This window comes from Mustela lutreola, chromosome 5 (assembly GCF_030435805.1).
Source record: "Mustela lutreola isolate mMusLut2 chromosome 5, mMusLut2.pri, whole genome shotgun sequence".
In the NCBI taxonomy this organism is placed as follows: Eukaryota; Metazoa; Chordata; class Mammalia; order Carnivora; family Mustelidae; genus Mustela; species Mustela lutreola.
Window position 1 is genome coordinate 41,077,078 of NC_081294.1, and position 108,515 is coordinate 41,185,592.

General features: G+C 44.2%; 1 protein-coding gene, 1 non-coding gene and 1 pseudogene across 3 annotated transcripts; 1 reads left to right on the forward strand and 2 right to left on the reverse strand.

Moving 5' to 3' along the window:
* Nucleotides 1-10,611: 10,611 nt before the first annotated feature.
* On the reverse strand, nucleotides 10,612-63,670 carry SH3TC2 (SH3 domain and tetratricopeptide repeats 2). 2 transcript variants are annotated; one of them, XM_059173989.1, is made up of 17 exons: nucleotides 63,191-63,670; nucleotides 53,171-53,269; nucleotides 49,454-49,563; nucleotides 46,227-46,332; nucleotides 43,878-44,021; nucleotides 42,545-42,746; nucleotides 41,685-41,758; nucleotides 39,123-39,318; nucleotides 31,214-31,347; nucleotides 28,699-28,740; nucleotides 26,878-28,575; nucleotides 26,591-26,771; nucleotides 19,514-19,664; nucleotides 16,351-16,473; nucleotides 15,027-15,177; nucleotides 13,147-13,343; nucleotides 10,612-11,500 (listed from the first exon to the last, which is right to left on the reverse strand). In XM_059173989.1, exons 1-17 carry the CDS (start codon nucleotides 63,543-63,545, stop codon nucleotides 11,309-11,311), a joined length of 4,155 nt encoding a protein of 1,384 aa, XP_059029972.1. In that variant the 5' UTR covers nucleotides 63,546-63,670; the 3' UTR covers nucleotides 10,612-11,308. The 2 variants fall into 2 exon arrangements, with proteins under 2 accessions (XP_059029972.1, XP_059029971.1); XM_059173988.1 differs by having other exon boundaries at nucleotides 49,436-49,563.
* A 2,248-nt stretch (nucleotides 63,671-65,918) lies between these two features.
* On the forward strand, nucleotides 65,919-66,021 carry LOC131832883 (U6 spliceosomal RNA). The gene has a single exon (XR_009354234.1). It is a non-coding gene; the product is annotated as a U6 spliceosomal RNA (small nuclear RNA).
* Nucleotides 66,022-77,826: 11,805 nt separating this feature from the next.
* Nucleotides 77,827-78,817, reverse strand: LOC131831126 (dnaJ homolog subfamily C member 8-like; annotated as a pseudogene).
* Between the last annotated feature and the right edge of the window lie 29,698 nt (nucleotides 78,818-108,515).

Genomic DNA, 108,515 nt, shown 5'->3' on the forward strand with positions numbered 1-108,515 from the left:
CTTAGACTCCTTTCCTGACTTTGCTACTTTCTACCTATAGGACTTTGAGTAAAATTTCATATCTTACTTAACCTCTCTGAACTTGTTTTCTTTTATGTACTGTATGAACAGCTATCACATGCAATTACTTCTTGGGTGGGGAGAGACCATTAGGAGGAGTCCATGATACAGTGGGAGCACACATTTAGCGCAGTATCTGGAGTGAGTGTTCAAATCTCAGCTGTGAAGACAAGAGTGTTGGAGAAGTTCATAAGAGGACCCTGGTCACCCAGGAGCCCCCAGGTTCCAATGGGTCATGGACTGTGATTACCTTGCTTACTGGAGTATAAAGCCTACTACATGAGAGGTGTTGAACATTGGTTGGTTGGATGAGTGGGTGATTGGTTAGTGGTTAGCTGGTTGGACGGAGGGAGAGAGAGTAAAGCATGGTTTGCTGTCTGTCCCACAGGAGCTATCCTATGACCCTCCCTCCTAAAGCTTTTCACATGTGTATCCAGTCTCCTCCAAGCAGACTAATAATGGATATTCCAAATCTGGGACTGGGCTTTTTGTCATTCATCTCACCATAACCCCAAATTCTGATTTCTCAAGGAAGGAGCCTGGGGGTTCTGAAACATTATTCTACGAACTTAGGCCAGAAAATACCTTAAGGATGTCACCTCTCACCTGGCACTCTTTACTCCATAAGCCTTCAGCACTGAAACACCTGTGGCCACAGGTGATGGCATAATGTTTATATAAACCAATGGTCCTTCCCCCTGGGTTTCCTGGTCACTGCTCCTCCTTAAGACAAAGAAAAACCAGCACATGCTCACAAGAGAAATATTTCTCTGGGAGATCCTAAGTTCTAAACAAGAAAATGTGAAGCCAAAATTACATAGTTATTAAAAGCACTGATGTTCAGGTCAGAATATGTCTGCAAGTATCTTAATGACTTTGAGCCTTGATTCCTTCACCTGAAAAGTGGAGACAACAACACCTTCTCTGTGAAGCCATTTGGGGGAAGAGGTCCTATACTGTAGGTGAAATGCTTAGCACAAGGCCCACCACAGAACAGGTGCTCAGTAACAGATTAAGACTATCCCCGGTCATGACTGCTACCTCCTTCAAAATTGGGAAGACACCAGCTCGTATTTTGCAACTCATCCTAAACAAATGAAAATTATGCTGACTATTCTCAATAAACACCAACTAAGCATCTGCTCTGAATGTAAGCAGCCCTATCACCCAAGTCCTGAGTCACCTGAATCTACCTGCAATAAACAGGTAGATTATTGTTTTAATAATCTCTCCCTCTCGTAAGTGATAAGAAGTGTCCCAATCTGAATCCAAATTCTCATTCATTCATTTTTCTATGAACCCATTCACCAAACCTTTACTGAGATGCTACAATGTGTCAACACTGGGCACAACTCTGAAACCACAGAGCTGAATGACCCAGACCAGGTCCCTACTCTCATGGAGCTTCCAACGAGGTGTGGTTATTTTTTTAAAGCCACATAGACACTATAATGATAAACTGTGGTAAGTTCTCTGAAGGAAAAGCACAGGGATCCTTGAATGCTTGCAAAAGAGAGTACTTAATCTAAGAATACTAGAAGAAAGAAAGAGACACAGACTTTCCCTAACTGGAAAGAAGAGTAAGGAAAGCCATATGACTTGAAAGAGTGTCAGGATTTCGGTCTACATAATCCCTTAGAACTTTAAAACAATCCAAAGTGCAAATCCTCCAGGTCATCTGTCTGTTTGGCTCTCTTTCCCTTCACCACCAGAGTGTCCAAGCTACGTGTTCTAGGACAGACAAAAGTCCATTTTGTTTGTTTCATGAATAAGTGGCTGTTTGGTCCCCAGGATTACCAAGCAGCTGTTACTTAGCCTGTCCCACGGCAGGTCCCCCGGGAGGAAAGCAGATGTAGCAGGTGTCACTGCCGTCTGGTATGATGGGCAGAGAAGTGAGGGGCATTCCTGTGAGCATCTCTATAAAGCAAATGTCTGATCTATCTCCAGACGAACAAACAGCAAAAGTCCTTAATTTACAAGAAAGTTCAGAAACAAAGATTTCACCTTTGCACACAGTAGTTGGCCCAGGCAGGAACGGTAAAGTAGTTGAGAGTCACCCGCATCGTGTTTATTAATATGATACTCAAGATCTGAAAGGTTAGAATCGAAGGCAGAAGAGATCGCCTATTTTAAAAAATTCTTTCCATAGATAAATAATTTATAATCAGTGAAATTTCATAATCCCAAATAAAATAGAAGTTTAAGAGCATAGATAAACATTTCTAAATACTTTCAGTCCGTGAAAAACTGTTTCTAGCACTCTCTATCCATAAGAATTCAAGCATCTCCACTCGAGCGTGGCTTTCCCCAGCGTGTTTGTTTCACGAGATGGGTCTGGAGGTTGATGGTATTCCCAAGAGCTCCTTCATGATATCAAAAGTAGGCGATCCTCGATGGAACTGGAGGGTATTATGTTAAGTGAAATAAGTCAGAGAAAGAGAAATGCCATATGGTTTCACTCAATCTGTGGAATTTAGAAAACAAAACAGATGAACACAGGGGAAAGGAAGGAAAAATAAAATAAGATAAAAACAGAGAGGGAGACAGACCATAAGAGTCTCTTAACTAAAGGAAACAAATTGAGGGTTCCTGGAGGGGAGGTGGGTGGGGAAAAATAGGTAACTGGGTGATGGGGACTAAGGAGGGCACGTGATATCATGAGCACTGGGTGTTGTATGCAACTGACGAATCACTAAATTCTACCCCTAAAACTAGTAATACACTATATGTTAACTAAATTGAATTTAAATAAAATTTTTTTAAAAAACACATGTCTATATCTCATTTCTGCCACTCAAGCTGCTGGTACCATGATGAGTGAAGCCCTCAAGGCTCCACCTGGCAGCCTCCGTTGCTCGGGTGTCCACACGCATTCAATGCTGGCTCTGAGCTATCCTGCAAATTCCTTTCACTTACCCCACGCTTCACCTGCAATCTCCAAAATCTAATTTGTAATTTGTTTTGACCGATCGCCACTATGCCATTGTAAACTTTGTGTTCCTCCTTTCATTTTCCTTTTGGGAAAGGCAGTTTATCCTCTCTTCTAAGCTGCTACTTGACTGGTCAATGACAACCTCCATGTTTTTCTTAAGACCTCCTAGAAAATCAGTTCTCTCCAGTCCTGTTCTGGAGCAATTAATTTTCTGACCCACCAGACTCACTGTGTTGATTTCAGCCCCAGATTCCAGGCCAATGAAACAACTCTTCATCTCACTTCTATGGGTGATCTCATTAGTGATGGTGTCTGTCCCAGACACATGTCACCTGATACGGACCCATAATACAGTGTAATCAGTTAATGCTCTTGTTTCAGTATCAGGGAGACACGAGTTCAAATCCCACCTCCACCACTTACTAGCTATAGACTAAGCCACTTCCATTCTTTCGATCTCAATGGAGATGAAAAGCAATTGTATCCTCCTCCAAATGTTGTCGGATTACATGAGAAAATAGGTCCTCCTGCATAATATTTATTCAAAAATATCAACCCTTCTTTTTATTTTGATATGTGCTCATTCCCTGGTCTCAGTAAAGTTGTCCATCAAATGATACGTAAGGAAGAACAAAAGCCAGCGCTCTCCTGTGCTCTTTGAGACGTCCCCCAGGCCAGCACTTCTCAAACTGCAAATTAGTGAGTCTGTGAGACACCAATTTAGCAGGTCATAAGCTGAATATTTTTCAATTAAAAAAGAAGAGTTTGGGGGGCGCCTGGGTGGCTAAGTGGGTTAAAGCCTCTGCCTTCAGCCGAGGTCATGCTCTCAGGATCCTGGGAGCCTGGTTCCCCTTCTCTCTCTGCCTGCCTCTCTGCCTACTTGTGATCTCTGTCAAATAAATAAATACAATCTTTAAAAAAAAAAAAAAGAGTTTTAAAGTGGTTAGAGTAGGTCAGTGCACCTCACGTTATAAGAACTAAACGATGTTTTGTCAAAACTTGTATTATACGTATGTTTGCGCATATGCATACTGCGGTACAAAGTAAAAATGCATTTCTCACTGTGTGTCACAGTGCAGGGGAGGAAATGTCTGAAAGCCTCTGCTGGAGGCCTATCCAGGACTATTACATGCATTCTTTGGTAATGTTGTACTCTTTAAGAAGACATTGCTGCCCCCTACTGGAACACTTGATTTCTCACAAAAAGAAGCCTTGCTTCTCTTTGCCCTTTGTGACCTGGTCACCCTCCCTGTACCCTCTCCCAAGGCTCACCCAGAGGGAATTCTTCCCGGGAGCTCTCCAGATGCCCTGAGCACTGAGTCAAAGGCCCCCGCAGAAGTGGGAGCTGGAGTTCTCACCTCTAAAATAATTTGGAAAATGCTGTGTCCTTCCCTCCCACCCACTTTCCAGAAGCCAAGCAGCTGGATGACTGAGTCTCCCCCACCCATGTTCTTTCTCCCTGCCTCACCCCTCCCTACCTCAGACCCTCCTGGGCATTACAGAGCCTCCCCAGCCCCCGAGTGGCCAGCTGTCTCTGCTTTCTCTGGGGAGACTTCAAGGCGTACATCAAGAAACACATGATTGGATTACAAAGCGGCAAATAAGAAAGTTTAAATCTTGGCTTTACAATAAAACTGATGGATGAAGTCAGGCATTTTTTATAACATAAGCCATTTGTATTAACCCCTTTAAAAACAGTCTCGTTTGTTTTGCGTTTGAATCAAACTTGTTTCTTCCTTGGGTAAAGGCCTGCCCCCAAAGAGAGATGTGCTTCAGCCATTTCCTTGTCTACGAGTCGGAAGCAGGTCAACAAACCTGTCCTGTCACTCTGTGTTATACCAGGTGCCAGCCACTGTGTGTTCGGGACTTTTCTGTGTCATCTCATCTCATTCTGGCGATGCTGGGCTCAGGGAACTTAATTAACCTGCTGAAGGTCTCACTGCTCGCAAGAACCAGATCCTTCTGACTCAATGCCTCCCTCGCCGCCTTCGCGCCCTGCTGTCTGCTTGATTGAGGGCCGGGCCCGCTCCCTGGGATTTCTCCTTCCTCTCTTCCCCTGGTCCACACATTTCAATGGAGCAGTTATCAAACAGGAAGGAGGTCACAAGGGCCAACCAAGTCATGAAGAACAGGGAAAGACTGAGAAACTAACACAGACCAGAGGTGACTAGGGGTACGTGACAGTGAAATGCAGCGTGGTACCCTGGGATTCTGGATCACAAAAAAAGGACTTTGGTGGGGAAACCGGTGAAATCTATGTAAAGACTGGAGTGTGGTGTTGTCATCGCCAGGTCCTAGTGGGCTTACCAGCTGCTTCCCTCTTAGGGTCTGTTATCAAAGGAATGAGACTGAGACAGAGTGAAAGTTATGTAAAGCTTTATTTGATGCCAAGTATTAGAAGTCAGACTGATCGGCCAGGGGAATGAGACTGAGACAAGGTGCAAGTTATGCAAAGCTCTATTCTATGTCAAGCATTAGAAGTCAGACTGACTGGCCAGGCCTGTCCCCGAAGAGAGTGACCATTCCCAGTTTATAGGCTCAAGAATTGACTGACTGACTGACCAGTCAGGGCCGCCTCCGAAGAGAGCGACCCCTCCCATTCTTACAGGCTACCTTTTATTGGGTAAAACTGCAACCCATATCTTGGTATCTCAACCCACTGGGTTTGTGTGTCTCTTGCTGATTGGCTCGTTTCATCCAGTCTGGTGACGTGTTATTTAAGATTACTCCATATTAGGAACTGTTACAAACAGTATTTTCTGGGAAGGCTTTAGTCAGCTAACATATTCAGTGTGAACAGTAAGGTCGTCGTCCTTCCCAAGATGGAGTCATTTTGGTTTGGATAGACCTTCTCCCTGTTACAGTTAGTACTTCATACTGATTAGATGTCTCTATCTGGCCTGACTCGTCCTTGTATTCTGGGCTCTGTTATCAGGAACTAGCTGACTACATTTTACTGGTTTCTCGGACTTGTTTCTAAGTAAGTTTCTCTGGGGGAGAGGATCAATTTAAGTTTACTGTACAAACAACAAAAAGGCTATTTAACCAAGATGGAGTCGCTCTGATTAAATAGGTCCTTACATTCCTGCGGCCTTGTCAGCCATTCCTTACAGCTTCCAGAAGCATCTTTCTAATGCACAAATCTGACCATGTCTTGCTCTCCTGCTTATAACTTTTCCATGGTTCCCACTCACTCTCGGCTCCCCCTCTAGCAGCTTCTCCCATTTTCGCTTCCCTACCTCCCTAACTCTGCTCCAGCTTTACTAAACTCAGTGCTATTTTCAGAAAACAGCAGGTCCTCTCCACCTTCTGGAATTTTGCTTGACACATGCCTGTCAACTCCATACCCCACAACTTGCAACTGGAATTAAGTCGATCTCGGTCTATCTCTCTCTCTGACTCAGTTCAGTTGTTACTTCCTCCAGGAAGTCCTCCCTGATGCCCTGGGTCCCATGGTGGGTGAGGTGGCCTCACCTGAGTTCCCATAACACCCTATAATTTGCTTCCACCACAGAACTTCCCATCCTGGATCACATTTGTATTTTCCCCTTCCATCTCTCAACACTGAACCCCCACTTCCCTGAAGTGGGAAGTAGGTATCAGGCATGGCACTGAATAACACTGTCATTGTGAGGATTTTAGTCCTTTGCGCTGCTGCCTGCATTTCTTTGATTGCTCCAAGACAAGCGTGTTAGTCGTTTGCAATGTTCCCTGCCTCTTGTTCATCTTTTTATTGTCAAATAATAATGCCAGATCAAGCCGGGGCCAGGCTCTTGCCATGGGCAACAGGAGCTAGCTTGAATGTCGTGCACTGTTTTGTTTTCACTGTATTTGTTTTCATTTATGAAATTCTATTTCTGGAAAGCACAACTTGTGTTTTCCTTCTATACAGATCAGTCATCCTTTATAAAATTAATTTATATGAGTAAAGAAAACAAATCAATTTAGAAGAAGTTTGAGAAATGGTTGCTTGGATGGCACATAATAGTGAGAACTGCTGAAGTGCTTACACAAATGTGCACACACACATGCACGCACACACACATACACATGCGCATCCCTGCAGGAAGGTCGCTCTGAGCAAGAGAAGCACTATTAGTGCCGCAAAGTCCTTGGGTCATGAGATCCAGGGTACTGCTGTCTTTGCCACTAACATCCTCTGTAACAGGGAAAAAAATTACTTTTTTATTTCTCAGTTTACTCACCTACAAAAGAAGAAAATAAAATAGGGTCATAAAAAATACATACGATTTCATCTCCCAGATACAAATCTCATTTCCTGCTTTCATATGATATGGAAACAACGTTGCTGAGAAGGAACCCAGAGGTGATTATCCTTTTTTTTTTTCTAAAATTTTATTTTATTTATTTATTTGACAGAGAGAGATCACAGGTAAGCAGAGAGGCAGGCGGGAGGGTGGGAAGCAAGCTCCCTGCTGAGCAGAGAGCCCGATGCAGGGCTTGATCCTAGGACCCTGAGATCATGACCTGAGCCGAAGGCAGAGGATTAACCCACTGAGCCACCCAGGTGCCCCTGATTATCCTTTTTATATCACATATCAGAGATCTGACAGGTATAGAGTCTCAGGGACTTACCCAAGGTCACAGTGCAATTTAATGTCAAATTTAAGACCAAAATACAGGTCTCAACTAACCTGGTGACCTGTTTCTCCCCCTAATTCTGACACTTTCCACCCCTATACACTCCCTCCCCAGGTAAACTTCTGTCAGAAGAGTTACATAATACTTACAAAGCACAAGCAAACACACACATACACACACACACACACACACACACACGCACATGTACACAGAGAAACAATTTGAAGACATCTTAAAATAACCAAGAAGCAAATAAGAAAAGGGTGAAAGCATATCGGATTTCAGAGTGGTAACACTGTTGGGTAGGGAAAAAATGCACCTGAAAGCTGAGAAAATACATTACGGGTTTTTCCACAATGGTGCAATTCCCTTCTTAATCTTTATTCAGGTTAGGTACAGGCAGCCAGGAGCTGGGTGGCTCTCACAACTTTTAGGGGAGGATTAGGATAAAGAGCATAATGAATTCATTCCCCTTCTCTACTGTAAGAGAACCTGCTTAAATATGGACCAGGTCCAATCACCACTCCATGCTCTGTGGATTGGGGGCAGGGAGAGCATCAACATGATTTCATATTTTTTAAATGGGATTCTTAAACACTTTTAAAGACTGTTAGGCAGAGCAATTTCATACAGGATGTAGTAATGGCAATGATACCATGCAATGTTTTTCTCATTTAAAGATTAATCCTACCCTCATCTTTGGAATTATGTTGAACATTTTTTTTAAAGATTTTATTTATTTATTTGACAGAGAGAGATCACAGTAGGCAGAGAGGCAGGCAGAGGACAGAGAGAGAGGGGGAAGCAGGCTCCCCGCTGAGCTAAGAGCTGGACTCGATCCCAGGATCCCGGGATCATGACCTGAGCCGAAGGCAGAGGCATTAACCCACTGAGCCACCCAGGCACCCCCTATGTAGAAAATTTTTATAACTGATCTGGGTAGAGGCAAATGTACCAGGTTTACAGATGAACCAAAGTGTGTAGAACCAGAAAATTGTAGGCAAAATTCCCAATGAAATATAAAATGGGTGGATTAATGCCCTTCCCATAAAAATACATAAATAAATAAATAGAGGAGATATATATATATATATGTGTATATATATATATATATATATATATATATATATATATATATATCATACACAGATTTGCAGCAATTGAGAAAGATCTAGAGAAACAGAAGCTCACATGGAAGGAGGTTTCGACTGATCGTAAGCTGAATGTGAGCCAGAGGAAAGATGTGACTGCTGGAGAGAAGAAATATCTTATTGCAACCTTAGACTACAACACTAAATTGCATTAAGTACAGTAACCTCCCTCTGTACTCTCCCCACAAGCCCGTTCTGAAGACTGGTGGGTTGTGGGAAGCACACTTGCAGAGGAGCTGAAACTGGCATCCGGCCAGAGGAGAGTAATAGGTCGGGGGAAAAGGGAGAGGGGCTGTAACCTGTGGCAAATGGGGAACGGTTCATGGCATGGGTTGCAGGGCCAAACAAGCTCTCTTCAAAATAAGATGTGTAACTGTTCTGGAACGCATGTGCCCCTGTCTGTCTCCCAGGAATGTTGTGGGAAGGACGCTGCGTGGGAGGTCAGACCCATCCACAACATCCCTCCCCGCTCAGGGATTTTACGGTTTGTGGTGGGAACAAAATCACATCTATTTTACATGGTCGTGGATTAGGTCACTTCATTTCCTTCTTGGAGAAGACTATTCTAGAACAGAGAGCGTTTGACAACCAACTGAGATCCAAAGGAAAATAAGACGTACTGATGCATAGATGACCTTAATGACTAGAAGATGCCATGTGGACTCAACTCCTCGCCCCAATCCCAACCCACCACACTACCAACCGTCTGGTGGGCCCAAGAAGCTAGAAATTAAGGGCAGTGATTCTGACAATAAAATCTAAGCTGCTGGGCATCTGTGGCCAGCTATGGCTAGATCGTCTAGTACGTTCCCATATTTCAGAACAGGGGTGAACCCCCTGCATCAGGATCACCTGAGTTGCTCATTTTAAAATGCATGTACCTGGGGCATCTCCCAGACCTACAGAATCAGAATTCCTGGAGTCAGAACCAAAAAGTTCATTTCCAGCAAGTTCTGTGAACAATTCTTTTGCACATTATCTGAGAGCCGTGGCTCCAAAGCAGTGTTTCTAGTGCTTTCGTGTGCATTAGAATCATGTGTGCTAGAAAGAAAGGCAAAAGCTAGGGCTCCAGAGATTCTGATTCAGAGGTCCTAGGGGGGGGCCCCAGAATCTGCATTTCAAACAATCACGCAGGTGAGGCTGTTGCCGTTGGTCTAGTCATCGGACTGTAGTTGGAGCTCGCTGCCTTAGGGAATTCCTGATTCCGTTCTCTAAACACTCAGATACAGAGGTAGGCAGCTTCTGAAAAGGCCCCCAGTGATTCCCTGCTTCCTGGTGTTTACACCCTTGGTAAATACCTTTCCCTCCTCCTGTGGGCTGGACCTAGCAACTCCCTTATAATGAACAGAATAGGCAAAACTAATGGGATGTCACTTCTGAGATGAGGTTCTGCCAAGACTCTGTTCTCTCACTCGGCTCTGTCTCACTCACTTGCTCTCTGACCAAGCTGGCGGCCATGTTGTGAGCTGCCCTGTGGAGAGGCCCACATGGTGGGGATCAGGGGGCAGGGAACTGACTCCTGCCAACAGCCGTGGGTGTGAGTTTAGAAGCAGAGATTTCCGCTAGCTAAGCTTGAGAAGACTGCAGCTGACAAGCCTTGACTGTAGCCTTGTGAGCCGCCCTGAGCCAGAAGACCAGCAAAGCCACACTTGGGTTCCGGCCTTCCAACAGAAACTGTGAGATAAAGGGTGTTTCAAACCACCACACATGTTATGCAGTGACAGAAAACTAATAGAGATGATTTTTTGAGGAGCAGCCCTGAAATCCATATGGCACCTTGGTACTTAACCCAACTTTCAGGCCTCCCCCTCCTCACCTCTACCCGTTAGAAAGGACACAAATATGCATAAATGTAGATGAGCAATATTTAATAATATACACTATTTACATGTAATGTGCTAATTTTCTTAGTGTTCGCTGTTTCAGCCTTGGCCCTTGGGGAGCCTCCCAGACTTTCCAGAAGGTATGGGGGAACAGAGCCTCAGGCAGGATGGAGAGGTGAATCTGCATGAGACACCCCAGGATCTTTGCACCAACCTGGCCATTCTAAGGCCATCTTTTGAGCTGAGAGCATGGTGAGTTCCAGCCACCGGCCCCAGGAGCAGGAGGAGGAGCACCTCCTGTGGCTGAAGAAAGAGAAGCAAGAAACTACCAGTTTCTCTGGGGCAAGGGGAAGGGGCTTTCCCTGAGAGAAGTCAGTGAGGGGAACAAAGTCTGGCTTCCAGACTCTCCAGGGCAGTGCCTGATGTCCTCACTGTGGTCAGGAGAGAGGCTCCCCACGGGGCAAGCTTTCTCCATTTCTCTAGGAGAACTGTGTGTTGACAAAGTACGTTTCAGCGGATGTACCTGCAGACTAGAGTCCACTGGAAACACTCTAGACACAAAGCTAGGACTTCCAATCCCCGCTTTATCATCCACTCCTTTTGTGACCCTCCTGGAAGGAGCCCCTGTCCTTCTGAGCTGTGCTCATCCCCTGGAAGGACACTCCAGGTCAGGGTGGAGGACCCCGGGAAGGGAGGCAGCTCTGGCCATGGCCCCCCGGTCAGATCTGGGCCAGCGGTCCTCAGAGGGCCAGCCCCCCGCCGCTCAGCCACCGTGCCCTCTCTGAGGAGCGCCCGGAGGGGCTGCTGTGCCACAGAGGGCTCCGGCAGATGTGGTCCAGCCTGCTCCTGATGCTGTCCTGCAGCTCCTCGTCACCCAGCAGCACTGCTGCTGCCAGGGCCAGCTGGAAGTACTCGGTGGCATCGTGGGCATCCTAAACCCCATGGCAAGGGGGCAGAGAAGAGACAGTGGTCAGCAAACATTTCCGGGAGAGGATAAGAGGCAGTGCTGGGGACTCGAACTCAAGTTTTGGTCCGCCCCACACACTTTCCACCCCCCTGCCCCTGGTTCCTGGGAGAGCTCCCACCTCACTCTACTGTGGACTGGACAGGTGACAGTGCTCCCTGCAGTGGCCCTCTGCCATGGTCACAGGGTTGGTACCTTACCCAGGCACCTTACCTCAGGCAATCATGAAGCAGCATGGTCCTGGGCCGGGGACCTCAGGGATCCCTAAATAACCCAGGCCACCTAGCCCAGTCACTTCCTCGGACCTCTCAGTGTAACCCCACAGAGCTAATGGTCCCTCCCCCTTTTAGCCACAGGCTAATAGCTGGACCCAAAGGACCCCCAGGAAACAGATAAGTAGAAACATACAGAGCAAAGAGAAACAGGAAAAGGTGAGGAAATCCAGGATGATGTTTGAGTACCAGCATCCAGAACTCCCTAAAACTCCTGAATTTATACTCAAACTTGCCAGTCACTTGAGCCAATAAATTGCCTTTTTTGTTTAAGCTAATTTGAGTTGCGTTCTTCCGCCTGGCAATCCCTAGATTCCCTGGTTGGGCGAACCTGATTAGATGCACTTTGTCCCTGAACCATTTCTCTGGAGCTATGGGACAGAAGCAAGATGGCTGCGAGTCCTTCACTACCCCGTGGTCCCTCCCCACATGGTAGGAATGAGGAACAGATGCTTCTTTGGGTGAGATTCAAAAAGGGATGTCTGGTTCCCATTAACCCTCACAAGTCAATAATTAATTCAGGCCAGAAACAACGTCTGGCAAATAAGAAAAGGACAGCAGAGTTGCCCTGAGGTTCCCCTGGGGGCCAAACACAGGCGTGACTCAGAAGGATATTAAGAGATTAAGGGCCATACTGGTGCAGACAGGGACCTCTGGTAAGGGGAAGCCAAGGCCAGAGACAAAGTTTGAGGGCCAGAATGGTAACAGAAACTTCCAGACCACCAACACAGTTCTAGAAGTGGCTAGAAAAATAAGAAGCTCTAAATTCAACTCCTGTTGAACAAACAGGAGGGTCAGGGCTGAGGCCTGGTTAGGACAGAGGCACGCCTGCTTTTATAGACCGCACCTCGCGATCTCAAACGTGGTAGCGTGTACCCAGATTTCTCCTAGAGTTTCATTTAACTTTATAAGAAGTACACGATGACTGACTAGTTACCCTGTAATATTTTGAAGACGCACCGTTAAGTATTAATTTTTTATTTTAATGTTGGAGCTTATAGTTCCTTTGTTTCATGTGTTGTGTATTTCCAAAGGCCCCTCAGGAACTCCCAGGCACGCGGCAAGGTCCTCATGGTCCCTGCCAGATAAAGTGGCTCCAGAAGTCATAGCAGGGCAGGGAGAAAGAGGAGCTAGGATCTCTCTCCTCATCGGACGGGAGCATCTTTGAGATCTCCCATAGGGCTAAGTGAAAATAGCCATCATGTCTCCAGAGGAGTCATTCCCCACCCTATGAGCTGTGACTTCCCATCTTGGGCCACTCGACTGTACCCTGAAGGTGTCCAGGGAAGAACAGGGTGGGAATGCCTCTCTCTCAGGACCTCATCTTAAGCCTGGCTCTTACCTTCAGCTGGTAAAAGGTGAGTCGCCCCAGGCGATAATACACCTTCACATAGTACAGGGCCTCCTTGGGGCTCTGCAGCCAGGGGGAACAAAGGGACAGAGTCTTCAGGTAGCAGTCCTCAGCCATCTCGTACATGTGCAGGGAGTAGTAGACTGTAGCCAGACGGTGAAAGGCCACCAGCTCCTGCTTCTGATCTCCTAGGAATGGGAAGACCAAGGGAGAGATCTTGCAGCCGACACTTGCCGACATCCAATCACTCACCCAGGCGCTGCTATTTTTTGAAGGTCTTCTAGGGATCGGGGACTTTGCTTGGGATGCACAGAACAAAGCAGAAGAGATCCCTACCCTCATGGGAGGTTCATAGTCTCCTGGGACATAGAAGTTCCTCAAATAATCTCACACTTCCTCACACACAAAGGCGAAATTTCACCTGTGGTAAGGGATGCATAAGAAAACGCCAGGCTCTGGGAGTGACTGCTCAGAGCACGTGTGCTCTTCAAGACTTAAGGACAATGCCCTGAAAAAAACTTTCTCTTCATTACAGAAATCTCTGTAACTCAAGGTTCTGGGAAATAATTATCCCCAAGTCCCTGTAATGAGACAAGACTAGCTTGATGGGGTAGCTAAGGATTCTTTGTAATGAATGACTCTGTAGTACAAACGCCTTCACCACATGGAAGTTTCCCCCTTCAGAGAGCTTCCTGGGGCTACCCCCAGAAGCAATCACCCTCTGGCTCCTGCACCAGCCCAAGGTCTCAGATAACTACAGAGAACCCACCCCCTCTCCCTGCCACTTTTAACTTGTGTTTAGAACCCTGTTTCTAATGGGTCTACGATTTGTTACTTTGATTTTTGGCGGCTCTGTTGTTTTAATAACCAACTCCTTTAATACACAGTGGCCTTTCAGAGAGAACAAAGGCTTCCCATTGTGTTTCTGGAATATTCGCAAGGTGGCTGTTTGATGCAATTTGAAAAACATCACTTTTAAGCTTCAAAGAGACAAAAGCCAAAAATAAAAGAAAAAATCCAGGGGAGAGAAAATTTTCTGATATGGAAAAATCCAGTCACAGGGAAGTACAGAAAAGGGTGGATATATCCTCCTTTCAGCTTGTGTCCAGGGAGGGACAAAGAGTGTTCAGAGTGGGAGCTGCCTGGGGCTCCCACCGCCTTTCCAGAGATAGCAGACTGGCACTCAGATAAGATTTTCTGCAGTAAAGAAAAAAGTAGGAAAAACAGACAGAGAGCTCTGAAGTGCAATTAGACACAATAAAGTCCAGTGCCATCCACATCTCAAGCCCTTGAGAATGCCCAGAAGTCCCTTCTAGAATCCTCTCAGAAGACTCCATTTGCCCCTACATCGAATCAAACCTTCTCTAATCAAACCTGCTTTTCCTCAAGACCAACATTCAAGAGGACGGGGTTTTTTAATTTTTTTTTTTTTTAATTCTGCCTTTTTCCTATTCTAATGGCACACATTGTTTCCTACCAGCGTCTGTGGTCATTACAAGCTTTTTCAGCTACACAGTGAGTTAGGTTCACGGGAGTTTGATCTTCATTTACTTTTCAATTCCACGTGGAAAATGTGCTTTCGACTAACCGTCAGCCCATTAAAAATTTAGGGCAGAGGCCTCTAGTAACAGGGGCACTGCCTGTGCACAGGATAACATACCATTTACCCTGAACTGGGAATAAACCCAACAGAGGAACCATCCCCATTTGCAAATGACACACTTGCTTACAACAGAGATTGCAGTCGGACCCGGGATGCGAACCCACATGGTCTGACTCCAGAGCCTCTGTTGTTACTGCTTCGTCATTCCCCCGTTGGATAAGCCTTTAGCCCTCTCATTCAATATGGCCGACCATCAGGACCAACCTACCTATGACCGTGCTGAGTCTGGCTGCCAGGGTGGCAAACTCCAAAGCCTTCTCATAGCCTTCTAGGCTGATCTGCAGCTCTGTCAGCTTGTTGAAAACCCGGAGCTCTGTTCTCATGGCCTTCATCCTCCTCGCTAAAGGAATGGCCCCAGCCTGAGAACAGAAGCACATGGAAGCTTAGTCCAGCTAAGAATCCTCAGTATAGACCATACTCTACGAGGCTTATATTCTGCTGGTAAGGGTTGGGGGGATGGCTGTGTTTCCATGCATGGCTCTTCACAGCTCACTCTCCTGGTCCTTGCTCTTGGTTGCTCTGCCCAGATTTTAGAAGTAGGAGAATTGAAGGTCATGAGACCTCCTAAGACATTTCCTAAGATGACATTTCTTGAGGCCACGTGGGAATGTAGTCACCTCCCAACCAGGTGATCCATTAGCACCCACAGTGCCATCTGTGGGGTATGCCCATGGTGTCAGAGAGTGCCCAACAAATGGTCATTTCTATTATTTTTATTATGATAGAATTGTAGGCAGGTCACTTCATCTCTCTAGATTTAATTCTTTCATCTATAAAGTGCATATTAAAATGACTAGCTCAATAGTCAGGGACATGCTTCTTGTTCTCCCCACCCCTAGGTCAGTGCCTGGCATGTACTGGGTGCTTGATTAATGTTTGATGACTGAATAAAGATCTGAACAAGCAAATGAATGCATAAATAAAATTTTAGGGTCAAATAAGATCATGAGGTTTCCAACCTTCAGTCAGTGATGAACAATTACAATTTTGACATATCTGCTTAACATATGCACAATTATTTAATTACTATTATTTTTAAGTCGACTCTCTTTTACTACTTTACCTCATCCTTGTCAATAATATCTGTGAAGTCATGGGTTTGATGTGCTGGTGTTACATACTTTCAATTTTTAAAACATATGTGAATATGTTGATAAAAACATAATAAAACAAAAGTATTCCTCTGGGGAACCATCATCTCCCACCATGCCACCAGTGGTACACAGGAACATTCTGGTAAACACAGAACTATGCCAAAAATGGTGAAGTACAGCATACCCAAGAGGTGTAATTATTTTGGTGTGTTTTCCCAGAAAGGACAATTTATCAAATCTAGGAATGACAGAGTTTATCGATCCCTTCTTTGAGAGCCTATTGATTGGAAAAAGGAAGAGCGCATGGGCACTGGATGAGGAAGGAAAGGAAAGGAAAAGGGATCCCAGCATGAGAAGGGACAGGGACCCCAGGCCACATGACCCTGCCCACATTTGTTCCAGGGTCCAGGTGGGTGCATGGCGCAGCCCAGGACTTACTCGGTAATACTCCACGGCACAGTGTCTGTGGCGTGTCCCATTGAAGAACACATCACCTGCTTCTTCATAGAGTTTGAGAGCCAGAGAGGGCTCCTCAGACTTCAAGGCCTTCTGGATGGCTGCCTGGATGGGACAGAGACAGGTGTCAAAGGCAGAGAGGCCTTCCAAATATGCACAGGAGTGGCCAGAGTGACATCCTCACCACCTGGTTTAATGCTCTGCTCACATCCTCCAAATGCTGAATTGTCCTCCACGCTCACAGGACCAGTAGGAAGTCTTTGCAACCTCCTAGTCCAGCATTTCCCCATCATGGTATGATGGTATTAGGAGACCTAGAGACAGTTTTGAGCAGTACATAGACAAACATCTTATGTTTTAATAGTTCAGTATTTACTTTGATGTGTTTTAGAGGAAAAGCTGAATAATACATCCACACCTGTAACTTCAGATAGTGTTACTTAGTGTAAAAAACTAAGTTGACTTGAAGTTGAGTCAAAGAAAATAGTAACAATACAGAAAATACATGAACGTGGCCAAGCCATGAACTTCGCCTACAAATGACTGCAGTTTGTAAAACAGTGATCTCATCCGACACCTGCACTTCACAGATGGAGAAACTGAGGCTCAGAAAGGCAAAGGAAACTGTGTTTACATAATAGTTAGTGGTAAAGACATCCTGGTGCCCTCCAGCCCCATACCCTTCTCTTGGCACCCAGGAGCTCTTGCTCTCTCAGGCACTTCCATATTGCATCTAAACAGAATTTGGAGATGAAGTTCAAGTGGGGGATGGACCCCAGAACATCTGTAGCACCGCTACGGGACCTCAGAGAACCTGAGGTCAAGAATGGCCCTACAGAACAGCAGGCAGCAATCTGGGGTTGTGAGGGCCTGGGACCGGGCCTGGGCAGGGAGTCAATGGGGCAAGACCCCCCTGTAAATGTTACTGCATGGCTACACAGTGGAACAGGCGAGGAGATGGGATCCTGCCATCTGGAGGTGCTGCCGCTGAGCAACGCACGACCCCATGGCTCCCTCTGGGCCTCTCCTCCTGGAGAGGGAAAGGTGAGACCTAATTATCTGCTCTCTGAAATCCCTTGCAGCTCTAACATCCCATGGCAGAAGAATGTAGAGACTGAGAGCAAAGGCATTATGTCACAATGTCAGTGTGTCAGTTCTCACGACTTACCAGCCGTATCACCTTGAGTACGTTACTCGGGCTCACTGAGCCACATCCATAAAATGGGAGGTTGAGTAGAAACTCCTGCTGCATTTGGAATGAGGGTTCAACTACAGCAGGTATGTGACATGCTTGCAAAGGCCCTGTGCACAGTGAGCTCGCACTCAATGTCACACAGCCATAGTTACTACTCTGTGGACGTGGGTTTGTGTGAGCTTAGTAATAAGGGCAATAATAAGGGAGTAAATAAGAAATGGGAAGGAAGAAAACTGGCGGATTTTCAATGGAACAAATAATATATAACATCATAATGTCAGCATTATGCAGATAACAGAAACGGTTATTAAAAAGAAAAAATCCAAGGGATTTTTAACAATATATTTTTAATAATAATGTTAAAATACCATTTATTAGCAAGACAGGAAACAACGTGTGTTGGAGAGAATGTGGAGAAAGGGGAACCCTCTTACACTGTTGGTGGGAATGCAAGTTGGTGCAGCCACTTTGGAGAACAGTGTGGAGATTCCTTAAGAAACTAAAAATAGAGCTTCCCTATGACCCTGCAATTGCACTGCTGGGTATCTACCCCAAAGATACAGATATAGTGAAAAGAAGGGCCATCTGTACCCCAATATTTACAGCAGCAATGGCCACAGTTGCCAAACTGTGAAAAGAACCAAGGTGCCCTTCAACGGACAAATGGATAAGGAAGGTGTGGTCCATATACACTATGGAGTATTATGCCTCCATCAGAAAGGATGAATACCCAACTTTTGTAACAACATGGATGGGACTGGAAGAGATTATGCTGAGTGAAATAAGTCAAGCAGAGAGAGTCAATTATCATATGCTTTCACTTATTTGTGGAGCATAACAAATATCATGGAGGACAAGGGGAGACGGAGAGGAGAAAGGAGTTGGGGAAAATTGGAAGGGGAGATGAACCATGAGAGACTATGGACTCTGAAAAACAATCTGAGGGTTTTGAAGGGGTGGGGGGTGGGAGATTGGGGGAGCCAAGTGGTGGGTATTATGGAGGGCACGTATTGCATGGAGCACTGGGTGTGGTACATAAACAATGAATTCTGTTATGCTGAAAAGAAATTTAAAAAAAAAAGAAAAAATCAAGTAATTGTGAAACATTCACAATGCATACATCTAATAAAGGGGTTTCATGAATGACATATAAAGAACTTTTAAAAATCAATAATAAAAACGCATCAATAAAAGAATGGGAAAAAATCTTGAGCAGATAAAAGAAAGTATAAAAATGGTCAATAGGACACAAAAAGGCACATAACATGATTTGTCATTGGGGAATTATTAAATAAAGCACAATGAGAAAATGAAAAAAAAAAAAGAATTTACTAAGTCCCAAGCATTTAGTAAATGCTTGCTTCGCATAGGCATTTATGCAAGTGACGCACCTAAACCTTACCTTAAGAGACTGGGTTTGCTTTGCCCATGAAGACACTGAGGTCCCATGACAGCTGATGTAGCAAACCCAAGGTCACACAGTCCAGAATCAATGGCCCTGTTATTGGATTCCAGGCCTGTCCCTCCCCAAAGCCCAGAATTTTAATCACTACACTCTACTGTATCTCAGCTATTAAAGGAACACAAGAAAAAAAGACTGGAAGAGGACGATAATGTTAATGCCTTGCACACATCAACCTTGCCTCATATTGCAGCAAAACCCCAAAGTCAAGTTGTGTATTGAGCTCAGCAAAAATAGATCTACTTGACATGACAGATGACTGAGTCTCCTACCACATTCTTAGAGAGTTCATACAGGTCTCTGGGACTCAGGGACTGCCAGTCACCAGACCACCCTGGTCTCTATCTTCTGCCCATGGAACATCCCAGGGTCGACCCTCCAAGGCCTTAGCATGGATATCACCACTCTCTAGCTATATCTGGTCACTTTGGAGGGTAGATCTATCTACCCTGGCCCAGGTGGGCAGGTAAGCTCTGCAGAAGTCCTACCTGCAGGTACAACTCCACCAGCTCGTCCTCCTGCATGAGGTAGTGGAGTCGCCCAGCTCCAAGCCAGGCCTCAGCAGCTTTGTCTTTCTCCCCAAGGTCAATGAAGATACGCAGGCTCTCCTTGATGCAGGTGAGAGACTTCCTGAGAGACCTGGGGTGACAGACACAGACCCATTAGCTGTGAGTCAAGGAACCTCTCCTAGGGGCCTTGGAGTCATTCAGCACCATAGGAAACTGAAGCTCTGGGAGGGAGCGACATTGACCCTGGTCATCCAGAAAGGTTGGACCCTGATTTGAATCCTGGCTCTGCCTCAAACATCTATGCAACCTTGAGAACATATTTAAAAACAAAACAAAACAAAACAAAAAAACAGAAAAACATCTCTGTGCCTTAGTTTCCCCATATGTAGGATGAGGGTATCATTGTACCTGACTCAGAGGATTGGTGGAAGAATTAAATGGGATGGAGAAACTGGAGTGCCAAGAACAGTGCCTCCCACAGAGTAAGTAACAGTAATGAATGCTCATGTTAGTTGTCACTTTCATTAGTAAGGCCCATGGTCCATCCATCTTTCAACCGCACTATGGGAAAAACGATGATTTTCCCATAAGCACCTATAACATATAGGGGATACCAAATGCATATTTACTGAACAAACGCATGAACAAATGACTATGGTGGTAACTTTAAATGCTCAAAAAAATGCTGATGTTTTGTTAAAGAAGAAAAAATCAAAGAAGGGCAAGAGTTTCAAAAGGTTGATGCTTAATGGAGGACTCTAATCATCTGGAAAATTGTCTTAGAAAACTCTTCTCCCATGACAGGCATTAATGACAATATGAGGCACAGGTAATGTAGTGTGGCACATATTCGGAATTCTAGAACAAGAAGGAACATTGAACATCATCTCATAGTTCTCTGTTCCAGCAGCAATTAGAATCACCCAGATCTTTGAACATACCAACACAGGCAAAGTGACCCCAGTGTATTGACACGCCATGGTAGCTAGGAGACTTTGGGAGCATTTTGTCAAAGCTCAGTAACAACTTAACTGCAAGATCCAACCCAACCCCTTATGTTATAGGGAAACAGGCCCAAGGGTAGGAAGTAATTTGCACAAGGTTGCACAACACTTCAGGGGAAGATTCAGGGGTAGAATTCCCTTCTCTTCAGTCCCAGCCCAGACCTCATCCCACAGTGCCTACCCTTCTCTGAGACTCATGGCACTCCAGCAGCAGCATTATCTGGGAGTTTATTAAAAACACAGACCCCTGGGGTGCCTGGGTGGCTCAGTGGGTTAAAGCCTCTGACTTCAGCTCAGGTTATGATCCCAGGGTCCTGGGATCGAGCCCCGCATATGGCTCTCTGCTTGGCAGGAAGCTTGCTTCCCTCTCTCTCTCTCTTCCTACTTATGATCTCTGTCTGTCAAATAAATAAATAAAATCTTAAAAAAACAAACAAACAAAAAAACACACAGACCCCTAGAGCTATCTCAGACTCACTAAGTCCTAATAATTATAGATGCAAGCCCTGAATCTGATTTGTAATGCACTGAGGTTGTCTGTTATCGTTAAAGTCTGAGAACCACTACTCCAAACCATACAGATCCTTCTAGAAACACTGGTCCTCATCAACTGACTGTATAAACACTCGGAGTTAGGAGGTCCTCACCGAACCTCATGATGGACAGCTCAACCCCAGCCCCTTCATGCACACTGATGGAAACAAGCATCACCTTCAACTGATGCAGTCCTGATTTATCTTGATGAAGAGGCAGCTATTGGCCTTCTAGAGAAAGTGCCAGCTGTTTGGCCCTTGGGAGTCTTGAGAAGAAAGAAATCAGGTTTTCCCCACTGCCCAGCTCCCAGTATGACATCCAGGATGGACACAGGCTACCCTCTCTCAAGTGTTAGAATGTCAGACTTGCTGCTGAGACCACGCCAGGAGCTGAAAGCTGCAGGCAATGCTGGGCTATTCGCCGGCCTCCCTGGTTGAGCTAGGACAAACATGGGCCTCTTTTTATCAGTGAAGCCCTGTTCTTCTCTTGCCTGCTTTGTACCGCCCCCTCCCAGACCTCAAGCACAGTTTCCAAGCACTGCTCTTCCCACTCCCACTGGAACAGTTGATGAAGACAGAACACATAGATCTCATCCTCCTATTTCCTGCTCTGCTTTCCTTTATTACCATTTGCTGTCCTGGGAGACCCTTAGGCTATGGTTGTTTTCTCCAGACCCCCAGAGAGCAAGATTTGGGTTATAGCAAAGAAGCCAATTACAGAGGAAGAGAGGAACTTTGCTTCTTAGACCTTTTCTCTCCGAGCTCACTATGACTGCGGATGAGAGATCAGTATTTCCAAGAAACCCCCAATAAAGGCAGGCAGGACTTACAGAAGCCTAGCTACTCACACAGCACCATCAAGACTCCTTGTGCATGCAAGGTGCCTCCCACCAGCATGTACACCTGACCCATGATGTCCAATAAAAACACACATTAAGTTCTGGACATGGGAGGTGGTTTCCAGTCTCCTTGGTCTTGTTATGCCAGCCATCGCCAGCCTTTGTCACCCCATTCATTTGCATATGCCAGTAGCCCGTGGCATGTCACCCACCAGCTTGGCCTGGAATGGCTCAACGTCCCAGTTCCTTCAGCCCTGCCTGCCGCAGGCTCTAGGTGTGGTTTAGTTCCCAAATCAGAAGAAGTAAGGAGCCTGCTGGGGCGGGGGTGGGGAGGGGGTGACAGCCTTCATCCCAAATGTGCACTCCTGGGCCACCTATGCCTAGGCCCTGTCAGGGTGTCTCTCCTCTTCTCCAATCCTGAGTCCTCTGTTTCCCATTTCTCCTTTCCCTAAGTTTTGGTCTAGTATTACAGCTAGGTCCTATTCCTTCCTTCCCACCTGGCCCTCAGCCATGAACTTGTGGCCAAGTGACTCTGATGTACCTGCATTCCCAGACTTCCTCTTTCCCTCCCCTACCGGGGCTTTCCAGATCCCTGCCCCACCCGAATGAGCGCCTGTCTGACCTCTGGGCCCAGCCCTCACTCACTGGTCCTGCCCCATTGCCATAATAAGAACAGCTCCTCGCCAAGGGCTGACCCTGTGCCAGGGGTTGACATACGAATTTTCAGTATACATTCTGAAAACCTGTACACATCCTCCCATGTAAACCTCAGAAACACTAAACCATGAGGGACTTTAGCCCATTATACAAATAAGGAAACCCAGTGGGGACTTTTTATCTTGTCCAAGTTTGCACTGTTCATTTCTAAAGCTTCACGCTGAGCCCTCTGTGGTTTTGTCTCGTAATACGTGACAGTAATTGTTCCCTGATACTTACTGAGCATTCAGCATGCATTATTGCATGTAATCATCACAGCAACACAAGGCGAGCAGTAACATTATTACATCCATTCTTCTCGTGGGAAAAATAAGGCTCAGAAAGGGTAAGTGACAAGGAGTGGGTAATAAATGTTGTTTAAACCAGAGTGTGACCCTGAGACTCTCACTCCAAAACCCCACACACTCCTTCAAGCAGGGCTCCATCGTGGGCTCCGAAACCAGCCTATGGTAAGGTTTCTGCTTCTTCTTCTTTTTTTTTTTTTTTTTTAACTTTTAAAAAAATTTATTTGACACACAGAGAGAGAGATCACAAGTAAGCAGAGAGACAGGCAGAGGGAGAGGGGGAAGCAGGCTCCCTACTGAGCAGAGAGCCCGATTCGGGACTCAATCCCAGGACCCCGAGATCATGATATGAGCCACCCAGGCACCCCAGGTTTCTTCTTCTTTTACCAGTCCAACAACCTGGAAGTTTTGAAGAACATAAGCTACTTCAAACCCTGAACAAAGTTTCCTCACCTACAGAAGTGGTGGTGAAGTGCGTCCTAGCCTCGTGAGCAAAGGAGGACACATCAGTGAAAGCAGTTCTTTCCTTGCCTGGGATTACAGAAATGTCCGTGATTGGTTGCATTCGTTACACTGAAAACCAAATGGTGAGACATTTCCCTTTTTTGTTCCAAGGGAATAAGGAGCGTAAGAATGAGAATAAAAGCCAGGATTAATGACTTCTGGGCTACGGTTATATTCATGTGCAAAGAACTATTACTTTGTGAGGTGTTACTGCATACCAGGCATGTCTTCTTTCTAAAGATAACATGCACGTCCTCCATGGCACCTACCGCCATTTATAGGATACCTTTGGTGAATATGGACATAAATATTGTCAATTTCTTGAACTAGTCTGTAAGCGTTGTGAGCTTAGGGACCATATCTCTCTGTCAGGTGTCCGGGCTATAGTAAATGCTCAGTAAATTCTTATTGCATTTATTCAATAGCGCTTCAGAATTCCCATGGATCCCACCTGGTTCAGCTCTAGAACAAGGTACAGTCTGCATTATGTCACCTGAACACAAAAAGCAAGATCCCCAAGGTCTGTGTTTTGAGAGATCAAAAACACCAGCTCCTACAGTTGTCACCCTGGAGGCAGAGAGAGCCAGACTCTAAAGGTACTGGACAAAGGGACAGCAAAGTGTTCCAAGGCAAAACCCCAAAGGCTGGGCCACATCATCTTCTTTCATTCTGTTCCTACAGTTCCCTGTGCCCCACACCGTTATCCTGAGAGTACACATTGCTTGGCAAACGCCACGTGCTCATTGAACGCATCAGTCACCATTACGACCGCCATTTTCACGATGGTTGCTCGCTATCCCAGCCCGGAGGCCCACTGCTCCCCACCCCAGCCCACCCCCATAGTCCCTCCTCAGGCATGGGCTGGAGGCCTCTCTCTCCTCCACTACTCACATCCACTTGAACACCCTCCTTCCTCAAACCTACAGAATGCCTTCCAAATGTGTCCCCACCTTTCCACAGCTATTGCTGGTCCCTCCACCCAAAATGCTTCTTCTCTTACCCTCCTCCACTTTCCAAAATATTACTCGTCCCTCATGGCCCTCCTCAAACGTCACCGCCTTCAGGAAGCCTTCTGTGACCGATCCCCAACCCTCAGCTGAAAGTGTCCTCTTCTTTCCCTCCACATCGGCCCCCGCAGATGCCTGCCACCTCGCCCAGGAGTGTTTGCTGCTTTTGAGATTCATGAGGATGGAAACCTCACTGGGAGAATTTAGTTGAAGAAATCTGTCTGTATATCAAGACCCACTTTATGCATATCCCCTAGAAATCAGGGCCAGAAAAACATTTGCTCCAACAAATACATTTGTTTCTGTTGGGGTTTTGTTTGTTTGTTTGTTTGTTTTTGTTTTTTTTAATCAGATGGCGAGAACCTCTTGTGGCTTTCCCCTTTCTGCCTCAGCTACCAGGAAACTTACAGTGAAATTACAGTAACCCCTCCAGGTGTGTGCAAATACTGTTTACCTGTGTCTGCCGGGCACCCTGTAGGAGGAGATGATTTATACATGCTAAGTAAGTGTAGACTCATAGCACGTTCTCCCTGATGGACCGAGCTTCTCGTAAAGGAATAAGGACCTTTTGTTTGCAGGGTTTCCTCTGACACCCGAGGCACTTCTCCATCTACTTCTTTGGGTCACTCACATGGGGGTAAAGCAGGAGCAGGGGAGATTTACGTCCTCCCAACTACACAAGCTAAACCTCAGAGATTAGACTTCTAGAAGATTAGGGTTAAAGATCCCCATTTGAATCAACTTCCAGAACAATGGAATGAAGATAGCCAAAAACCCATTCCCCATAAAAGGACATTCAAAAGGTGTCCTAGAATGAAAGCAGTGTCACACTGGGGCCACACATCCTGTCCCCTCCCATGCTGTAAGGATCTGCAACTCCCTTCCCGGAGCAGAAGGCAGAGACACTTGGAGATCTGGAGGACACCTGATTCTTGCAAGAGAGGGAAAGGGTGAGGGAGACAGAGTGAGGGGAACAGAGAGAGAGAGAGAGAATTTGTTATCTGATTATTAGCGGTCTGGTTGTCCGGGGGCCCAAGGTTGCCACATTGCCTAGAAAAGCAACACTTGTCATTCAATTAGCTTCTTCTCAACCACCTCTCTGGTAGCAATGATCCCGGCTCTGTTTTAGATGTCCTTCATAATTATGAATACAATGCCACGATACTAATCTGTTGCCAAATGAAGTCGGACATCTTATAAACCATGCAGAGTGTAATGGAATCAATTAAAGACCTGTTGGGAAGCAGAACTGAACGAGGGGTAAGCAGATCCCAGCCAGCAGGAGATGAGAGAAGAGAAAGGCAGCAGGACATGGCGGGATACTTCACATGGGAATAATTTAAAGATCAAGAGGTTGAAAGAAGCTGCCCAGTGGAACAGATACGTTTTGGTATATTTTGCACAAAGGAGCCTTTTGAAGAGAGGGCTGAAAAGTCCATCACAAAGGATCGTTCACGGAGCTGTTAGGCAATTCTGCCCAACCCAAGCTAAAAGTCAGTGCTCCTTTGGGAGTTGAATCTGTGACTTAACCACAGGGCTGCCATTCTCACCTAAGTCTCTTCACGAAACGGTAGAAATAAACTCAGTTCTGTCATTTCTGGCTTCACTTTAGAGGGAGGGTTCCAAATCAAACTTCGTTACAATGAAGTTGTCCCCACCTGCCCATGCATCGATTTACTTTGGGCTGTTCCTCTAATACCCACCTGTCCTCAGGTAACCAAGGCCTCCTGAGGGTGCCAGCCTAGGTGTAACTGGCACCTCTCCGAGTTAGGGACCCTCAGCCAGAGTCACATGATACTGGTTACGGACACACCCAAGCAGCTGTAACCCAGCCAATGTCACCAAGCCACCTCTACGGATCGGGCCCTGTCCCAAGTGTTCCATGGGAGTTGACTCATTTATTCCCCATGTGACTACTAGAGTGTAGACGCCACCATTATTGTCTTTGATGAGGAAGCTGAGGTAGGGTGAAACAAAGTAGCTTGCTCAGAGGCACACAGCTAATCAGTGAGAGAGGACACCGTGCAGTGGCCGCAGGGCCCACGCTCTTTTCCCTGATGCCATAAACACACCATGAGCCTGAGAACTTTACTTCCAGAGGAAGAGAATGCTATTTCTCTTGAAGGAAGATGAGCTGTGTCTAGGCCCATCCCCAAGCCCCGACTCACCTGGCTGTGTTCAAGTTCCGATAGAGCTGCCCGAGGGACTCCAGCAGCCTTCCCTCCATCTCTCGGTCCCTGAGTTGCTGAGCCAGGGTCAGCCAGTGCTCGTGGTAGGTGATGCAGGCCTTGGGGTTTGGGCATACAGAGCTGTAGAAATGGCAGAGGGATTTGGTGACCTGAAGCTGACCTGAACATAAAGCGGGGACATGAATGAGATCGCTTGAGATAGGATGAGGGCAAAGCGTGCTCTCACACTTTTCTCTAAAGCTCCCAGTAGCACAGGACATACTCACTCTTTAGGTGTCGATGCCTTAAGCCAAACAGCAATGCCATTTCATAACAAAGGCGGCCACTGGCCAGCTGGCGTCCATGCACCAGAACTTGGGCCAACCAGAGAAGGACCTGTACTAATTCCATGTCTGTCTCCATGCTGGTCTGGAGTTCAGAATAGAGTCGGATGGCCTGCAGGAAATAGTCCTTGGCTGGCTGCTCAGCCCAGGACTTAAGGGTCAGGTGGCCAAGATTGGCCAAAGTCACCGCCTCGTTACGCACATTCCCCATTTCCTGAGCTCTGTTCAAGGCCCGGAGATAGCTCTTGGCTGCCCTGTTCACCCGGCCTTCACCTTGAAGGGCAAGTCCCAGGAGGTTATGGACCACCCCCTTTTGGGTGATACTGTCTGTCTCCTTCTGGGAGTATAGGAGTGGCTCAAGGATGTCCAAAGCCTTTTTTGCCTGGCTGGCTAAGAGATATGCCCATGCCAGGCAGAGGGAAGACTCGAAGGCTTCCTGCTCACTCAGCAGCTGCCCTAGCACCAAGGCCTGCCTCAGGTAGTGGATGGCCCCATCGGGAGACCTATGTTGGAGGTACACTTTGGACAGGATGAGACACAGGGCCCTCTGGGTGCTCCAACTGGCTTGCCCCTCACAGGCAGCCAGTGCCTGCCTGAGTGCTGGGCAGGCCAGGGCAGAAATTTCACCCCAGCTTGAAGAGGGAACTCCAAGGAGCTTGGTGGTGTTCTGGAGAACCAGGTAGACCTGCCAAATTGGAAGGGACATCCCTTGGCCGCTCTGGGTGCCACGTTCCTGGACAGAGGCCACTGTGAGGTGCGGGAGATACTTCTTATCGTACAGAAAACTCAAGACGGTTGCTGTAGCCTCCAAGTCAGGAGGGTGTCCAGAAAGGAGCTGCAGGCGCTCAGCGAAGGGCAGGACCTCCTCATGGCGGCCCAGGCTCAGGAGCAATCGGATGGCCAGGAAGCAGGCCCTGGCCTCCAAGGGACAGCTGCCTGTCACAATACCCTGGCGTAGTACGTAGGCCACCACATCGAGCTCATTTTTGGTACTAGACTCCCGGTCAGGCAGACAGGCCAACAGGGCCCCTGCTTTTTCCAGCAGAGCCGAGCCTCTATGCCTCAGCCTCTGCCTCAGATAGATGGCAGCCAGATTGGTGTACAGAGCAGCCACCAGGGATAGATCTTCAAACGTCCCATCGAGGATGTACATAGCCTCCTCAAAGTACACCCGGGCCTGAGAGAGCTTGACCTTCCTGACACTCAGCCGGCCGAGGAGGAAGCAGAGCCGGGCGTGGGCCCAGGTCCTGCGGCCCCGCTTGGCCCACTTCCTTGAGGCCTCCAGGTAGGCCACAAGTTCGTCCTCCTCAGAGAAGCTGTAGAAGGAAGACGTGAGGAAAGAGAAGGAGAAATCATAGAGGCTCTTGAAGTGGTCAGCATAACCCTCGTGATCCAGAAAAGCCAACATGGGGGCGAAGTTCTCTGCCTCCTCCTCTTCATGACCAGTGTTTAGGTCTACGAGCAGTTCCGGGTCATCGAGGTCATCCGGCTCAGGCAAGTGATAGCTGTCCGAGGCAGCTGAGAGGAGCTCCTCCTCCAGGCTGGAGTCCTCAGAGCTGCTGGACTGTCTGGAGCCCATGGCCTGATGCTCCTCCCAGGCTCTGCCAGGCCTGGCCTCCTTGAAGCCTTCCGGTTGAGACGCTGTAAGGGACAGGCAGAGTTGAGCAACATGAGCACGTGCAACTGTGGCGGCCAGCTCCTGGCAAGAGGACAGGATGCTGTTCTGAAGGACGGGAGGTCAGGTTCAGCATGATCTCTACTCACCACTTAGATCATTTGGAAGATTCTGGATGGATTCAAACCCACCTGGATAGAGATGCAAGACAGAGCTGGTGTTAGGTCAGAATGGGCCACCATGCCCATGCCTGCCGATGCACCCCAGACCCGTGGTTCCTGGGGACACTTTGTGTTTAAATTTCTCTGAGAAACTGAGCAGAATTCTCTCCATCATCAATTTAACAGCTCTAGGGACCTGCGGAGCTTCTTGGTTAAGCCGCTCATTTTACAGTTGGGAACTGAGGGAGAACTAAGACTCAGAGCCAGAAAAGAAAAACAGAGGCTAGAAACACGAACTCTTTTCCAGGAGGTGGGGGTATGAGGAGGATGACGGACTCCGAAGGCCCAAATCTCCCAGCTAGCGGACAGCAGAGCCATGAAAAAAACCTGTGGCATCACCTCCCATCGCCATGTGTACCTGCCTCCTTCCTCCCGCCCCCATGCACGCCTCATCCATCCTCTCAGCTGCCAGGGACTGCAATACGACATGATACGACACAATACGACACAGGACTAGGTGAGCAAAAGTGACTAATGAACAAAAGAGAGTGAAGGGGCATCTAAGGGTCCCAGTTCCATCCCCTGAAGTGACTTCGTGGGATGAGGTGGAAGAAGGGACAGTCTGGAGCAGAGTTTCAGACATTCTGCGTCTGAGGGACTCACAGGAGCTCTAGGCCGAGAAGGAAGTCGATCTGTAGCCAGAGGGAAAAGGCTGAGACTTGCAAACACAGATTTAGGAACCCCAGCGTGTCCTGAGGAATGGGTCCCAGTCGTAGGAGAAGCATTTGGGCAAGAAGGCAAAGCAGCTGGGGGAGGGGAGTTTGTGAAGGAGTCGGAGAATCGCCAGCATTTCCCAGCAGCTGCGAGGCAGCAAAGGCACACTCTGAGAGGAAAGAAAAGACACAGAGATCAAGGTGGCTCTGCGACAGCCACCCAACGTTACAGAAGCAGAAGGCTAGATGAGAATCAAGAAGACATCTTGGGTTTGGCAGCAAAGAACAGAACCCTCTTGAGTGTAACTGTGGAGGTGAAGCCTAACCGTGGAGGGGAAGGCCAGATTCACGCCCCCAATTCTTCCCTCCCCCGCCCCCGCGCCGGCTCCCAGGACAGGGGCTGCTGGAAATGAGATTCTACCTCTCCCTAACCAAGAAGCAACAGCCGCCTATGCCCTCACTCTGGGCTCTCTGGTGGGCTTTGCGGACACCAGGTCAAGCCTCGGCACCAGGTCAAGCCTCAGCCTACTGCTCTAAGAGTCGTTGTAGCTACTTGAGATCTGTAACCTGCAAAGGTAGAAGGGCTCGCCGCCAAACATGGCAGAACTAGGGAGCTGGCTTTGTGCCCTGGCCCTCGTTGACATTGAGAACACGTGCCAATCTCACTCCAAGCCAGGGCCACCAAGGACGCAATGGGCATGAGTTACAAAAGATGCTCCCTCTGGGAGGAAGAATTATAAAGGGCACGCCTTCCCCGGGGCAGAGCGAAGCTGGAGTTTACCAATAGGACGCCCCTCTGCTGGTTGCCATGGTGCCGGGAGACCCCTGCGTCGTCATCGTAAGTCTCGGCCCTGCATCCATCAGAGCGGCGCTCCGGGTCTTTACATAGGAAGCAATGGGCTGCCTGGAACCTGCCCCTACCATTGGATCAGCAGTTGGTGGACCCCTTAGATCCAAGCCTGTGGCCTGCCCATGCCCGAGGCACACCCAAATTCCTCCTGGATTTTCAGACCCAGCTCTCCCTTCCAGGAGGTGCCCGTAGCTTCAGCTTCCTGTTTCAGCCTGTGGCTGGTGTGGTCTATTTGTGGCAAGAAAGTTCGCATCTAGGTGCTCCTCGCAAATGCCCCGTGTGCATGGTGACCCTGACGCCCACCTCTGCCCCAGGGAGCGGACCTGACGCTGCTTCTGCCGATTCTTTCTTCTGTGCCCATGGACTGTGCCCCATCTAATCTGCCCCCACGGCGTGGGGACACAGTACCGCCATTGCTGAAGAGATGGAGAAACACGAGTCCTTCCTCCAGCCACTGTCACAAGATGAATGCACTTCCTGACAGTGCATTCAGTGCAGTGGGCCCTCCCAAAGTAAGGGAAGGGAGTGGCATTCATTCGCTCAATCAATCATTCAGACCCTGATGAGAAGTGGTGGCACTGAGGTCCCAGCCCTCACAAAGTCAACACACCCTGACAGTCCAGCGTCAGTCTATGTTGGGCGCAGTGTGGTAGACTAGGGATTATCTTGACTAGAAAATGAGCAAGGCACTAATTCACCAGGGCCTCAGTTTCCCAATCTGTAAAATGGGAGGAGAAATCACCTCTTAGAAGCTGTAACATTCTATGGTCCTGCTTTTGTCATTGGGGACCGAGGCCTCCCTCAGCCCTAGAAGAGGTGACCTCAGCCTCAACTCAGGAGGTTTTCTTCTCCAAGGTTAAAACAGAAGGCTCAGTAGGGCTGGCCTCTCATGCTAGCACTGGACTGAGCTTTCAGAGGGGTCCAAGGAGCAAACACTCACTAAGCCGATAGACGGACGCTATATCAGTATGAGCAAGCTTGTGGAGGAAGCTGGCACACTCAGCTTTCCTGTCACTTCCCAGGACCCACAGAGAACATCTTTCCTCGTCACTGAAAAAGGCAGAGCTCTTGTTCCTGTGTTGAGACAAAAGACATGGATACAGATCAGTGCAAGGCTCCAGACACACCCATTCTCTCTCCAGCCCAGGACACAGTAAAGGACAGAGAAGCCATGGACCTGCTTGCCAAAGTGACAGCCAAACTCCTCATCTCTCTGTTGTATAATGTATTTATCTCTGCTGCCCGGGAAGAAGAGCTCTGAGCACCCCATCAAGAAGAAACAAGCTATTTGGCTGCTGAACAGATCAAAAAGGGGATGAAAACACCCCTCCTTGTTAAAACTCTATCTTTTGAGAAAAACAAAGTTCCTTCTCTTGATCCATACCCTTTCTTTGAGACCACCTGGTGCCCATTTCTAATAGAGAAATACGAATTCGCTACCCCAAGGTAAGGATTGAAAAGAGGCCATTAAAAGATGTTTCTTTGTCGGGTTATTTCAAGAAAACACTAGGACAGGTGACACAGTCTAGAGAAGCAATGGAGAGAGTTTGACTCTGGTCCGAAGAACCTTTCACAACTGTTGACCTCTGATTCCATGGCACAAAACAAAAGCATTATGTGACATTCAGAGGGGAGATGGGAAGTGGGTAGAAGGAAGGTCAAGGGGTAGGAGAAATGACTACGAATAATAGAGATCTTTATACTCACTGTATTGAATAAACTCGTTGTTAAAACTAATTTGCTTACTTGTCATTTGTCATTGAATCAAAAAATCCGAAAACTAGAAGTGCCTCAGAAAATGTTCAATCCAGAATGTCCACCTGAACAAGTTCTAAGATCTCGTTCAGGCCTAAATAAAGTTGGAGGGGTGGAGGATTAACCTCAGAAACCATTTTTTTAACAAAAATAACTTGGAAGCCCAAGAGGTAACAACAGCTAGTCCTTAGAAGGGTGAGGGGAGCCTATTACGAATCAGACACCCTTATCTCATTTAATCTACACAATTGCCTGATGAGGCTGGTACTATTCTTACTCCTTTTTACAGAGGACAAAACGGAGGCACAGAAAAATAAAGTTGGTAGCTAGGAAGTGGTTAAAAAAAAAAAAAAGCCCAAAACAACAAACAAACAAACTTCTCTAGTTCAAGCAGAATTAAGGGAGTGGCAGGGATGGGAGTGCCATGTTCTGCCACCTACGTTTGTCCTCAGATCTCCAGACTCTCCCAGTACCGTGAGAGCAGCCATCCCCAGAAGAACATCTGGTTGAAATCTACAGCTAAGCTCATCTGAGATCGAAAGAAATCATTAGAGGATTTCAAATCATCATTATATAATTATATAAAATCATTATATGATTTTGAATTTCTGTAGAACATTTAAAATTTGCAAAGCATTCCTGAATTTGCTATTTCATTTAGTAGCGTGCTAAGAATAACACAACAAGCAAGCAGTCAAGCTGAGACAGAAACTGTGATCTTCAGCCTCTGTGGCCCATTGCCTCACAGCTGATCTGCTCATGTCCTGAGTCCCAGGTATTTAGAAAGAGTCCAAGAAGCCTGACAAATTACATTAGGGTGTTCCGAATATAATGAGGTTAGAAGAATAAGACTTCTAGAAATATACAGGTTTTCCACAGGGGGCTATTCTCACCCACAAACACAGACAAATAGTAGATAAAATGTGACAAGGATAAATATTTTCATACGTTCTTTAACTTGAAAGAAAAGAAAAGGAAATGCCTGAAAGCCAGAAACAAAAGATGAAACGAAACCAAAGTCAAGTTTGTAAACACCAGCAGATGGCCCAGAGGCTCCCAGGAGTTCTCAGCTGGGACACTGGCCCTCAGAGCTGGGGCTCACCCTGTAATGCTACCCAGGGACAGGACATGGGACTTTGGGTCCAGGCAAAGCAGGGAAGCTGAACTGAGCTCCTTACATAGCTATGAGCTCGCTATTGCCTGACCGCGGCAAGAACTGCAGCTTCTATGAAGAGGAGATGGGAAAACTCACTGGCCAATGACACACTTACCGTTTGTCTGAGACCCCAGGAAAAAAATCAAACACCTGGACTTACACCATTAGAAAGTATGGGCTCTGGGGCGCCTGGGTGGCTCAGTGGGCTAAAGCCTCTGCCTTCAGCTCAGGTCATGACCCCAGGGTCCTGGGATAAAGCCCCACATCAGACTCTCCACTCAGTGGGGAGCCTGCTTCCCTTCCTCTCTCTCTGCCTGCCTCTCTGCCTACTTGTGATCTCTGTTTGTCAAATAAATAAATAAAATCTTAAAAAAGAAGAAGAAGGAGGAGGAGGAGAAGGAGAAGAAGAAGAAGAAGGTGTGGTCTCTGAATTATATTGGACAGTGTAAGTACAATCAAAGAACTTAACATTAAAAATCCAGCCCTGGATCACTGAGTTCCTAAATTTCCAGGGAAAGCAAATGCCAAAACTGCTCTACCGGGGTATTTTCTTCAGTCCGGTCTTCCTGCAAAGACCATCTTTTAAAAAGTTGAAAATTCAGGGTGCCTGGGTGGCTCAGTCGGTTAAGTGTCCAACTTGTGATTTCGGGTCAGGTCATGATCTCATCACGGATCATGGAATGGAGCCCTGTATCCGGCTCACGCCCAGGGGGAATCTGCTTGAGTTTCTCTCCCCTGTCCCTCCCCCCATGTGGATGCACACTTGAACGTGAGCGCTCTCTCTCTCTCTCTCTCTCTCAATAGATAAATAAATCTTTTTAAAAAATTAAAATAAAAGTAAAATGTTGAAAATTCGTTCACATAACCCAAACTACAAACACACAAAAAGGGAACTACTGACAGTGAAGGCCAGTGGGTGCACAAATAGGTAAATCAACATTATGAAAACTAGAAATAACAATTTAAAGATTAATTTATAATACATGGTTAAAATTATGAAATGAAAGACTGGCTAGAAGCTACAGGGAAAATACAGAACCTGGTGAGCAGAAATAAGTATACATGGAAAATAGCAAAATACAAATTCTAGAAATGAAGATAAAGGCATGGACACTTAGAACTACATGAGTGAGGTCAGCAGTGCGTTTAGTCCAAGTAGAGGAAAGAATTAGTGAAACTAAAGACTGTTTGGAGGAAATCACTCAGAATGCACCTAGAGGGACAAAAAGATGAACAATACAAAAGAACTGATAAAGCAAGACTGAGGCTAGAATGGCAAGTCCAACATACCTCTGTTAGGAATTCCAGAAGAGAGACTAAAAAGAATGAGAGAGAGGCAAATATTCAAAGGGAGAATGACTGAGAATTTTCCAGAATTGAAGAAAGACATGAGTCTTCAGACTGAAGAAGTACACCACATCCTAAGCAAAATAAATGAAAATAATATCATTTCAACATGACTCCATTCCTTTAGATTTAACCTTTCTTTTCATGTTTTCTATTTCTCCTGGTCCTTCTTTCAGGATTCAGTGATCTACCACTTGACAGTTCAATTTACACGGTGAAAGAGTTAAACAGAAAGGATAAAGGCATAAATCAAAGAAATAAAAACAAAGCAGAAGAAAATAATAAAGATAAATAAGAAATTAGCGAGACAGACAACAAAGGAACAATAGACGGTCAATGCAAGAAAAATTGTTTTTCTCTAAGGATTAATGAAAAGGACAAAGCCCTGGCAAAACAGATTTGAAATTTTATACTAATGGTTATTTTCCCCTTCACTTAAAAGGTCATTCAACACTTAGCTGAATGATCATTCACAAGTATATTTTAAGTATATTTAAGACAAACAAGCACGGAAGACCAAGAGTAGTGGCAACTCACAGATCTCCACCGAAATAACTACTAAACGATACACAGGAGACACCTTACAATAAATATGTAACAGAATATATCACATCTAGATGTATCATAGTACAAAACATCAGTAAGAAACCCCCCACCCCCCAAAAAAGAGAGAGACAGAGAGAGAGAGAAAAGCTGCCTACCTGCCAAGAAATGGCTATGAGACTAACAGCAAACTTCTCATCAGCAAAAATAGATGCCACAAGAAATGGAATCATTAAGAAGACAGAGATAAACAACAGGAAGAATTAAAGAGGGGATATAAGAAACATAGAATTTTTCAAACTTTTAATATTATAAATTACAGGCTAATCTCCTGTGTTCTTTTTTCTGGTATTGAGTGCATTAATTTTTCAAATCTTCTTTATTTTTTAATTTACAAGTTTAAGTACATATATTTCCTTTAAATAACACTTTATTTAAAGGGACCATATCTACTACAATGTGAGTAAGTCTTAAATTTACTGTAACTGAAAAAAAGGTGCCAGTTACAGGAAAAAAAAAAAAGACATGTATATATATTTTTAAATACACAATACTCGTGTGTGTGTGTGTTGTTTTGGTTTGTTTTTTGTGTGTTTGTTTTGGTTTTTTTACAAATGTCCATTTCTAAAATGTCTCAGAATGATGACTAGGAAGTTACTTATCAGCTTCAACCAGTCTTCCCTGGAGTAAGAAGCAGGGTCACAGGATGAAAATAGGAAGGAGTAACAGGGGGTCTTCAGTTATATCTAAAGACATTTTCCCCTCAACACACACACACACACACATCAAATACTTTTTAAAAGCCTAAAACCAAAGGAAAGGAAAGGTGTGGCCTACTGTCACCATCAGTAACTCTTAAATCTCTAAAGTCACTCTGGCCAAAACAAATACCCTGTCTAGTCAGACAGAATGCCTGCCCCCTTTTAGCAACTGGTTTTCCAGCTGCTGCTCCTGTGAAACCAGGTAGCTGGTGTTGAAATACGGGCTGTAAGTAAAAGGAAACCCACAACTTCGCTGCCACGGAAAAACAGGATCCCGTTCCCATGTGTCAGAGGCACAGACTAAATCTGACTCACAAAACAGCTTCTGAGAAATTTTACTCTATTTGGTTAAATAAATACAGATGGATGGATGGATGGATGGACGGACGGACGGACGGACGGACAGATGGACGGATGAGTGAGTGAGGGAGTGAGTGCGTGAATGAATGGGTACACTTTAAGGAATAATATACTAACTAGCACAGGGAGGGAGCCGTGAGAGGAGGATGGAGACCAGCAAATGCTGGACCTTCTTCAGAAACCCTGTACCCAATGAACACAGACTAAGAGCGACACCCAGTGGCCAGACCACCTGCATAGCACACAGGATGATTCCCAGGACTCCACACCCTGGCCACTGCCAGCAACCAGGTTGTTCGTAGGCTTTTTCTCTTACTGCTGTGTTTTGGGGAGGTGTGTGATCTAAAGAGTACTGGGAGGACGGGGTGGGGGTGGCGATGAGCCAGCTTCCCTCTCCTCTCCTTCCACCTCTCCCCATCTCCCGGCTCACCCTCCCCTTTCCTAGGAAATGTGTGGTCTCTGGTGACCGGGTGCCACAGGTGACCAGGTAGAGAAGCCAACAGAAGACACTGTCGAAATAAGAAGTTTTCATACCACAGCTACAGTACAGGGCACAATGTTCTTCATGGCGAGAGTAGATCCCCTCTTAAAATACGATAATCAAATTAATTTAGTGGTATAAATTATTGCAAGTTGGGACAAGGTAGGAGGTCTGAATATAGTTTATGAAATCTGACGCTTATTAAAACTGCCTCTCAAAGAAGACCCCCCCCCCCAAGGCAGGAACGGCCATAGGAAGAGTTAGAACATATTGGTCGCATACACACACACTGTGCCAGACACCATTCTAAGTGCTTCACATGTGTTAGCTCATGTCAACTCTTGACAATCCTATGGGCAAATACTAATATCATAAGCATTTTACAGATGAGAACCCTGAGGTATAAAGAGACCAATTAACATGTCCGAAGTCTCCAAGCTGGTAAGCCAATGGAGACACACAATGTGCTTTTATGGCCATGAATGTCTTTCAGGCAGTCTGGCTCTGGAAGTCTGATTATTAAGCTGTTCTGCCCCCTGATGACCAGGTTCCCTCCAATGGCCACTGACCTCTCAATGACCAGTGACCTTCCAGGGGCCAGTCCCCAAGGCCTTCCAGCAGGCAGCCCTGTTCTACCTCTTGCAGTCTGCAACAGTGTTAACTGCCCTCCCAACCCCCATCCTTCCACTCGTGAGGCTCCTTTGTTCTTTTGTCTCCTTGGCTACATTCTTTCTTCCTCTGCTCTGTAAATTGTTCTTCCTCACCAAATCTCTGTGTTTATTCTTTCTCTCTCTTACCAGGACCTCAGCTGCAGAACTGGCCAAAAAGAAACCTAGATTTCACATCAGGATTCTGGAGTTCCAGACCCAAGGCCTTGGGTTCAGCCCTTTCCATCCTGGGGTCCTCCCTTGCCCCTGTGGTAAATGAGGGGGTACTTTGAGCAGAGGTTCCCACCTTGGCTGCCCATTAGCCCCACCTGGGGAGCTCCTATAACCCTGGCTGCCAGGCCCTACCCACAGCAATGAGATAGAACTTGTGGGGACAGAACACCAGCATCCATATTTGTGAACCTCTTGGAATCTCTAGATTCCTATGGATTGGCCCTTAGCCATACCCTCTCCTTCCCGTTCCCCCGCCCCTTCCCAAGTGCCAGCCTTCATCTTCTCCTTGGTCTCCTACCTCCAGGTTCTCCCCTGCTCTTGCACGCCTTACTCAAAGCCAAGGTTCCACTCAGTGGCTCCTCATTCTCTGCCAGGCCCTGAACAGGAATTCTCTGTCTGCCACGTCTCGTCTCGGCCCCACCGACCTTTGTCACACCAATGGCCTCCTGGTAACCTGCCTCTCAACCAACACCAGTCATTCGTCACACAGCCCCTCGCTTTCCCACCTGTAACCACTTTTCCCCATTTCCATCTGTTGAAATGCATCCTACAAAGTTGAACTCAAATATTGTCTATTTCATGAAAGTTCTCCTGACAACCTTTTCCTGCTTATAATCTCCCATTCATTCCATAATCCTCTAGGGGCTCAGTGAGCGCTCTTCCTTGCTTAAGGTCACTTGAGTTCCCACATTTCTGTGTAGGGAAAATGACCTGTCTCCTCCCTCTACAAAGGACAAGGCTTCGAGGGAGCTTCTGCCCTTGGCCCACTCTCTTCGGTGGCTCTTTTGTACAAGGGAAGACATTCTAATCTGGGTGTGCAAGGCCTTAGACAATTCTGGGGCCATATTTTCCCAGCGTCTCCATGCTAGCAGCCAAGCCTGTGTTCTGTCTGGTACTTACACGGCACAGGTTTCTTCTTAATTTCCTATCCTCATGCAGGAAGCCCACCCCAGAGACACCGTCAATATTCCTGAGCTCTGCTCCTCCATGAGGGGTGGGCGGCCCAAGCTGGCCATCTGCTCCTCACTGGTCCCATGGATGGGTCTGCTCCTCAGAACTAGCCCTTCCAGACCCCAGGCAGAAAAGAGGAAAAGATGCCCTCTATCATCCTGGCCCACACTGTCGCCATACATTAAGCTTTCCTCAGACCTCCATGGGAGGGTGTCTCCTCTCACTAAGCTGTAATCTATAGGCCGCTGTGTGTGCCCTTCCCTTAATGGAGCCCCTTGATTGGCTATGGTGAGAGGCAGAATACAAGTACTGTTACCACGCCTGCAGGGATAACAGCAGGCCCTGTGGCTTAGGATTGTGCCTCTCTCCTCACATACAAGAAGGCCTCAGGGACCATCTGCTGGTTAGAACTGAACTGACTCATTCCCGGATCACTCATCCTCTCCTTCCCAGCACCCCTTGCGGCAGCCTTGGCAGTCAGGACGTGCTCCTCTGACTCCCATCTTGCTGGGAAACCCTGAAGCACATCTGCAGCCCCGCTCAGCATGGGGCGGGGCCCCTGGGGAAGGCGCCCCACCCCAGGGCATCCCAGAGGACCCCTCCGCCATACTCACATCGGGGAATACGACTCAGGATCTATGTTCCTGGTGGGAACAAAGCCCACTTCTCCTGAGCGTGTCGACTTCCCAATGAACCACTGAAGCCCGGGTATGACAAAGCCGATGATCTCGATGCTTTCTCCCCGGCGAAAATTCAGCTCATCCTTTTCTTCCCTCTCGTATTCCTTCCAGGCCTTACATTTTCCTCTGCCTGTGGAGAAATAACATCGTCAACCAAATAAGGCAGAAACTGCTCCTGGTGTAATAGGAAATGGAGTCCCAGAATTCAGAATTTTGAGGATCAGTATCATCACCCCCTCCCACAAAAAAGAAGAAATCGGCATAGGGTAACTGGCTTTTAATTTTGCCAAACTGGGACATTCAAAGAAAGGAACCACCATCCACGTTCACCAACACTTTACAAAAGAAAAGATGTGTTAACCAATGGAGGAAAGCTCACCTCAGAATACCTAAAACTGAATAAAGTTCACTCCTGGAGACCTGGAAAGCTTACTATATTGCCTTACTGTGTCTGATTTGCCATTATTATGTAAATACTTCATCATGGTTAGCACAAATCCACAGACCAGAGGGAGAAACAGTGTGAGATCTCTCCATTTCCTTCCAGTCCTTTGGCAACTATGACCCTCAGTCTCCCCAACTGTAAAACGGGAACAGTAAGAATACTCATCTCATAGATATTAGGAAAAGTCAAAGTGATTAAGTGCACCATGCCTGGTACCTAACCAACCTTCAGTAAATGTTAGCCTCCTATTACTGGTAAACGGAAAACTTCTCAGGTCCCAGAAGGATTTGGAAGACTCGCCCTCTGACTATGGTCATGACTCAACTTGGTGAGCTGGCCAGCTAAGATCTAGTAATGACATATTTACAAGCTCTGTGCTGTCCAGCCTACAAAGTACTTGTAAGCCCATTTTTTAAAATCTTTCCAAGGTCCTAAAGAATAGGTAGAGCTGTCATCACACTCTCCTTCTTATAGGTTAAAAAAGTGGAAGAACAGAGAAGATCTGTGATTTGTCCAAGGAGCTGGGTTAACCAACTGCCGGTTAACCCTTCTTTCCACTAATGTTGCTTTCCTGGAGATAATGGCTCTTATGTGTCTTGGTTTCCATGTTTCCTTTAACTTCTCTGCTGTAGCTACTGGCTTTGATTCCCCCCCTGACATTTTTGACCAAGCTTCTATGGATCGTGTCCTCAAGAGCAGAAACTTCTACACTTTGTGGGCAAATAGCATTGAACCCTTGCAGTGTGAGAAAACTGTACTGAGTGATTTTCAGATGTCACTCAATTGATTTTTCACAGCATTCAAAGCCAGTTTTATGGTAATGTTTTACTCATGAGAAACTTGTAGCATAGTGAGAGCTCACGTGGCCGAGGTCACACTGGTTTTCAGGTGTGGAGCCAGAATTCGAACCGAGAACCAATTTCACAGCCCTGTATTCATAATTCCAAGGAATGCTATCTTACTGCAGATAGCCAAAAATCTTGTTTACGGTGAGTTAACTGATTAACCCTATCTGGGTTCCATTAATCCCTCCATTTCTTTTTTTTTTTTTTTTTAAGATTTATTTATTTATTTTAGAGAGACAGAGAGAGAGAGACAGACAGAGAGTGCATGAGCAGGGGGAGGGTCTGAGGGAGAGGGAGAGAAGGAATCTGAAGCAACTCCTGGCTGAACATGGAGCCCAACACAGGCCTCGATCTTGGGACCCTGAGATCATGACCTGAGCCGAAATCCAAGAGTCAGACACCCAACAAACTGAGCCACCCAAGTGCCCCTCCCTCTATTTCTTTTTTTAAAAAGTGTTATTTGGGCTCACAGCTTACAAAATCGCACTTGAGCTAGGCTGGTTGGTGGTGGGAGGGGCTCTAAGGATGAAGATGAAAGGAATATATGTTCCAGATACTAGAGAACATTGAAGTTCATCTCCGTAGATACGTATGTCCTTACAGAAGCACATGCATATGTATGTATGTGCCTCTGTACACATAAACATATACATTGCCATGGAGATTACCCAAAATACATGCATGTTTATATAATGCATACCTTTATATATCTCTTTCACTTATTTATTCAACAAATATTAACTGAGTCTATCCATCACGGGCCAGGCATTCGTACTCTTCCAAAATTCAAGACCAATTTCACAAAATTTTAAGGAAATTGAAAACATTTTGACCCGAGATCGAAAATAGGCAGTCTGCAGCCACGTTTGGCTCACACTGGGCTTTTTATTCACCTGACCTATCATTAAATCCCCATTGTCCCCACCACTCGCTAACATCTCCCACCCAGGCTCTCACGCATGTGTGTGTTCTGTCTGCCACGCATGTCTGTCTGTCTGTGAACCTTTGTACCAGCAGCCCTGGATTGAGACCTCTCACGTCACAGGCAAGGAAACCTGTGTTAGAAGCAGCAACTGGCTTCTCCACGTCCAGCCAGCAGCACAAGCTAGGCAGGAATTCACACCAAATGACTCCAAACTTGCAGATAAAATTAGGAGGCCGGGCGGTATTATCTTCCTGAAGATACTGTCTTCAACTCAGTCATACCGATCTGATAGGAGCCTGTCCAATCCCTCTTCCTGGAAAGGCCACAGCTTCCCGGATAATTTTTTAGGAACCATCTGCCAATGGAAACACGGGGTTTGCAAAAATGAATTTCAAAAAATGATACCAGGGAGCAGAATAGTTCATTAGCATAACAACAATGGCCATGATCATAAGTATCATGGTTAGTACTCTTATTAAAACTATGACAAACATTTATTGAGAACTTCCTTTGTATCAGGTGCTGTGAAAAGGAGAGTCCAGCAGGCCTACGATGTTTTCTGGCTCTAAATTAGTTTGCCAGTTAAATGACTAACAGAGGATCTCTTTCCATTCTCACTGTCAGATTCTCTGCCATGGCCAACCACAGGGTCCACAGCCTGGGATCATGTGTATGGCCCCTCTGGAAGTTTGAGGTTACAAAGCCTTCAGGTCCAGATTCTCAAACTTAAGTGTGGAATACATCCCCTTAGATTCAAGGGGAGCTTATAGAAAAAGCAAATTCCTGAATCTGATCCCAAAAGAGCCTGATGATGGCCAGGCAGGCTGAACTTGTAGTCAATCCCCAAGTGATTCTGATACAAATGGTCCCCAGTCCCCATACTGAGAAACAATGCATTTGAAGACCAGGCAGTAGGTACAATGTCCATCTGAAATTTTGAGTTGTCTCATATTTCACCAAATTGTACAAATTTTGACTGTTAAAAAAATAAAGGAATGACAAAAGGAAAAAAAAAACCCCACCCAGATTTTGTTCCTTCCATAGGACCATAGATGCCCGTGTCTACAAACCTATCTCCCATGCACTGTGCAGATCTCAGTCTACTCTGGGACCCACTCCCAAGATGTAGTTGGTTACTCACTGGTGGAAAGGCAGGGGCAGAGGTTCCAGAGCTGACAGGGGCACCAGACCACGCTGACCAGTCACCAAAGATACGCCCTCCCACTCGGATTCGCTGTCAGTGATCTTCACGGAGATTAACTCCTTCTTGCACAGCGTCAAATACTCTCCTTCCTTCTCAGCTGGCGGAGCCACGGAGCACATGGCTCTGCAGAAGAAGTGGCCTGTACATAATGAGAAAAGCCCCTCCAAGGAGTAGCACTAGGTAAAAAGGGATTATCACACAACGTAACATTTCTAACCAGAAGCCCGGCTACTTTTCTTCCTAGGAGTAAAGGACATGGCCAAGGGAGAAGCACCACAGGAAATCTTTGTGATCCCAGAAAAACTGGACCAGGGGTGTGGGGGGACAAAAAAGCCACTGGAAGGGAATTCTCTTAAATTAGACACCATAAGCTCAGAGTGGTTTGTGAGAGTAAGGTTGAGTTGGAACTTTACCTTGAACCAAAAAAAATAAATAAAGGTGGGGGGAGAAACAAAAATTAACAGAAACTTAGTTACAACTATAACCTTCTGCTTAGTCTTGCAGTGTGAGAAAACTGTACTGAGTGATTTTCAGATGTCACTCAATCGAATAAATTTGGTTGATGTTTCTCTAACCAGATTTTATAGTAGCATAGTATGACATTCTTTCCTTCGATTGTGATCTGTTCAACATGATCACAAACAGAATCTAGGATGCAAATCTAGATTGCACTGCAAATCTAGAATCTAGAATGCAAAACATTCTAAGCAAATCTGACTCTTTCATTGTGCCTGCGATGTCATGGGTCCTTAGCTGGTTGGTTGTAGCCCCAGTCGGATCCTTCCTTGTAAAGAGATTGGCCTATGCTCCAAGAAGTTCTCCAACACTGTTTTCCTCCATCTCAGGAAATCTTGCAGGTTTTGCAAGATTTGCAATTTTATTTCACAATCATATTCTATTATAAAAAGAGATTCTTACTCGTGGATGCACGTTAGAATTATCTGGGCAACTTTTAGAAAATACGAGAGCCTAGGTCCCCATCTCTGGAGATCTAATTGGCCCGGGTGGAAACTTGGCATGGAGCATCTTCTCCAAACTCCACAAGGGGGTCTCACATCAGACAGTCAGAGAGCCTCACCCACACCTGTTCATGTAATATCAGTGTCCAACAGACAGAGATGTTTGGGGTAATATTGTAACAGGTGGGTCCATTTATGAATATTCTCACCTTGGAAACATTTTTTTGCCTCCTTTTGTATCCTAATTATTTCAGGGGCTCTGATAATAAATACCCAGATAAAACCCCACCCCACCCGTCCCCCATGCTCACCTTCCTGTATCAGGAGGCCCAGGTATATTGTTTCCAGATGTTTCTCATCCACTGACACTTGGATCTCTGTATCTTCCACCAATCTGCAGCTGAGCCAGTACTTATGGTCAAAGAGGAGATGTTCCAGACATGCAGACACATAGCCTAAGAGGTCAAGTCAACATGATTCCTGAACAGTATGATTTCTGCCACAAGCTGAGCACAGAAAAGGGTGAGGAAGCTCCTTTCTGAAGGTCCCTCCCAGACCTTCGTCCCCAACCTGATCCCATTTAACTGAAATTAGAAGAGCATAGAGAGGTAGCTAGAAAATTTCTAGAGTAAATTGATTCTTCTCAGCATCTGTTGGGAAACACAAGTCATTTTTAAATGACATTTACTCCTTTCAACACATTATGGGTCTCCATAATGGATAATAAGATGACCAAACCTAATTACCTTCTTCTAATACATCCATAGAGGAATTTTGAGATTCTAGTTTGAGCTCTGGGGGGTCCTGGTTCCCTCTCCTTAACGTTTTCCTGACTGAGGTTCAAATTCCTGTACCTTTCCTCCTACACTGTTGGTGGGAATGCAAGCTCGTGCAGCCACTCTGGAAAACAGGATGGAGGTTCCTCAAACAGTTGAAAATAGAGCTACCCTATTACCCAGGAATTGCACTACTGGGTATTTATCCTGAAGATACAAATGTAGTAGTGATCCAAAGGGACACATGCACCCCAATGTTTATAGCAGCAATGTCCACAATAGCCAAACTATGGAAAGAGCCCAAATGTCCATCAGCAGATGAAAGGATAAAGAAGATTTGGTGTGTATATATATACAATGGAATACCATGCAGCCATCAAAAGAAATGAAATTTTGCCATTTGCAACCATGTGGATAGAACTAGACTGTATTATTCGAAGTTAAATAAGTGAGTCAGAGAAAGGCAATTATCATATGATCTCACTGATATGAGGAATTTGAGAAACAAGACAGAGGATCATAGGGAAAGGGAGGGAAAAATGAAACAAGATGAAACCAGAAAGGGAGACAAACCATAAGAGATTCTTAATCTCAGGAAACAAATCGAGGATTGCTGGAGGGGAAGAAGGTGGGAGAGATGGGGTGCTTAGATGATGGACATTGGGGAGGGTATGTGCTTTGGTAAGTGCTGTGAATTGTTTAAGACTGATGAGTCACAGATCTGTATCCCTGAAACAAATAATACATTATATGTTGATTAAAAAAAAAAAATTCCTGAACCCCTAATGATGCAGTGGCTAGAGGGTTGTCCATGACCCACAAAGGAGTCAGGATTGGCTTTATCATCCCTTCTGTGATTCTTTCCATCATTAATGCCCAGCGTGTGCTCCCTTGTTAAAACCAAACTAGATACTAAGCAAATTGCAATTACAGAGGGTATTTTAAGCATTCTTACGAATGCGAGTTATTTGTGTTAACATTTTGCTTCCTTTGAGACATCCTCTTTCTTAAGATGCAAAAACCTGTTTCTTTCCATTCTGACTGTTGTGATTAGGCCTTGTGTGTTTTCTATCATTGTGCACACAAATCTCCTGGGGATCTTATTAAAATACAGATGCTGGTTCAGTAGGTCTGAGGTGGGGCCTGAGATTCTACTTTTCTAACAAACTCCATGCAATGCCAAAAGTGCTGGTCCATGGAGCACACTTTGAATTAAAGACAGGTCTCTAAATGATCACGGAAGGAGACACACAGTGTGGTGGGCAGGAAATCAATATGACTATGAGAGAAGTTCTACCTTATAGCCAAGAGCCATCTTGACCCTCCACCCCATGTCGTCATTTTCTAGAAAATCCTGCAATCTGAGTCCCCTTTAGCAGATAACTCGCCCATCCCTTTCTTTAACTCTTGTCCAAAAACATAGGCTAAAGTATCCACAACTTTACTATTTTGAGCAGCTACTTTGATCTGACTCAAGACTGGTTCCTTTTTTTTTTTTTTTTAACCATCAATCTGCCTTTCAGTTCATCCATCAAATTTAGTGATCACCAAGAACAGTTTACCAATGGATTGACTGTTGAAGACAGTAGTCTGTCCCTGAAAACAAAGTAATTTGAGAGTAATTTGAGAGTAGCTAGTATTACTCTCAAATGCTAGCAAATCTAACAGAATCTAGATTTGCTAGCATTTGAGAGTAATAGTTAATATTTGCTTTAGATTTAGTTCCAGGCAGTTTGTGATATTTCAGAATTTAACCATCTGTGTCAGGGCTTTACCTCTTTTAATTATCAGATCCAGACCTAATGTCAATCCCTAATGTCAATCCCTCCTGATGGGTGGAACCAAGATGTAGGTTCTCTTCCACCTGCCTACTCCGTGTCATACCTAAGTTCAAGTAGGTGGAAAACTTCCAGATTTCCTCCATGGTCTTGAAGGTGATGAGGAATTGAGCCCTCTGGGACTGGATGCCCACCAGCCTGGCTGAGAGGTCCTGGGTAAAGAGAAGAGTGAATCAGCCTGGGATGACCGTCTCCTGTTAACAAACTCAGACAAGTGCAAAATGCTTCATATAAATTTCTTGATTGTAGCGCTGAAGTTTTCTTATACCACACACACACACACACACACACAAAATAGAAAAAGAAAAAAATGGAAATAACCTAAAAGTCCATCAATAGGAGACTGGATAAAATGAATTCTGATTCACCCATGCAATAGAATATTATGATACTATGCAGCCGTAAAAGAGAGTGAGGAAATTCTTTGTGCTCTGAAGCAGCCTCCAAAAATACCCAGCTACACAGAACAATAGCAGCAACAGAAGGAACCAGGATTCAGAACTATGTGCAAAGAATTCTACCTTTCATGTTTAAAAAAAAAAAAAAAAAAAAAAAAAAAAGGAGGATGGGGGAAGGTGAAGGAGAAATAAGAGAAGGCACATTGGAAGCAAGTTTGACCATGAATCTATGTCTAATGATTATTTTTATAAAATTGACAAACGGAAAAAGAGAATTACACAAAAAAACAAAAATCATCCACAGTCCCTCCTCCGGGAGCTCATCTTGGTTAACACTTCAGTGTATTAACTTTGAATCCTTTTCCCTATGCATGATTCTATTTATATAAATAGAATCACGTTCTATAAATTGTTTTGTAATCTTTGGAAACGAACCATCTCCCACATCATTAATCAATTTACAGTATTTGTAACAGTTACTCATGCCATTATTACATTAACAAAGTTATTAGCATTTCCTTAGGGTGAGACAATTGAGATGTTTTCATTTTTTTTACCATCCTGAACAGTACGGTGAGAAACATCCTATAGCTAAATGTTTGTACACATCTTTGAGGTTTTGACACAAGTAATTCTGAGATGTGCAGTTGGGAATGTGGATATTCATGTTTTCCATCCTAAAATGCCCTCTAGAAAGGCTGTACTGTGTCAATTTGCATGCTCCCCCTCCCTTTTTTTTTTTTTAAGTACCCGAGAAAATAGACCTGACCTACTGTACAGACTTGGTTTTCCCCTAAAATCTTTCTCTGTTGCTTATCCAAGCTTCTAGAGTTGACTATCATGAGTGATGGTCAGAACATCCTTCCTCCAGGTCCTGCCATCAAAGATCAACCCCTGGAACACTGTTGTGGGGGAACCCTTTGAAAAGAAGAAGAAGATGGAAAGAGAGGAAGGAAGAGAACCCATACCAGGCCCCAGGAGTCCCCAGATCCTGTTGATAAGGGAAGGGATTCTGGATAAATACTCATTTCCCGGAGATTCATCCATTGTTATGCACTTCACTCCTCTACCAACAATGCCTCATTTAACTCACAATAACCCTACTGCAGCAAAGAGTACAATTACACTACTTAATCCATTCAAGATGCACTTTTACCACACTTAATCATTTCTGAAATTAAAGATAAAGAAGTGTGACATCATACTTAATTGACAGTATTTATTTCCCCTTCTTCAAGGTATAGAAAATATTGCTGCATTTTATAATCAAGCAGCATCTCAGATTTAATAGAAAATGGCATTATCCGTGTGTTATAGTCAAGGAAGCCCAGGCACAGACAGGTTAAGCAGTTGCCCCAGGTCACCTGTACTTAGGTCGTGGCCCCTGACAGGAGCCTAGATCCAGCTGACTCCAGGTCTCTGCTCCTTTGCACAAGCTGGTCCAGATCAACCTTCAGCCCAACAGATCACCTGACTCAATCAAACCCAGCCCTGGCCCACACCAAAAGTGACTCAAATTTTTAAAAGAACTATGGTGCCAGTTAGCAGCTCATGCCTCCAACTTTCTGAATTCTGGAAATTAAAAAAAAAAAAAAAAACCCTACTATTTATAATTTCTCTGCTGTTTAGGGAGAACATGCCACCACCCAAGCAAAGTGCCAAGCTCTCTCCAGATACTGACTCACTGGCTCCTCCCAACAAACCAGTCTTTTTTTTTTTTTTTTTAACATGACAGATTAATAGAACATGTTTCCCTTTTTAATTTGTATCAAATTAATTCAGAGACTATAAAAATAACTAGAACATACTAGTTTATTACATGAAGTAATGTTCTTTTTCTCCCATCTCTAGTTGCAACAACTTTTAACCATTTCTGAGTTTGGTTTTCTTTGTAAGTCCCTCCTAGGGGACACCTGGGTGGCTCAGTCAGTTAAGTGTCTGCTTTCAGCTTAGGTCTTGATCCCAGGGTCCTGGGATCCAGCCCCATGTTGGGCTCCTTACTCAGCAGAAAGTCTGATTCTCTCTCTCCCTCTTTCTGCTGCTCTTCCTGCTTGTGCTCTCCCTGTCAAATAAATGAATAAGTTCTTAAATTTAAAAAAAAAAAAAAAGTTCCTCCTAAACTGTAAATAATTTGGTCATATCCTTCTTCCTTGGTTTAACAACTGAAGGTACTAGCTACCCACTATGAAAGAGGAAGGACTGGTTTATTTACTTTATTGCCTTTTTCTCCTCTCATTCTAAAATACATAGTTATTAATTTTTGATTGGCAATTTTGGTACCTCAGGGGAAAAAAAGTATACTTAGTGGTTACCCGTGGTGAGGAAAGGGGATGGAAGGGGTTACTATTTAGTAGATAGAGAGTTTCAGTTTGGGACGATGAAAAAGTTCTGGAATGAATAGTGGTGACGGGTACTTAGCAATGTGAGTACATTGATGCCATTGAAATGTACACAGAAAATAATTAACACTGAAAATTTACATTACGTCTGTTTTATCACAATGAAAAAAACAACAAAATTCAAATTTATCACATTTTTTAAGAGTTATACTTCATGAGGTAAATATCCTAACAATTCTCGTCCTAGACATGTGAGTCACTTATAGAAGGTCAAAGAGCCATGAGTGGCAGATTTTAAACCGTTTTTTCTCTGACTCTGCAACCCCAGAGATTGCCCCCTTCTGAGTAGTGCCTATTCTTGCCGAGCAGCAAATGTGTAGATTTCATTCATTCTTTCCTTCCTTTAGCTGTTTTCTTGAGAGCCTACTCTGTTCCCGGCGCTGTCCTAGGTGCTGGAGAGCCTTGCCGCAGACGGACACAAGGCAGGGTCAGCGCCTCATGGGGCCACCCCAGCTCACCTGAAACAGGGCACGCACCTCCTGGTCCTCATTCTCCAGCGCCCAGAGCCGCCTCCTGGCCGCTTCCTGCAGGAGGCCATTTACACACCGCTGGGAGCGGCTCTTCACACTGAAGGAGAGCGTCAGATCTTAAAGAGAAAAGACAGGAATGCCAATCAGGGCAGGCTGGAAATGCAACAAAAGGGAAAAAAGAATTAGATGAACCCCAATGTTTCCCACACCTAAATCTTAAATTGGTGCCCTCATTATTTAGAGATTATAAGTAATCTTCACGATCTCCTGAGCACCTCCTTTAAAATGACCTCCAAGGGCAAAAAAAGAAAGAAAGAAGAGGCTGAAGCCTGAGAATGTTCTGGAATCCCAGGAGTTGCTGTTGTTATTTCTGCTTTGAACAAGGTATATTTCTAGGCTGCCTGGCACCAAGGTGACAGTGCCAACAAAAAGAGCTAGACATATACACCTTCCTGTGGATGATTTGTGAAAGTTTTGAACAAATACTAATTTATTTATAAATACTAATACTAATAAATACTATAAATACTAATTTATTTATATATGTGGAAATCATTTATATGTCAAATCTATGATATGTAATAGATGGTCTATACTTTGTGCATTATGTATACACCATACATTTTCTCTAAACTGTTTCTAATGATGAGTCCATTAATGTTTTCCAGGATAGTTGCTTAATGTACTAAAGTCTATGTTTAATTTCTTTGAAATGCACATTTATTCAACCAATACTATGAGCAAAAGCTGTCTCAGGTTCAGGGATACAGCAGGAAACAAAATTGACATGGTCCCTGTTCTCATGGAGCTCGTATTCTTTGCAAGTAACTGATTCTATGAACACAATACATTCAGATAGAAAAAAGTGCTAGGAAAGCAATGTAATCAGGTAAACAGCATGATGCAGTAGTTGCAAGGGGCAGGGGTGCGCCTCGGACGGTGCTGTTGGAAAAGGCCACCCTGAGGAGGTTCATCTTATAACTGCACTTTGCCACATCTTCTTGGACAATAAGTAGCAATCTTGTTAATAATCAAACACAATGAACCAAAAAGTCATTGGACTGGATAATGGAGGTCTCTCTTCAAGCCTTAACTTGCCAGGGACTTTGCCGATCCCTGAGATTAAAGACAGTCCTTTTCATGCTGCCCTGGGTAACACAAAGCAGCCTGGACTCCTATGTTTAAAAAGCCCATTTTTAACCTAGAAGTCCTAAAAATGCTGTGGCTGCCATCCAACTCCAATAGGACATCCGCAACTGGCCTGGCATGGGTGCAAACTGCGGGCAGAAGTCTTCCACTCTGCTTCTCCCTGGCCTGTGTTCTAACCTCAGCCAAGCCGTCCATCTTCAGCCGTCCCACCCAGCCCTCTCTCTGGTAGCCTCACGGATCAGCACACCGACCTCTACAGAGGAGGCGAAGCCAGGGAGGTGGAGTCACACAGACCTGGGCTCAAGGCTTGGCTCTGCCCTCGCTCACTGTGCCCCTGCTAAACAGTTAATTATCTCTCTACACTTGACTTTTCCCATTAGCAAAATGACTTGCCAAGTATCTATTTCACAGGGCTTTTAAGAGGCTTACAAAGGAGATTATGCGTATAAAGCTTTTTGTTCAGTGCCTCCTACATAATAAATATTCAATTAACACATTAAGAGTTAGCTGTTGACTCTCACAAACTCCCCCACCCCAGCTCTGCAGGGATTACTGTCCCTCTGCCCTCATCTTGTCATACCTGTAATCAACCCTGACTCTGACTGTGACTTCTTTTCACCAAATCCATCTTTCCTGTCCTTCTGAAGCCTGATCCAAACTCCCTTCTAGAATCTCTCACAATAGTCCCCAGTGAATGACAGCCTTCAGAGTGGATCTCCTTGCCCTGAATATGAATCCACGGATATGTCACTCAAAAGACCTGAATTTAAATAAGCAAACTGCCTTTGAGATCTCGACATGTAAGAGTTGCCACTCAGAGCCTGCCGTCTGGGCCCACTATGGAATCCAGTGGTCCCCTCAGCATGACCAGACAGGGAAATAAATCAAGCTCACTCCAGCGTTAGTATGAAATACACTTTGCCATTTTTTTTAAGTCCTTCTGAATACCGGTGGTTTAATCATGCTAATGTATCTGATTGATTTTGTCCGTGACTCTTCCGCATGAAGGAGAGGTTGGAGGCTGGGGTAGAATGTCCCCGTCTCACTCAGTGACTTTCCAGGAAACAGCATCACAGTGGAAAATGCTAAAAGACAGACAAGTTCAGCCTCTCATTTGTTCATTGGGCTTCATGCACTGATAAGGCAAAATGCTGATTGTACTGCTTTCTGGAAACAAAAGGTGGCATGTCACCTTTTGTCAAGGACAGCTCAAGCTAACAGGCAAAGAAGCAGATTGATACAAGAACAAGAAAGGGCAAGGTTTTTCTCATGGCCAGCCCAGCAGTTTGACTGAATTTGCAACTGGGGAAGGAAGGAACCTGGTAGGAGATGTACACACCATCTATTTACCTGGTTTCTGTCCTTTGAACGGTTCTTAATGTAAATCTTTTTCACAAATCAATTGTTTGTCTGCCCAAGAGAAGTACGTGTTTGGAGGGATAATGAAGCATGGTGGCTATGAACAAGGACGGGGGCTTGAACCCGTGTCTCATCACAGACCTGCCCTGTTTGTGGCAATGGGAAGGTTGCCTTTCTCTCTAAGACTCTGGCACCTTAGACATGGGGTATTTGGGGGCACCTCTTAGACGTGTGCACGTGAGAATGAGAGGCGGTCATTTAGCACCTACTTGGCACACGACTTGCCCCCCAAAATGGCCCCTGTTACTGTAGGACAGATGCTGGGTTTTCCACAGGTTGATCCCCAGAGCTTCCGGCACAAAGTTCAACCCGGGCATAGAGCCTTCTGCTGCCAACTTCCCGCCAGTTCTGCTGAGGTCTCTAACCCGGAACCTTGTGAAAGACATGTCTTGAGAATAAGATTTCCTTCACGTTAATTTCAAAATCTTATACTGCTTCTGAAAGATTCATACAGGGGCTCTTCTGCTGGTCGCCTCTCACCCCGTATATTCAACCCTTTATTCACTTACGCATTTATTCAACAAGCGATTATCGAGAACCTGCTATGTATAAGGTACTGTATATAGACTACAAACATGACCTGCAAATATTTACTCAACCCTTTGTGTATTTATTTACCAAACATGTTCTGAAAAACCAGCCATGTATAAATAACTCCTTAGGATACCATGTAAAATAAATATAGAAGTATCCCCCAAAATTAACACTGTCCTCTGGCACCTTAAAATTTAATTGCTGATTTTCTTTTTTTGTAGAGCAAATCTGTCTGGAGCTCCTAATATGGCCCAGATTGTGAAAGTCTTTGAGTGTTCACCCGAAAAGCTTTCATCTTGCAGACAATGGAGAGCATTGGAAAGTTTGAAAGCAAGTGGATACCATGGTCAAGGTCGTGCCTACAAAGATGCATTTGGTGATGGTGCCTAGAAAGGATAAAAGGAAGGGAGCCTGCAAATGAGAGATAAGGAGGGTACTGTGGCATTCTACATGGAAATCACAGACCTGGGGATAAAAATATATGTATATAAAAAATATATGTTTATAAAAAATAAAAAATAAAAAAAAAATAAAAAAAAAAAATAAAAAAAAAAAGAAAAAAAAAAAAAAATTAAAAATTTTTTTTTTAAAAATGGGACTTCTCTTCAGGAGCTTAGATACCTGGATTCATATTCTGTGGCAGGCAACATCTTTCCTTGTCTTCAGATGAGGCTATAAACTCACTTGATACGGTTGGATCTTTGGAAGGAGTTTCTTTACCTGGAGGAAAGCAAATGAAAAAGCATTCGTGTGAGTGTAAGCAAGTTATAAGCATGGACTGCAAATCATTGTCAAGTGACCATCTTTTCTCCAGGGCAGGTGGCCTGGAAGAATTCTCCTTGCTAACACCCTTTCCTAATAATTACTCAGTACTCAACAGTCATGCCCCTCATCTCAATTCTTCAGTAGCCTGAGTATCCCTGTTTTATTTAAGGTAAATAAATAAAACAGATCCCTACCCACAGGTCAGACTGAGTATCACGGCTGAGGACTGAGGACACTGAAATGCTCAATATATGCTGGAGCTACAAGGTCATTAAAGATTTGACTGCAACAAGGTTTAAGGTAATGGGTGGATAATGGAAGTGCTGGAGCAGAGCCAGGGAAGGTGGCATCATGCAGGAGATGGCGGGACATGCTTGTAATGGACTTGAAATGTATTGATGGCCCCCAGAGTGTTTGCCCACTGGAGTCCTGTATGGGGCCTCTCCTCAGATCTCCAAAATGTTCCTGTCTTTGCTGCTGTCGAATTGGAGCAGAAAGGGGAAGGAAGAAGAGGCTTAGGAAGGAGGCACTTTTGACAGCAGAGAGTTGAAAAGAGAAGTGAGTATAGCTGTAAAGCATGAGGCAGTGGATATAAACGAATAAAGGGAAATTTCATAAGCACCACTATGAAATGTGGGCCTCCCTTGTGGTATCCCCAAGATACAAGAGAACTCAAGTCTGTAACACATTACTTTTATTTACTCTTTTCCTTTGACCATGAGACTGTTCAAGGACTATACCAGGGTTGGGGGAGTGGTCAGAATACTATAAGCACTGCCTGGACCTCGAAAGAGGGATTAGGAATCTTGGCTCTACCACTGTTTGCAAGCCCCTCACTTCTCTCAGTTTCTTTGATTGTAAAATTGTGCTGGATCGGAGTCCAGCAGACCTACCCGTGTTGCACTGTGGACCTGTTCTTCTACTGATGCAGCCCAAGACGGATAAGGGACCAGCCATCCCACTCCATCCACTCACTGCTGATGAATGCTGACACCAGATCCTCACACGGCTGCCAGGAGTCTGGGCCTCTGCTCCCTGCTCCAGGCCTATGCAGCGAGATTTTTGACACCAAGTGTCACCCGTTTTGACACCCAAGTGGAGGACCTTCCATTTCTTCACAGTCAGAGCGGTTAGCACTTTTGGGGTGATGTATAGAGAGAATGAAATGGACTTGGGCTTGAACAGGCAGAAGGAAGGACCTGTCAGCTCACAGCTTCTCGTCTTATTAGGGGTTCAGTGTTGAAAGCAGCTTAGCGGGAAAGCTGAGAGTAATGAGCTATCATTGAACTAGATCATTTTGTACTTCTGCCCCCCAGGAACCAAAGGTAACTGTAGCAAAAAGGCACTGGCTTGGGAATCATGAGATAAGAGGTTGAGCACAAATCAGATTCTTCCATACATTAGTTAATGACCTTGGGCAAGACATTTCATCTATCCGTTTTCTGAGGGTTTTTTCCCACTCGCAAATGACAGATGGATCTGAGTTAGTGGTTCTCAACTCTGACTGCCTGTTTGAATCACTCAGATTGCTTTTTAAAAATAGCAGCGCCTGAGCCACATCTCCAGGAAGGCTGATTGACGTGGTCCATAGTGCAGCCCAGCCATAGAAATTCTTCTAAGTTCCCCAAACGATTCTAATTTGAGCCAGTGTTTGGAATGATACATCTAGACTGGTGCTTCTCGAACTTTCATGTGTGTGTGAAAGGCCTGAGAGTATTGGTAAAATTTAGATTCTGCCTCAATAGGTTGAAAGCCTAAGGTTCTGCATGTCTAATGTGCTCCTGGAGTCGGGGGGGTGATGGGGTTGTCTACTGCTGGTCCCAGGATCGCACTTGGAGTGGCTGCCTGCTTCTCTACTCTATGACAATTTGAAAAGTTAGATAGACAAGGGGCCAGAGGCCATCACAAACAACATTTTTCTTTTCTTTTCTTTTCTTTTCTTTTCTTTTGTTCTTTTTTGTTATTCTTTCTTTCTTTTCCCCACCCAGTGAATTTTCAAAGCTTGAATTTGAATTGCTCAACATCAATCAGAAATTGGGATATTTTACATAACCCAGATGCTTGGCTTGGCTTTGAAAGCAGGAAGATCTGTAGTTTGGGACCCTCGGTCTCATGTGGCCCCAGTCGGCTGGAGCCAAGCATTTGCTGTCCCTCTGCAGTCATTCATTCTTCTCTGACCACCACAGTCTGCACACCGTCAAATTTACCCATTCCCATCTGGCCCCCTTGAGCTTTGAGAAAGAGTCCCTATCGCAAGACTGCATGGAAAGAAACAATGGCTTAAGGATGGTGAATGCCCACCCTGTATGCCCACCTTGAAGAAGGACGTTCATGGCACCCTGCTTTGAGGGAGAGGGCAGGGCAGAAAGCTCTGAAAAGATGTGTGAGGTTTAGAGCAGAAAATGGAAGGTTTCACAAGCCATAATTTATACACTGCATCAGAATTACCTAGGTGCTGGTTTTTAAAGAGTTGTCTGTCCAAGCCAACTGGTAGAAGAATAGAGAAGAGGGATGCCTGGATGGCTCAGTTAGTGAAGCATCTGCTTTGGGCTAAAGTGATCATGATCTCAAGGTCCTGGGATGGAGCCCCACATCGGGTTCCCTGCTCAGCAGGGAGCCTGCTTCTTCCTCTCCCTCTGCCCTTCCTCCTGCTCATGCGCACGCTCTCTAGCTAACAAATAAATAAATACAATCTTAAAAAGAAAAAAGAAAAAGAAAGAAGAATATCTGCATGACTTGAAGTAACCAGCTCTTTCCTAAACTGGATGGGAAAGCTTTACCCACCCCCTCCACACACACACATACAAATAATAAATAAATAATACATACAAATACACATAATAAAAAAAATACATACAAATACAAACAAAACATACAAATAATAAATAAAATGAAGAACTTCTGTTAATAAAAAGATGCAAATAATAGGGTGAAAGGTAAGTGAGGGGAGTCGAAGAAAGTATAATAGAATGTATAGAATGTAAAGAACTCAAATCCAGAATATATGAAGAATTCTAAGCAGCTTTCAGAAACAGATGGGCAACCCGCTAGAAAAATGGACTAAAGGTGGGGCGCCTGGGTGGTTCAGTGGGTTAAGCCTCTGCCTTCGGCTCAGGTCATGATCTCATTGTCCTTGGATCAAGCCCTGCATCGAGCCCCACATGAAGCCACGCATCAGGCTCTCTGCTCAGTGGGGAGCCTGCTTCCGCCACCTCCACCTGCCTCTCTGCCTACTTGTGATCTCTCTCTCTGTCAAATAAATAAATAAGACCTTTGAAAAAAATGGACTAAAGGCACAAATAAACTTACCAAAGGCAATATCCAAATGGCCAATAAATTTATGAAAATTTTCTCAAACTCATGAGGGACATGAAAATTAAAACTATGATGGAACACCTCCACACAGACCGGCTAAAATAAAAAAGACAGATAAAACTCCCATCCCATATACAGCAAGTGTGAGAGTAAGGCTTGAAGATTTTTTGCTTGGGAGAAACTGACTTATCAGTTCAAGTTGGATATATGCATGCGGTAAGATCCAGAAATTCCATTCCCAGGCATATACTCAAAAGAATACATATATGTGTTCACCAAAACACATCTACTAAAATATTCACAGCAGCAATATGGATAATACGCAGAACCTGGCAACAGCCCAAATGTCCCTCTACACGAGAATGGGTAAGTAAGTGCCAGTCTATACCATTAAGTACAATAAATGAACAGCAACCCCAGGAAGCAGCAGAGATGGATATATTTACCTTGTGAAAATTCACTGAGCGGTACACATGTGATTTTTGAGGATAGTTCTGTATAAACGGTAAATTTTAATAGAAGAAACTTTTAGAAATATTCCTTGAGCTCTTCTCTACCTACTTCACCTCCGAATTTCTAGGGGTAGATCTGGAGATGCGCATTTTCAATGAGCATTTTGAGGATTTCTCTTGTCCTTTAAAGTGTGAGAATCTCTAGAGTAGAGAGAGCCTGTGTGCCAGCTGCCTGGGGACCCATGAGCCAGAGGGCGGCCATTTGAGAGACAAGAAGGAATCTGGAAAATTTGGGTGAGCCACATAATAGGAAGAACAGCTAATGGCTGCACAGGGATTCACAGTTTGTGGAGCTTTTTGGCACATGGACTGTATTTCAACATGAAAGAATATGAAGACTTAGCTGGGTCTTAAAAAGGGACTAGAGACAAATCAAGGCAAAAAGCTATCATATAGAATACAGTATGTTTAAAAAGATGTATGATTTTTTTAATGACTGAAAGGAAAGAGACCAAAAGGTCCATAGAGGCTAGTGCTGGGTCATTTTTCATTATCTGTCTACTTTTGTCTACTTTCCAAATATTCTGTAATAAACGCACATTTGTTTTCTAACACTGGAGGCAGGTGGAGAAGTGACTAAGAGCTAAGATGGCCATGACACAGTCCCAGACTCAACCTTGAGCTTCCTCATTAGCCAGATGAGCCCCGTAAACCCAGTCCATGGGGTTCAAGCGGGGCTGACTCCATTCTCATCTCCAAAAGTGGGCACCGGACTCAAGCATAAGCCGATCACATTATGTTATCCCATGGCCACATAACCAAAGTGGAGCCGATGAGAACTAGTCCTCAGACCCACATCAGGATCACTCTGCAGGAAGAGATTTCTTTCCATTGCACCTGGAGCTGTGGCTATGCCAGCTCTGTGGGGCATACCCCCCAGGGAAGGTGCGCCTGAGGTTGAGGCCAAACCCAGTTAAACTTTAGGAGTTTAGGAAAGCTAACTTTCTAATAATATAATTTGGCTATCTTGATCTGACCATACCTAAAGCCAACAACCCCTGGACTTTTCATTTATGAATCAACAAATTACTTTTGGTATAGGCTAGTTTCATTTTTGTTCTTATTATTATTATGGGTGAGAAAAAGGTACAAATTGTTTTAAAAATTGACATTTAGTTAAAAACTGCCAAACTCCTTTCCAAAACAGACATACTGTTTTGCATTCCCATCAGCAATGTAAGAGAGTTCTGGTTTCTGGTTACTCCGTATCCCCCACCAACCTCTGAAAGTATCAGGCCTTTTAATTTCAGCCATTCTGTGGGTGTGTAGCTTTATCTCACTGTTTCAGTTGACATTTCCTTAATAACTAATGATATTGAGCCTTTCTTTCATGTGCTTATTTACCATACATACATTTTTCTGAATGAAAGTGTCTTTACAAACATTTTGCTCCATTGCATTAGGTTATTTACCTTCTCATTATTGAGCTATAAGGGTGGGTTTTTTAGATCTTATTTATTTGCCAGAGAGAGGGAGAGAGAGAGAGCAGAAGGCCGAGCAGGCAGAGGGAGAAGGAGACTCCCCACTGAGCGAGGAGCCCTATGTGGGACTCAATCCAAGGACCCTGGGATCATGAGCCGAGCCGAAGGCAGATGCTTAACTGACTAAAACACCCAGGTATCCCAGGGTGGTTTTTGTTTGTTTGTTTGTTTGTTTTTAGTGTTCTGGATACAAGTATCAGATGTGTGGTTTTCATGTATTATACCTGAGTCTGTGGCTTCCTTTTCATTTTCTTGGTAGATTTATATGGGGAAGGGAGCAAAATTACTGGCACAGAGATCAGCAAGATAAGGGGGAATGAACTTTGCATACACAGAGACAGCAGAAGCCAGTCTGTACATACCAGAGAGGTCAGGGATCATAGGGCTAAAATTGGTAAATAAGGCAAAGTCAGGATAGGGACGGCATTTCAAAGCAAACAGAGGAATTTAGAACAGATACAGCCAGCAATAGGGAGGCATGAAGCATTCTTGAGCATGGGAATACCATAATAACAGTGGAAATTCTACCTGGGGTGGCACGAGAAGCACAGGGGAGAAGGAAAGACGAGAGGGAGGAAGGCCAGCTAAAATCTGTATGGCAATCCAGGAGTGTATGTGTGAGACTGTGTGCTGCGATTTTGGCAAATGAGAGGGGAGGGGATATCGTGAATGACGTGGTATTTTAAAGATAGAAAAGAGAAAGCATCTTGACATATCGAGGGTGAGGGATAAAAATAAGGAAGAGGCAATACTTAGAGAAAATGAAGAGATAAAAGGGATTTAAGAGATCATTTCATTCTACTCCTCATTTTACTGCAAAGAAACAAAGGAGTAGTGATTCTACCAAGGTCACACAGCAAGTTTGTGTCAGAGTCAGAGGCCCTCCAGATCCCCGGGGGTCAGACCGTGCTGCCATCACAACGTTAACCGGACCTCCGATCTCTGAAGTCCGAAGTCGCTAATCTGGAAACATCTCACTCTCAACAACTTGCTGGATGTGAGCCCCCACCTTCCACCCCAACTTTAAGAAGAAAACTTGAAGAAGGGTTTCCCTGCATGCATATTTTTTTTTCCTTCTTCGTCCTGATGGTCACACCATCAGCAGGTTTTAATATGTAAACCTACACTGTCCTTGTTAGGACAGATGCTAATCACAGCCATGGCTCCATCTCCCTACATGGATGTCTCTCCGATCACCATGTGTAGGGGGGGGGGGGGAAGCAAGATGCGTAACTGTATCATTTTGTTTCACTATCAAAATCTTCAGAAAAAAATTATTTGCAGTGATTCTGGGCACATGGACATGTACTAGAAGAACAAAATCACTGAATTCATAAAAGTGATTAACGCTAGGAAGGGAGGGAGGGAACTGAGACTGGGGAGAACTACCACAAGACCCTCCTTGCCCCTGCAAAGATTTTTTTTTTTAAGATTTATTTATTTATTTGACAGAGAGATAGAGAGAGAGAGCACAAGTAGACAGAGAGGAAGGCAGAGAGAAAGGGAAGAAGCAGGCTCCTTGCTGAGCAGAGAACCCAATACGGAGCTCGATCCCAGGACCCTGAGACCATGATCTGAGCAGAAGGCAGAGGCTTAACCCACTGAGCCACCCAGGCACCCCTGATTTTTTTTTTTAAGTAAGAGAATGAAATAAAAATATTCTGAAGTGGATATGGTGTAATGTAGAAAGGTGTTAGAGTTAGATGGTGGGTTTATTGTTCTGAAATTCTCTATTATCAGTAAGTTCAAAATGCCTCACAAGCTTTCTAAAGTTCAAATATGAGGCATCATTCACTATTACCAGCATTTTCCCTCAATTTCCTATTATTATACTCATGATTCACATTTACCAAAAGTGTTGTTAGTTAAAAACACCAGCGATCAATATAGGCAAATGTTCTGTCTCACATCCCCTGTTTAGGAGTGTAGGTCTGCCAAATTTCTTTAAGAAAGTGTTGACGATTATGGGGCAGTGCTAGAAGCTTTTAGGTCAATGAACTTTGACATGACTTACTTTGCGATCCTCTATGAGCAACTATACTTTATTAAACAGCAGCCAGACTCTCCAAGGTTCCAGAAAGACAGACATGACGGCAATTGACCAGAACCAGCACCTCTCGCCATGTGCACTGGGGAGATTTATGTGAGCCAATGAGAAGCATTACCGGGAACAGATGCCACAGGCAGAGCCCACGTGTGGGAATGCAGGTCACCTGGGGTGGCCAGAGCCAACATTCATCATCGTGTGACACCGCAGCAAACCAGCTAGGCATCTGTCCAGGGCTCAGTGTTACCAAGGACCTCCTCCTTTCCTTCCCCCCTTCCTCTGAGGACTGCTGGTTCTCAGGACTGCTGGTTCAGGACTGCTGTTGACTCCCCCTTAAATGTAATGTAATGTAATGGCAGAAGCAGCCGGAAACAGGAGCACAGTGGAGCCAGAATAGGGAGAAGGGTTGTAGGAATAGTCTCTACTAGGGAACAATAAAACAGCCCACAAGTACTGAGGGGTAATCAGAAGCCAAATTGTTCACCAAATCCATGAGATGAATTATCTGATGTAATCCTCACCCACAACTCCATGTGACAGATAGTACCATTCAATCCAGTTTACAGACAGGAAAACTGAGGTTTGAAGAATGTGAGAGATTTGCCCAAAGTCACAGAACTATGGAGTCACTCCAGGATATCTCATACTTTGTTCCATTTCTCTAGGATAAATAGGGGAGCGTACCAGGGGGTGTTTATATCAACGGTCCTCAGACCTACAACACCCCTATCATCCTCCCTAGGGAAAGGCCCCGACAAGTGCAGAAAACAGTTTGGGGACATGGCATGAGAAGCCTCGATAAAGGAAATGGCAAGTTGACTCAGAGAAATAGTGGATTTGAGATGCCAACCATCTATTGATGCCCCAAACCAGGTGAAACCATGAAGTCACTGGATGATAATATCATAAGAACTCTGAGGATGCTTTCTTTGGTGTTGGTTGGTTGGCTGGTTGGTTTTGAGCCACAGAATTCTTGTACATGAAATCTTGGGCTGAGGACAGGATGTCAGACAGAAGCAGATCTGCACCTGGGGCTCAGAGAGCAGGAGCAGAGCTCCCGAGGGCACCTCTGCAGGCCACACCTACAATCCCTCCTCTTATAGATGAGCAAACAAAGGCTTAAGAGAGAGCTTGATGTGCTAGGGTCATAGAAGTATAAATACGCTTGACATTTCTTGTGCTTAATTCACTGTGTGTCAGGTCATTTTAAGTGTTTCACACATACACTTAATCCCTACCACAACTCTATGAAGAATGCATAATGATATCTCAAATCCACAGATAGGGGAACTAAAACAGAGAGGGTAAGTAAATTGCTCAAGTCAAGTCTAAGAACCACGATCAAGCCAGACACTGTGGCCTCAAAGACCCAGTGATTCACCATGATGATGCCTGCCCAAATGTGGGTAGACTGAGACAGATCTAGAACTCAAGTCCCTGGCTGGCAGACCAGGGATCCCTCATGTTCCCCCACACTCCATTAGGCATCTGCTCCTGTGAGGTACAATGGCAACAGGATTTAGCGAAAGGATCTTAAAAGTTTCTAAATCTTAGAAATCTGGAGAAGCAAAACGTTTTCATAGGTAGAGGTTGTGCCTTTTGTGCCAAGGGCATCATTTGCAAATCCGTTTGCCTTGGCTAGGGGTTCTCCTGGGTTCCCTGACCAAGGAACCACATGGTACTCTAGGAAGACATGGAATCCTAACAAGGGTTAGCAATGATTCCTTGGCGTGATGCTCTCCTATCTTCCAAGAAGTCCTCCCTGACTGCCACCTTCCCGCAAAGCTGCCACACATCCTGATAAATTCCCTACTCAAGATGGCAGGACCCCACCTTGGTCCTGCTCCTAAAAGAAGCAAGGAGCTTCCATTAGGGTGACTAACCACCTCGGTTGCTGGGGACTCTTCTGGTTTTAGCAGTAACTACACCCTGAGAAAGTCTTTGGGTCCAGGCAAACTGGAATGGCGGATCACCTGATGTCAAGTCCCAGATGACTTGACAATTTCTTAAGGCGACAGGTCTCCATGGCTTCAAGTTGACGTACAAAAAAAAAATTACACTATAATAGGTAGGAGGTAGGAAATTGCCCGTTTCTCTCTAGTGACAGCAACCCTGATGAAAATAGGTTTGAGTGACAGAGGCCAAATTTATGACCACCTATGGGCCCCAGAGGCCCTCCCTGCCCGAGGTTCCTTCCTGACCTAGGGAATCCTGGGAAAAAAAGACGGAAGGGTTAGTCACACCCTGCGAGCGGCAGCCAAGAGCAGCACCAGCTCCTCACAGAGTGAGCTCAAAGTCTCTCTTCAGGAAAAGTAGAAGTTTCCCAGGGTCTACTCCGTTTTTACAAAGCCAGAATGACAAATACTGAATGAGGGAAGGAGGAGAGGGAGTCAGAAAGCAGAGGCATCTTTAGAAAAGTCACTTTCCTTACCCAGCAGATCCCTGAGTCTTCACTGGACCAACCACCACAAGCGAAGCCACAGGCCAAACCCAACCCACCCCTCCCCCTCAGGAAACTCACCTGGGCCCCAGGACAGACTCGGCTCCCCAGGAATGCAGAAGCAGCCACCCATGTGTGTATCATTCTCCCCAGGCCAAAGCCCCTGGGAACACCAGCCAGAAGAGCACTGGGAGGGGACAGCCTCCTTACAGTGTCCCTCCTCCCGCCTCCTTCCTGGCACACTAGGGACCAAAATCCAGCTCAATGCACAATGGAGCCTTTGAGATCCGGCTGCTGCAGGAGGCCCAAGGAGGAGGGGAGGGGCAGCCCAGCCCTCAGGACCCAGAGTCCTTACACTCTCGGGCCTCTGACTGAGGAGCAGCGCTCCTCCCTGCCTCTCTGCAGATCGCTTCAGGCCTATCAGGCTCTGGCACATTCCTCACATTCTAGGACTGAGATACACAGTTAGGTTGCTGCGGGGGAGGCCAGGGTCAGGGAGGAGGGCAGAGACCATCCCAGACATCCAGGCTGCTGTTCTCGTTCTCCCCGGACTCACTGGGCCCACACTGACTCGCCTGCCAATGAGAAAGCCAACCCCACCCAGCGTCTCTCTGGGCACACCTCCCTGGGCTCTCTGGGTGAAGGTGGGGCTGTGAACCCCAGCAGCACCGGGAGCGACTCCTCACTGGTAAGTGTGTGGGGCCCCACCCCTCCTCCCAAAGCTTTGGTCAGAAGGGATCTGGGAAATGGCCCCGATGGAGCCCAGCACCTTTCCAGATGAGAAGATGGAGGACCACATCTGGTAAGGCTCTGAGTATGCACAAAAACCTGGCCACCCCAGACCAGCCTCTTTCCCATTGTGGCCAAGGAGCTGAGCCAGAGAATACAGCGGACACAGTACAGAAAACCTCCCGTGACATCTTTCAAAGGAGGTAGAGAAAATATGGCTGAATGTCCACAAGACTGAGAGCAGAGACATGACTGATTTAGTGACCAAGCTCACGGGTCATTAATTACTTATTTTCTTAATGCCTAGAGCAAAGATCAGTGGTGAGTGAACCAAGGAAGGAGGAGGGGCAGCCAAAAGATGCAGGATCTTAAGGGCTGGCATGCAGGCTCCTTGCAGGCTGGACTGGAGGTCAGTGTCACACACATTTTAAGGAGGGGGGTGGCCTGGCCATGTTTATATTCTGGGAGGAGCACTGGGGTGATGGTGTGAAGGATGGCCCAGGGGTCAGTCTCCCTGGAGCAGTCACGAGTGTCCACCGCACACAGCAGCTCAGCCTCAGGTGACAGAGTCCGTCTTCAGTTTCAGTGCTGACTCATCTTGACTCCCGGGCACTGAATGCTTGCCACGGGCCAGGCACTCACTATACACGACTGCATTTAAATCCCGTAACAGCCCCATAATGAAGGCCCTAGCAGCTCTATCCTAAGTGAGGAAACTTACAAAGAGAGGCATATAACTTGTCCAGAGCCCCACTATCTAGGATGTCACATTTGGGGCTGGAGCCCCGTTTCATTGATTCCACAGATCAGGAGCTTTACTCTTCCGACATACAAGCTTTTCTGTGACCATGATGAAAACAAGTAGATGATCTGAAGTGAACCCTCAGAGCTGACCGCAACGGAAGACCCAGGAGAGGTGGGCTGGGGCGGGGGGTTGGGGGAAGGACGGACAGGTTCTCTCCGATCACATGGGGATCATGTGGAGGATGTTTGTTCTGCACACATCTGCCTAAAACATCTACTTCCCATAATGCCTCATGCCTTTTCCCTCACAAAGCAGTGTTTTAGGATGTTTTCTCAGACTTAAGATAAAAGAGCAAGAGTTTCTTGAGAAAATAGTCACTCAAAATTTTGGGAGGTTCATGAGAATCAGACAATGAAGAGAAAGCATGGTTTAATGTGCACATGATGACCAATACTCACATCATTTCTCCTTGAGTAGCCTACACACCGTTCTTACACAGGTGCAGCAACATAGGCCAAAATTGCATGTGACCAAGACCAATGAAAAGAAGCCCATCTGTCCCTGATGACGCCCTGAGGCAGTTGGCTGAGACACACATTTGTGGCAAGTTCATTCTGGATAAAGTCATTGCTTCTCTTGAGATGCAAGAAAACTAGTGCTGTCTTACATATGGGTAACTCAGATGGATTAGCCTGCACAAAGGGCTTTCCTTGCAGAGAGAGCAGCAAGTTCCAAGACCCTGAGGCTGGACCATGGGTGGAAAGTGAAAGGAAAAGCATGTGTGGTTGGAGGCTATGCAGCAGGGCAGGGTATAGAGATGTGGTTGGAGAAAGCAACCGTAGGCCAGATTGCATAAGACCTTGAAGGCCATCTAAGGACTTCAGCTTCTCCTGTGAGTGGGATGGAAGACAATGGAGGTTACTAAGTAAAGTTTTATCATAAATAGACTTATGGCTTTAAAGGGTCACCCTTGCTGCTACTTGGAAAATAGGTTGGAGGTGCCTGGGAGGCTAGGTCAGTTGAGAGATAATGATGGCCTGCACCAGAGTGACAGCAGTGGATGTCGTAAAAGGGGCTTAGATATTAGACATATTTCTGAGTGAAGAGTGTGTAAACTGAGACTCTTCTGCAGAGAAGCAGAATCAGTCGGGTTTAAATATATCTGTGGTACAAGAAGGTCACTGCCCCAACTAAGAAGCCCCTGCTAGGCTTCAGGCACTGAAGACTATGGTGCCATGTTGCTCTGATAAGTAGCCAGACATTCTGGTTTGTCACGGAAACCTAACATCAAGATTTGCATGTGAAGCTCCCAAACTTTTTAATAGTCATAGACTAGTCTTTCTTCAGCAGCACATACACTAAAATTGGAACAATACAGAGACCAACATGGCTTCTATGCAAGGAAGACATGCACATTCATGAAGCATCCGCCATTTTGAGCATTGTATAGAACTGTGGAATCAGTATGTTTTTCACTGGAAACTAATATTTTACTGTATGTTAATTATACTTCAGTAAGAACAATAAGAATTAAAAAATGAATCCTTACAGACTAATTCAGAAAATCTCCCACAGCACTGTGTAGGTCAATATTTCAGAGCAGACAAACATGCCTATAGTCCAGATCCAGCCCAAGAGCAGCCAGCTGGACTCTTTGGATATAAAATTGAATTTTCTTCCCTGGGAAGTTCACAATCTAGTTGTGATAATAAAATATGCACTGTAGAACTATAACTCAAGGGGATAGCTGGAAGACAATGTCATGGGTGGAATTCTGTCCCCTCCAAAAATGATATGTGGAGGACTTAACCCCCAGAATGTGACTTTATTTGAAAATAGGATTGTTGAGGATATAATTATTTAAGTTGGGGTCATACTGGAGTGGGGAGGGCCCCTAATCCAAAATAACTGGTGTCCTTATAAAAAGAAATCTCTCTAAGGACACAGACACAGAAGCAGAAGCCCTAGAAACAATGAGGGGAGTAGAGTTACACATCCACAAGCCAAGGAGTGCTGGGATTGCCAGCAAACCACCGGAAGTCAGGAAGAAGCAAGGGAGGCTTCTCCCTGATGCTATCAAAGGGAGCAGAGTCATGCAGACACCTTGAGTTGGGATCCAGCCCCCAATAGACATGAGACAATATATTTCTGTTGTTTGAAGCCCCCCCCCCCCAATTTCAGGCAGTTTCTTAGGATAGCCCCAGGAAACTCCACACTCCTGTGCTGTTACCACTCAGAGGTCAGTTTGGGCATTAAATTTGTGGCCAGAAGACTGAAGTTCAAATCCTGGCTCTGCCATTTCCAAGTTGTATGCTGTTTTGTATGGAGTCTCCTTTGCAAATAACAATGACGATAGTCAGGGCGAGATCACAAAAAAAGTTCTGTCTCACAAAACAATTGTAAGGATTTAAAAGGTGTTTATAGGTGTTGGTTTTTCACTTGTGCAAATCTTGTGTGTGTGTGTGTGTGTGTGTGTGATGACTGTTATATCAGTCTTTGGAATGTTGTCCATGCGTCTGGACTCTGAGGAAGAAGGGACATCATTGGTGAGTAGAATGTACCTATCAGCCACAACAGAGACAAAATCTCAGTTCCTATCAGAAAGCCTACAAGGAAATGCATCCAAGTAAAACCAGGTCTTCCTGTCCTCAGATAATCAGGAAGATTCCTTTCACTACCTCAGGCAAAGGCAACCAGCCTAGCCACCCTAGCTGCATTTCTTTCCTTACTTCTTGACTGGCCATTGTTTTTGACAGACACAAGTTCTGCAAGCCGTTTAGTTAGGAAAGAAAAATGAATCCGCATACCCAACTGTTTTCATCACTATGGTATTGGGTTTTTGTGATTTAGTAAATCAATTTCAAGCAAAAGGAAATATATGTCTCTTTTGCAGGTGTTTTCATTGATAAATTTCACTGGGTGACCTTGGGAAAGTGAACCATTTGCCCTCCTGGGCTTTCCTTACGTAAAGTCATTTTGTGTCCCCACCCATTCAGGTCTTGTTCCAGTGATGACTTTGTTCAAGTTCCTCTGGCAGTGGGGTCCCCAGATCTCCATCCTACTGTGCAGCAAAACTGTGTGTTCTGTACACAGCTCTGAGGCACTATCCCCTCCTTTGTTTCATGTATTGTTCTTCTGCTAATGGATCCCAAGCTTACATTAGCCTACGGGAGTCAGGAGATAGAGATCACATTCTATCCACTTGGAGAGATTTATCAAGATTCAGGTTCCTAGATCTTACCGAGGCCCAGTGAAACAGAAACACCGATTAGATCCATTCCATGTAATTCTAATGTGCATCCAGATTTCAGCAAATAATGCCCCAGGGGTTTCTTTTACACAGATGAAGGACAGGCCCAGGTGTAGACTTCAGGGGGTCTTAATGTCCATCTAGCTCTCCTTTTCTTAATCTTCTGATCTAAGCCAAACTTTTTTTTTCCTTTAAAAATTTTTATTTATTTATTTATCAGAGAGAGAGAGAGCAAGGATGCACAAGGAGGGGGAGTGGCAGGCAGAGGGAGAAGCAGGCTCCCCATTGAGCAAGGAACCCCATGTGGGACTTGATACCAGGACCCTAGAATCATGACCTGAGCTGAAGGCAGACACTTAGCCAACTGAGCCACCCAGGAACCCCCGATCTACGGCAAAGTTAGTTAAAAGCCTTAACCATAAGGGGGGACCACATGCAGGGACTCTGGCTCTCTCAAAGAAAAAAATGTGAGGGGGCAACTGGGTGGCCCAGTCACTTGGGCCATGGACTCTTGGTTTCAGCTCAGGTCATGATCTCAGGGTCATGGGACTGAGCCCCAAGTTGGATTCCATGCTCAACAAAGAGTCTGCTTGAGATTCTCTCTCTCCCTCCCCCTCTTTCCCTCCCCACTATGTTCTCTCTCTCCCTCAGATGAATAAGTAGATCTTTAAAAAACAGATTTAAAAAAAAAAGAAAGAAAGAAAGGAAAGAATGTGAGGTGAGAGAGTCCCTCTCATTGTCAAGGTTCAGCATCCACAAATAACCAAAAAAAAAAAAAAAAAAAAAAAGACATAATCATTCAAGAGTTCCTTGTTGATTCAATCTTCCATCTTACTATATCCTCACACTTGTATCAGTAACATGAGTTACTAATGTTAATGACCCGCCATTTTGTAAGTGATGAAAGAGTTGTGTGAGAGCAGTCATGTGACTTCTCCAAGGTCTTACTGCTAGTAATTGACAGAAATAGCTTTCTCAAACATTTCAGCCAGCATCAGTATACACAGTAGGCTTCACCACTTAAGACAGCCAGGAGTAAATAACCAGACACATATACACAGCATCCCAGCCCCCATCCCCTCCCTCCAGCAACATCTGTCTAGCAATAAAGATCAGATTGTCTTAACCTCCACAGAACCACATATGTACAGAGGTCAAGCAAATGAGAAAAACAGGTTTATCATACATGCTCTTAATTTAAAAAGGTTTCAACAATATGTGAACATGTAGGGAAAGTAGGAAAGGAAAACCATTCAAATACAATGGACCAGTGCTTCTCAAACTTTAATATGGATATTAATTATCTGGCATGACAGGCAGAATAATGCTCCCCAAAGATGTCTATACCCCCAGACCCTGTGAATATGTTACCTTACCCAGCTCAAGGGACTTTGATGATAGGATTAAGTGAAGGAACTTGAGAAAGGAACATTGTTTGGATCATCTAGATGTGACCGCAAGGACAGTGGGAAGGTCAGAGTCAGAAGAAGACAGGACAAGAAAACTAGAAACTGGAGGTCAGAATCAGAGAAAGCAATCTGAAGATGTTGCTACAATGTTGGTTTTAGACTGAACGTGGGGCCACAAGGCAAGGAGTGTGGGAAGCCTCTAAAAGCCAGAAAAGGTGCAGAATGGATTCTCCTCTAGAACTTCCAAGAGAAACACAGCCCTGCCTACACATTGATTTTAGCCCAGTGAGACCCACTTCAGATTTCTGACATTTGGAACTACGAGATTAATTAAGCTCCTTGGATCAGTGTAAACTTTTGGATTGGTAGCTTAAAAAAAAAAAAAACTCAGTTGTACAAATACAAGTTGTGAGAGATATGGCCAGGCATCTACTTGAAAAAAGAACTAATAGTTCTAAGTCCGGGTGTTCATTTATCATCTCCCCCTCACATTTCTGCTGCCCTATTTCCACCATGCTGCGACACAGTGCCTGACATAGAATAGGCCCTCTTATATGAAGGAAGGAAGAACGAATGAATGAACAAACTAAAAAAAATTAAGAGAGCTCTTAGTTCTTTTTTCTTAATTTTCTGAGCCTGACCTCTATGTTCCAAGCAGATGAAATCAATCTGAATACTGATCTTTCCCACCCCTGTTCAAGATTACTCCCCCAATCCTGAAAAGCCTTGTGGTCCATTCCCAAGAAGCAGACCCTGAGGAAAAGACTGGCAGGTAGGAAGCTTCTGGAATTGTGCTCACAGGATCCCTAGGAGTGGCGGTATGGATAACAGAAGACTCAAGAGAGTCCCCAGCTTGTTCCCACAGGGAGCTCAGGGGTCGGTGGGTCCTGCAGAGTCATCCTGGGCCAAGGGCTCCTGATTAACAACCAGTCACTGAACTGGCTACACCCTCGTAATGGCCAGTCATTGAGGGCAGCTGCCCCCCGGGGGAACATGGACTGGAGATGGTGCTCTTCTGTTCGAGGTGAGCCCCAGAGAGGGATTGGCTGAGAGCTGTCGACCTTGAAAGCTTCCAGCAACAGGGGAAGGAGTGGGCCAGTCATGATAGGTGGAGCTCCAGACTCCACAAACTTCACCACGCATGCCTTCTGTTTCCTCAGGCATTGGGGGAAAGAGACTATTAAATCAAGCAAAGCCAGGAATAGAGCTCTGTGTCACACCAGTATGAACTAGAGAGGAATAGAGATGCAGAGAGAACACTGATGTGGAAGAGTCCAGAAGGAGGGAAATTGGGACGGCCTTGAGGGTGGGCGCAGAGCCTGTCTTGGAGGTAGGGTTCCTCTGAAGTGGGACGTGTGGTGAGGCGTCAAGAGTATGGAGGAGTGAGGTGTGTGTTTGGAGCAGGTCATGGGCGAAGGCCACAATGTAACCAGGGAGAAGGAGAACAAGGGGGTCCACAGCGGGGTAAGCATAGTAAGAAACTTACCAGAAAAGAATGGGTGGGTCGCTGGCATCCAGTCATGGGGTTTTATGTCTCTCTTCCAGGAGCCTCAAAATGGAGCAGGGACAGCACACAATAGTTCAGAGCTGGCAAAGCAAGGGTGTAAGGGGGCACTAGCATGCGAGAATCTGGGGCACCGGTGAGATGGTGACTGAAACGGGCCACCTTGGAGTCAGGCTCAATGAGGAGGCCCAGGGGGATGGACAGAGATAGGAGATCAGACAGACCAAGTCACAAAGTCCTAAGGAGACTGTCCAGCAGCTTGGACGATTTGGGGGAGCGGGTGAACCAAAAGGTGGGAGCTGCCAAGGGGAAATTCAGAGATCATGTCTGTAGCGGTGGAGGAGGAAGAGGAGCCCATGCAGGGCGTGGCAAGGAGTGATGTCCTGCGGGAAGGTCAGGTACTCTGTTTAAAACGGTGTCATCACAGGCACGGTCATGTATGTGTGCAAAAGTTCAGACTGCGTATTGAATAAAAAGGTGAGTCCACTTTCAAACCACTTGGCTCCTAACCAAAGCCCGGTCCTCTTCCCGAAGGCAACCATGGGCAATTTGCAGTATCCTTCCGAAGTCTGGTTCTGCATTCTAGACAACACATGTCTAATCCCATCTCTGCAGGTAAAACTATATATACGTGGATTCAATACACATGGTTTATATATATAATACGTTTATTCCCCTAGAGGATCATCTTATATATATTATCATATATCTTAATGGGCTCCTGCTTGACTCTTGGCCTGAACTTAGCCCCCATTGTGAAAATGGCAATTCTGACCTGGCCTGTTTCGCTTGACTCGTGGCTGGAGCCACAAGTTAGAAAGATGGGAACTCCTGTGGGAAAGAGAGGCTTCAGGAGGGCAGTCCCAGCAACAGGCATGGGCAAAGCTGTCCCAGAAAGGGCTCCTCTTTCCCCTGCACAAAGTCAGAACAAGTGAGCCCCAATGGATTAGCCATGTGGATGGTTAACATTTTCCTGTTTCTGGATGAGAGCTGTTAGCCTTGCTTCCTGGAATCTAAACAAGGTTCAAAACAAAATTCTAAACAAAGGGATCCTCTGCTTCTCCAGATCTCGAATCCATTCCCTGAGAAGAGAGAGCCAAGATACTCCTCCTCTGATAATTTTCCCAGCAGAGCCCCAGGCCTTCCTCCTGCACCTTCCTGGTCCAATTGTTGTGAACATCCTCATGGGGGTAGATTTTTATTCCTATTAACCCCTTTCTTCACATCCTCATAATGATGCAAGGAAAAGATTGTTTTCTTAATAGCAATTATTCGGGGCTTTTAGATGGCCCACAGTTCAATGGTCTCCCCTAAAAGCCTGATCTATCAGCATCCAGCTGAGCAAGGTGGAAAAGAGTCTAGACCAAGGTGAGGGGCCCCACATCCAAGCCTGATGCTGTGTCTGCCTCAGCGGGAGACTGAGAGGCTTTGTGGTGGATTGAGGGTGGGGTTCATCAGCTGTCAAATGGGAAAGGAACTCCTGACATAAGGGTTTTCCATAGTGGCTGTGAAGAGAAAACTAGAAAGATCCCTGAAACCATTTTGTTAATTTGAAGCACTGGGAAGCATGGCGTGTGTTTCATTAAACTGAGTCCACACAACTGGGGGAAACATTTGGTCAAAGAGAGGGAAATTCATCTCATCCTGGAATAAAGGGAAAGAATTCAAGACCAGGTTGCCTTCCTCTATGAAGTTAGGCTGCTTTGAAATCCCTTTCATTCAGATCCTCATAAGCCTGTGAAAGGAAGAGGCAGGATGAAATGCTTATTGCATTTGCAAGAGAAGGGTTGGAGACTGAGAAGGAGGCCTGGCCTGCTCTCCTCAGCCAGGTCCCTACATGAGTGCTTCTCTGCAAGGAGAGGGAAACTGGGGACAAAGACCAGCTTCATTTAGCATCCTTGTAATTGGCCGAGAAGGACCACGCCCTGCAATCCACAGGACAACAGAGCTCTCCGAACGTTCCCAGGCAGGGAAAGGCTGACAGAAACAAACTGTAGGAAGGTCCAGCAGGCCTGCATGAAAAGAGAGATGACGGGCTTGTCACATGGGTAGGTATATGTGAATAATGATAATGCAAGTTAACATACATGGACAACTTCATACAGTTGCACCACATGAGTATTTTAAAGGATTTACTCATTTAACACACACAACCACCCAGAGGGGCAGGTCCTGTCATTATCTCCATCTAAAGATGAAGAACTTGAGGGTCTAGGAATCCAAGTAGATTTCCAAAAGTTGCATAGTTGGCAAGTGGTAGAGTCAGGATTCAGAACTCAGTGGACTGAATCCAGAGCTGGGCTCTTGACTGGGACACCACTGAGTATTCCTAATCTTTCATCTGGCAAACAATAATACAATCTACATTTGTAGAGACCCAGAGTAGGAAGAGTGGAAGAAATCCTGAAGATGACCTGAGGATTTCATTCAAAAGAGTTTGATTAAGCATAAGCTATGAGCAGGCACTAGGTTGGGATCTAGGTTGGGTGGGGAGCGTAGCCCAGTGGTAGAGTCAACAGACAGGGTAACTTCTTTCATGGAGCTAACATTTCATTGAAGGAGAAAGATAACAAATAAGCAACAAATTAATTAGCAACAGAAGTGGAAGGGGGACAGGTAAAGTGCAGAAAATGCCAGGATATAACATCACAGGCTTGGGAAACCCCTGATTTCTCCATCCACTTGTCCAGCCACCACCTTTTACATTTGAAGAAAACTCAAGTACAAAACTTACACTCTGGAAGCTACAAAACATCATTGAAAGAAAGTAAAGATCTCAGTGAAGGAAAAACATCTATGTTCATGAATCTGGAAGACTAAATTTTGTTAAGATGGCAGAACTCCCCAAATTAATCTATAGATTCAACATAATCTCTATCAAAATCCCGGCAGCTTCTTCACTGGAAATTGACAAGCTGACACTAAAATTCATATAGAGACTTAGGAACTCAGAATGGCAAAAACAGTCTTGAAGACAAAAGGCAAAGTTCTCAATTTTGTGCTTCTTGATCTCAAAAGTTACTGTAGAGCAATGGTAATCAAGACAGTAAAGTACTAATATAAGGATAGATCATTTTAATAGAATTGGGCCCACATCAACTGATTTTCCACAAGGGTACCAAATCAATGGAGGAAAAAAATAGTCTTTCAACAAATGGTGCTGGGAGAATTGCAAAAGAATGAAGCTGGATCCCTACCTCACACTGTATATATAAATTAACTCACAGTAATGGAAACAGAGCATTGCCTTTAACTAATGAAATTAGTTCATTTTGATAATGAGGCAGTTTTTGGCCTTCTGAAGAAAGTGTCAAATTTTGGCCCTCAAAAGGCCTGGGATAAAAGAGCCCACATTTTCCTTGTGACCCTCCAGGGTAAGCTAAGATGGTCACCAACCCCTCTAACCGAGCTAAAGTAATTCAAGTCTTCCATTTCTGAGGGATCCCTCAACCACATTATATCCTCAAACCTCAGTAGAGTTAAGAGGTTGGTCAGGCCTGGCTTCCTATTCACCCAGCTTCCACTAAGTATAAAACAACATGCTCTATGTAACCCTGGTTTTTTTTTATAACAATTATACCAAACAACTATTATCCACGTTATCGACTAAATTGTGACCATCTCTCCAAATTCATGGATAGGACTAGAACAACCCTACTTACAGTTTAAAAGATCCTGTTGATCTTGAGGAGCTTGGCCTTCAGAAGATACTAGAAACATACAGTCAGCTGGTAGCAGATGTTATATCAATATGGGCAACCTACAGAGAAGCAGGCCCACTCTCCAATTTTCTGTCATTTTCTAAAACCTGAAGAGAACATCTCACATCATCACTGAAAATGCTAGCATTTCTTGCACCTGAATTAAGGCTCAAGGAAGGTGGGGAGAAAAGGGGGAGTCACTGCAAGGCCTCAGACCTGTGACTTCTCACCCTTCACAATGGGAGGTGGTAGAAGACCATCAACCCTCACTCTTCATGGCTGAATCCTGACTCATCATCTCATTGATTCATAATATAATTATGCTCACAAGTAAGTAGCACTGTCACTAGCTCATCGGAACATTTGCCGAGTAGGTTGAAGTCAGAATGAAAATGTCCCTCCCGCTAGCACTTTCTCTTAGAAAACAGAACAAAGCCCTTTCCCTAACCCTATCTTTTTGAGACTACATGGCCCCCACTTTCATAAGAAATAGAGAAAAGGTTACCATATATGCAAAGGTTAGAAAAGGTCCATTAGATGCAATTTCTTTATACTTCGGCAATTTCAGCAAAAAATCAAGGGACGGGTGACACAACATTGACAAACCATAAAGCAAGGCTGACTCAAGTCAGAAGGAAGCTTGTACAGCTGTTACAACAAGTTCATTGTGCAACATTAAGGAAAGAAAGAATTACTATGGGATGGGAAGTGGGGTTGAAGGAATGTCAGGGGGCTGGAAGAAAATTATCATAAACAATAGAGATCTTTATGCCCGCCCTGCTAGGCACAAGCCAAGCTTGACTAAAAGTAACTTTGCTAGCCAAGCTGGGCTCAAATTAGCTTTCCTGCTGGTAGAGTTAGCATAGAAATAAAGAAATTTTGAACTAGAAGTTCTTTTAGGAAAGACCCAGTCTAGAACATATCTATCTAGCTTTTAAAGCCCCATCTATCTGAAAAGACTTTTCTTTTATATTTGAATCATTTTTTTTTTAGAAGAGATATAACTTGGAGCTCAATAAGTAACAACAAAGTTCACTTACTGCATGCTTATTTTGAACCAGGCATGGAGTGCTTTGTGTATATCTCATTTGTTCCCACAACTATCCAGCAAGTCAGCACTGTAATTGTTCCTTTTTTACAGATGAAGAAACAGAGGTACACAAGGATGAAATACTTGCCAGGGTCACACAGCTTGGTTGCTATAGAGTACGTCACAAGAAGAGCTTCCCTGTTGGAAGCAGGGTAGAGGGCAGGGTTCAGAGTGAGGAAATCCCCGCAGCTCATCCTGCTCGCCCCACAGCTCACATGACCCTGTTTGAAGACCTCTGATAAGAAAACTGGGAGATGGAAGTAGAAAATTGCAGCGGCAGCTGGGTCCCAACTTTCTGGGCTGCTAGGTCAGTCCAGGGCACAGCTAGGGCTCCTGTGTCTCAGGTAGTCACGGCGAGGAGGAGTCAGCTCACAGGAGAAGGCCCTCACCTACACTGTGAAACTCTCCAGCATGGGGGTGAGCGTGCTGAACGTCTTCCCGAAGTCACATCACGGAGAGCAGGAAAGACCCCAGTGCGTCACTTACCCTGTCTCCATAGGAGAGCCAAGCTCTTTCCCTGGGGAGATGGTAATCAGACTCTATTCTTAACCCTCATGAGAATCCACTTCTGACTGGCTATGAGGAGATGAATAAGGAGAACCCAGACTACTACCCAGTGGGGACCACAGCACTGGTTTGGACCATTACTCTGCCCACGGACCAGTAAAGTATACGGGACCTTAAGCTCACTTCCTCACTTGTATCAAGTTATGACCCATACACTGAGCTTCCATCCCATTGCTTATGGCAGGAGATGGCTTAAATAAATAACCTAGATTGTTCTACTGGGGAAGAAAAAAATAAAAGAAGAAGGAAAGAAAACCAGAAGATAATCTGAGTTACTAAAGGTCAAGGAAGGATAAAAATGTGACAAAGATAAATATTTTAATACATACTTTTAAGGAAAGTCAGTACTTTTTTTTTAAAATACATACTTACTTTTAAGGAAAGAAAGGGAAATCCTTAGGATCCAGAAACAAGCATAGAAATTGAAGGCCTATGAATAAATGGGAGCAGATTCCATGGGAACCCTGGGGGTTCTCAGTCAGATGAGTCGGAGCTAGGGCTGGAATTCTAATTCCCCTTCTTCCTTCCTAGAGATGACTTTGGGATTAGGTCAAGCAGCATAGCTGGAAGATTGCTTGCATACTTCTTGCATACAGCCTGAAGTCTGGAAGTGTTGCTATTCCATCAAAAAGGGATTTGAAAACTTCCTTCCACCTTCCAAGGACCCCCCCCAGAGGAGCTATGCATCTGCCTGAGGACTTGTGTGGAAAAATCAAAACCCAGTCCAGCTCCTTGAGAAGGTATGAGATCTGAATTTACCCTAAAGGCTCTAGGTATGCCAGTCAAGGGCAAAAACTAGCCCCTGGATGTTAATTCTCTAGAGAGACAACAGACACAATCACAAAAACTACTCTTCCACAGTGTAGGATTCATGAGAAACCCAATTTTTTTTAATGATAAGATTGCTCAGAGTATGGTTGACCCTTGAATAACACAAGTTTGAACTGCATGGGTACACTTAAGTGTATTTTTGATAGAGTACTGTAAATGTATTTTCTCTTCCTTATGATTTTCTCTTTTTTAAAGATTATTTATTTATTTATTCATGAGAGACAGAGACAGAGAGGCAGAGGGAGAAGCAGACTCCCCACTGAGCAAGGAGTCCAATGTGGGACTCAATCCCAAGATGCCGGGATCATGACCTAAGCCAGAGGCAGATGCTTAACCATCTGAGCCCCCCAGGCACCCTTCTCTTTTTTTTTTTTTTCTTTTTAAAGATTTTATTTATTTATTTGACAGAGATCACAAGTAGTCAGAGAGGCAGGTGGGGGGGCAGGGGAAAGGGAGCAGACTCCCTGCCGAGCAGAGAGCCGGATGCGGGGCTCGATCCCAGGACCCTGAGATCATGACCTGAGCCAAAGGCAGAGAGGCTTAACCCACTGAGCCACCCAGGTGCCCCCTTCTCTCTCTTTTTTTTTTTTTTTTAACTCAAAACATTTAATTGGTTGATTTTCACAAGCTGTACATGACATTTCTAACCATCACAATTCAGTGAAGTACAAAATGGTACATTTTAGGCTGCAGGAAGGGAAGGCAAGCAATCGTGGTGGCTGGTCCAAGGGTAGGAGTGGGGGAAAGTTGTTTTTTTAAACCGAACTCCTCATTTCAGTGTGCAAAGAACTTACTTTGATCTCTATTAAATTGTATTGAAAACAAGTGGACTAATTAAAAAGCAAAGACTACTCTATGTTGGGGTGGAAATAGGAAGAAAGCACGAGTCCTTCAAAGCAGGAGGGAGACAGTTGGGGGAAGGTTCTGTGGTTCACGCTGCTTCATTTCTACTTTCGGTGGTCTTAGGAAGGGTCAGTTCTTCTCTTTCTACGCCTTTGGATATGCGTGGAAGGTTCACCAGCTGCCCACACGATCATCTCGACTTTCCCCCAAAGTTTTTCTGCCACTCCCTTTCTCATTTGGCTTCTTCTCCAGCTTCTATCTCTTTTTCCCTTTGTTGCTTCCTTTCATGTATCTCTTTGACTTCTCTTTCCTTTTAGTTTCCAGGTCAGCAAAGAGTTTTATGGTCTGTTCTTTTTTTTTTTTTTTTTTTTTAAGATTTTATTCATTTATTTGAGACAGAGAGAGCACCCATGTGCGTGCACGCACGGAGGGGAGGGGCAGAGGGAGAGGGAGAAGCAGACTCCCCACTGAGCAGGGAGCCTGTCAGAGGTTCAATCCCAGGTCCTTGGAATTGTGACCTGAGCCAAAAGGCAGGCGCGCCCCTGATCTGTTCTTATCTACTGCTTGTTTGAACAACTCAGAATAATCCTACCCCACCTTCGTGGGGTTTCCTTCGTCCTTCATTGCTTCTTTCACTCTCACTGTGTGATTTGTGTATTCTTTTACTGCTTGAATGAGATTCACAGCCCTTTTCTTTGGTTCCTGACCCGGGAGCAACTTGTAAGCTTTGTCCACAGCCTCAAAAGACTTTTGTGCTCTCAACATCATCTTGATTCCAGTCAAGATACACTAATATGAAACTCTGTCGAAACTTCTTTTTTATTCCTTCATCTGTCACTTCAGGATCCATCTGAAGAACCTCAAATGGGTTCAAAGTGAAGTTAGAGGAGCCAGAACAGGTCAGTCTTTCAAGCTGATTTTTGGATGTTAGAACTAAGTCTCTCTTCTCTATTCGTTTTACTTCATTGTAGAAGGTCATAAATGCTTCCTCAGGGCTCCTTCTCCTAGCAGGAGACCCGCTCTTTCCTAGGGTTACCATTTCTCCTTCCTGATGATTGTCTTAACTACGTTTTTTTTTTTTCTCAAGCTTACTTTATTGTAAGAATACAGTATATAATACATAAAACATACAAAATATGGGTTAATCAACTGTTTATGTTATCAGTAAGGGTTCTGGTCAATAGTAGGAATTAATAGTTAAGTTTGGGGAATATAAAAGTTACACACAGATTTTCAACTGTGCAATGGGTCAGCATTCTTAACCCCTGCATTGTTCAAGGGTCAACCATAGATCACAGAGAGATACAAATCACACAAGGAAATTAACTGCTGAGACAGAAAACCAGCAAATGCATCCAGCCCATATATCAGCATTGCAAGAATGGGAAATAATAGAGTTGGAAATGAAAGAATAAGCAGGTCAAAGCAATTTAAAAGATTTTTAAACTGGGGCACACAGATGGCTCAGTGGTTAAATGTCTGACTCTTGATCTTGGCTCAGATCTCAATCTCAGGGTTATGAGTTCAAGCCCTATGTTTGACTCCACACTGGGCATGGCCTACTTAAATATTATATATAATTATATATATATATATATATATATATATATATATATATATATACACACACACACATATATATATATGTTTAAACTTAGGAACCATAATGAAAGAATAGACTATTATGAAAGGGAAAGAGACAGATTTGATAAATAGCAAAATTCAACTCCTGGAAACAAAAAACAAAGGCCCTTCAATTAAGGACTCACTGGATAAGTCAAACAAAAGATTCAGCATAGCAGAGGAAAAAATTCATGAACCCGAGCACAGATCTGCAGAAACCACTCAGAATGTAGCATGGGGAAACAAGTAAATGGAAGAATTAACCAAGAAAGATGGAAGATAGAATGAGATGTCCAGCATAATCTACTAAAACTTCCACAGGAGGGACTCATGAGTCAGTATTCACAAGGAAAATGATGGAGAATATTCCAGAATTGAAGACATGAATCTTCAGATTGAAAATGCACACCAAGTTCTAAAGAGGGTAAGTAAAAATAACACATCTTGTTAAATATGATTTCTATTTCTTTAAAGGCTTTATGTGTTCAGGTCTTTCCTCCTAATCCTTCTTTCTGGGTTTAATTTCTACTTCATCTAAATGTTCAATTTTATTGAATGAAAGAACTAAAGAAAAGTATAAGAACTATAGATTAATAAGATAAAAACAAATACTATATAAAGGAGGAAAGAATAGCAATAAATGATAAAATCAATGAGATAGTTCTGTGTTTTTAGAGTTCACTTCCTTATTGTAAAACTAGATACTGCTTGCTTCTGTGACAGACTAGTTTCCCATGTGCAGATCAGAAATCCACTTCTGGGTCATTTCACTCTCAGTGAACTGTCTATGCAGTCAGTAAAGTTGCTCAGGGAGATAGACCAGCACAGGGAGGGAGCCTGTGGGAAGTGGAAGGAGACCAGCAAATGCCAGAAACCAGATACCAAATCAAAGGAACGCAGACTAACAGTGACACCCAGTGGTCAGACCACCTGCATAGCCCACAGGATGATTCCCAGAACCTTTACACCCTGGCTGCGGCTTTGTGGTCATGTGGTTTGTGGGCTTTTTCTCTTATTGCTGTGTTTTGGGGAGGTCTGTGATCTAGAGCATGTTTGGGTGGGGGAATGAGCCAGTTTCCCTGTCCCCTCCTTCTTCCACCTCTCCCCATCTCCTGGCTCACCCTCCCTTTCCCTAGGCAATGTGCAGTCTCTGGGGATGGGATGCCGCAGGTGACCAGGTGGAGAAGGCAACAGAAGACACTGTAAAAATAAGGAGAAGTTCTCACGCCACCACTGCAGTACAGGGGGCAATGTTCATGGCGAGAGTGGAGCCTCTACAACTAAGCCGGCTAAAATGTAATAAATTAATTGAGTGGCACTAACTTACTGAAGTTCAGGGAGGGGTATAAGATATTGGAGGGCCAGTATAGACAATCTATTTTATCACAAAAAAGACTTGATGAAATTAGACCTGGTTAGATCCAACTCATTTCTGCAAAGAGAGCTGTGGGTATGTTTCTAAACTCTTGAGCAACAGCCAGCTTGGAGATTATGCTAAGGAAATGCTGTCCGAGATGCAAAAGCTCATAAGAAAATTATAAAATCTGACACCTGTCCCACCATCCAATTAGGATGGTCTCTCAAGTTACCACCAATAATAACCACAAAATAAGAACTAGCACGTATTGATCATACACATACACACTGGGCCAGGAACCACACTAAGGGTCTCACACATTAGCTCATATAGATTCATGACAATCCTATTAGGCAAGTATTAATATTATACACATTTTACAGATGAGAAAACTGAGGCATAGGCAGAGAAATCAATGTGTCCTAAGTCATACAGCTGGCGAACTGATGGAAACACATGACGTTCTCACATGGCCCCCAAATACCTTTGAGGCAGTCTGAACCTTGGGAGATGTAGATGATCCCAGGTGAAAACATGACAAAGGGTATCAAAAGTAGTGGGAAAGAAATGGATGAAGACTTGGCAGTCAAATACACAATGTACGCTTAGCAGATAGTACAGAGTCCATATGAGCTACGGCCAAAAAAAAATTATATGGGAGTATCATGAGTCATGATGGTAGGGGGTGGAACATGGCAGACAGATTGGGCTGCATTTCTCATGTCAGCCTGAAGAGATTTAAATTAACCTTGTAGGCAATGGTAAGTGATGGAAGATTTATAAACAAGTAAATGTCATAGCCAAAATTAATTACAATGATGTATTTGGTTGTGGTGTCTAGACTGTATGCAGATGAAGTATGAGTTTGAGTATGGGTCATATTCTTCCACACATTTTGTCTTTCTCTATAAAGTACCAAGTGCAGGAGGAAAAAAAAAATCTATGGTGATAAGATATAGTGTTCTCTAAACATTGATTATGTCAAGATGATTGTTTTTCGGATGACCTTTCCTTTTACTGATATTTTTGTGTTCTTTCAATTGTGTGAGATTTTTGTTGTTGTTGTTCTTTTCATTATTAAGGGTGTTAAGACCACCAACTGCGAATGTAGAATTTCTATTCCTCCCTTGAATTCTCCCAATTGCTTCTTTGGACTTCAAGGATCTATTACTGTGCCCACACAGTAATGATGACATATCTTTTCATTACCACGGCCACTCCAGCCTTGTTGCTGCTTACAGTTTACATATCTTTTCCAATCCATTTGCTTTTAATCTGTTTTTATGTTTAAAGTGTATATCTCATGAAGAGTATTCGTTAGGTCTCAACTTTTTCTTTAGTTCTGACAATCACTCCCTATGATTCAGAGTGTTGTTTTACAGGGTTCTGGCCCCCATGTTTTGTGATGAGAAGTCAGATGTCTTTGGAATTATTTTGTAATGAAAAAGTATTCATGACATTTGTTAAACATGATAAGAAATGGTCTATTCAAGAAGGGACTATTATAATGGGGTTTTGCAGTAGGGAAGAGAGGTCAGCCTCAATCCCAAATACAACAAAGAAAAGTGAAAACTTATAGCCAAGTGGTAGGATGGGGGAAGTAAGTGGAAAATTACTGAGACAAAACATCAGGAATAGGATTCTCGCTAAGCTTGCTCAACAGAGTTCTTGCTGAAGGCAAGCCAGAGTGATAAGATATTGAGGGTAGATAAGGAATTTGATCAGACGATCAGATACTAAGTAAAAAATTTTTGCTAAACTGACACAGCAGGATTCTTCTTTTTATTATTATTATTATGATTATGTTATGTTAGTTACCAAACAGTACATGATTAGTTTTTTATATAGTGTTCCAGGAATTGTTTATGTATAACACCCAGTGCTCCATGCATTATGTGCCTTCCTTAAGACCCATCACTGGGCTCACCCATCCCCCTCCACCCTCTCCTATAAAACCCTGTTTGTTTCTTGGAATCCGCAGCCTTTCATGGTTCATCTCCCCCTCCGATTCCCCTCCCTTCACTTTTCCCTTCCTTTTCCTAACATCTTCATATTATTCCTTATGTACCACAAGTAAGGGCAACCATATGATAATTGACTTTCTCTGCTTGACTTATTTCACTCAGCATAATCTCCTCCAGTTCCATCCATGTTGATACAAAAGCTAGGTATTCATCCTTTCTGATGGAGGCATATTATTCCATTGTATATATGGACCATATCTTCTTTATCTATTTGTCCGTTGAAGGGCATCTTGGCTCTTTCAACACAGTTTGGCGACTGTGTCCATTGCTGCTATGAACATTGGAGTACAGATGGCGCTTCTTTTCACTACATCTGTATCTTTGGGGTAAATACCAAGTAGTGCAATTGCAGGGTCATAAGGTAGCTCTATTTTTAATTTTTTGAGGGATCTTCACACTGTCTTCCAAACTGGCTGCACCAACTTGCATTCCCACCAACAGTGTAAAAGGGTTCCCCTTTCTCCACAGCCTCACCAACATTTGTTGCTTCTTGCCTTGTTAATTTTTGCCATTCTATCTGGTGTAGGATGGTATCTCAGTGTGGTTTTGATTTTAATTTCCCTGATGGCTAGTGATGAGGAACATTTTCTCATGTGTCTGTTAGCCAATCAGCAGGATTCTTCTTACCCCTAGACTAGGTAGGTGGACCAAGGACAGAGCCTAAGGTTGGAACCTAATCAGAAAGAAGACTCAGAGGAGCTTGACTCAAGTTTGGTCAAAGTAGAGTTTGTCATATTCCCCCGTATGTCCTGTGCCTTTTCCCCTAGCTCTTTCAATATTTTCATTTTACCTTAGGTTTGTAATGCTTTTACTATAATATGACTAGATATAGTTTTATTCTAATTTATCTTGTGGAGCTTCTTGAATTTATACCTTTGAGAAGATTTCTGCCCCATTCTCTCTCTCCTCTTATTTGAGGAGTCCAGTTATGCAGGGAGTCTATAGTGTTACACCTTTCGATATCGTCTTCCATGTCCGTGAGGCTCTGTTGATTTTTTAAAAATTTTTTGGAAGAGTTTCAGGTTTACAACAAAGTTGAGAAGATGACACAGAGATTTCCAATATACCCACTACCCACCCCCACATGCATGGCCTCTATTGTTAACATGACTCAACCAGAATGGTACAATTCTTACCAAGGATGAACCCACACTGACACAGCATAATCACCCTAAGTCATAGTTTTAGGATTCATTCTCTTTTTTAAAATATCTTATTATTTATTTGACAAAGAAAGTGAGATCACAAGTAAGGAGAGAGGCAGGCAGAAGCAGGCTCCCTACTTAGCAGAAAGCCCGATGCGGGGCTCAATCCCAGGACCCTGAGATCATGACCCAAACCAAAGGCAGAAGCTTAACCCACTGAGCCATCCAGGTGCCCCAGAACTCATTCTTGGTGTTGGATATGTTATGGCTTTCAACAATGTATAATGACACAGAGCCATCAATATAACATCATATAAAATATTTTCACTGTTTTAAAAATCCTCTGTGTTCTGCTTATTCATCACAACCCTCCTTCTCCATAACCACAGATCATTTCACTGTCTCCATAGTTTCGCCTTTTCCAGAGTGTCATATAGTTGGAATCATACAGTACATAGACTTCAGAGTGACTTCTTTCAGTTAGTGATACGCACTTAAGTTTCCTCAATCTTTCTATGGCTTGATAACTTATTTCTTTTTAGCATTGAACAATATTCTCTTGTCTGGATGAGCCACCGTTTATTTATCCTTTTACCTACTGAGGAACATCTTGGTTGCTTCCAACTTTTGGCAATTATAAACCTATTATAAACAGCTATGTACAATTTTTTACTGGAACACAAAATTTTAACTACCTACACCAACTACCTTTACACCAAGAGGTATAATTACTGGATCTTATGATAAGAGTATATTTAGTTTTCTAAGAAGCCACTAAACTGTATTCCAAATTGTTGGTACCATTTGCATTTCCACTAACAATGAATGAGATTTCCTGTTCCTCCACACCAGCATTTGGTGGTGTTAGTGTTCTAGATGTTAGTCATTCTACTACATATGTAGTGGTATTAATTTGCATTTCCCTAATGACAAATGATGAAGAACATCTTTTCATATGCCTGTTTCCTTCTGCATGCCTTATTTGGTGAGGTGTCTGTTAAGGTCTTTGGCCTATTCTTTAATTGGGCTGTTTTCTTATTGTTGAGTTTTAATAGTTCTTTGCGTATTTTGGACACCAGACCTTTATCAGATACATTCTTTGCAAATGTGTTCTCCCAGTCTGTGGCTTGTCTTCTCATTCTCTTGACATTGTCTTTCCCAAAATCAGTTGTTTCATTTTGTTTTTAACTTTAATATAGTCCAGTTTATCAATTATTTCTTCCATGGATCATGTCTTTGGTGTAGTATCTAAGAAGGCATCACTATACCCAAGGTCATCTAGGCTTTCTCCTATGTTATCATCTAGGAGTTTTATAGTTTCATGTTTTACACTTAGGGTTGTCATCCATTTTGATTAATTATTAGGAAGGGTGTAAGGTCTGTGTCAACACCAGACACAGGTCTAGGTGTCTAGTTATTCCAGCACCATTTGTTGAGAAGACTATCTTTGTTCCATTCTTTTGCCTTTGCCCCTTTATCAAAGAACAGTTGACTATATTTATACAAGTCTATTTCCTGGGCTTTCTATTCTGCTCCATTAATCTATTTGTCTTTTGCCAATTCCACACTGTCTTGATTACTGAAGCTTTATAGTAAGTCTTGAAATCAGGTAACATCAGTCCTCCAATTTTGTTCTTCTCTTTCTATATTTTGTCAGCTATTCTGAGTCATTTGACTCTTCAAAAAGTTTTAGAATCAGTTTATCAATATCCATAAAATAACTTGCTGGGATTTTAATTGAGATCGCATTGAATCTATAGATCAAACTAGGAAGAACAGCTGAACAGCTTAACAATATTGAGTCTTCCTATTCATGAACACGGAATATATCTCCATTTATGTAGTTCTTCTTTGATTTCATTTATCAGAGTCAGATAAATGATTTCATTTATCACATTTCCTCATAAAGAACTTGTACATATTTTGTTAAATTTAAACTCAAGTATTTCCTTCTGGTGGGTGCTAATGTAAACGGTATTGTGTTTTTAATTCAAATTCCATTTGTTTACTGTTAGTATTTAGAAAAGCAATTGACTTTATATGTTAACCTTGTATCTTACAACCTTGATATAATCACTTATTATATATTGGTGATGAATGACAGTTTTAAGTATTCCTTCCCAACCTGTATACTTTTGGTTTCCTTTTCTTGCCTTACTCATTAGCAAAGACTTCCAGTATAATGTTGAAACAGAATTGTGAGTAAGTGGTATGCTTACCTTGTACCTGATCTTAGAAGGAAAGTCTTGAGTTTCTCACAGTTAAGTATGATGTTAGCTGTAGGCTTCGTGTAGTTTTTATCAAGCTGAGGCAGTTTCCCTCTATTCTTAGCTTACTAAGAGTTTTTCTCATGCATGAGTGTTAGATTTTATTAAATGTGTTTTCTGCATCTATTCACATGATCATGTGATTTTTCTATAGGATAGATTACATTAATTGATTTTGAATATTAAATCTGTTTGCATATCTGGGAAAAATCGCAGTTGGTCATGATAAAAATATCTTTCTATACTATTTTGATTCAATTTGTTAATATTTTGTCGAGAACTTCTGCATCTATGCCCATGTAAGATATTGGCCTGTTTTTGTACGGTTTGGGTATTGAGGTAATGCTGGCATCATAGATTGAATTAGGAGGTATTTCCTCTACTTCTATCTTCTAAAAGATTTTAGAGCTTTGGTATAATTTCTAACCTAAACATCTGGTACAATTCACCCATGAACTCATCTGGGTCTGGTTCTTGCTGTTTTGGAAGGTTCTTAATTATTGCTTCAATTTCTTTAATAGATATGGTCCTATTTGAATCATCTATTTCTTCTTGTGTGACTTTGGACAGATTGTTCATTTCAAGGAATTGGTCCATTTTGTCTGCATTATCAGATTTGTGGGCATAGTGTTATTCATGGTATTCCTTTATTATCCTTTAATTTCCATGGAATCTGTAAAAATGACCCCTTTTCATTTCTGACATTAGTGATTTGTGTCCTCCTTCTTTTTTTCATCTATTTTACTTTTTATTTGTTTAATGATCTTTTCAAAGGCCAGTGTTTGGTTTCATTGTTTTTTCTCTATTGACCTCCTGTTTTCCATTTCACTGATCTCAGCTCTAATTATTATTATTCCTTTTCCTCTACTTACTTTGGATTTTATTTGCTCTTCTTTTTCTAGTTTCCTAAAGTGGAAACTTAGATATCAATTTTAGTCTTTCTTTTTTTTTTTTAAACATTCAGTGTTATAAATTTCTCTTTAATCCTGCATTCACTGCATCCCACAAATTTTGATAAGTTATGATTTCAATTTCATTGAGTTCAAAATATTTTTAAATTTCTCTTGAATTTCTCTTGAGATTTCTTCTATAATCCATGTATTATTTAAAATTGTGTTGTTTAATCTCCACATATGCTGGGATTTTTCAGTTATCTTTCTATTATTAATTTTTAGATTAATTTGATGGTAGTGTGACAGCAGAAATTGTATGATTCTCTTAAATTTGCTAAGGTGTGTTTTAAAATTTTTAGAAGTATACCAAATGTTAAATATAATCATTAAAAAATAGTCAAACCAAAAGAAGGTGGGAAAAAAGGAAAAAGGAACAAAGAATAAATGGAACCAAAGAAATAATAATTGGGGCATCTGGGTGACTCATTCAGTTAAGCATCAACTCTTGATTTCCACTTAGGTCATGATCTCAGGGTCTTGAGATCAAATCCTGATTTGGGCTCTGTGCTGAGTGTGGAGCCTGTTTAAGATTCTCTCTCCCTGGGGCACCTGGGTGGCTCAGTGGGTTAAAGCCTCTGCCTTCAGCTCAGGTCATGATCCCAGGGTCCTGGGATTGAGCCCCACATCGGGCTCTCTGCTCAGCAGGGAGCCTGCTTCCCTTCCTTTCTCTCTGCCTGCCTCTCTGCCTACTTGGGATCTCTGTCAAATAAACAAATAAAATCTTAAAAAAAAAAAAAAAAGATTCTCTTTATGCCCCTCCCCCAAATGCTTATGGGTGTGTACATGTGCTCGCTCGCTCTCTCTCTCTAAATATTAACAACAACAATAACAAGTAGACCCAAACAAATAATAATTACATTAAATGAAAATGGCCTAAACGCTCCATTTAAAATTCAGAGATTGCCAGAGTGGATAAAGGGAACGAAATATATAAATATAAAGACAAACTAGGTTAAAAATAAGAGGATAAAAATATAAATGCCATTCAAACACCAATAAAAAAAATACTAAAACACATCAAAAAAAAAAAAGACAATCAAAGGAAATGCCTCATATCAATTAAAGTGAATTTCAAAACAAGGAACATGACCAGGGAACATGAATAAAAAGGTTAATTTATTTTAAAAACATATCAGTCTTCAAAGTTGGGACATTCGGTTGCTCAGTCATTTAAGCATCTGACTCTTGATCTCAGCTCAGGTCTTGATCTCAGGGACATTAGTTAGGCCCTGCATTAGACTCCATGCTGGGTATGAGGCCTGCTTAAAAAGAAAAAAAAAGTATATGTACTGGGGCACTTGAGTGGGTCAGTCAGTAGGGTGTGTGACTCTTGATCTCCAGGTTGTGAGTTTGAGCCCCACGTTAAGTACAGAGATTACATAAAAATGAAATCTTTAAAAAAAAAAAAAAAAAAAAAACTACCACTACCACCAAAAATCAGTAAGCATACAGAAGACTTGAACAACACTTTTGATCAACTTGGTCCAATTGACACTTATATAACAATGCCTCCCCCCCAAAATTGGAAAAGACAGTCTTTTCAAGCTCAGACAGAACATTCACCAAGAAGAACATATTCTGAGACAAAAAAACAAATGTCAAGAAATTTTAAAAATTGAAATCATTCAAGAATGTTCTCTGAACACAAAGGAATTGAATTGGAAACCAATAAAAGAGAAATATCAGCAAAATCCCCAGATATGTGCAAATTAAACAAAACACTCCTAAATAACTCAAGGGATGAGGGAGAAATCACAAGGGAAATTAAAAAATAGTTTGCAATGAAGTCAACCTATGAAAATTTGGGGGATACAGCAAAAACAGTACTTAAAAGGAACTTCAGAACATTACATGCTTATATGAGAATAGAAGACAGTTTCAAATCAGTTATTTAAGCAACACAACAAAACAAGGAAGGCGAAGGAGGAAAGAAAATAGTAAAGATAAGGAAGGGCAGGAATCACAGAAACTGAACAAACACATAGACATTTAATTTAAATTTATTGTGATTTGATAATAAGTCAAATCCTTGTGTTATATATCTTCATCTTCTACAATGCTGTATGTCAATTATATCTCAGTAAAACTGGGAAAAAATCGAGAAGACCAATAAAACTACACAGCTGCTTATTTGAAAACAAACAAACAAACAAACAGGGGTGCTTGGGTGGCTCAGTGGGTTGAAGCTTCTGGCTTCCGCTCATGTCATAATCCCTTGGTCCTGAGATGGAGCCCAGCATCGGCCTCTCTGCTCAGGGGGGAGCCTGCCTCCCCCCCTCTCTCTCGGCCTGCCTCTCTGCCTACTTGTGATCTGTCTGTCAAATAAATAAAATCTTTAAGAAAAAAAGAAAAAAAATAGTAAAAGCCAACGGACAGAGGACAGACTGCTTCCTGGGAGGCAGAAACAACTGTCTGTGTCTACGCCATCCTTCAGGGGTGAGAGACCAAGGGACATGAGCTTGAACAGGCTGGTGGGGGCACTTTTCTAACAGTGCCTCTTCTCCAACCGCCTAGCAGACACGGGAGGGACCCAAAGCCAGCTCAGTGCACAATGGAGCCTTTGAGATCCGGCTGCTGCAAGAGGCCCAAGGAGGAGGAGAGGGGCAGCCCAGCCCTCAGGACCCAGAGTCCTTACCATCTCAGGCCTCTGACTGAGGAGCAGCGCTCCTCCCTGCCTCTCTGCAGATCGCTTCAGGCCTATCAGGCTCTGGCACATTCCTCACATTCTAGGACTGAGATACACAGTTAGGTTGCTGCGGGGGAGGCCAGGGTCAGGGAGGAGGGCAGAGACCATCCCAGACATCCAGGCTGCTGTTCTCGTTCTCCCCGGACTCACTGGGCCCACACTGACTCGCCTGCCAATGAGAAAGCCAACCCCACCCAGCGTCTCTCTGGGCACACCTCTCTGGGCTCTCTGAGTGAAGGTGGGGCTGTGAACCCCAGCAGCACCCGGGAGCGACTCCTCACTGGTGAGTGTGGGGGGCCCCACCTCTCCTCCCAAAGCTTTGGTCCGAAGGGATCTGGGAAATGGCCCGGATGGAGCCCAGCGCCTTAGAGATGGAGCATCCCCGTCTGGGAAGAGCATGTGCAAATCTACTTGCACAAAACGAGCCTCATTTGCCTTGTGGATAAGTCAGAAGAGCAGAAGAATGCAGCTGACGTAGGAGCTGAACTTCAGAAGCCTCCCGTGAGATCTCACAAAGGAAGCGGAAAAAGTACGCGCTGAATCCAAACAAGGTTAGACAGGTGGATGACTAATTTAAAGACCACTAATAAATTACTTAATGCTTCCTTGGGCGCGGCTTTCTTTCTTTCTTTTTTTTTTTTTAATTGATGTGTAGTTGACATACAATGTTATGTTTGTTTCAAGGATACAACGTAAAGACTCAACCATTTTATACATTTTGCAGTGCTCACCAGGGTAAGCGTAGATACCGTCTGTCACCGTATAAGGTTATTAAATATTATTGACATATTTCTTATGCTGTACTTTTCATCCCTCTGACTTCTTCTGGAAGTTTATACCTCTTAATCCCCTTCATCTATTTTGCTATCCCCTACGCCCCCTGGCCACCACCAGTTCATTCTCTGTATTTAAGAGCTGTTTCTATGGTGTATGTTTATATGTGTGTTCATTTGTTTTACCTTTTAGATTCCACGGATCAGTGAAATCATATGGTATTTGTCTTTCTCTGTCTGACTTATTTCACTTAGCATCATACAATCCAAGTTCATTCATATTGTCAGAAATGAGAAGATTTCATCCTTTCTATGGATGAATAATATTCCGTTGTATGTAAATACCACTTCTGTACCCATTTATCGATCGATGGGCACAAGCTGATTCCATATCCTGGCCATTGTAAATAATGCTGCAAGCAACATAGGGGTGCATATCTTTTTAAATCGGTGTTTTGTGTTCCTTTTCTTTGGGGAAGTACCCAGCAGTGGAATTTCTAGACCACATAGTATTTCTAGTTTTAATATTTTGAGGAAACTCCACAGTTTCCCACGGTGACTGCACCAGTGTACATTCCCACCACCATGAATCAGGATTCCCCTTTCTCCACATCTTGGATGCTATTTCCTGAGTACATTCTTAGACCAGTTCTTATCCCATTCCAGGCCAAAGTTGAATAAAAAGTTGAATGAAGTTTTGGCACAAGTTCAGGCTTTTAAACAATATTGAATGAGCACCTACTCTGTACTGGGCGCTAGTAAGTGAAAACAGAGCCCCTGCCTTCACAAGGCAATTTATTTATTTATTCATAAATAAATTGGAAACCTAGAGGTCAGAGTGTCTCATAAATAATTATATAATAAGGGCTATAATGAGGGGGAAGGAAGGCACAGTAAGAGTATATAAAAGAGGAGGCATCTAGGCTAGGGTATCAGGGAGGACTTCCCCACAGAAGTGACTCCAACTAACATCTGAACAATAAGTAAGAGTTACACAGACAAAGATGGGAGGGAGGGGCGCCTGGGTCGTTCAGTCTGTTAAGCATCAGCCTTTGGATCAGGTCATGATCCCAAGGTCCTGGGATCGAGCCCCACGTCCATCAGGCTCCCTGCTCAGTGGAGAGCCTGCAAATCTCTCCCTCTGCCCTTTCCCCTTGCTTGTGCCCCACCCCTTAAAATAAGTAAGTAAAATCTTTAAAAAAAAAAAAAAAAAGGAGGGAAGGAAAAGAATTCCAGAGGGACCAGCATGTTCCTTAGAGGTCTTGTGCCTGGAGGGAAACGACAAGTGTGAGGGAATGAAAGGCCACTGAGCACTGGGCGAGGAGCCAGGAAGAGCCGCATTAACCTGCTAGAATGTAAGCTCCGTGAAGGTAGAGAATTTTTATTATTTTGCCCACTGCTGTGTCCCCCAGCGACTCCCACACAGTAGATACTGAGAGATCTTGAATGAATGAGTGAATGCTGGTGTAGGAAGCTGGCAAAGTACTTGAGTTATAGGGGACAGGAACAATAGAAATGGTATAGGGTTTTCAGCAAAGGGATGTTGTGAACAGATTTCTGTTTCATAGCTTCTTGTTTCTTTAGAGATTTTATGATGAATGGGTGTTGAATTTTGCTAAAATACTTCATCTGCATCATTGAAATAGTTGTTTTTCTTTTCTCATCTGCTGATATGGTAAATTACATTGATTGATTTTCAGATGTTGAACCAACCTTGCATCCCCCACTTGTTCATTAAGTGTTAGCCTTTTAATACGTTGCTGGATTTTATTTGCTAACATGTTGCCGAGGACTTTTGCATCTCTGTCCATGAGGTATATTTGGGATTTAGATTTCTTTTCATGTAATGTCTTTGTCTGATTTTGGTGTCAGGTTAATATTGGCTTCATAAATAAATTGGAAAATATTCTACCCTCTTCCATTTTTTTTTTTTTGAAAAATTTCTCTAGAATGGTATTATTTCTTCCTTTAGTATTTGCCAAAATTCACCACCAAACTTACATGGCCTAGGAGTTTTCTCCTTTGGAAATCTTATAGCTACAAATTTAATTTTTTAAATACATATAGCACTACTCAGCCTATATTTCTTTGGGTTTTTTTTGTTGGGTTTTTTTTTTTTTTTTTTTTTTTAAGATTGATTGATTCGAGAGAGAAAAAGAGAGGATGTGCATGCAAGAGCACAAGTTGGGGAGGGGCAGAGAGAGAAAGAGATTCCTCAAGCAGACTCCCCGCTGAACACAGAGCCCGAAGCAGGGCTGGATCCCAGGACCCTGAGCCCATAAGCTGAGCTGAAATCAAAAGTCGGCTGCTTAACTGACTGCACCACCCATGCATCCCTATTTGTTTCCTCTTGAGTGAGCTTTGGAAATTTCGGTCTTTCGGGCAATTTTTCCACTTCATGTAAGTTCTCAAGTTCATCAACATGAAGTTGGTCATAATATTCTGTCACTAACCTTTTAATTTCTGTAGGATCTATAATAAAGTCCTTTCTTTCATTTATGATGTCGCTAACTGGCATATTCTCTCTTCTTTTTCCTTGATTAGACTGCTAGAAATTTATAAATTATGATTCCATTGACTTTTCTCTATTGTTTTTCTATTTTTTACTTCATTGATTTCCGTTGTTTCCTTCCTTTGGCTTCCTTTGTGTTTAACCTGCTTTCCTTTTATAATTTCTTAAGGTAGTAGTGAAGATCATTGTTGTGAGACTTTCCTTCTTCATAAGTAATTAATTCTATACATCTTCCCCTGAGCACTTCTTTAGCTACATCACATTTTTTTAAATATGTTGTGTTTCCATTTGTTTAACTTAAAATACATTAGAATTTCCTTCATGGTTCCTTCTTTGATCCATGGGTTATTTAGAAGTGTATTTTTTAAATTTCTAATTATTTAGAGCTTTTTGCTATATCTTTCTTTTACTCACTTATAGTTTAATCTTATTATTATCAAAGAACATGTTTTGTATTATTTAAGTTCTTATAAATTTGTAGAGATTAGTTTTCTGGCCCAGAATATAAATTACCTTAGTAAATGTTCCCATGTATATCTGATAAGAATGCTTATTTTGCTTTTTTTTTTTTTTAACTTTGCCATCAGGTTCTATATATGTTAATTAAGTCAGGTTGACAGATAGCACCTTTCAGCTCATCAACCACAAGTTGGTTGATCATGTCCTCAGTGTCCTTCAGTTCCTCTGATACATTTCAGGCCTTGACCTTTAGGAGTGACACAATCAAAAATATGTATGCACTTAATAATAGAATTTGAGAATACATAAAGTGAAGTGATGTAACTAAAAAAAAAAAAAAGAAAGAAAGAAAAAGACATATCCATAATTATATTTGGAGGCATCAACACTAATTGATAGAACAAGTAAATGAAGAGAAGTTGTCAAAGAAAAGAGTAGATGAAATGGAAATTTTACTCCTTTCTACATCATCATTAGTACATCATCATTATCAAACATTTATTGTCTCCCTGGTATATAGTTGACCACAAGAGACTGCAGACTTCTTTGTTTACAAGAGCTTAGTGGAGCTGCTGAATAACACCAGCTTTAGAAGAGGTCAAGGAAACACTAGGAAGAGGTATAGCCCTGAAGGTATAGGAGAGGACATTCCCAGTCTAAGGGGAAAGGCCCTGTTCAGCTGTTAAAGAATGAGAAACATGATGTAAAATATGACCAGAACTTCTGTTTTTGCATAGAAACCAGGAATCCGCATCTTCAAGTGAAATATCCCCCATATCTTAATTTGGAAAGATAAATCAAAATAGTACTTGAAACATGGTGTGCGCCAATACTTTAAGTAAACTTGCCTGTAGGCTAAATCCAGCCTAAGGGTTTCTGCCTTGCAATCTCAGGTATAAATGCTAATTATTCCTCTTGGAGAATGCACTATTTGGTTGGAGTAATGAGATAAACACTTGGGTTATATAGTTCATGGAGGGACCCATTGAAAACAAAGGGGAATATATTCAAACATTTACTCATTCAAATAACACTTATCATCTACCATATGCCAGACATTATTCTAATAGTGGATATTTATCAGTGAAAACAGATGAAACCTTTGCCCTCAAGGATTTTATAATCTAGTGAGAGGATAAAGATAGTGGAAATCACAATAAATAAGTGAAAAATAAATAAATAACATCATGAGTTATATGATAAGCATTATTTTTTAAAAGGACTAAATGCCAGGGTAGAAGGGCTACAGTTTTATTAGAACAAAGAAACATGATCCCTGAGAAGGTGACAACTGAGCAAAGATTTGAAGACAAGAGGGAGGGATCCATGGACATCCAGAAGAATATACCAAGAAAAGGGAAGAACCAATGCAAAGACCATAGGGCAAGAGTGTGCCTAGCGTGCTAGAGGAAGACCAAGATGGAAAGTAAAATTCGTTTTCATACCAATTCCAACATGGGAGGAGTGGCGCTTCCCACACCCCCAATGAGCAATTCTCAGACACCATCAGGGTGCCCAAGAATTCAACTCAATTCAGATACTGTTTACTCAGAAACGGCATCAGATTCTATAGGTTAAGGTTTCAGTTCTGCAAGACTGCACCCCCCACACACCAACTTCAGATGCCAGTTGCAAACCCAGGTTATTACCTTTGCTCTGACCACCAGGCTATAAATCAGAAGTTCCCCAAATTTCCTCCTTGAATTTGACTAATTTGCTAGAATGGCTCATAGAATGCAGAAAAACATTTTCCTTACTAGACTGCTAGTTTATTATAAAAGGATATAACTTAGGGACATCCAGATGGAAGAGATGCATAGGAAAAGGTATGGGGAAGGCACAGAACTTCCATGACCTCTCCAGGTACATCATTCTTACAAATCTCCAGGCGTCCACCAAACCGGAAGCTCTCCCAGCCCTGTTCTCTTGCATTTTTATGGAAGTTTCATTACATAGTCATGACTGATTAAATCATTGGCCTTTGGCAATTGATTCAACCTCCAGGCCTTCTCCCCTCCCCAGAAGTCAGAGGTGGGACTGAAAGTTCAGTCATCTAGGGGCACTTGGATGGCTCGTTCAGATAAGCGTCTGCCTTTGGCTCAGGTCATGATTCCAGAGTCCTGGGATCGAGTGCTGTATTGGGCTCCCTACTCCTTGTTTTCCCCTCTGCCACTCCCCGTGCCTGTGCGTGCTCTCTCTCTTTCTCTCTCTCTCTCTCTCTCTCTCTCTCTGTATGTGTCAAATAAATAAATAAAATATTTTTTTTTAAAGTTCCAATTGTCTAATTACATGTTTGGTTCTCCTGGCAACCCATCCTTAGGTTAGTTTCAAAAGCCACCTTATTAACATAAAAGAGACATCTTTATCACTTTCGGCACCAAGGAAGTTCCAAGAGTTTGGAGAGTTGTGAACGCCACACGAAGACCAAATATATATGAGAAATATATTTTGATCATCTTAATAACAAATATATGTTTTTCTTATAAATCACAATATCCCAAAAGTGTTGCTTAAACGTTAGGCGGGGTAAGAGATCATTCAATATTAGGCAGGAAGCAAAGAGCACCTTAATAGGAGTAACTGAAGAGTGTTAAGTATAAAAACTAAGAAGCTGTGGACAGAGGTAAGGTAAACCTGCAAGGTCAGGTCCTTGAGAGTTAGTAATAGCACTCCTCAGCCAGAAGGGGCCAGCAGAGAGCAGGATTCCTGGAGCCTGGAGAAGGCAGGCTGTAGGAGAGGGCTAATAGATGGGGTCTTTGATAAAGAACAGAGTCATGGCCACGACCAGGCTTAGGAGGGAGGGAAACAGAGGGATAAATAACAACCTCTCTCAGCTCCCATCTCCCCATGGCAAACCAGCACCTGCCATCAACTGACCAGACTACAAGCCAAAGACCATTGAGAAAGTTCGGAGATTCCTGGAACCAGTCTCCTGGAGAAGAGAGTAGGATAGAAAAGGCTGAAGAATGAATCTGGGAGGGACAAGAGGAGAATGTCCAGGACCGAAAGAGCAGTGGGAGAGGATGTCAGAGAGATGTGTGGTTTTGTAAAGCCTGATAGGCTGTTTCAAGAATGTTGGCTTTTGCTTTAAGTGAAACGTGGAGCTCCTGTGGGATCTTTAGCAGGAGACTGATGGTTTGGCCTATATTTTACTAAGACTCACTCTGGCTGCTCTGTAAAAATGGATTGTGCGTGTGGGGAGGGCAGGGGTGGAGTCCACTGGCCCCAATTGGGACCGTGGTGGTAACAGTGGAGGTGGTGAGAAGTGTTCCAATTTTGGATATTTCCGAGAAGATCTAAAAAGATTTCCAGATGGACTAAGAGTAGGATGTAAGAGAAAGGCACGCATCAAGATGACTAATGTTTTGTCCTGGGCACCTAGAAAGATCGGGTTGCCTTTAACTAAGATGGGAGAGCCTGCATAGCTGCATGGGTGGGGGGCTGAGGGGTGGACAGATTACATTTGAGTCTATTAGACATCCAGATGAAGATACTGAGTAGACACTTGAAGACACTAATTTAGAGCTCATAAGGAAGATTTGGACCAAAAATATAAATTTGGGAATCATCAACTATGAAATATGTTGCAAATATGAGAAGGAAGAAACACTACAAAATAGAGAAACAGAGAAAGCTTCACAGAGGAGGTGGCATGTCGTTTGCCTCTTGAAGGATGGAATTTTGACAGCAGAAGTAAATGAAAAGAGCTTTCCAGATGGAGAAAAAGCTCCACGGAAAAAATGCTAGGATAGGAAATTAGAGGCAGGTTTGGGGAAGGCCAATAGTCAAGAGGAGCTGTAAGCTTGGTGGTAGATGAAGTCAAAGGTAGAAATAGAGCTAAAATGTGGCTCCTCATTTCCAGCTCATTCATGCAACTGTGATATACTCATCAAACATTTCTGGACCACCTCTTTGGTCTAGGTGTTATGCTCTGTTCTGAACATTAATAATAAAAACACGTATTGAGCAGTAATTATGCATTCGAAGGGGAAAAAAGTCACCACCAATAAAATGAAAAGGCAATTAATGGAATGGGAGAAAATATTTGCAAATCATGTATCTGATAAAGGGTTATTATCCAAAATATATTTTTTAAAAACCTCATACAACTCAATAGCAAACACACACACACACACACACACACACACACACACACACACACACACAAACAAGATTCTGATTAAAAAATCAGCAAAGGAACAGAACAGATATTTTTCCAAAGACAGACATTTGGCCAACAGGTACATGAAAAGGTCCTCAACAACACTAATCATGAGATTAACACAAATCCAAAACCATAATGAGATATCACCTCACACCTGTTAGAATGGCTGTTAGCAAAAAGATAAGAGATAACAAGTGTTGGCAAGGATGTATAGAAAAAGAAGCTCTTGGGCACTGTTGGTGGGAATGTAAATTGGTACAGCCACTATAGAAAACAGTATGTAAGTTTCTCAACAAATTAAAAATAGAACTACCAGCAATATGATCCAGCAATTCCGCTTCTGGGTATTTACCTGAAGTAAATGAAATCCCTCTTTAGAGAGAGATCTACACCCCATGTTCACTGCAGAATTATTTACAAGAGCAAAGACGTGGAAACAACTTCAGTGTCCATGGGCAGATGACTGGATAAAGAAAACGAGAGGCATAAATATATATAAAGAAAATGTAAGATACATATGTGAGATATATATAAATAACAATATTAGCTAATGTACATATTTAAATATCTATTTTTTAATGGAATAATATTTAGCCATTAAAAAAGAAGGATATCCTGGGGCGCCTGGGTGGCTCAGTGGGTTCAGCCCCTGCCTTCGGCTAGGGTCATGGTCTCAGGGTCCTGGGATCGAGCCCCACATTGGGCTGTCTGCTTGGCAGGGAACCTGCCTCCCGCAGTCTCTCTCTGCCTGCCTCTCTGCTTACTTGTTGTCTCTCTCTCTCTCTGTCAAATAAATAAATAAAATCTTTAAAAAAAAAAAAAAGAAGAAGAAGAAGAAGCAACATTTGTTGCAAATGGTCACTCAAAGAAAGACAAATACTGCACAATGTCACCTATGTGTGGAATCTACAAAAACCAAATTCATAGAAACAGAGAACAAATTGGTGGTTGCCAGAGGCAGGAGGAGGGGTGTAGGAGAAACGGGTGAAGGTGTTCAAACAATACATTCTTCCAGTTACAAGATAAGTAAGTCCTTGGGAAATGACACACAGCATGGTGACTATAATTAGCAACAATCTATTGTACATTCAAAAGTTGCCAAGAGAGTAGTTCTTAAAACTTCTCATCACAAGAAAGAAAATATTTAACTACCTGAGCCGATGGATGTTAACTAAGCTTATTATGGTAATCATTTTGCAATATATACATATAACACATCATTATGTTGTGCACCTAGAACTCATACAAAGTTATATGTCAATTATATCTCAATAAAGCTGGAAACGAAAGTAATAAAAGATAAAAGAATATAGGAACTGTGAGATTTAAATACGAACACATACTTATAAATACCTACTTTGTGGTGTAGGTGCTCTTGAAGGCACTAGGGATAGAGAAGTGAATAGAGCACAGACCGAGATCTGTGCTCCTGGGGAGCTTTCAGAGGAAGCATTACCAGCTCTAGCAAAGACCCACCTGGCAAATAGGTCCCTCTTGGAGATTCACCTACAGCCCTTGTCCAAGAGTTTCTTACCTCCCCACCCACTTTCTACTCCAGCCTCTGCATCAAGTCTCCCAGATGCCAGCTTTTGGGGTTTTATAACTAACCTTTTATTTCAGATTTTATATTTTCATGATGAGAAAATATATGGGCTTTTTATGTTATATGAATTCGCTGGAATTAATGTTCTGTCAACAAAGAAAAAAGCAAAGGGAAAAAAATAAAAAGAACTTTCTTTGAATCCTTACAACACTCCATCAAAACTATATTAACATTATCCCCAGTTTAAAGACAAGGAAACAGGAGTCTGAGTCAGTGGCCCCAGGTGACCCAGCTGATAAGGCACAGCAGGGGTCGGGGTTCCAGCCTGGGCAGTGGGACTGCAGGGCTTCGTCCTTACCACTCTCGTTAGTGCTTGTCACTCTGGCAAGAAGAGCCAAGCAGAGTCTGTGGCCGGGTAGCCCTCAGAAGATAGCCGATTACCAAGCCACGCGTGGGGTTGGTGTTCTCCAGGCTTCCCTCTGCACAGATGCAAATCATGCCCTTGCCAAGGAGCAGGGGAGGAACTGGCTGCCGCAGCTCCGGGAAAGGTGGGGCTGCTGACCTGCTGACCGGGTAGAGGTCACCAGGGGCCGGCTCTGACCTCACCCGGGAGCAGCTGACGTTCTTTCAACATGTCAGTGTCCTATTTCTTGGCTCCCACATCCAACCTGGGGTCAAGGGCGGGCGACCGAAGCCTCACCCTAGAAGGCTGGCCGTGCAAGTGTCCGCTCCTAGTCATTCTCCTCCCAACCCAGTTTAAGGAGGAAGAAACTGAGGCTCAGAAAGAATGGATCATCTCTTCAACACTTTTAGGTAATTTTTTGGCAAAGCCTATATTAGAACTCAGACCTCAGGACCCTCAGTTCAGTGTGCTTCCATAGGATATGCTAACACTCACCAGCTCAGGTTTTAAAATTAGGTTCCCTAGTGAGCAGGCTGGGATAGGATGGTGTGTGTGTGTGTGTGTGTGTGTGTGTGTGCACGAGTGTGAGTGTTTTGGCCAAGCGCAGGACATGAGCCCAGGACGGACACTCGCCAAGCTTGTGTTTCAGGGAGATTCAGGTTTGCAGTCTTCGGACCCAGTGAAAGGCATGGGAAGGACCGCCACCAGTGGTCCATGTCAGGTGTCTTTCCTGGGGACACCTGTATCTGGGCAAGAGGCCTGGGCAAGCAGCACGGCTGGACATAGTGCAAAACAGAAGGAACTTCGACACCATCCATATGGGATCCGTCACACAACGGCGGTGTATTTAGTCAGTGGTGTGTGTCCAGATATCAGCCACGGGAAGATCCCCAAGGTATACTAGGAGCAAAAAGTAAAGACACGTGCCTACAGTGTGAACCCATATATGTACAAAAGTAGACTATCTCTAGGACTTTGAATGTGTAGGAAAGGAGCACATCAACCTGACAGTGGCTGTCCCTTTATTCACTCCACAGATGCTCCAAGTGCCCTCTCTGTGCCCTGGGACCTTTGCTGGGTAAGGGCGTCAGCAAGGGGAGCAGAGTCACCATACCACAGCCTGCCCTTCTGTAGCCCAGTAGGGAGGGGGAACGGAAAGGAAAGCGCTCTCTTTTTTTAATGACTCTGTTACTTGAAATTTTTAACAACAGTAATTCACTTGTGAATTTGTAATTATAAAGGCGTAAATACAGAAATAAACAAAAGAAGAAGGTGTGGGGAGAAGAGAATTTCATGCTAAGTGCGGCGCGTGTAAGGCACCTTAACCAGCAGGGGGCAGCACAGACAGAGTGTCTGCGCTCCTGGGACCATCCGCGGTGAGCTTTTTTATTCTTTGCAGGTACAGTGACCACAACTAACGGCCCATGATCATACAGGAGGTCCTTGCTTATAGAGCTCATCCAAAGTCATCGACTCCTTCCGTGCTCGCTCTGTGCCTGTGAAGCCCACTTCGTGTACGCGAGGAAAATATCCGCTGGTTTCTCTGAGGTCTGATTCCTAATAGTTGGCAGAGACCCGCTTTCTCACATATGGGGGTGGGGACCCGTGTGACAGGAAATACACACACAGTGGCTTCATCACTTAAAACTTATAAGAGAGCGTAAACCAGAAACACACACACACATACATCCCACAGCACAAACCTCACGTCCATCTTCATCAATTCTGCTGAATACTAAAGTCTCGATGCTTCTAACCTACCCAAAACCACTTTCCTGTAGTAGTGATGCAAACAAGCAGAACAGACTTATCATCCACACACGCTGATGCACCGACAGCAAAAGTGAGAGCGAGAGGACCTTTTACATGGAGAGGCGAGGTCTTATCAGTTCTTAAAGTGTATCTTAATACCAGAGCCTACTATTTCTCAAACATGAAAATGCCACCAAGCCACTTGGGGATCTTAATAAAATGCAGATTCTGATTCTGTAGGACTGAAGGAGGCCCCAAGTGTCTGCATTTTCTAGCAAGCTCCCCGGGGATCGATGGCTGCTGGTCTACGGACCACACTGTAAGTTGTAAGGTCAGAGCCCCAGTCACCCACTGCCCTTTCTCTCCCGCCAGTTAGCATGAGATGGGAGCAAGGGAGCTCCCAACCCCAGTTCCCTGCCTTTCACTGTGTGAGCATCTCTCCCCACTGAGAGTAATTCCAGTGTTTTGTTTTGTTTTGTTTTGTCTTGCTTAATTCTAGTGCTTAAAGACACGTTTCACTCATACATGACTCTTAGACCAAGCCCATCAATTAACCTCAGCTTCACCTGAAGAAACCTATCATAGCTCCAGGCTCCCAAGTCACCCTAAGGATTACCTTCACCACTATGAGATTTTGAGGTTCGGTCCTGTGACATGATGCGAGTCCCATGAAGGCAACACTGCATTGAATTAAAGCCAAGAAAGAATTTTTGTTTTATTGTCCCTCGGTTCCCATGGTTCTTCTCCACCAGGGGCAATTTGCCTCCTGACAATGTTTGGTAATATCAGGAGACATTTTTGGTTGTAGCAACCGGCTACTACATTCTTGGGGGGTCAGAGGTCAGAGAGGCTGTTGAACATCCTCCAATGCAGGACAGTCCCTACTACCAAGAATTATCCAGCCCAAATATCAATGGGTCAAGAAACCCAGCCCTATACAATCCACTCATACTGATCCTTATCTTTGGCAACTTCTTGAAGGATGCCTTGAATTCTGCCACAGATTCAGGGAAAGAAAAAGATCACAGGCGGCCTTTCATAATCGGACCTTTGAGGTCTTGCTCTCTATTACACCAGGAAGTTGAGTTCCTGTGGGGTCCCGGGTTGGCTTGCATTCCAGTTCTGCCACAGACAAGCTGGATAGAATGGACAAGTTACACAAAATCTCTCAGCTTTAACTCCCTCAGTTGTCAAACGACCAAAAGACTCATGAGGGCAGGGGTCTCTATAGAAGGGTCTCTATTTGGGATAGCAGAGTATATACATTCTCCTTGCATACACTAAGCCCTTGTATACTTCTTGAAGCAATGAATGATACCTGACCTGCTTATAACATAATCTTTTTTCAGAACTCTGATGTTGACTGCTACTTTTTCAATCTTGATGAGAGACTTGACCGTTAGGGATTACTATTATTAGCTGCACCTTCTCTTGTCAGAGCCAGACAGGTACTCCAGGATCCCATACTGTGTGCGGACAGCACTGGCAGTAGGAAAGACAGAGGCTTCTAGAATCAGACGGCCCAGGTGCAAATCTTAGCTCCCCTTCATGAGCTTAGACATTTGATCTACCCTCTCTATGCCTCAGTTTCTCCATTTAAAAAATGGAGGTGATAACGATTCCTACATCACAGGGCACTTGGAAGAATTAAAGTTAAATGAGCATAGCACCAGGCACCCAGGCACCTCTCCATAAAAGGAGTCTTTATCGTGCTTTTGGCCTCTTGCCTCCAAATCAAGGGCATCTGCTCAGTTACTCCTCCAAACAGAAGGAGAGACACTGCACTAAAATCAGAACCGGGCCCTAGAGACCAAGCTGACCCAGCTCCTTTCTGCTGCATGGAAAGTCAGGAGCTCAGCCTCCTCAGCTCCCATTCCACATGCCTGAATGAGGGGCTCTGGCACAAACATTCCCTACTCGTCTGCATGCCCACTTGGCCATGTTCAGAATACAGCCCAATGGCTAGACACACCACACTCTCATTCTGCTAAAAGGCCAAAGGACATTAACAAAGATGTCAAAGCTCAAAATTACTTGGAGAGTGAAGAAACAAATGAGGAGAGAAAGCTACAGACTTTGATTCAATAATGAATTTTACATCATGGGCTCGGGATTACTTCTCACCAGAGACCACAGTACCACACACATGACATTCCATTTTTTATGAAAAAGGAAAATGGGGGGAGGGACACAAACTGATATTAAAGGCATATTAAAGAAAGTGTATTCAAGCATATATCTTGATTTGAGCCTGTGAACCCAAACCATCTATATTTTATAGCATAGTAAAAGCTTGGAGCCAGAAAGAAGCATGTAGTCCAATCTCTTGTCTTCTAGATGAGCAAATTAAACCATCTGGGTGTTAAGGAAAAGGCCTCACACTTTCAGCCTTGCAGCAGCTGACTTGAGAAGAAGACCCATGGGGTCTGTTCCTTCAGCCACTCCTGCCTTACTCAATGACATGACTCTTGACTGGAAGGGACTGGAAGGAACCTTGGAATCCTTCTTCTCCCGCTGCACTGTTTTCACTGGGCTTGCAAAAGTCATACATTCATTCACATGCTTTTTACTGAGCACTTACTATATGCCAGGTGCCATTCGCGGTTCTTGGGCTCCAGAGAAGGATAGGGCGGGTGCCCGCTCCCCAAGCACCTGCCTTCCAGGGAACCACACAGTTCATAAGAGTGCACAAATCAGTTAGACAACATAATTCTGGTGGTGTTTCCTGCTCTCAGAGAAGTAAAATAGCATGGATTGGTGGAGAAGAACTGACAGGGAGGGCACAACTCAGAAGAACCCTCTACGAGGCAGCATCACTGGAGAGGAGATCTGACTTCTGAGACGTAACCAGGCTTGTGAAAGTCAGAGGGAAGAGGGCTCTGATGGAAAGAAACAGCAACCACAAACACCAGAGGCAAGCGAGGGAGGCAGAGTGAGCAGACAGGAGGTCAGTGTGTCTAGAACAGAAGGAACAAGGAGGAGGTGGTAGGAGAGAGAGGTCAGAGCCTGCTGCGCTGCAAGCACTTGCCCAAGGACGCTGGGTGGTGGAAGCAGGACTGAGTTCAGACTGGAGGCTCCAGGCTCACAATTTTTATGGGTCTATGTTGACTATATGGCACAAACCTTTTCTGTCATGTTGAGTCACATTACAGGTCAGTTACAGGAGGAACCTGACCACGCTCTGCTCACACTCAGCACCTGGCATGGGACAGGCTTCCAAAGGCCAAAGGAGCCCCCCGGACCAGCCAGCACAGAGAAGGAAAGTGAACCTTCCTTCACCGTTAGGCACCGTGACTCATACATGTTTAATTAGTCATGAACCAGACAGCCCGGAGAAGGGGCTCAAGAGAGCCTAAGGCTAAATTTTTAAATCACTATTATTAATTTCTAATCACACAAGAACTCATGAATACATTTCCCTTATTTTATTTTTTTAAAGAATTTTTATCTCTTTATTTGACAAAGAGAAAGAGAGAACACAAGCAGGCAGAGTAGCAGGTAGAGGGAGAGGCAGGTTCCCCAAAGAGCGAGGAGCCAGATATGGGGCTCGATCCCAGGACACCGGAAACATGATCCGAGCCAAAGGCAGTTGCCCAACCAAGGGAGCCCCCCAGGTACCCCCACTTCCCTTATTTTAAAAATATGAAATGAAACATGGTCCCCCTAGGACACCTCTCCCCCAATCCTGGCCATCTGTCAGCAGCCCATGTCTCTCCCACCCAGAGTTAAATACTATCATTATTCCAGACCACATCTAACGCCCTTAAATTTACTCCTAGAGAAGACAGCGGACGTTCTAAGTGTTTGTTGTCATCACGTGTGGCGTAGAGTACGTGCGGGTCTGCAGCTTGCCCGGGCTCCCACCAGACACTAGGTCTCCGCAGCTCTGCAGGTTATGACATCATCGGCACCCACCCCATTTTGCTAATTGCTGCCTCCTATTCCTTAGGATGGCAGGCCCCTGTTCACGCTCCCTGCAGTGTCATTTACACTTTCTGATTCTCTTCCCATTACAAATACAATCCCAGGGCAATGCAACGTCTCCGCCCGCCTTGTGAGGATTCCTGAATGGCGGAAGGAGGCCTTCACTCTTAGATGCAATTTTATTTCTTTCTTTTTTTTTTTTTTTTTTAAGATTTTTTATTTATTTATTTGACAGAGAGAGATGACAAGCAGGCAGAGAGGCAGGCAGAGAGAGAGAGGAGGAAGCAGGCTCCCTGCTGAGCAGAGAGCCCAATGCGGGGCTCGATCCAAGGACCCTGGGACCATGACCTGAGCCGAAGGCAGCGGCTTAACCCACTGAGCCACCCAGGCGCCCCTTAGATGCAATTTTCAAATGCAAGCAGAATGGGTCATGGGAATTTCTAAGCATCTGGTGATCCCCTAGACAGCCCCCTCCCCCAGACCTTGTTTTACCGTTACTGCCCTACCGTTACTGCCCCCACTGGGGCTCCGTGGGAGGGACTTCTCTTCAATAAGCCCCAATGCTAACGCATTAGGACAACCTAAAACACGGGATGCCCAAGAGTCCACGGTGGGATTCTCTCTCAAACAGAGGTTTGCTGCCATTTCAGGGGTCACCAGGTGTTTGCAGGAGGTGTGTGGATTGCAATGCCATGCCAAGAAGAGCAATGTCTATTAACGGTGTTCCCAGGGAAATGACGAGCACATCCATACCACAGCCTTCTGCTCGCCCTTTATTTACCATGGCCTTCCTGGGGATCGAGGGACAGGAGATTACCTCCTACAAATTCTGTGTAAATAACTGAGCTTGAATGGCTCATTTGTAACGAGATGAGGGAAAAATAATCACCACCTACTTTGCATAGACTTTCGTTCACAAAGCACACCGTTTTTCACTGCATTCCCAGAACAACCCTGAGGTAGACACAGGACAGGGACAGTTATAATATGTATTAGAATAATGTTTAAAGGCAACTGTTACTCCTGACTGAATAGTGGAGTAGATTCAGGCAACAAGAATTAATTGGTCGCCCAAGGTCATGTAGCGAGGAAGTGAGGGCAAACCCGAAACTCGTGTCCTCCGATTGCTGATGCTTTTCTCTTGCACAGGACAGCGCTGGACGTTCCCGTTGCCCCACCACGAAGACCCACTCGTAATTTTTAATACCTATGAAAGAGGTGCGCCCACAGCAGATCCTAAAGAATATACTGGAAGCTCATATCCAGAGATAGAAGTTAGGTCTTAAAGAGCCAAGAGAATAACAAGGGAAGCGAGCCAGCTCAGGGTAGGAGCGTATGGGAGTTAATTCAACTGAACTCTGAGATGAGTAAGTCCGTGTTGTCTGAGAGGCTTTCACTCCACCCATTAATTAAAGATTCTCTCGGGATACTTTAGCTAGCTGGTCATGCAAGGCTTCTCTAGGGAGGTAACAATTAAGCGAAGACCTAGAGGGAGAGGAGTTTCCAGCTTTACAAAGTAACAGGGGCAGAGCAAAGCAGGTGTAGGGAACAGCCTGTGCAAAGTTCCAAGATGGACAATCTCACTGCAAGGCCAGGGACTCCTTCTGTGCAGGGGGCCCAATGGAGGGGTGGGCAGAAGATACTGACTGGCCTGGGCGGTCAGTGCTCGAGGAGCTCAGAGGAGGGCTTCCAGGAGAAGACAGGGCTTGAGGGAATCCTGAAGAAATGACTGGCTGTTCGAGGAAGGCACAGCAGGGAGGGCGCTGGGAGGCAGAACTGTAGGCAGAAGAGAGATGATTGGTGAGTAATGAGTAAGGCAAGGTCTCTTACGTTGAGTAGGTTAGAAGACTTGCTGACCTCCCTTTTAAATTCCAATAAGGAAACTGAGCCCAGGGAAGCTTGACCAAGGGAACCGCAGGACTGAGTCCAGCTCCTGGGTCTCCCAGACTCCCAACCAGTGCTGGCCCCACCCCAGCTCCTGGCTTCTGCTGGCAGGTGCCCATCAGGAAGGAGGCTCGGGCTATGGTCGGATGTGAGTGCGAGGCCTCAGCAGAACCCTGTGGTGCGACCATGGGCCCTGGGCTCCCTGCAGTCAACACAGCAGCCCCCAACACTCTGATCTCGAAGCCAGTTCCTTTGTTCCTCCCCCCACCCCCCGCCCCAGAAGCTTCCCAAAGACCTCGGGAACTGCTTTGATTTTTTTAAAAAACATTTCTGTACAAAACAATGTAAGGAACAAGAAGAAAAGCATGGCTCCATCACCAACCTGTTTGGGCCAGAAAAACAGGCCTATCTCCTGCCAATTCCACCCATTTGGGACACCCCCAGGGAGGTAAGGGGCACAAACATGGAGTCAGGGAGCACCATGCAAAGCACCATTTCCTGGTGGGAAGTCTGTTCTTTGCTCAGGGCTGGGGGCTCTGCACAAACTCTAGTGGAACCCCTGGGGGATCAAAGGTCTCTACCTCAGCCGGGAACATGGTCAGATCTTCTGCCAGACTCCAACCACAGCACACCCAGACGCTTAGATCCAAGAACGCTAGAGTGAAAGGTACGGCTGGACTCACCTGGTCCAATCCTCCATTTCTAGATGTGGCAACGCGGGCCCAGACAGGCACCTCCAAGTTGGTCAGGTTCTCCCAAGGCAAACAATAGCCAATATGAGCAACACTAGATGCCTGGCACAGGGTAAGCCCTTCCACCTGTCACCGCCCCTGATATGAACAGTAAGCTAGCCATTACTCTGACCCCCGCTTTACATGCAAAGAACCTATGGCCGAGACAGCTTATGTCACTTGTCTGAGGTCACACTGCAATGAAGACTAGAGCTAGGACTCTAGTCCAGACCATTTTATCCCACTATCTCAGGCTTCTTCACACCCCACTATGTCAGGATTGTAAGCAGGATCCTTCTCTTCCCAGGCGAGGAGGGCTTTCCCATCGCAGGTTCCTTCATCTAGAATGTGGTCTTGACCACCGGCACCCCCACTCAGCTCTTCACAAAGAAGCCTTTAGACTCATCATCTGCATCAGGTTCTGCCTCCCCTTGGACCTGTGGTTCTCTCTTTTGCCACTTAGTTCTGTACCCTCTCCTTCCCCAAGGCCCTATGCCAAATCAGGATGGTTGTTCCTTCTTCAGCTGAGCTCAAAT

Coding starts and splice junctions, on each gene's coding strand:
- SH3TC2 (XM_059173988.1), bottom strand. CDS start 63,545: ATGTGCCAGAGCCTGATAGGCCTGAAGCGATCTGCAGAGAGGCAGGGA. Junction 19,665..26,590: donor CGGAACTTGAACACAGCCAG/GTGAGTCGGGGC, acceptor CTGTCACCCCAG/GTCTCTCAGGAAGTCTCTCA. Junction 13,344..15,026: donor CAGACTCAGCACGGTCATAG/GTAGGTTGGTCC, acceptor TCCCATTCCTAG/GAGATCAGAAGCAGGAGCTG.